The sequence below is a fragment of the Lygodium microphyllum genome, chromosome 24, assembly GCF_053477565.2.
Source record: "Lygodium microphyllum isolate KBCC chromosome 24, Lygodium_microphyllum_v1.1.10, whole genome shotgun sequence".
Classification (NCBI taxonomy): Eukaryota; Viridiplantae; Streptophyta; class Polypodiopsida; order Schizaeales; family Lygodiaceae; genus Lygodium; species Lygodium microphyllum.
Window position 1 is genome coordinate 84846512 of NC_141158.1, and position 144179 is coordinate 84990690.

The 144179-nt window shown below is 40.4% G+C and overlaps 1 protein-coding gene, 1 long non-coding RNA gene and 1 pseudogene across 4 annotated transcripts; all 3 read right to left on the reverse strand.

The window, feature by feature from the left end:
- Positions 1–43525: 43525 nt before the first annotated feature.
- LOC148015313 (Major facilitator superfamily protein) lies at positions 43526–118161 on the reverse strand. 3 transcript variants are annotated; one of them, XM_087665429.1, is made up of 10 exons: positions 117801–118161; positions 117433–117634; positions 100837–101084; positions 94361–94425; positions 94099–94261; positions 93794–93942; positions 93380–93652; positions 44975–45143; positions 44789–44881; positions 43527–43973 (listed from the first exon to the last, which is right to left on the reverse strand). In XM_087665429.1, exons 2-10 carry the CDS (start codon positions 117482–117484, stop codon positions 43665–43667), a joined length of 1521 nt encoding a protein of 506 aa, XP_087521555.1. In that variant the 5' UTR covers positions 117485–117634; positions 117801–118161; the 3' UTR covers positions 43527–43664. The 3 variants fall into 3 exon arrangements, with proteins under 3 accessions (XP_087521553.1, XP_087521555.1, XP_087521554.1); XM_087665427.1 differs by lacking the exon at positions 117801–118161 and having other exon boundaries at positions 43526–43973; positions 117433–117793; XM_087665428.1 differs by lacking the exon at positions 117801–118161 and having other exon boundaries at positions 43530–43973; positions 100837–101081; positions 117433–117791.
- LOC148015314 (uncharacterized) lies at positions 101612–102259 on the reverse strand. Its single transcript, XR_015688355.1, has 2 exons — positions 102247–102259; positions 101612–102023 (listed from the first exon to the last, which is right to left on the reverse strand). It is a non-coding gene; the product is annotated as an uncharacterized LOC148015314 (long non-coding RNA).
- Positions 118162–138537: 20376 nt separating the features above from the next.
- LOC148015315 (zinc finger A20 and AN1 domain-containing stress-associated protein 2 pseudogene) lies at positions 138538–139285 on the reverse strand (annotated as a pseudogene).
- Between the last annotated feature and the right edge of the window lie 4894 nt (positions 139286–144179).

A 144179-nucleotide genomic window follows, 5' to 3' on the forward strand; every position in this document is an offset into this window, starting at 1 on the left:
GACCGGTTTACCAAGGGGGGGTGAATAGTAAAGATCAATGGAGGAAGGTGAAGGGAAAATGTGTAATGTGAAAAGAAAAGACATGAAATGGATTTTGAGCCATCCAAAGGGTATGTGAGGCTCATAATTTCATGGCTTTGGAGACTTATGATAATTCAAACAAATGGGACCCTTCTTGGAAGCATTAGTGGAAGAAAAATCATGCACATGATTTTGTAAGATTTTTAAAAAATACTTCCACTCCAATCCAAAAATACTTTTTGACATGAAAGTTGTAATGCATGAGCTGAAGTTTTGTCTGGTATTTTTTTATATTTTTTGGAGCTACGATTCGGGAGATATGGTCAAAATGGTGGACGCCAACTTTTTCCAACTGCGGTGGAGACCACCTCCCAATTTTATACATACCCACACTTTCTTCCCCACACTTAACACTTTCATAAAACATCATTCATTAGACTCCCAACCATTTCCCCTCTCTTCTCCTCTCTCTCAAGCTAATAAACCATTAGAATTCCCCTCCTAAATCACCCTCAAATCATCTTTAATTGTAGTAGTAATATATGAATTCTCACTACTCTCTCTCCATTATTGGTAGATATGATCTTATTTTATGAAGATTCTCTATATTTTTTAGGAGAGCTCTTGGACTCAAGCTATGGGGGGGAGAATGGAGACAACTCACCTATGATGGAACTTGATTAAGCACAAAATTGGTCAACAAAACATCTAGATGGAGCTTCCACATTGGTGGAACTGCCTTAATGCAGCTTTGGTGGTGTTAATTCCTATTCTATCTTAACCTCCTCCCTAAACACCCTCAAGGCCTATATAAAGAGGCCTTCTCCTTTGTAATTTACAAGAGAGAGCCAAGAGGCCTTCTTCAGCCCTATTGAGCCTTCCCCATTCTCTCTCATGAGCTTATGTAGTTCATTCCCTTACTATAGCTTATGCATGCTCTACAGTGTAATAAGCCCATGCTATTGGTGTCCATATTGTGTATATTTCTTGAGGGTTCTCCATCTCTTGTGCCCTCTTAAGTTTTATTGATTCATCTATTTTTTGTAGTTCTCTCTCTGAATCAATTTTTTGTAGTTCTCTCTCTCTCTCTCTCTCTCTCTCTCTCTCTCTCTCTCTCTCTCTCTCTCTCTCTCTCTCTCTCTCTCTCTCTCTCTCTCTGTGTGTTTTCCTCTCTTCTCCCTCACAAGATCCTCTCCCTCTTGCATAGCATCCTAGTCCGCTCTTCCATGACTAGGTGGTGCCCTTACCTCATTCACTTTTTGGTAGAAGGGAGTTTGGCATAGTATAGATGCTGCCATACCGAATTTCCTTCATCAGCCCCCCATTCTGAGAACAAACTTTGTAAGCTAAAGAAGACATTTTATGGGCTGAAATAAGCCCCTAGAGCATGGTACTAGTGGATAGATCAATTCTTAGACTTGAATTTCAAAATATGTGGCTCAGATTCTAGGTTATATATTTATATCGATGGTGAAAAGTTTGTAGTGATCGTCATATATGTGGATGACCTTCTTATTATAGGTGATTATGATTATATGATCCATCAAACTTGAAAGGATTTGAGCTTTGAGTTTGAAATGATAGAATTGGGCTTATCGCACTATTGTTTGGGGATTGAAGTCTAGCAAGAGCCTGGAAAAATCTTAATCTCTTAGGAGATAGCTACACCTATGGAGCAAAGTTATCCATCGAGGATATATTAGTACTAGCAAACATTGGGAGGTATAGGAGCTTGGTTGGCATCCTCATCTACTTGTGTAACACTAGGCTAGATATCCATTTTGTTGTTGGTGTTTTAAGTAGTTTCTCAAACAAACCATGAGAAATTCATTGGAAAGCTAGGATGTGGATGCTCAGATACCTAACTCTTGAGTATAGTATCACATATAGTTTTGAAAGTGCTCTTGTGGGGAGTTGTGATTCAGATTGGATACGTGATAGTGATTCTTGAAAATTAGTTTCTAGATATTGTTTCTCTTTGGATTTAGGAATCTTGCCTTGGATCAGTACGAAGCAACCAACTATGGCATCGTCTTCTACCGAAAGTAGTGTACAAGGTTACTTGTTTTATTGCATGTAAAGTAGTATGGTTGAGGAGGAATACAAGATGAAGATCCAAATAGTATGTATTAAAAAAGTGATGTTTTCTCATACTAAAATCTTTAAAGCTTTGGTTGAAGGACCATTGTTATGGAGGGAAAAATCTAAAATATTTAGTGCTCGAGGATAATTATTGGAAACCAACACGGCCTTGCTGGCATATATATTACAACAAAATTGGCATTGTGGTGGTAGAATCTCTTTTCTTTGTTATGGATTCTTGGTGCAAATGGGTCAAAGATACGCTCCTTCTAGGGGCGGGCTCAACAAATGCCATATTGGAGAATTTGGGAATCTTCCAAGTTCCACTTTCAAATAAGAAGTAAAGATTTGACTAAGTGGCTAAATCTTAACCCCATATTTGAGAATGGGACTTGGGAGGATTGCTTATATAGTATTTAGGGAAAATTTCACCTTCAAGGGGATAAGATTTGGCCATGTGCCCAAATATTAATCACATTAGGAATTCCCAAACTTTATGAAATTTTCCAAATTCTTGAATATGTGGCTAATATGAGGGCTCAACAAATGGCTGGCTAGGTGAGTGGTAGAGTAGAGAACGAGGTGAAGGCCAAAGTAAGAAATCTGCAAAATATGTGGAGAGTCTAGTTTGGAGAAGCTATTGCAATAACTAGTTTATGGCATGAGCATTGAGTATTTTGTATTAACTTATTAATGGTATAGGCATCGCGTATTGAGTGCCTTTGTGTTAATAGGTAAAAAAAATTAGCTTTGTTTTGGATGGATCCTTATTAAGACATGTTGCAAGTTATCACCGGGACACATGCTATTTCTAAGGGTCCTTATTAGGATGTGTTGCAAGGTATCACCGGGACACATGCTATTGTTTTGGATGGATCCTTATTAGGACGTGTTGCAAGGTATCACCGGGACACATGTTATTTCTAAGGGTTTAACAAAAAAAAACAATGAAGGATTACAGGTTGAGCATAGTTGTGTATATTATTCAATTATTGATCGCCACCCTCCATTGATCAATTTGGGCCATTGATCATCATGGGAAATAGTGTTTGGCCCACCGCTGCCATTGAGAAAAAGAGAGGTAGAAATTAGAATCCTAAAAGGGGGTGCCCCTATAATTATGGGTCTATCATTTAAAGAGGGACCATTGAGCATATATATGTGACAATTTATAGTTTGGGGTGTGTCTTACTATCGTGTTTTCTCAACCACCTTTGTTCGTGCATGCTCTCTTATATTTGGTGCATCTGCTCTCATCTTGCTCCTACTTCAACCAAGCTCAATCATCCTTACTTCCTTGACATGATAGATCAAGGAACTAGCCCATCGAGTGATGGATGTCGACTCTTCACACAAGGTTCCATATGATAAAGTAATAGAGGTGTGGGCTACTTTCAACTTTGTGCTATTTCTAATTCTGTGAGCACCAGATATGCCTCCACAAAGTGGTGAGTCATCTTATCATTTTCTACTGGCCACAAAGCTCCCCTAGGCCTTGAATGCACATGATATAGAGGGTATTCATACATAAGGGTATTTTCTAACAAGCCTTAAATGCATAATATATAGAGGATTTAGTATTACTCGAATCCATGTGTAGTAACACCACATGGGTCACTTGGTTTTGACCCATTGGTTTTAACACCACATGGGTTGCTTTGTTTTTGACCCATTGGTTTTGACCCAAGCATGCATTGAATCTCGCATATGTCACCACAAAGCAAGGGAGGCTTCTTATTAAGCTTAAGAGCCTCCATATTTCTTGGTTTTTACCCTCATATACTCTTGAATGCAATATGGGTCACCACCAAGCAAAGGAGATCTCTTCCTAGGCTTAAGAGCTCTCACATTTCTTGGTTTTGACCCTTGTATACACTCAATGCCATATGGGTCACATGGATCATCACCAAGAAAAGGAGGCTTCTCTTTGGGCTTAATAGGTCCCACATCACTTGGTTTTGATCCCTATGTGTACTGAATGCCATATGGATCACCACCAAGTGAGGGAGGCCCCTCACTAGGGTGGCGAGCAAAGAGCATCACTTGGGGTTACCCTCATATGCACTCGAACACAATATGGATCACCACTAAGAAAATGGGGCTTCTCCCTAGGCTAAATATCTCCCACATTTCTGGATTTTAATGTTGTGCCCATTTGAACACAACATTGACTACCATCAAGCAAGAGAGGCCCTTCACTAGGACAATGGGCAAGGAGCACCGCTTGGTGTTGACTCATGTGCACTCGAATGTAGTATGGGTCACCACTAAGAAAAGAAGGCTTCTCCCTAGGCTTAAGATCTCCTATATTGCTTTGTTTTAACCCTCATATGCATTGAATGCCATATGGGTCACCATCGAGCAAGGGAGGCCCCTCATTAGGGTGGCAAGCAAAGAGTATCGCTTGGTTTTGACCCTCATGTGCACTCAAATGTAATATGGGTCACTACCAAGTGAATGAGGCTTCTCCCTAGGCTAAAGAGCTCCCACATTGCTTGATTTTTACATTATGTCCACTTGAATGCAGCTCGGGTCACCACCGAGCAAGGGAGACCCCTCACTAGGACGGTGGGAAAAGAGACTCGCTTGGTGTTGATCCTCATGTGCACTCAAATATAGTATGGGCCACCACCAAGAAAATAAGGCTTTTTCTTAGGCTTATCTTCCACAATACTTATTTTGACCGTCATGTATACTAAATACCATATGGGTCACCACCAAGTGAGAGAGGCCCCTCATTGGGGTAGCGTGTAAAGAGCATCACTTTGTGTTGACCCTCATGTGCACTCAAATATAGTATGTTTCACCACCACCAAGTAAAGAAGGCTTCTCCCTAGGCTAAAGAGCTCCCACATTGCTTGGTTTTGGCCCTCATGTGCATTGAATGCCATATAAGGTCACCATAGAGCAAGGAAGGCTTCTCTCTAGGTTTAAGGGCCTCCATATCATTGTGTTGACCCTCATGTGTACTTGAACAAAATATGAGTCACCACCAAGTGAAGGAGGCTTCTTCCTAGGCTTAAGAGTTCTCACATCACTTAGTTCTTACCCTCATGTGAACTTGAATGTAGTATGTGTCACCACCAAGCAAAAGATGCTTCTTCCTAGGCTTAAGAGCTCCCACATTACTTGGTTTTGACCCTTGTGTGCACTAAACATAGTTATGGGACACCACCAAGGGAGGGGGGCCCCCTTAGTGGGGAGATGGAAAAAGAGCATCACTTAGTGTTGACCTTCATCTGCACTTGAGTGCACTATGGTTAACCACTAAACAAGCAAATGAGACTTGTTTTAAAGTGATTTGTTTGGCTTGAAGAATCAATCATTTCATGCTTTGTGATTTTCTATTGGGCACAAGAAATAGGAAGATCAAGCTAGTGTTTGAGGATAACGTGAAGGAGAATCCAGAGGAAAAGCTATATATGTTCCTCTATCCTATTGTGGCGCTCACTCAAGTGCTCCCAAGTTGTCACACATGTTCAAGTCAGCACTTCCTATTGAGAAAGTATTGGGCTCCTTTGGGAACGTGATGGCTAAGCAATAGGAGAAATATCAAAGAACACATCGTTTATCATGATGATCATTTGTGTAGAGGAATTTTTCACTTAGAGAAATTTGCGATCAATAAAGTTGCCAAGAAAGTTAGTTAGGGTACTAGACAAGTTATCTACTAGTGCACGCAAGGGCACAAAGAGCTACCTAGTACACTCAAAGAGGTATCATCTACTGCATTCTTCCTTTGCATTCCTTCGTTACTTGCATCTCCTAGAAATTTGGAATGACTTGAAAGGGACTTCACAAGCACTACACGCCGACAAGAGGAGAGAGCCTACTATTACTAATAAAGAGGTTAGGTAGAGGAGATTATAGCCTTTGATGCACACGAGGAGAGAGTGAAAGATACTCAACAAAGGCAATGTCTCAATAGAACCCTAGTTAATGTCCCTACCAACCTGGATTATGCACTACTGCTCAATTCATATGCCAAGGGAAAACGCATGCCTGTCTTTTTCCTGCCTACATTTATGATGTCAAATGACTAGGACTATGAATTGCTAGCCAATATTATGAGTTCACTAGACATCTATGAGGATTATAGTCTCACTGCCTTAGCCCATTTTAGTGAGGCTAACTCAAGATGGGGAGTTATTGAAGTGGAGCCCAAGGCCTATGAGCAACAAAAATGGTATATTGAAGAGGAAAGACGGGAAATAATTCAAAGGCTCGTCATAGTGAACACAGGACAACATGAAATGATAGTGCCATAAGAATCTAAGGGTAGCACAATCCCTTTGTGGATGTAGTGTTTGCTTGAAAGTGATGAAAAACAATTGGTATCTAGTCTATATGCTCTTCTTTTTCTTGGTCTAGAATGGTTCCTAGATTATTTTTTAAGAATGTATATTTGCAAGCAGGTGCTAGTTGATAGCAACAACTTCCTTATGCGAGTAGGGGGCTCAAGGACATCGATTGCCAATAGTTCCAAGACAACATGCCACAAAAAATATGTGGCTTTCTCACAATACATTGGAAAATTGGATCATATAAAGGTACATACATACAAATACACTTTCAAGAAATATATAATATAGAAACATTATATATTTATCTAAATAAATAACTTTTATATTACAGATTATAATTTTTTGTAGTGAATATTCTCCGAACAATGCAAGGGCCTCCATTTTTGTGCTCAAGGTGTTGACTAGGTTTTGTGGAGGATATGTCCTTCTAGTGAATGTAGAGAATATAATTCTAGTCAAGAAGTGACATGTATTGGGTGTTTGGCATTGGATATGGATGCCAATCTTTGAAGGTCCCTTACTATTACCTATCATACTCCACTCACGCCATTGCAACAGGGGTCTAAGAACTGGGCGACTTGCATCTTAAAACAAGAATTTTTGCAGTGGATGAAGTGCATGGTTCCTATAGAGCTTGCCCCCCAAGGAGTGCTAGCTATAGAGTCACTACCTCCAATAGAGCCAGCAGCACTTATATAGCTAGCAACCTCGAGGGCGATGAGGGTGATAAGGATAAGGAAATGCCAACAAATAATATGAAATCTTCCCCTTCAAGCCCACATAATGAGGAATGAATGCCTACTTATCTACTTCTTGAGCCCCATCTTTGGCCTTGCCTCTCCCTAGAGGCCAACCATTTTTTTTTAAATCATTTGCACATGAGTTGTTGTGTGCTTCTTGTCCTTTTGTTTCAATCTTTTTAATACAAGATCAATCTCTGAGTTTTGGCACATCATTTTTGCTTCTTCCAACCTTGTTTTGTGCCAAATTAATCTATAAAACCACTAGAAAACTTCCACTATATTGTTGCCTTTTGTGCACCACCATCGTGTCTTGTATACATAAAGTATCTTGTCCTTGCTTGGTAATTATACTTCTCCATTTTGTAGGTGGAAAAAATTGACAAACTCGTGTACTTCCTTGCAAACCAAGGACTATGACTATAAATAATATGCTATGCATAAGGAAAGAGATGGAATCAGTTAAGTGCTAAGTAGTAAGTTCAAGGCCAATTGAAGGTCCATATGAAGTCTTTAAAAACTCAAGTTCTATCTACTTAATTGTGAGTTCATTCCAATCAATTATATGTGTCATTCACTTACCATCTACCTTGAATGGAGTGAGTTGAAGTCTTGGGTATCTCATTCCCAAAGAGGGTCACAACCAAGCAAAATGGGCCCCTACAACAATGAGAGGAAAGCCTCCATTTCACATGGCAGTGACCCTTTTTTATCATCTATCTTGAATTTAGTGAGTTATAGTGTTGGGCACCTGATTCCTAGGGAAGGTCACTACCACACGAAAAAAACACCTTCCTTAGAGAGGAAGAGCCCCATATTATTTAATAGTGACCCCTTTTGCAGGTGTCATTGAAGCCTCATATGTACTTTCTCTTTTTTTTGAAATTTTTTTACGAATCGAAGAAACTTTCTTACCATATAATGCGTAAAATTATTTTCTTCCTAGGCATCCTTCATGGATGTTTTTAATTTTTCAAGGACCTTCTTGAAGGATGAGAGATGTTCAATAGACCAATGTTTTTTATCACAATATAGGAGCACTATGTCCAACACCTCCCAACTTTGGCAATCTTGCTCCTTGCTCTTCCATCATAGTTTTTGAGTGCATTGTGTAGCACTTTCCGTTGGTGGCTATGATGAATGTGAGAATAAGCATTTTCGAGCTTACCATGGTAACCCAAAAACATTTTTAGCCTTAACCCCACTTATAGAGGGTTTCCTAAATAATGTTTTCATTTTTGGATCTTTGAGCATATGTCTTTATCACAACATTCACCCTATGCAAACAATTTTTGACAAGACCCTCTCTATAGACTAGATAACACTATCCCTAGCCTTTTGGGCTTGCAATTTCCATGCAAAATCAATTACTGATGCACAATTGTCTTAACTATTCCACACAAGATATGCAATGTGCACATGTGGACATTTGTTAAAGGGATATCTAGAATGGCCTGAAAGTTTGGATCTTTGGTGTGTCTATCAAGCACCTTTTTCTAACTAGTAGCAGTACACTCCTTGGCCATGGCCATGCAATAAATGCAAGGACTCTTAGCAACACTGCCTTTTGATATATTATACATGCACTTTAGTGTCTTTAAATCTGTGGCCATGTACTACTCCACTTTTTATTGTCCAAACCCTTCGATGCTTAGTTCCTCCCCTAATTCTTGTGCACTTGTTATATCATGTATAGAAGTTTTTTGAAACACCTAATTCAACACATCAAAATCTTCCATATCAACTTACAATGCTCTGAACCACCAAATGTCTTTCTCTAATTGCACATTGAAGTACATTAACTCCACCAAGCCTTCACCACAAGGGTACATGGCTGAAGAGCCCTATTCATCAAGGTGGTAGAAACTCTCACCATTTTCTTGTCCTTCACAATCTTAGTTTCATCTAACTTGATAAGAAAAATGGAAAGCCCATTTGCTTTAGCATGCTCTAGCATATAAAACCTGATTATTGTTCCTTATAACATCCTCAGCTCAAAAAATATGTTGTTACAACTATCACAGTTTAGCATTCTCTTCTTTCCATGATAGGTTTCTACGATGTGAAAGGGCTCGCCAAGGACTTCCAAGACTTGTTGGTTGATGTTGTGCCTTGTTTGTCGAATTGAAGTTGGATTTGGAAACAAAGACCCGTTGACCCTTTACGTCTTCAATATCTCTTGTTGCATAATTTTGAAGGGTTGAGTGTAGCTTTGTCTATTAATCCCACCCACCCTATATAGGGTGCTTTGGATTCTCTCTTTTTCTAGACAAGACCCTTACAAGAACTTTTCAACACACTACTCCTTGGCTTTCTTAAACCTCTTCTTGGTCAACATGCTTCTTGTAGCTTTGGGAGGAATGATATTGTTGTAGGCTTTTAATGCTTTCTTCATGCTCCTTGTTGCTTTGTTTGGATGGAGAATGACCTTGTTGGTTACAACAACAATGTCACACGTATGAGAGTGGATTCATAACACATTCACAGAATGACCACTTACCTCAGACTTGATGCTCTTGACATAGAATATAATAATACAATTAGTTTAGGGCGAGTGACCAATTGTTACCATGTTCCTATAATTCTTCTCCTGCAATCTTTGATTTTAGGCTTGAGAATCTAGATATTCTTTGAACTTCTCAGTCTCTCACACCACCTCCTGTTTCCTTTTGCTTGGCTATTCATAGCTGGGTTTCAAGCCTTCTTGTTTTTTCTTGGATCTCCTCCAATCGTGTTATCATTGTAGCTCTCTTTTGGAGTAACCACTAGTTTTGTAGCTTCAAAATGTTTGAATGTCCTACCAATATTTGTGTATAAGCTATAAGCCCTTGTTTGTGCCATCTCCAATAGACCTCAACAATGATGAACATGAGGAGAATGGAAGGGTGCTTCTCATTACAAGATCCATATGATACAACCTGCCATTAATCCATAGATTGATATTATTTCTACCCTCTAATCTCATTGCCTCCAATGCACTTGATGTGTTAACAAAAACCTGATTTCTCTTGCAAATGGATTCGTACTTATCTTCTAGATCAATATGAAGATTATATGATGTTTATAGCCAGCCATGTTTGCAATCGAGTTACAAGTGATCCATGCTCTCAATGTAGATGTGGTTTAGAGTCCCCAAAAACAAAGCTTTGAAAATGGAGAGGAAATATTTTGAGAGAGCCATCAAAGGGAAGTTTCTATGTGATGGCAAGGGATTGAAGGTGGTGGATGTGACATCTTCAAAGTTTGTCATCAGCAAATGATAGACAATGAAAGTACCAGGCGGCTGAAAGAACAGTTTGGTGTGGCACAAAACCACATGCCTTTGGTGAATTGTGTTTAGAATAAACTAATTTTTAGTTGCTTGATGATTGTGTCTTTGATGAGACTCAACCCATGCACCAACCACTATGCTATGACCCCATTGGCTAGAAAAAAAAAATTAAAGAAATGGAAGGATCAAAATATTTAAACTTAAGGACTGAAGTACCACAACCCCATATTAATGGCCGTTGCAATTGATTGTGGATGTGGCAAGGCTAGGAGAGAGTGATCAAGGTCAAGACTCAATATCTCTCTTTCTTTCTCTCTCCTCCTTGCTACTTCAATATCACCATAGCATACTCTCTCTCTCTCTCCCCATAAAAAAATTCCATGCATGGCCGATTCACTACTCTCTCTCTCTCTCTCTCTCTCTCTCTCTCTCTCTCTCTCTCTCTCTCTCTCTCTCTCTCTCTCTCTCTCTCTCTCTCTCTCTCTCTCTCTCTCTCTCTCTCTCTCTCTCTCTCTCTCTCTCTCTCTCTCTCAAAAAGAGGCTCATTGTTTAGACTTATTGCAATAGATATCTCCATAGCTCTGTGTGTGTGCGTGCGTGCATGCGTGCGTGCGTGTGTGCGTGTGTGCGTGTGTGCGTGTGTGCGTGTGTGCGTGTGTGTGCGTGTGTGTGCGTGTGTGTGTGTGTGTGTGTGTGTGTGTGTGTGTGTGTGTGTGTGTGTGTGTGTGTGTGTGTGTGTGTGTGTGTGTGTGTGTGTGTGTGTGTGTGTGTGTGTGTGTGTGTGTGTGTGTGTGTGTGTGTGTGTGTGTGTGTGTGTGTGTGTGTGTGTGTGTGTGTGTGTGTGTGTGTGTGTGTGTGTGTGTGTGTGTGAAGAATCTTGATTATGGTGCTTCTTGATGACTCTAAGCCATGGGTGTTGGTCCAAGCACTGACATGATGTTTTAAAGAGCCACATGCAAAGAAGCAGAGAAAGGGATCATGGCATTGTTGCAAGATCACCAAAAACAAATTTAGAGGAGGATATTTTCTTAGTTGTGGCACAGTGTTGGTGTAAGCAAACTCAAGGTCCCCTAGTGAGAGAGCAAAAGGATCTACTCCAGCTATTGCTGTGCAAACAGCCTCCTAGCTGGATGTGCATTCAGGGAGTATACCTCTAGCATATTTGCTTGGATAGAAATGCTTTGGTCTTTTTAGGACACTCTAAACCTCTATCATATCTAATATTTGATTTTACTTTGTAGGGATTGTACTCGTTTCTAGTTTTTCCCTTTGGTTATTTTTCACAAACTTGGAGGGATTTTTGTATCTCTTTTTATGCCTTTACACTTTAGGATTTGATGGATGTCCACCTATCCAAGGGTCTCCAACTCATCTTACAAATGGCAAAATAATATGAAACTTTTCACTAGACCAACAACCTAGAAAATTGTCAATCCACATGAAAGTGTAAAAATTTTGGGTAAATGTCTATGGATGGGCAACAAATAACAAGAAATGCTTGTCCAAAACCAAAAGAAATTTAGAGCATGTAATATCATACAACAAGAAAATAGCACATTACTTGTAATTGTATTGGATATTTCTATCATGTTATGTGCTTCGCATCATGTGGTAAAGCAATACAAACATCAATATGAGACATATATGCTTAGTGCTTGTAATTGAAATTGTGGCTTGCATCTTTTGGTTATATATTTATGTATATAATCATAATATTGTTAAAAGAGTACATTTAGGATTATTTTTTATGAATTGGCAAGGTTTAAATTTAGCATGCCACAATGGGAATGGTAAGGTCCAAAAGACAGTGTCCCATGAAAAGTAGGGCTACATATTAAATCCTAACACTGAAGAAACTTATGTAACACAAAGTTGAAATTAAAATGGCATATAAAAAATCGAAAGAATCAAAGCTCACACGAAGACATAGCTACTCACACAATTAGATCGTCAAATGTCCAGGAGATGATAGGGCTTTGAAGCTCACATGGAGACACAGCTACCCATGTGATTAGACTTTCAAATGTCCAGGTGATGATAGGGCTTTGAAGCTCACATGGAGACATGGTTACCCATGTGATTAGAATTTCGAATGTCCATGCGATGATTAGACTTCCTAGACTTCTCATGTCTATTCTTCTTGCTCAATGGTTTGTTCTTACTGATCAATGACAATTGTTGTGCCGAATCCTAGCATTTTTTATGTTAGCTAAAGGTGGAAAGCTTCATGCTTTCAGGGTTCCATTTTCCCCAATTGCTACGAGACTGCTAACACAAATGTGCACCAAGAATAAGCCCCACAACCGCTACCCCAACGTGAGAGCAGAAATCACTTTGTCTCAATAGCACAATAGGTTGGCAACAAGGATGGGGGTAAGCTGTCACATCATCGCTTACATGATCACATATAGTTAGTTATAGGATGAATTTCAGATGTCATGCAATAACTAATTAGATAGTGATGTATTGTAGGAAAAAGAACAAGGATGATTACCCAATACTCAGTAATTTTTTCTTTATAGCACATAAACTACACTAGGAGTATGGCTTGAGCCTTCAGGGGAAGGTCACTCGTCGAGACTTGATTGATGCTAATCTCCCCTATGAACAATCGCTCACAATGTTCAAGCTATAGCATTAAAAGAATGCCAACATATACTTGAACCATCTACAATCTAAATTTCTTGAGGACTATAGACTAGTCTTTCACAAGGTTTATTAGCCCCCCTCCCCCTCCCCCATGATGTGGGAAGATCATGGCAAAGTTTGCGAGGTGCTACGCATTTGAGAGGTATAGTGTTGCAAAATAATACCCTTCCACATATAGGATTGCATGGGCAAAGTTTGAAGCAACTATGCTAGACATGTGCAAAAGCAAGCTTGGAGGGATGGAAAAAAAGTTGGACAATTAGAGAACAAACGTTGTATTTAAGGGTGGCCTACATGGGTCAAATAGAAAGAATTATTGTACGTAGGGTGCAAGCAACATGTGCACTTAAGAGGATTATGTTTTCAAGTGAGGACCTTCTGAACTAGATTAGATTTTTTATTTGCAAGGCATTGCTCAGAGGGTTTTGACAAGCTGCACATAGAAGTTGAGTAGAAGACATGAGCTAAGGGCATCTCGCCAATGAAAGAAGAAGAGCTTATTGACTGTTGAGAGCTCCAATGCCATGGCTAAGAGAATTAAGGTTGACATTACCATATTTGAGCAACACCTGGAGGAGCTACACTAACAAGGTGATGCTAAAGAGTTAAATGAAGTGGAGGCCAATCTGAATATGTCAAAGTGTGTGATCCATTGACTTGGCATCATTGAGGATTCATAGATTCTTGCCCAAGAGGTGGAAGCTCAACATGTACTATTGCCTTACCTTTTTGCATCATCCTTTTCTTTTGGTAGCTATTGAACTTTCTTGGCATAATATTGTATTTATTCTGAGACCTTTTGAAAATTTTGAATCATTTTAGAATATTTCAATACTTTTGGTACATTATCGCCGAAATAGTTTTACACATTTTGAAACATTTTTGTATATTAGACTTCGTGTTGACCCTCATGTGTATTGAACATCATATTAATCACCACCAAGTGAGGGAGGCTCCCACATCACTTGGTAGTGACCCTCATGTGAACCAATCATCATATGGGTCACCAATAAGTGAGGGAGGCCCCTCACTATGGCAGAGGGCCCTCCATCACTTGGTGGTGATCTCATGTGAACTTTTTAGAGAACCCCCCCATCGCTTAGTACTTTTTTGGTATTTTTTATTTCTTTACTTTTTATTTTTGAATATGAAATATTGTTTTATACTCCCCATCGCTTATTGGAGATCCCCCATCAAAGGATCCCCACTGCTTGGTACTTTTTTTATATTTTTGCCAATGTTTGATGTTTTCTTATATTTTTGAATATCAAATATTATTTGGTATTCCACATCTCTTGTGGGGGAAAAAACCCCATCCCTTGGTGTAGGGCCTCTAATCGCTTGGTGGTGACTCTCATGTGAGCTTTTTTGGAGGGGCCCCATCAATGAAGGACCCCCCATTGCTTGGTACTTTTTGGTATTTTTGGTACTGCTTGGTCCTTTTTATTTTCAAATCCTAATATTTGGTACTTTTGCACACTTTTATTGTATACATCATAGTAGGTTTTGCACCCAATTGTTTGTGCATTTTGACACCTTTTGAAACATTTGGGTATATTTTTTGTGTAGTTTGGTACATTATGATTTACCTTTTAGTGATTTTTTATAATATTGATACTGTTTGGTATTCTTTACAGATGAAATTTTCATGCTTGTCTTGCAGATGGAATGCGACTTTCTCACGACCAAGAGTCAAGAGCCTTAGGACAATAGTGATTTTCTTAAAATGCTTATCACAATATTGGAGGAAGGAAAAAGGCTAGCATTGTTTCCCAAACTCCAAGTTGTGGATCAAGGCAACAAAATCCATGTTTTGGGGACTTGTGTTGCTTGTGCAGAGTCTTTAGACTCCCCCTATGTGGTGGGTTCTTTCATATTAGCATGCAAGTACTAGTACCATCCCCTATGTTTCACTACTACTCTCATGATAAACAACACTTGTGTGAAAGCCGGATGCAATCACCCCAGAAGTGACCAACAATTGAGCTCACAAGGGATATATTGAGGAGAGCAAGTAAACTATTTGCTTTTTTTTCATACTATTTGCCTTATTCTTCCTTTCCTTATTTGTCATGGGTCATCTTGCTAAACTTTGTAGATTGTGGAGCTAATTTGGGGTATGAAGAAAACCATGTTGTAGATAAGGACCCGAGGGATCTAATACATGACTCTAGTGATGTCAAAGAAGAGGTGTTGGGGGATCCTAAACAAAGGAATGATGGGGGTGACATGGAAATGCACATGAAAATATCTACTAGAGGAGCCCACTACAATTCTTGTCTCTAGAGATCACAAGAGAAAGCTGGAGGGAGAAGGGGAGCCCACTATAATTCCTAAAAATGAGTAGAGACAAGAACTGTAGTGGGCTCCTCTAGTAGATATTTCCATGTCAAGAAAGAGGTTTTGGGGGATCCTAAACACAGGAATGAGGAGGGTGACATGGAAATGCACATATGTAGTGAGTTGGCATGCATATGTGGTATGAGGCTTGCCCTCACACCTTATGTCACTTTGGTTTAGCTTGGTTAGTCTAATGCTATGAAATTTACATGTCAGGTAGACTATATTTGGTTAGGGAAAAATGATTTATGTTTTGTTAGGCCAAGAGTGCTAGTTTTTATGTTGTGATATCATTTATCTCATTAGACTAAGAGGGCCATGTATCTGTTTGGTGTAGGTATGTTTAATGGTTTTCTATTTTAGTGACTGCATCAAACATTTGACAAAGTGCCTGGAGGGAGCCTTTGCTATGCGTGAGCTTCTTGTGGCCATTCTAGGTGGTGGTATCATCGCCTTTCAGAGTTTTTCCCTTAAGTTGGTTTAGTGTTATATGTGTTTGTGGGGGTTATTTTTCTTTTCATTTGTGGGAGACAGGTAATCAAGGCATAAAGTCCTAAGGTTAGGTTAGGTATATTTGGGGAGGTTCGAGCAGTTATCTACCTCCTATAGCAACATTCTTAAGCAGGTACAACTATTGTAACAAGGATTTCAGCAGTAAAAAAAGGGACCAGAGCCATGGAGAAGAGATGGGCAATAGAGAGAAAGCATAATTTCCATATCTAGCTCATGGCTTTGGAACGTGGGATTGGTTGTTGCACTAGGATGCCGAGGTTCATGGTTCTTAGGATCATTATAGTTAATGCCAAGCTCCTTAGTGTACCTGTCATTTGCACCTCTATCATGACTAAAATTTAGTAAATGTTGCTAACCCTTATGGATTTCAAGGGTGTATGGAAAACTCCAATAGCTCTCCCAACACTTCTGAACATATCTCTTATAATCATCTGCATGAACCTTTCCCTCCTTCAATGACTTAGGGTTTCTCATCCTAACTTGAAACTGCAACATTTTTTCCAAGCCACTAACAAAGAGTTCACCAAACAAATCTTCTGGTATTTGACTAACGTTCCTTGGCCAAAGCTTCGGAATGTCATCAAGGCTCTTGTGTACTCTTTGATGGAGGTATATAACTCTTACCGATTTTGTATAAGCTGTTCCAAGACGTGAGTCATGGGAACCTTCTTTTCATATTCATCCAAAAATCTATCACATAATTCCTCAAATGATTTGATTAACCCTCTTGGGAGGCCTCAATACCATTTCCTGGCCTCTTCCTTTAGGGCACTCGAGAACCAAGCATCCGATGTAGATTGTCAAACCCACTTGCAAGGCAAGTTATGCCATATTCTTTCAAGTATAGCATCAGATACTTATCCACTAGCCCATAAAACACTGGGAGATCCCTATAAAGAGGAGGGCATTTAGTCCTCTTCTTTGGGATCAACACTAGGCAATCAAGATCTTCATATTCATCTTGACCTAGTTCCAGCATCTTAGGGCCCCTAATTTCTTCCGTTTCCACCTTTATTGGTGTAGGAAGATTACTTGCTCCATGGACTTCCGTTTATGCCAACTCACAGAGTGGCCTATGGAGTCCTATGACTTTTAGCATATCCTTCCAATCTTTCCTTAGAGGATCTTCCAAACCTTGCCCATTCAAAGCCCATTCCATAATGGATTTATGCAAGAGCTTTTGCCCTTCATCTAAAGGAGATATATCATAATGATTTAGAGCTTGTGGGTCGGTTCTTTTGAGCAATGGCTTTCCCTTAACAATTAAGGCTTTCAACCTCCTTGTAAGGTCTAATATTTCAGCATGGTGACCCACCACATTGGACATTTTATCCACAACTAAATTCCATTGTACGTCGGTACTCTTCCATGGCGTTACGACTTTAGCATGATTATTGGTCGATGCCATGACTGCCACGGGTTTCAAAATACTTGTTGCATATCCTCTAGGTTGATGGATGGTTGCACACAATGGTTCTTGAATAGAGACTGCACCGAGTCAACCTCGGCCCAACCTCAACCCATGCCATCATACTAAAGGATGGACGGACAACTAAGTGCTTACTATCCACACTACATAAATCATCTCTCATAGAGGATTCAATCTCTATGTAATTAATTAGGTCAATTAGGAGATTTTGAGTAGAGCAAGCCAAGTGTTCGAAACCCTGGACAAACCCCATTTTACAAATACTTTAGTGCACCCCTAATGGGCAAGGTTATAAATTTCAAGTCTCTTTTTGACCAAGGTTTGAAAACTGCCACTTATTAACAGCTCCCGGTAAATGTAGCACCTATCAATCGAGACCTAAAACGGGCCTCACACTCGCTCTAAGGCATTAGCCATGCCTCTACTACACCCCTCAAACCAACCCACACGGCCTTGCAGCCATGAGTGTCTAAGGGATATAGTCCTCTAACCTCTAATATAGAAGTTTTGCATTTGTATGATTGTAGTCCAACAATGGACATCCTTGCCCACACTCTTGAGAGGGAGTCACTAAACATATTGGTGTTATACGCCAAGTAAGTACACATAAAGGGAGCACCCCTCCAGCTCATTACCGCGGCTCCACTACAGCTCTCCTACACCTCAGGGATTGGCCCCAAGATGCATCATGAACACATAAAATACATTCAAAACTAGTTCCACTCTTTTAATTGATTGATCTAGGAGATAATAGATAGTCCTCACTGAATATCCCCCAAGGAACCGAACCTCTAACCCTACAGCTTAGGGTACCACACACTCTCAACGTAGGTCATTGCTCATACAAACAATTGTTATGAATCCACGATGATACCATATATTTTGTGCAATGCAATTGTGTATGACTACCGTGCTCCAACAAGTTTATTCATTAACAATCAACATCGCAAAAGTGCAAAAATAGTTCTTTTCATATCTTTATTCTAATCCACGATTGTTGCATTGCTTAGGGCTAGTATTGAGCATTCTCGTGCTACTAAAACCCTTTTAATTTTCCTATAACAATGTACCATATATATTTCATGCATCATAAAACACCAGAATTCAGCATACTTAAAGCACTTAACAATCCCCTTCTCCCTACCATTTAGAGCTATGCATTTGTTGGTAGGTTTAAGGCATATTTTTCATGTAATTTTCTTTCACAAAAGTAATAAGAACACACTTTAACATATAGATAGGACTAAACTGAGGCCAAACCTCATGCTTCAACTCTACCATACATTCACAAATATAAAGCTTATTTTTCTTTATTTTTCAGATACCAAAAACCTATTTTTCTTTTTTTTACTATTTATTTATAGATAGTTACTAATATTTATTGATTTATTAGTTTAGATTGATTTATGCTAATGATAATGATTTTCTTATTATATTTCAACCCATAGGAACAGCATACCCACGACAAAATCCCAAAAACGTATAATTTTCCTTAAACCACAAAGTTGTGGGTTTTGCATGTTTAGCATAAAATTCTTATATGATTGATTTTTCTTTATTATTTAACATTGCTAATAAATCATAGCGTTGGCAACTAAATACAATCATTTCCAACCAAAATTTATCGTAAAACAATGAAATCTACAACTTACTCATGAAATCACGCCTTCTTGTGACACGCATTTCGAAATTAGAGGCCAGCTAATGCTTTTCAACAGCCGACTCTAAGAATCCTTCCAACCCTGATCTATGCTTCTTTGTGCTCCCGCATCATCGCACAATCAAAATCTTTCATCTCAACAGCCCACCCCCTTTTCTCATACATAAACCCATAGAAACATACAACAAGAGGAGAGAGAAGAGATAAAAAACTAAAATTAGATTTCTTGATATAGTACATCATTTTTTGATCAATTTGTTGCAATGGATGGTGAAAAAATTCCTCATATTGTTGCCTTCTCAATTCCTCTCAACTCTACTAGCTTGAAAATGCCATTTTTAATCAATTTTTGGAGGTGCCAAAAAAAATGGCACCCCCTTCCCACATTTCATAAATCATGTCTTTTCATTCTTCCAAGCTAAACCAGGCTTTTTGAGTTTAAAACAAAAACAAACCAATTAATTATCTTGTGTTCATACTTAGCAAAAGTGGATATTTGCATTTTGGTGGGGCAAATGAGTTCGATTTTGAGGTCAGACTAGCCGGCTAGCTTCATGATGTCGAAATCTACACAGTTGGCCTTTGTCATGCGCTTTCTAGCTCCCCGATCATATAGCTACTTCATAACACCAAACCTTGTAGGGATTAAATGAGGGGTCAAACAGGTTCCGATCGACAAACCGAGACTTGTGTTGGGTTCCTAGGATTGGATTTCTTTTAGGAAAACTCTAGCTCATCAATCTGTAACCGTTTCATTTTGCATGAAAATTTGCTCTTTTACGACCTTCCAGTCTCTTTCCCGCTTCAAAATGGGCTCTAAAATCTAGCTCTCAACAATATTGTGGGTGTGATGAGACATGGTTATCTCCAGGCTTTTAAAAATATCAATGTTGATTGTAGTATCTTAGGAAATTTTATTGAAGAGGTGACCATCATGTGCATATGGCTCCAAATGGGTCACCAGCAAGCTAAGGAGGCACTTTCCAAGGGTGTTGTGGCCCATTATTGCTTGGTGGCATCATGCATATAGTGTCAATCTCTCATGGGTGACCACCAAGCGAGAGAGCACCATGCCAATAGTGGAATTGCCTCTTATCACTTGGTGGTGTCCCTCTCATGGGTAGCAAGGGTCAAAACCACATAGTGTCAAGAACTCCATATTCGGGATTTTGGGAATTTCCCATCAATATGGGAAAACCAAATCAAAATGTATTTCATGAATTTTTGGAATTTCATTAATTTGGAACTTGGTGCAATTGAACATATTACTGCTTATGGTTGTTTCCAAGAGATTGAAAAAAACTCAAAAAGGTGGTGTTAATAAACACCTTAGTTTTAATACCCTTGAAAATATTCAAGGAAAATCTTCAGTCGATGGATTCTTGTAGACTTTCTTTAGCCTTCAATACAACCTTTGGGGGAATTTTATTTTTTTTGGGAGATTTTGTACATTTCTTCATCTAAGAGAAGACAATGCTATCTATTGTTTCCCATCGTTCAGGATCTTTTTTGTTGCACATCCAATATTTATCCCAACAATTAAAATACACCTTTGCATCTATAGCATTTTGATGACTACAAAATTGTGCCCAATATTGTATACATACCTTATTGAAGTTTTTGGAATTTCTATTTGTATCGACCTCACTTTGTGCAACACTAAGCCATATTGGATATACTGGATCTGAAGGTCTAACAAGCACAAAGTCATCTTTCTTAACATCAAGCATTGGTTCAAATGCATGTTTGGGTTGTTTGCTCAGAGGACCACAATAGTGATCATTCAACTCTTCCAATCCAATGAAGTCATCTGCATTATCTACATCTATATTGCTTCAAATGCATGTTTGGGTCATTTGCTCAGAGGACCACAATAGTGATCATTCAACTCTTCCAATCCAATGAAGTCATCTGCATTATCTACATCTATATTGGTTACATCACTTTGTGTTCTTGGCCAAAAATCTATGAAAAATAAATCTTCTTGGACATTTGGAGTTTGAAGAGCGTAGATCATATGTTTCCAATAATCAATCATTGGTGTTATAAACTTTGTGAACTCTGCTTCAGGTCCTTGTACATTTGACCATCTTTCCCAATACTTCAAATAATCTTTAACTCCACTTACTACTTCTTGATTATCCTTAACGCACTCAAACATGGGCAGCAACATTGGAACACCCTTTGGAAGAGTAGGCTTTCCTACAAGGTCTCTCTTCCATAATTCAATACCACCTTCTCTTGGTAACTAGTCTGGGGACTTTGGAAGCATCTTGTATTGCATGACAGGTGTATCTCCTTGCATATAAAACCAAAATTGAAGAGGTTTTAAGTGACCAACAAGTGTATCTTTTGAATCACACAAGTATCCCTCAATTTATCCCTTAAAGTCAAGCACATGTGTCAATAAGAAAGGTGTAGGACTTGTCACCTGGCATGATTGAAAATGTTGCATAAGATGAGGAAAAGTGAAGGTCATGCTCGTCCTTAGCTTCTCTAAAAATTTGTTGAACATTGCATCGATGTCTTCATGTGTATGACCCACCATGAGAAACCCAAGCTGGATCATCTTGAATGTTCCTTGTGCAACAAGCAATGATAGATATGCAAAGAGATAGTGATTTTTGTGCCACCACACCAACATCCTCTTCTCCCAGCAATTCAATCTTAAGGAGGGGCGAGGGGAAAGGACCTGGTCTAGGAGAAATGCCCCTAGTGAGAGTTTGAGAGCAATGTCTTCCTCGGTGGAGGTTTGGGAGCAATGCCCCCAATCGAGGTTTCGGGATAGCGCCCATTGTAGGGATTTGGGGGCAAAGCTCCCAATGGGGGGTTTGAGTGGTAGGGCCCCTTGGTGGGGGTATGCGGGCCACACCCCTAGTAAGGGGTTGGGGGTAGTGTCCCTAATGGGGGTTTGGGGGCAACGCCCCTAGCGGGGGTCCAGGGGCAGTGCCCCCGGTAGGGGTTTGGGGGCAATGCCCCTAGTAAGGGGTTGGGGGTAGTGTCCCTAATGGGGGTTTGGGGGCAACGCCCCTAGCGGGGGTCTAGGGGCACTGCCCCCTTGCGGGGGTCTAGGGGCAGTGCCCCCTTGTGGGGGTCCGGGGAGCAGCACCCCCTTGTGGGGGTCTAGGGGAAACACCCCCAACGGGGGTTTGGGGGCAGCGCCCCCAGTGGGGGTTTGGGGGCAACCTCGGTAAGCGATGGTATAGCCATTACGTGATTTTTGAAAAAATTGCGACTTGAAATCTTTAATAAAATTAAAAAATAGACACAAACATAAGATCTAAATCTACTCGTATTCTGTAACAAGTTATGGTTATTCGAATAGCGTGATGCATTAAATGATCCATTTCATGAGTCGGTCTTTACAACTAATCATGACATTTTTCAAAATGAGTTTCTCTTCCCCTCCCTCTCTCTCCCACGCAACTCTCTAACTTGAGTGTTTTCTCTGTTACGTTTTTACAGTTGCAGGTTTCACATCTCTGATCCTCTGCTTTTTTATCTCTGCTCATGTCGCCCCTCTCTTACTGCAGGTGTTGCAACCCTAATCTTTGGTGGTTCTATCCCCCTCCTCTTCTTTGACTACTATCCACTGTTTCATTTTCTCAAACTGAAACAGATTGTGCAGTGCAAATTCTGGTTCGAATCAGGGTATTATGACCAAAACTAACTGCGTCTTCAAATCAGAAATCTTGCTCCAAGGCTTCAACAATTCAACAAGGCAGTGAATGATCACCAGTCCACACCGTGTGTGCTCCACTTCACGGGTCATTTTTGTTACGTTGGCACACATTACTGACCTACTAATTACAACAGGTTTTCAACTTTTCCCTACTTCATTTATGATTTTGAGTTCAACTACATTGATTACGACCATTTCAATCCATACAATTACTACAAATCACACTACTACTCTTTTGTATGATTAGTATTGAATAATATTAAGATCAAACAACAAAAGCGTTTTCTAAATAAGAATCATGTATGAAAACTAAATGCAATATGTATTTATGTAGTAATGAGATTAGGCACTCACTCTTCAGAATTCAATGTCGTCTTCTTCGTCTCAATTGCTTGATTGATCTCCTGAAGCGCTTGTCTTTTTTGTTGTCCAACCACTACCTTGCAAATGATAGCTTCACTCTATGTGAATATTGAAAATATAATTTCTTGAACTGTGGAAAATACTCTTTTTGCTGTGAATATGAAATATATGATTTGTGTAATGTTGAAAAAAGTCTCTTAGATGTGAATATGGAATAAATGGTTTGTGCAATGCTTTTATCAATGAGTGCTTTCAAAATACTAGCCTTTCTTTCTATTATGTGATGCTATATACCTTAAGATTTCGCCTCAAGGCTAAACCTAGCCTTATATTTCTTGTATCCTTCTGTAATATTAGAGTATTTTATCAAGTTCTTATACATCATATTATACTTTACTATATAGAACTTTCCACTATATTGTATTTTCATAGTAAAAGCATTACCATCAGATTTTATGGTTACACTCTTTATAATTTTGCAATAAGCATATGGCTATACAATACTTACAAATACTCAATATGATTTTGCCATAGGATGTAATTTGATCTTCTAACAACACATATCATGATCTTTCATCAATCTATAGATTAGACCATATGGTCAAAAATTTTCTTGCAATATAAGAAGTACTTTTTGTTATTTTATTCAATACAATTTGAGATTTGGCCATGAGGTCAAATCTTTTCTTATAATATAAGATGTAATTTATGTTATTTTTTCCAATATATTGTGAGATTTTCCCATGCGGCCAAATCTTCTCCTTAAGCTATCTCTTGGCCAAAATAAGGACTCTTGTAGTCTCACAATATCTTGCAACAAATCAAGCACTTTGTTCATTTTACTACAATAATGACATTTTGCCATTTGGTCAAATGCTTTCTTATATTATCAACCCTTTCTTACTTCCAAAAGGAAAGGCTAGTTTCTACTTAGAATTCCTTACTTTCTATAATTTGGCCATGTGGTCAAATCTTGTCTTGCAACAAACAAACCACTTTTTTGGAATTTGATCCTAAAAAATTAAGACTAAATCTATGGTGGGTTCAATCACACAAATTTTGGGTATGCTAGATTTGGTTGTATGGCAAAATGTTCTAAGAAAATCTTCTATATTAAGTCCAAAAAGGAACACCATGTTCTACTTGGAACTCCTTGATTACCTACTATATTTATAGGAAGTTTCGCCATGTGGTCAAAACTTGTCGTGCAACAAACAAACCACTTTGTTTCCGTAAACCATTTCTTTCATTTCAATTTTTCATAACTTCCTATCTAAATATTCATATATAAATATCATATCATTTTGCCACAAATTAGCCAGTTTTTCCATTCCACTACAAAATAAAAATTGGCCTTATGATCAAATCTTTCAATTTGTTATCAATGCTAGCATCTAAGATTCCCCCATTCTTGTTTTGTTCGGCCATATGATCAAATCTAATCTCATAAATCTTGCAAACCATGAGACCACTTTTTCATTCCACTATAAAACAATATTTGGCTATATAGTCAAATCCAATTTCACAGCATGTTGCAACAAATGAATCACTTTCTTCATATGGTTATGAAACTAGATTTGGCCATATGGTTAAAACCAGGTTATAGAAATCATCTTATCTTGTAGGTTTCACCAACAAATCAAATTTCCATCTTTCAAGTGTTTTTCACTTTATCTTATATTGATATCTATGGGATTTGCTACATAGCCATATTTGTTTATACATAAATCTCATATCACAATAAACCGCATCCTCTCTTTAACTAGCCTTTAAAAACCCTATGGTAAAAAACCATGGCAAAGTTTCTAATATTATAGATAAGTCTTATGACTAAATAGGATTTGACCACATGGCTAGAACCAATGACAATGTTTCTACAATATAGCTCCTTTCAAGGGAAACTTACATGTGCACTAATTAAAATGTTAACTTTGGGCAAAATGGAATTGTGAGATTGCTACCTAACCACATTGATATATAGGTGGATCTCATATTGGACTAAATCTCATTCTTTGATTAAATAGGATTTGACCACATGGCCAAAAATCTTAGCAAAGTTCCTAGAGTATGATCCTTGCATAGGAAACTTACATGGAGAAGAAATCCAATGTTAACTTAGGGACAAAATCATCCATGACATTTTCTACATAACCACAATGATTTTTCACTATATCTCATACCACACTCACACTCAACATTTCACTATCACTTGACCATTTGGTTAAGCCCATGGTCAAGTCTCACTATTAATAGAATTTGATCTTCTCATCGAAGTCCATGGCAAAGTTTTTAGTATATGATTCTTGCAAGAGAAACATAATTAATGCTAACTTAGGGCTAGGATAATTCATGAGATTTGATACATAAGCACACATATTTATGGTTGGATCTCATACACCACTTAATCTTAAATTTCAATATTTCATTTTATGGAAGAGTCCCTTTGGAGTACATTTGTCTTGTATTTCGTAAAATCTTGTGTTGTTGTGTTTTCAATTTTCAACTTAGAAATCTTATACATTTATTTGGGTTTTGTGAATTTTGAATATTTTTAAATCCACTTTTGTTTGACAACTTTTTCTCTTTGTAGAACTATTCAATGGCAAAGAAAGATAGCACATCCAAAAAGAAGACCCAAACCATTGATGGAGTTAGTGGTGATTTTGTGTATCCATGGTGTGTGGATGTTTATGATAGTCAAGGAAAAAGGACTGACAATGTTCTCTTATTCACTTTAAAGAGTGATACTGCATTTTTTCAACAAGATGGTGTCATAGAGAAGATAACAAATGGATGTGCTAGGAAAGACAGAATACCATGCAATCTTGTTAAGATCAAGGGGAAAAATGTAGTATACAAACTTGATCCTTTGTCATTTCACTTTGCCTGTATTAAAGAGGACAAAGAATACTCTTTGAAAACAATGGGACGGACCTTATTTGAGGAGGTAAAGGGCACAGAAGACATTATATTAGCATTCCAAGCTGTTCAAACTAGTGAGCTACTTTCCCTATCAAGAAAAGGTGATCGCCCCAACAAAAGAATGAAGCTCCAAGATAAACAAATATACTTGATATCTTCACATTCTCCTCAAGAAGAAAATAATTCATGGAATCCCACAAGGTCAAAGTCAAAATCACCTCAACAAAGTTCCTTGTCACAAGCTCTTGTTGTTAGTATGGCTGCTAACACTACTAAGAATGATCCCACTTTACCTTCCATGCTAGAACTTACACCTACAAAGCCAATAATTTCTCTTGAGGTCAAGGGAGTAGAAAGAACATTCAATTTTCCTGAAATAGTTAAGAAGCAGGGAAAGAAGGAATAATCAGGATTTCACATGTTTGAAAAATTCTTTCCATTTGGTCCAACAACACAATTTCCTATTCTCCTTGATAGGTATGAGGCACCTCCTTTGTATGCTTATAGGTCACTATGTTGGGATTATGTAGAGAAGCTAAACACATCTTTCATAAAGAATCCCATGAATCCAGCAACAACAGCATATCTTATGCCTTTTGTACAAGACAACAATGAGAAGAGACCCATGCATCGTGATGAGGTGGATGCTAATAAGTTGGACACTTATAGTTATTGGATTATATCGGGGCTTCACTCAATTCATGCAGCAAAGATATATATTCAGAGTAATAGTGCACGTTGTCTAGCAACCAAGCATTTATACAGCACAAGAAATGCTAGAATATTAGTTGATTGTCCTGCGAAAATGTGCATTGAGTTTTCACGAATGACAAATATGGAATCACATAACATTATGAAGAACGCCCCTTATGTTAAGCAACTTCAACAATTAAGAGATCAGTAACTACCATTTGGTTCTCCACCAAAACCCCAACAAGGGCTTTCTAAGACAAGCTCTCAAAGAGTTACATGGCAGGTAATCACATATAAGCTTACCTTCTCTTTTTGTGAAGATTAGTGTGATGCTCTTTCTTTTGTTATATGCTCACTATTTTGATCTTTTTTTTACAGAGATTTGTGGCATACATTGGAGAAAATTGTGCATCTAGAGATTGCCATATGATTGTTAGCTCCCAAGAAATATTTGATAGTTGGATCAAAATCATGAAGAGATACTCTAGAGGTGAACTTATATCCCAAGAGGAGAGTTCGAGAAAAAAGGGAAGGCAACCTACTCCTACTGCATTTCGTTGCCTTATGGGTTTAAAGGATGGAGGCATCCTTACACTACAAGAGGAGATCAATGAAAGTCATATCCTTTTTCTTAGAAACAAATGGGATAAGGAAGATATGATTGACATGGAAATAAGGTCTAAGCAAATCAAGCAAGATAGGGTCCTAAAGGAGGAATTAGTCACTCTTTTCAATGCTTCAGTTCCATAAAGTAGCATTGTGATGAAGACTTGGGAAGAGCTTGTTGATGTTTATGATATCAATGATGAAGTCTACACAAAGATTTTAGGCATTTGCAATGATTGGATATCAAAGAAGCTTACATGTGGAGCTGATGCAGGGTCCCTACCAAATGAAGCAAAAGATATTGTGAACTTCTTAATTGGAAAAAAGCAAAATCCTCTTCAATCCTCCACTACTTCCCCTTGGCATGCATATGTTGTCGGATGCAATCTAGAAACCTTTGATTTTATACATAATGTTTACAGAGATCCAATTACCATTGGGGTTGTTGTTCTAGATGCAGCACATGGGGTTGAGGGAATGAAATGGGACTCTATAAAGTTTGGAAAGGTTGTATCCACTATTACAAATGACATGTGAACCTAAACAATTCATATTGTTATCATTTCTTGATCGAAAGTAAATGGCAGCTTTGAAAAATGCTCTTGAAAGCATTTCTTGCAAGTATCGCATTCTAGTTGGTAGTCTTGACTTCCTACCAATGGATATAACGTTTGCTTTTGGATCTATAGATTCTTTTGTGGTTTTGACATTAGTGACCATGGAGAAAAGCTTCATCAATTTTGAGTGATATATAAACAATGTCAACAAGCCTTCCATTTTGGACTTTGAAGGCTTGGACAAGGAGTGCAATGATGAAGATCTTGAAGAAGAACAAAGGATTGCAAAGGCCGTTTTGAGAAAGAAAAAGAAAGTTATGGAAACTACAATCAAAGCATTCAATGATGCTCATGAGGTTGTATTTGATGTATATGCAAGTGGATTTGCATCTAAGGTGGCATTGGTAAATCATGTGAAGACTATTGCAGTGGTTTGCAACACTCAAGAGCAAAGAGAGGTTGAAGCACAATTGTGGAGGGTCCATGAGAGTGCCAAATAAAATTCAAACTCCCAAGAGGTTCCTCCTCTTGAAGTACCACCGGAGGGCATAGAAGAATCAAGCCAAGATGTAGCAAGTCTAATTATGAAAGAGAAATTAAAGGCTACTTCAAGTGTTTAAACTCTGTTCCTTCTCCTTTCATCAAGGAAGACACATTTATGTAGTTTTGATTTTTTTTCTTGAGAAGTTACTTCCATTAGCATTTGTAATATTTTCTTTCTTTGATGATATTAATTAAAGAAACTATGTCTTTAGTTTTTTAATTTTTTACAAAAGGTACCAAGCATATTTGGTTTAAAAAATCTATTTAAGTAAATATTTTGTCAAATTAGTATTAAAGAGCTCATTAAAATTTATCACTAGCTATGAAAAATTTACTTAAGTCTATTTTAGATCTTATTTCAATTAAACTCTTATATGTATGATCTTCTCATGTTAGTTTTGGTTAGATTTGTCCACATGGTCAAATCTCTTATCTCTTATAGCCTCTTTTACTACATCACTAGTGTATGTCTATGCATGTACCTTAGGATAAGAGAGCCAACAATATATTGTACACCCCAAAAAAGATTCATTGCACCTCCCAAAGGAGTTTTACCTCAGTAGTAAATATTGCAACAAAAATTTCTCTCCAATGTATCTTTTGAGATGTGTATATGGAATATTAAGGTAAATTCCTTGTTACAATTCGTGAGTTTAAATATCTATGGGATATAACTAGTTCAAAAGTAGAATGGTTAGTCCTTAAGAAGAAACTATAAAAACTTATCCAAATAGAGTATAACTTATCTCAATTAAATTGTCATGTGTCACTTATATGTGACATAGTTTTGGTCACATGGTCAAAAGTATCATGTTTAAATTTTCTTTTAATAATTAGGACTAATAAACACCTTCTTTGTACATGCCATTTTGAAGGCCTTTTTAGAAACTAAGTATGTCAAATATTATAATGATAATATAATTTGTGCAACTAATTACAAGAATCTATTGTTAGTATCTCAAGTATACTTATAATTAGCGATAAAAAGTATGTATGGAAAAATGACTTTATTAGAATAGATTTTACTTCAAAAAAATCATCATATATATTTTTTTGCCTCATGATATTACTCTTGGTTAGATTTGACCACATGGTCAAACGTCTCTTTTCTTAAGACATCATTTATTAAGTAGTACCTATGTATGTATTTATCAATGTGAAATTCAATTGCTTCAGTGTTCTATGCTAGTTTATAGCTCAAACATTTGGTAGAATGATGAGGAAGTAAATGAATCTAATGTGCTTCTTTTTCTTCTTTATAACTTCAACTAAGACATCTATGGTTGGATATCTAACCGATTCACCACAGTAGAGCACGATGATGTGATTGATGTCTCCTTGATAAGAAATGCAACACAATTATGTGTAATACTTGATCTCAACGGTCTTCTTTTATAACGATGCTTTGCTAAGTCTAAAAGGTTTCAAAGCTTTCAAATAAGAAAGCAATGGCTTGTTCTTCGACCCGGATGTATGGAGTTTCTTGAAGCCTTATTTGCAAGATTCCAAGTGGGAGTTTGATCAATAGCTTTAAATAAGAATGTCATGGTAGTTATTAAGTTCTTGGAGATCCATGCAAAAAGGAAGTATCCTTTCTTCATGCCAAGAACAATGTCATAGACATTGACTCAAAATCATATATAGGCCAAATAAGATGGGAGTAAAAGCAATGTTCAAGCCTTTGAAGTATGTATGGGATCAATATGAAGATGTTTGTCAGCATACCAAGACTATTCTCATAGATAACAGTCCTTACAAAGGATGTCCAAATCCTATTGAGAATTACATTTATCCAAAAGCATTTAATATTGATTGTGAAGACTCTATCTTGATCAAAGAACTTCTACCATACTTGACTCACTTAAGCAAATACCATGATGCACGTGAAGTCATCAAGTTTGATCGATATGGACAGGATCCAGTTCAATATGGACATGAATTGTATGCTCAATTCAAGGTTGTCATTGATGAATGGACTAGAGCAGAGAATGATGGTATTTCATCTTCATCATCAGCACCGCACGAGACCATGATTGATAAAGATGGTATATATGTTCAACATTCAATTACTTCTTGCTTCAAGAGACCATCTATTATACAAACATCCTCAACAAATGCCTCACTCGGTCATGCCAAATGCCTTCAAGATCTCCCATGCATACTTCTTTTGAGAGATGAAGATCTTTCCTGGCTCTTGCCAGACTTCAATCCCCAAACAATAGTGTAGCAAGCCCAAGTCTATCATTTCAAACTCAGAACTCAAAGCCTTTCGAGTTTGGTTGATCATATCTTCATAGTCACCTGTAATAAGAAGGTCGTCCACATATAGGACAATCACTACAAACTTTTTACCATCCCTGTAAACATATAAGTTAGCATCTAAGGCACATCTTTTGAAGTTTAGATTTAAAAAGAACTTATCTATCCGCTGGTACCATGCTCTGGGGGCTTGTTTCAGCCCATACATTGAACAGCTCACAATTATCCATGTTGAAGCAGACTCCTTTAGTCTCTACTTTGAAAGATATGGAAGCAATGCAACTTGCTCATGAGTTAGGATATCACAAACATTTCATAAATGGTAGTGCAACTAAACGTTTTATACAAAATCTACAAAAATTGTATTTTTCCAATATACATGATGTAACAAGAAGGCAATGACTCTATATGAACTAATTTTGACTTTCATAATAAATATATCCCTTACATTAAAGGATTTTGCATGGCTATGAAATATATGCTTGTTATAAATTTAAAGTGTTTTATGTAGTTACCTTGGTGTTTCTAAACACCACCAATATCAATGAGAGAATCTACTTGATATTTTTTATTCTTTAAATAACATTAATTAATTGTATTGAAATTTCTTGTAAAGTGGTTTAAATCCAATTTTGTACTTTATGAATGTCTACTATACAAACATACTCAACAAATGCTTCACATCGTCTATCACTTACATTGAATAACTCACAATTATCCATGTCGAAGTAAACTCCTTTAGTCTCTACTTTGAAAGATATGGAAGCAATGCAACTTGCTCATGAGTTAGGATATCACAAACATTTCATTAATGGTAGTGCAACTATCTATAAAAGTTGTATTTTCCCAATATACATGATGCAACAAGACAGTGACTCTATATGGACTAATTTTGACTTCCATAGTAAATATATCCCTTACATTAAGGGCTTTTGCATGGCTATGAAATATATGCTTGTTAAAAATTTAAAGTGTTTTATGTGGTTACCTTGGTGTTTTTAAAAGCCACCAATATCAATGAGAGAATCTACTTAATGTTTTTTATTCTTTCAATAACATTAGTTAATTGTGTTGAAATTTCTTATAAAGTGGTTTAAGTCCAATTTTGTACTTTATGTCTTAGCTAACAAATAAGTCTTAATTGATAATAAAATTTATGTCTATGTCTTTGGAAACACAAACCATTGGTCAAAGTTTAAATCTTTAGTCTTAGAAAAATCATAAACTTCTAGCTTGGTATGTAAATTTTCATTTTATTATATGAAAGTTCATTTAGCTAGTTAAAGTGTAAAGCTAGTTGATTTTGACCAAAGCCAATATCCATCTTGTCCATATATTTGTCAAGATAGATAGAAATTTTGAATAAAAGATATTTATATATCATGCATATACATACAAAAAATGTATATGGGACGAGTAATTATTTGACATACTTGTGTCTATTGGTTTAGACAAAAAAAGAACCATCACATCATAGGTTATCCAAACTTATTACTATATGGTATTAGATCAAGTTATTAAACCACACCTAGTTAGTGGTGACTCTTTTAAGGTCCTAGTTTATGAAACTTATACATGTCACTTTAAATGATGCTATATCTAAAAGAAAAAACTCGTATTATAATATCTTCAAATCCATAACATTATAAATATTGGCCATGATAGCATATTTTCATACAATGGTTAAGGCTCTTGTATTCTAAATTCTCTCTCCACTCCATCAAACCTTTGTATTCTTACATTAAACTTGGAAATTTCCTAGGTATATACTAGTTAAGCCTCCTTGATGTTTCCACCACCATACAACATCATATTTTGTTAGTATGCTAGAAAAGATAGGTGAAATCCAAATCTCGTAACAGCCACATAGCTTACATTCATCATTTAAGCTCTCAAGATGTGTGATCTCATATTTGTAACATACAAAGTGCCCTTTAAGGATAAACATAAACATAGTGCTCTCTTTCATTCACAAAAGTAAGACATTCATTCAAAGTGGGACTTGGGAAATTCCCAAAATCTCTAATATGGTGTTCAAGTGTGGTTATAATAATGTTTCATCTTGGTATTAGATAGTAGCCCTCTATTATAGAACCCAACATAACTTTGGTACTATATTCTATAATCGAATGTATATTCCAGGATCAACAAGAGTGCACAAAGAAAATAGGGAAGAATGTCTGGGGTTTAAAACAAAAGGTGATGGAAGAAGACAAAAATACCCATGTGCATTACATCAATGATAGGGTTGTTGCACTAGCTATTGTTTGCAAGCACGGGACTAGTTACAACAACTACGAAGTTGCTTCTTTCCTACCTCCAAAAATAGCTCCAAATTGCCTGGAAATTTTGCCACCACACCAGACATCTCCGGACTAGCATCTGCCTTGGCAACTCCTCTAATATCACCATGTAGGCTATCAACTACACCCTTGGTTGTCCCTATCCACACTTACTCCCTCAACAGTCTCTTCACATAGATCTTTGACCCTGCAACCTCATCCACACGCTTTCAATGACTCAAGAGCCATGTCCTCCTTGGTATATTTTTCCTTCTTGTCAACCCCCTTGCCACCTCCCTTCGACCCATCAGCAACCCCCTCCCCCCTTTTAGTATCAATAGCATCCAGATTTCCTCAACCCCAACGGCATTTGGCACTGCCTCATCAATCAAAGAGTCTTTCTCAACCCTAGTGTGCTCCACATGTGGCATGTCTTCCTCAATGTTCTTAGCTTTAGTGGTACCAACTCTCGAGTTTAGGTCTCATTTGTGGAACATCTCTCACCTTCTCCCTACTGCACAACTCCTCAAACATGGCACTAGAATGAGATTTTGCTTGCCCTGGTCCATCGTATTTCACATTATCTATAGTCTTACCATCTTTGATGACCTGACCTACATGCTCCTCATCTATGCAATAATCACAAGTAATCCCAAACTCATAAGCACACCAAATTAGCATAATAATCCACATATAAATTAACTGTGATGGATAACCATGCCAACTCACTCTTCACACTACTATAGTGCCTAGTGACCCATGCCTTTGCCACTACAAGGACATCAAGACTATGCTCTTCTTTCACAAAAAAGCTATTGCTATGTAGAACTATGCTAAAGCAAAGGGGATGGTATTGATGTGGGCACTCAAGCATGAAGCTGCCCACAACATGTGCCACTTCCAGCAACTCCCCGTACGCAGCACAAATGCCAAACACATAAATGGTATTGTCCGCACTATGTGTCCTAGGGAAGAGGGTGAACCTCTTCCTCTTATTCACATCAATGATCAACTAGTTAACAAAGTCCATGTGGACTTGCCCATCCTTACAAGAGGCCTCTAGCTTGTCATACTATGACTATCAAGTGAAAGAAATAAATAGAATTAAACGTACAAAAACAAACATCAAATGAACCAAGCAACAAGTACCAAAACTTCCAATCATAATACCATTACCAACCATTATAGCAATGATACCCAATATACCAACTGTGTCAAAGAGAACCAAATGTCTAGCAAAAGATATGAATAATAGCTACAAGCAGCACCAAATAAAGCTTTGTACCAAAAATAGCACGAGAAAGTACCAACAATAAACACCAAAGATACTAAAGAGTACAAGAAAACACTTAGTACCAAAGGAACCAAAAGGTACCAAATGCACCAAATTCAACAGCCTACTTCACGTACCATACAACTTTTACACTGAGTACAAGAACCACCAAAATATACCTAAAAGAGAAAAAGGCAGTACCAATTAGCTTTTTAGTAACGAAAACAATGAGAGACTACCTAGAATCTCCAAATGATAGTAAAAAAGACTAAGAGGAAGTACCAAAAAGCACCAATTGCACCAAAGGTTTAAATACCACCAAAAATCACCAATTGCACCAAAGATTCAAAAAGAATGTACGAAGTTCTACCAAATGCTTCGAGTACCATAGATCTTAAAATATACCAAAGAGTACAAGAACCACCAAAATATCCCAAAAAGAGCATGAGGCAATATAAATAAGCTTTGTACTAATGAGAACTACCAAAGAGAGTACCAAGAAGCATTGAATAGTATTAAAAGGGTTTCAAGAGTACCAAATGTATCCAAAACAACCAAGTGCTCCAAAAACATTAGGAGGCAATAAAGTACTAACTCCACCAAAGGTTCAAAAAACATCTTATAAACCCTACATTTTCAAGTGTACCAAACACAACCCCTAAACCTGATGCACCAAAGAGAACCAAATGTATCAAATAGAACCAGATCAACCAAATACTTTGAGAATGTACCAAGTTCTACCAAATGCTTCAAGTCACAGAGAGCTTAAAATGTGCCAAAGAGTACATGAAACACTAAAATATTCAAAAAGAGCCAAAGCATGTACCACTAAGATTTTTAGTAAGGAAAACAATCAGAGAGAGTTCCAAGGAGTACCAAATGGTACTGAAAGGGTTTCAAGAGTATCAAATGTATCCAAAACCACCAAGTGCTAGTACCATGGACAAACTAAGACAAAGTACATTCAGTATATGTGCCCAAGCTCCCCGAGCCATTTTATGTTGTCAATGCAAAGGGAGGCTTCTTTCTAGGAGGAACACTGGCCTAAAAGGCACCATTCGCCCTTCTCCATGTCTCAATCTTCTTTTCCAACCTCCCTGGCCTACTCTTGTATATCTAAATTATACTTTCCCCAAACCTGGCCCATGCTACTTTGTGGCCTGTGGGGTCTTTTCCCCCATCATGGCTCATCTGGTCTAGGAAAGGATTATGCACAGTTTCGGACATCCATTTCAGTTCGTGAAAGATTTCCTGATTTTGAGGAGTTGATTGCTCTTCTAATTTCTGAGGAGCAGAGAAATGGTGGTGCATCTTCTTCAGGAGGAACTTCAAAAGAAGTTATCTTCTACTCAAATGCTGGAAGAGGTAGAGGCAGAGGTAGAGGAGGCCGATTTGGAGGCCGTGGTAGAAATCAGAATATGCAGCAAACTCAAGAAAACCAGTCCTATGGAGGAGGACGTGGTAACTCTAGAGGCAGGGGGAGCCAAAGAGGTCGTGGTGGATGGCAAATAGGCCAAAATGCAAGCAATGTTGAATGCTACTACTATGGTAAAATGGGTCATATGGCTAAAGACTGCTATAAAAAGCAGAATGATATCATGAATGGGAAATTGCAACAAGGGAATTATGCATCTTCTAGTAGACAGGGTGATGACAGAAATGAGCATTTGTTTATGGTGCAGCACATGAACAATTCTGTGACTCTCTTTCACAGATTGTAACTGAAAAGCTTGACAAGAACAACTTCCAAGCATGGAAGTTTAGAATGACGAATTTCCTTATGGGAAAAGGATATTGGGAATTTGTTGCAGGAAATGAAGAAGAACCAGTTCTTCCTGATGTTCCCAATCAACAGCAAATGCAGGCATTCAAATCATGGCATGAGAGAGCCAGGAAAGTTATGTACTAGTTGTCTATCAGTATTTTAGACTCTATGATTGTGCATATTCAGGATGCAAGTACGCCAAAGGAGGCATGGGATACTTTGTCAAAAATGTATAGTATAAATACACAAGCCAGGAAAATGCAGCTCAAGCAAGAGTTGCATAATGTGCAAAAAGAAAGTATGAGCATCAATGACTACCACATGAAGGTGAAGAAGATTGCAGATGCACTTGCTTCCATTGGGTCGCCAGTGGAAGATGATGATTTAGTTTCTGTGACGTAGATCTTTGCACCTTTGTGGTACTTAGGTTTTTAAATTTCCCTAGTCATCATCAAATTGCTACAACACAAGTGATAAAAACATCACATGTTATGTAGAAATTGAATTGTTTAAATCTAACATCTTCACGATGGACATGGGTTTTGCACTATGTACACATATCATCCCTTGAATGTCTTTCCATACCGCACTACTTTATCGAGACCGACACATGTTGAGGTTTGCTATACATGTAAGGAGCCTAAGCCAAAACCCTTACTTAAAGTTCATAGCAATAAGTTATTATAGAATCATAAAATGAATATTTTAACAAATTATCAACCTACTATAAAATAAAGATTTCAAAAAAGAAAATTCACATCCTACCATTGCAACTGCACAACTCATTATTTCCCTCCCTTTATGCTTTGAAACTCCTACTTTCTTCACCGTATAACTTCTTTTCGTTTTCTTTTTATTCATTTTACAACACAAGTGTCCATGCTCTATGGAATAATCTAACATTAGGTGCATCGACATTTATGCAAGCAAAAGAAGTAACACTCTCTAGCATATCTTCATCGTCACTTGGTATTATGCAATCTCCAAGGTAAGAAAGTGCATATCTTGGTTTAAGGATTATCTAATAAGAAAAATTAGTGCATCTAATCATCTCTTCTAATATGACAATCATCGCAACTAGTTGATCCTTAGAAGTACTAATGTTTTTATTCTACTAGAATCTCATTGATGTAGTTATAATTCCCCCATAGTGTGATTAGGTAAAGGAATCAAGACATTGTAAATTTTGATATCGGTCACCATCACCACTCCTCATTAGTCCAAGTACTATTTTGCAATGTATTACAAGATTTTGTAAGCATGTTTTATATATGATTACATGATGGATGTAACCCAATGACCATCTTTTCAATGTACTATGATCTTCATAATGAAGTTCATTTTTACTTGGCTGATTGTTTGTTGTGTTAACAACCAAGCTTACAAGGTGTGGAATGAACCACATCCTTCCTTGGCATGGTCCAGAATGAGCTACGACTATAGTTAAGTTCTTTATGACAAATATATGCAATAGCTGTACCCTCTTATAAGAGTACCTGACTAAATGAGAGCCACAAACAAGAGACTTGTTACTCTTCTCTAATAGGAGTATATGATGAAATGAGAACCACAAATAATATGCCTATTCTCTAACATGAGTATTTGACTAAATGAGGGCCATAAAAAAGAGGCTTGGTACTCTCTAGTTATTAGTTACCCTCTATTTATTGATAAGGGATATTGCTACTACAAAGATTGATTAACCTCTTACCTTAGTGGACCAAATTTGTTACCATAAATGAGATGAATGGGATATATTAGACATGCATTAACTATTGGGCAGAGTGGCTATACTTAAATTGTATTTGCAAGTTGCCTTTCAATAGTTAGGTTTGGTTGCCATATTGATGAGGATGATGATGTTGAGTAGCTTCAATGGTAGATCCCAAGGCCCATCCTTGCCATCCATCTTTGCCCTATATATTGCACTAACCTCCAAGACCCTACACTTGCCAATCTGAGGCTCAAGGGTTATGAGTATCCTAGTAGAGGTTAAATTATATCCATGTTGGTTACATACTAAGGTTATTGGCATTCTACTTATGGTAGTTGTGCATTCCAGAATTGTGTACCTTTCCTATCACATTCCCAAGCTAAAGTTCTCATTTTTTGTTATCAATTGGGCCTTTGTCTCTACCCCAAGCAATCACTTCTATTTTCAATGGAAAATCCCAAGAGCCATCCTTGCTATCCACCTTTGCATTTGTATGTTGCATTAACCTCAAACCATGCATCTATGTCCACAGGGTTGATACCAATGGGTTTATAAGTTAAAGCACAAGACAAATTGTATCATTGATCACTAGAAACCTACACTTGTGGCAAAGGGTTGTGAAATCCATGTGCTAAATACGAGATGGCGATTGTGTGAAAAATGTTTTTTTGTATGAATATACCACATTTCCTAGGTCCTACTTTTCAAAAGTCTTAGAAAACAAATATGGTGAGATAAATGACGATTATAACTTTGGGTCTAAACAATCTCATTCTCATAACCAAATTCTCATAACCAATATAAAAGAAAGGAGATTTTAAGTCTAGGTGATCCCCAACACTTGGCCCTACTTCTCCAATGGGATGGGTTTCAAGCATCCCAAACCACTCATTGTGATTGTGAAGTTGTAAAAGTTAAGATTTTAAATAGTGAAAATATTCCATTATAAGTGTCTTATCCATTTTAGTGTTTGTAATGTTATACGAAACTCTAGTGATTTATTTCATGCATTTTTGTGACCTTTGATATCCAAGTTAGAAGACCTTTATAGTAATGGGCTTGAAATTTTTTATCATTATTCACTAAAATATATATTTGAAGACTCCATATGCCATTCCAAAATGTACAGAATCCGTGCAATGTTAATGATGGTCACCTACAAACCATCCTCAATGGTGTAAAATAGGTTCATTTAAAGAAGGTGGTTAAATTTTCTTTTGTAGAGATAGAGATTGTGTAAGTCTAGATGCTACTAATCCATCCTTTGAAGGTAGATATATGTATGAAAATAGATACCAAACTAGATATCCACCACTGAAACGAAAAGCCAGCAAGATGGTAGTGGCCTTGTACAAAACAAAGAGACACTCTATGGATATTATATGAATTATACAAGCTACATTTATCATTGCATCTAGTATAGAATACAATGCATATTCTCTCTCTTAATTTATTTACTAAATCCATAACATCTCTAATGAGAGTTTTGTCACAATGAATATGAAAAAATCCTGACTATTATATAAAAATGATTTATCAACTTACTCCTCCTATTCGATATGGATGATGACATTATGATCTCAATATATTTTTTAAAATCTTTAAATCACAAGAGAATCAAAATTTTATACAATGGTGCTTGCTATGCATCTTAATCATCACTATAGAGGATACTTCAAATGATTTTTGTGACTTCGGCATTCTTTTAATAGATATGGCAAATGTGTTTTACAATTATAATAGAGAAAAAAATCGATCTAGGAAAAGTATAGAGGTATAGTTTGCACATTGCTTGCAACTTGGCATGTTAATGAAACTTTTTGTCCAACCTCTTTACCATTGAAGCATATAGCACAAAATGGTGAGTTATTAGATGACATTTTAAGACATAGCTCACATGACATTTTTTAGTGTTTATACGCTCTGGCATATAGTATCATCATATGTAGGGGTAAAGATAAATAGGTTTAAAAATGAGATACTATATGTATCTTTCATATGAGGAAGTTATTTACCATGGTATTTACAAGAGGAGATTGATGGACTTTTGTTGGCTGAAAAAATATTTACTCATTGACATCAATGTATTTTACTACTTGATGGTTTTATGATCACTAATTGTGATAGTTCTATTTGACATCCACTGCATGAGAATGGAATACTAAAACTTTCATGTGTTGCAAAGTTGAAGAAAATTCAGAAAGTATTTTGAAAGAAATGCAATAAATCACTTTGTTTCAATATGATTGAAGATAAAGGAATTCTAATATCTAGACAAAAGAGAATACATAGAGGTTTGTCAAGCAAAGAGAAAAAATCTATTGTAAATTTTTTATCGCTGAAAGATGAATTACTTCATGAAACAATAATACATATGGAGACGTCCCAAGTATAGTTCAATGGAAGACTCAAATAACTAACTTCCTTTGTATACAATCGAGAAGAGAAGACGTTGCTTTAGTAAGGGGAGAATACTATAGACAATGCATAACAAGAAAAGATATCATAGAGGAGCTATTTCGATTTTAATACAAAAATGAGTGTGTTACAACCAAAAAGGCTTAGATTTGATTGGAATGTAATACAACCCATAAGCTCATTGTTATACAAGTTTATTGCTCTTTTTAAGCATAATAAATTACAGCTTATGAGACAAAGGATTTATCCCAATGAATGAGATTACTAGAATTAGAACAACTTAGTTGTGTACATCATTGGTTGGAGAAAGATAATATTATCATAAGAAAAAATAAAATTGGTAATAATATAGATAACAAGCTTTTCCATATCGTAGGTAGAGAAGTAAACAGAGAAATAAAAGAGTGTAGGCTTACTCGATTTAAACATGATCATATACATCCAAATATTTGAAGGATAGATGTTGAAAAAAATACAAGTAGATATTAGAACACTTATATAGGGGTACTCTCAAGCTTTGAAGACTTCTTATAAGAGGAGATGTTTATATCTATATTTGTAAAACTTTGGCCACACGTAGAAATAATCAAAAGGCAAAAGCAAAAAAGAAGGGTCCATCTATAATAAGTCAATAATCTTGCTTTTGCATTATGATTTTACAAGAACTAAACTTCATATTTAATGAAAGATTTCCTTGTATATGTAGAGAAAGTCTACTACGATACCAAACCCTCTTATGCAAGATGAAAGCTTATCATAGCAAGTAGATTTTGATTTTATTCATGAAAAAATACATTGAAGGATGATTCTATCCAAGAATATGTGAGTAATATTCTTCAATGATTATTTATATTTTATTTAATTTTAACTGATTTAATTACTATATTTTTGTTTTAAAAAAATTATATGAAGTAAATAATTCTTATGATGAACCTATTACATCCCATGAGATGGTGGAAGAAAACAACATTATTGTAATGGTTTTGTATCTTTGCATGTTAAGTTTGTAAAACATGAGCATATTATATAATGATTGATATGAAATGATGAAAACATATAAGATGAAAAAGAGACTTTGTATCAATCACAATTTGAGGATCCTTATTACAATGAGGTATATCTCTTAACCAATAATCTAGTAAATGTTTTCTTAATTTCATAGTCCTTATATTAAACATTTAAACTCGAAGATAATATTGATAATTCTTTTGTATATTGCACTTTCTTTATTATCAAAAAGTATATCATTTTTGAAGTTAGTAACGGTTCTATAAAGATTTGATATTTTTATCACTTGTATATATGAATATATACTTTACTTATATTTATTTTAAAAAAATAAGGTGACATATAAAAATCATGAGGATGATCTTAAGTTGCAAAATGAGATTACTACTGGTAGAAAAAGTAATCCTACATGTTAGGATATATTTATACATTTCAATAAGTAATTATTATTTTTTACAATACCTTGTATAATTTTTAATGTATATGTAATGGTTATGTGATATAAATTTACTCTTATTAATATTTATCAATTACGTACTATGATTAATAAAAATAGATAGTTCCTTATCATTTATGTTTGTTTGATTGATGTAGGTGAAAACCTTAGATGATCAAGATCAAGAGATCATACTTATGAAGGCTTTCAATATCCAAAATATCGATAAGACATATGCGAATGACTATGTTATAGTTCTTAGTTGAATTTTGCTATCTAGTAAATATTTTGCTATAAACATACTTAGCAAAGCATCAATTTTTACTAAATTAGATTTTACTCAACCAAATGATTATATTATTATAAGTTTTCTCATTGAAGTTTGTTACTTAGTAAATATTTTACTATAAACATAAATAGCAAAACATCTACTTCTTACTAGTTGAGACTTCTAGTAGATATGCTCTAATCTATCTAGTGGCCTTCTCTTTTGGTGATCTATAGCAATTAGTTTAGAGCTCATGTGGATCATCACGTGTGGTGCGGCTCATATGATGATGCCTCCGGAGCCGCTCGTATGCAACACTTCAGATTGTATCCTCGTATACAGCAAGTTGTTCACAGTAGCTGCTCGCATGACAGCAGCTCAGCTGATAGTGCCACTTCCCCCCTCGCTCGCACGATGGCGCTATGCCGTCGAATCGTACGATGGCGCCTGCTGGCCAACTCGTAAGACCACGTTTGCAGCAGCTCGTGTGATGATGCACGCAACAGCAAGCTCGTATAATGGCAGCCAGCCGCTCAGACGACAATCGCTCGTGTGATTACTACACTCGTACGATTGCCTCGTGAGATGACAGACGCAGCGACGTCGTGAGGTGAGTGGGGCGGTCCCATGGTGTGAGATCCGTGAGAAGAATGAGGAGGTAAGCTGATGATCACCAAGGGTCGTGTGGATTTTGACTCAGGTTCAGGTAGTCGTGCGAGAGGCCTTGGTAGGGTGGGAGCGATGATGATGCAATCAAATTGCACTCTCATACTACCATAGGATAGTATGATGGATGGTAAACTGGATAGTGAGAACCTCCTCTCTCACCTAGACTCCATTGCACTGCCTTATTCCCTTCTTGATTCTCTCACACTCCTCAAGTTCATGAACTTCCTTCAAGGAACCCATGCGTTGATGAACCTTTCAGCCCTCTTGCTCAGAAAAGATTGGTAGATTGCCTTCTTTCTTCCCCTTTACTTTTTCCCATCTTACACACACACACATAAGAATGGCAAATAGATAAGATAGAAAAATGATGCTTCCAACTTGCACACATAAGAATAAGCTTTCTATTCAATTTTTACCTTATATGCATTAGGGTTTAGTTTGGGGTTTCCCACTTAAGGTGGGTACCCTTACCCTTCTTTCCCTTAGGCTTGTGACTAGTCCTTTTTCCTTTCACATGCACTTTGGCTTTTGTGGACATGACTTACATAAAAAAGAATGCCCATAACCTTCTCGTCCATTGCAATTCTTCTAAACATAACTCCAAGTGGGTTAACAATTTACGGAGTAAACGCAACTCTCACCAAAAATATTTTTGGAACTTTAATTTGACCTTTCCAGCTTTTTGCATCCTCGTTAACTTCATTGCATCTCAAGGTTCACACACACTCTGCCTTCATGGGCTGCCCCAAGAGATGCAATGGATGCAGGTTTTGTTTCATTCAGCTGAAATAGAATTTGTATGTGTGATTTGACCTACAGACATGGCTATCTACACAATGTGTCTGTAAGGGGCCTTAGTTATAATATCTAGTGTGATGCCATTCAAAGATCTAGAAGAAAATGTTTAAGTTTCTAAGTTGAAGGCCTTTGTGAAAATATTTTCAATGAAGAAGCGCAATAAAAAATAGAGGTTTAGTGTTAAGTAAATTATTAAATTTAAAAGAGAACCTTGGAACTTTTGGAGAAAGGTTTTTAAATTTCAAAATCTAGGGCCATCTTTTATATTTTTCTAAAAAGAATCAACCAAACCAAAACAGTGAACTTCTAGCCTTTCTTTTGAGCTTACATGTTTAAAGGGGACATTAATTAAGCTACATCCTTTTATAAACAGAGACAGACGTTACTTAAACTGACATATTAACACTTCTTGAAATCTTCTTCATTGTGGCTATTTGAGTCTTCACCATGCATATCTACATTTTCTAATGGCAGAAGCCTCAAAAGTGGCAATGGAAGCAATGAAGTTGCATTACACAGTACCAGAAGTAGTGCCAAATTATTGAAATTTTGGCTAGTTACACCAAGAATCTGAGTAAGCCAAGCACCAAGAAGACCCCCACAGACACTTCCTCCATTTGAGATGGACATAAGGGTTGCAAAAAGAGTAGCCTCTACTCCAGGTGGGCATAACTTTGCCGCCAAAACCAGTACAGGCATAAAAGAGACCTGCATGGATATGTCCTCACCATCAGAAACAAGTGGTTGATGCTAAGCATAAGTAGATGAACAACTCTGATATTTGCTCTAATGCAGTCAATATCTACATTCAGCTACAATGTTGCACTATTGAATTTCACGCCCATATGTTGGATTGCTTCAAGGCATGCACACAACATGTACTTGGTACGTGTGGACATCCCACTTAATATGAAAGAATGCATTTTAGGCAAAACTTCCAGAACACTGAATTAGGCAGGAATTCCGATAAAGGAAAGTCAATATTTTATGCATTAATCTTCATCATTAATTTTTCTTCCTACAATCTCCACTAACTAAAGACCGTTTCACGATCACCTTGTGTGTTAGCAATATAACTTAGGCCTGATAAGGCAAAAGCAGGAAACATTCGAACAGCATAATAATTCTGCTTATCAGTTTCCCCATATTATATTGCACCGTAATTGTAGATCTGCAACTTCTTGGGACCCTATCGAGAGCTATTCCTTAAAAAAGTCAATCACCAAAGTGATTCAAATAGGGGTTGAGCATAGGAAGAAAGGGATCCTCACCAAAGCAGGGGTGTTAGCAACATAAAGGCAGGGAAACTGCACTGTGCAATAGAAATGAAGTGTCTTGATCAGACCTGTGATACATATGGTGCTAGAAGAATAAACAAGTTAACGGGAAGCCTGCTGTGAGAAAAGAGCTTATGCAATGTCTTAAATCGTTTTCTGCGGCTGCAGGCAAGTTCCACTTCATGTTCCTTTCACAATCAAAAGCTGAAGAGCAGTAGTATTTTACATTCAAAGTAGGTACCAAACCTGGCCAAGTACCGTTAAAATCAATGTGTCTCCTATAGCAAACCATTCATTGCTGATGCCCAACCACTGGTTGGCTCCTGTAACAAGTAGCAGCTGGCCACCATCCAAGACCAGATTCTCATTAAAACAGCACCCTGACCTCTACAATCTGAAGCAACAGTGAGTGAGAAAGCTGGAAAAAAATACCTGAGTGAGGGAGAGGCCGCAACCAAGCACAGTAGTCCATAAAAACATTTTCCTTAAGGGGACATTCTTCAAAAATCCATTATACAGTCCTACCCCCAAAAGTGATGCTATTGATGTGACAAGCCGAACCCGTCCAAGGAACTCAGGAGTAAAACCCAACTTATTTGTTCTGTACAAACAAAATAGTTGATGGGAAAAGACCATCAATGATCACAAATCAGGATTAAAATAGAATACTTCAGAAACATAGTATTTTATGACTAAAAAAAGGAGTCTACATAACATACAAAAACCTAGTCAACATCTGTACAGCCTGCGCATCAGCCCCTCTACAACCTGCATGTCAGTTCAAGCGTACATTTTGGCATCTCTGCATCTCCTCTTGGCTGAGCGACTACATTATCAGGCCATTTTTGCTGTTTTAGGCACTTTACGCAGCAATTTTCTCCTTGTTTTGGTCAGATTTTGGTGAACACTACATGTGAACTCTCATTTCCTGCAGTCTGTGCTTGTGGTTTGGCTGTGTTCCCTCTCCAAATACCTTATTTTCTCTCCCTCTCTTCTATATCCTCTACAGATGACTCCTCCGTGCACATCCACTGATGATAAGTTACATGGATCTGATTATCTTACATGGAATGCTATGATGAAGGCTTGGTTTATACATAAGCGGTTATGGTACGCAGTTTGCGGAGCCATTGAATGCCCTCAGCAACCTTCTCTAATTCTAGCTGATTTTGATGAAGACAACCATGAGGAAGCGGTGCTTACATGGGATTCGGACGATGCCCGTGCTTACTCGGCCTTGCTTCGGGTAATTTCCAAAGTCCTACCGGCGGTTACCTCCTACAAGACATCTTCCAAAGTATAGACGAAGTTGCAACTGCTCTACGCGACACCTTCCACCATGAGGGCAATTACTCTTTATGGCCAGCTCCAGCAAATTTCGTTCAAGGCTAAAGATACTATCCAATCTTTTCTACTTCGTGTGACCCAAATCCAAGACCAACTTCGGCAAATGCAATCTACCCTTCCAAAGACTCATCTTATTGGACTCGTACTCTCCAAACTCCCTCCGGTGTTTGATGGAGTGGCGAATACTTTGAGGGCATAGACATCATCAACTCGTCAGTTTTACACATATGACTTTCATATTCCTTGAGGATGAGGCATCCTTGCGGTTACAGGGGCGGCTTTCATCACGTTCTTGTGAGGTTCTTGCAACTTCATACAGGGGTAAGGAAAAGTCAAAGACCAAGTGTTACCACTGTGGGAAGAAATGTCATTTACGGAAGAACTGCAAAGAGTTAGTGGCTACCAAGAAGGAACAGGAGCAAAAGACAAAGCGGGATGCGAACTCCTCCGACGAGTCATCATCTATCTCAGATTCTGACTCAGATCCTCCAACCAATGTGAAGTCCAAGGTGCAGAAGGGATCCTCTTCTTCAAATCGTGGGAAGGACTTGGTGGTCCCTTCCTCAGCTACTTTCTAGTGGTGGTGATGAGGTCATCCCTCATGACTCTCCAGTGCCAAAGAGGGAGTGTGAGAGGGTGGTGAGATGGGGCAGCCGTGCCTCATCTATATTTCTATACAAATGCACAGGATCTAGAGAGGGACGTCCTTGACACATCCCCCGAAGTCTAGCAAGTTCAAATCCTGGAGCTAGGATTAACATCCATGTTCATGATGGGCTCATTATTTAAGAGAGAGCAAGTGGCTTTCATCTAGAGCTCACATAAGGGGACACTTTGGCAGTCTGGCCAAAGGCGGGGAATCTATGGTTACGTATGTTCCAGAGGCATTTTTGACAGGATGGTCATATATGCTACTGAGAGACATTGGGACAAACACAAGGATATGCTATGATCTTCTCTATTTTCAAGAGCTGGTACGATCGACATCAACATCAAATTCTCTTCAAGGCACCTTGGTGGTGCCTTGATCACCCACTACTTGGGTATCCATGGTTCTACTTGGTGGTTCTATGCCGTATGGTTTATGATTCATTATCATTGTACAATTGTATTGTATCAGATTACCCATGATCTGAGAGTGTTAGCAAATATGTCAGCTCATGTGTGAGTTTGTGCATGCAGAGGATGGGGACATTATTTAGGATATTTAGGCATTTTCATTTGTGTCATTTTATGGTCATATTGAGCATTTATTGCTGGCCAACCTGACATTTTATGGCATTATTCATGCCTATATATTCTAGGCTCCTCAATCAGTCAGTTCACCACCTGGAGGTCCTGTGGAGAGAGGAGCCGGTGCCAGTGCCTACAACGCTAGTGACTCATTGTTATATATGACAGTCTCGTGGCTGAAATATGGATTCCATTTCCCGAGCATACATCTGAGTTCTCATCTATATTGTGTTCTCTTTTTCTTTTCTTTTCTCTTTTGTCTTGTGTTCAACAATTTATTTCAGCACATGTTTATGCTTCCATTGTTGCACCACTTCTGACAAACCGAACTTGGAAGGGAAATAAATTGTGGTTACTTTTCAAAGAGAGGGTTCTCTTTCCCCTTTCTTGGAGCTTTTCTGCACGTTTCATGGAGTTTTCAGTCAAGATCTCCTTCTACCTCTCAAGACATGAAGTTTTCTAGCCACTTCACACTTGAATCTTCTTCCACTCTTCGTTCTCAACAAGAGGAGTACCAAATTGAACAAGAGCTACGACTGTGGACTGCAGTAAACAGACCCAAAAATTGTAGCACAATTTTCGGCTGATCTATAGCTAACCTCTCCTATTGTTGGTCACCACTCAGTTTGGGGCTTGGTTGTTGGTCTTTAGAATGCAAAAGCTTTAACAAATTGTTGACAAAGTTGGTATTCTCTTCTTCTCCCATTTCTAAGAAACTCTAGCCATGGACAGCCATGAAAGCTTTAGCTCAAGCTTCAATTTCTCATCAATTTCTTAAAGATTCTTCATCATTCCAACCTTGGGACTTATTTTAGTAAAATTGCAAGGATTGAGCAATAATGGTGAAGGATTCTTCTTCAAGAGCTTCTATGTTATATTTATAAGGTAAATTAAGGGAAACATGCACAAGGCATGACCGTCCGGGGTCTTGGGCGCCCGAACGGGGTTTAGGGGAGCCTAGCATTTAAGAGAGTCCAAGAATAGTAGGACTCACCAAGGTTTGACGGCTGGCAATCGGATCACGATGAGTCTGGCCAGCAATGAACTAGGCAAGGCTGGGAGGTGAAAGGGATCTCATGCTCATTTTTTTGTATCGGACTGCTTTCCTCTGGCCTTCATCGTCTCTTCAGAGCCGCCTGACGAGAGTCGTCTGACATTGGTATCAGAGCCGACGGGTCTCGTTTCGTTGACCCGTGAAGCTATTCGTCGAGAAGACAGTGCCGACGGGTCTCGTTCCGTTGACCCGTGAAGCTGTTCGTCTCCGGCGCCCTGGTGACACGTCATACAAGTGACGTGACGTTTATTTTCACCACGTCACTTATCATTTGGCGAAAAAAGGCTATCCTTTATATCTAACGCCGTATCCTGGATCACGTGAATTCCGTGAGACTGACGCTACTCTTTGGTCTCTCTGTGACCAGTCGACTGCGCGCTATCTTTTATTGTCTGGTATTTCTCTCGCCAGCCCCGACTGCACTTGTATAACAAGTACAAGCTGAGCAGAGAACAAGTTCAGGAAAGGTGCATTGATGGCCTGCGTGATCATTAAGAAGGGGACTAAATACTAGTCGTTTCTGCAAAGAAGCTCCATTTCCTGCGTGACCGGCTTAGTTCGGAAGATAAAGATTGTTCCTCACTTTTCGGGCTTACTAATAAATCTAGCAACAGCTGCCCTGTCATTATAACCAGGGAAGTACTTTACTTTGTATGCAAATTTCTTATCTTTGCTTTCCAATTCCAGTGTATTAATGGCAGAAAAAGGGAAAGAGAGAGTAATGGAAGGTTCTAGTTCTGGGGACCACCCTATGGTAGATCCCCATGAATCACAGATGCAAGAAGAAAAGTGGGAAGAATTTTTTGCTACATGAGAACAATTTGATGATCTTACTGCTCGTGTACAGGCTCAAGGGGTTCAAATGGAATTTTTAACTCAAACACTCACTGAAATAAAATCTCAATTAACTTTATTGTTAGAAAGAGATAAAAATAAGATAGAAACCTTGGATGTCCCATCTTCATCCAAAGATTTAGATGTGACTATGCGAGATCCTAAGGAACCCCACCACAAGTTGAGGGATAATCCAGTTCTAAAAGATATGAAACCCCCTCAGTTTCACGGGGAGGAAAAAGATAGAAATAAAGATACAATCTTTAATTTTCTCCAAAAATGGGAAGATTTACATAAACTTAAAAATACTCCACCACATCTCCAAGCATTGGAGACTAGTTTAACTTTGGGGCCCAAAGCGTATAAATGGTGGCGAACTTTAAAGGAGGCAAATAAAATACCTGAAACTTGGGCTCAATTTGAATCCGTCTTTTTAAAAGAATTCCTTCCTGAAAATGAAATGAAAAGAAATTGGGAAGATTGGGATTATGTCAGACAAAAGGGAAGACCCCTGCTCACATATCTGGAGGAATATCGTGAGATAATCCTCAAATTGGAAGGAATAGATGAATTTCAAAAGACAAGAGGATTCATTAGAAGACTAGATAAAGCCTGTAAAAAGGAAGTAAAAAGGAGTTCACCTAAGACGCTGGAAGAGGCAATTAAATTTGCATTAATCAATGAAGATAGTATGCGTCCAGGTACACTCACTAGTCTCACTGATACGGAGCCCAAGTCTAAGGAATTGGAAACCTCAAAATTTATGGGCAAATTTAAAAGGAAAATGCCATTTTTAAGGGTAAAAAACAACCTTTTGAAAAGAAACAATATGTGAGGTCAAAGTTAAGTCCTGACGACTTTGATAAGGCCACAAAAGAAAAGTTGTGTTTCAATTGCCTATCCCCTAACCATGCTACTTGGAATTGCCCTCAAAAGAAAAAGGGGGAAGACAAAGGAAAGGATAAGGACAAGGGCAAGGGAAAACAAAAAATCCATGTAGTGCAGACCTTAGAATTAAAGGGGCATGAAAGGTATAAATCTTTAGAGGTCTTGCACATGGATGTACAACACAAGTGTTGTATGTCAACTTCTATGTGGCAGCCTACCTTTGGCCCACATGATTTAGTCAGAGTGCATGGATTGATAGCTGGAAAGAGAGTTAGAGTCATGATTGATGACTCTACTATACATAATTTTATAAATTATGCACTTGTCAAAAAATTGCAACTTCCCCAACAAAAGAGTGGGCATCAATATGTTGTTCGTATGATGCAAGGTCAAGATAATAAAATATGGGATACAATGGTATCCAATTTGGAAATTGAGATTCAAGGATATAAAGATAAACTTGATTTCCAAATCATGAACATGAAAAGAGCTGATATTGCTCTAGGGAGGGAGTGGCTATGGGGATTGGAACCATCCTTAAAACGTAGTTATCATCATAATACACTGGAATTTGAAAGGGATGGTAAGACTTTTGTCATTCAAGGTGAACATGAAGTATCTGATAATCCTTTGTTGTGTTCCACTGAGGTTCAGAAACTGATAAAGAAGGAAGTTTGTGAGGTATATAAGTTATGGTCTCTTCCTGTACAAAACACTTTTACTTTCTGTAATATAAAGTAACAATTTTCTTATGTTTGTGAGTTGAATGTAAATAATGAATTAAGTAGTTTGTTAGATGAATTTAAAGATGTGTTTCCTTCTGATTTACCTAGTGGCCTTCCACCAGATAGGGGTGATATAAATCACCCAATTGACACGAATAAGGATACACACCCTATTTTTAAACCACCGTATAAGTTAAGTGAAACACAGCACCAAGAAGTTGAAAGACAAATTAAGGATTACCTTGATAAAGAGTTTATACAACCCAGTAATTCACCTTAGGCTTCACCAATTTTATTAGTAAAGAAAAAAGATGGTTCTATGCGACTTTGTGTTGACTATAGAGCACTTAATAAAATAACCGTGAAGAATAAATTTTCTATGCCCAGAATGGAAGATCTTTTTGATCAATTGCAAGGGGCAAAATTCTTCACAAAGATAGATTTAAGATCAGGCTATCACCAAGTAAGAATTAAGGCACAAGATGTTCCCAAGATAGCATTTCGTACTAGATACGGGCATTATGATTTTTTGGTGATGCCTTTTGGCCTCACTAATGCACCAGCTACCTTTATGAAGCTGATGAATAATGTTTTACGGCCCTATCTAGGACATTTTGTAGTAGTCTTCTTGGATGATATCTTGATCTTTAGTAAATCAAGAGAAGAACATTTGAAACACTTACAATTAGTATTCCAACTGTTAAGAACACATTCCCTTTATGCGAAGAAAACTAAATGTGAATTCTTTGCACAAGAGGTCAAATATTTCGGGCATATTATCTCGAAAGAGAGAATCAACATGGATCCAGAAAAAGTAAGGGCAATTATTGAATGGCCATCTCTAAGGAACCTGGAAGAGCTGCAGATCTTCCTAGGTTTATTTGGATTTTATCGTAGATTCATTCGAGATTATGCCAAAATAGCTGTTCCAATGACAGACCAACTTAAAGGGAAAGGAAAGAGCTTTAATTGGGGAACAGACCAAAATGAAAGTTTTCAAAAACTTAAGTTAGCTATTGCTACAGCTCCAGTACCATTAATTGTGGATCCCAATAAACCATTTCTGGTTGAAGCTGATACCAGTGATAAGGCAGGCGATAGGCGCGGTCTTATTACAAGAAGGTCGACCAGTTGCTTTTGAAAGCAAGAAATTAGACCGTGCAAAACAGAATTATTCTGTTTATGAGAGGGAGCTATATGCAACAGTACATGCAATGAAGAAATGGAGGCACTATTTATACGGTGCCAAACTTTTGATTTTATCGGATCATGAAAGCATTAAGTGGCTTAATGATCAACCGGATTTACATGGGCGTAAAGCCAGATGGGCCGAACTCCTCCAAGAGTTCGACTATGAGATAAGATATAGAAAAGGAAAGTATAATATAGTAGCTGATGCACTCAGCAGAATGCCCATCATTAATGAATTGAGTTTTACTCAGTTCAATTCCAACTTGCTTGAATCTTTAAAAGGGAAATACCAGGTTGATCCGGCATATTCCAACATATGGGAAGCAATAAAAAACGGGGATCCAAATGAAAGTGCTTCTACTGAGGAAGGAATATCTGAGGATGTTCAACAAGGAAATGGAGCATTAGGGGTTGCTCAAACCGGATTCAAGTGGAAGAATTTTACCATTGATAATAGTTATTTACTCTACAAGGGTAGGGTATGTGTCCCGAAAGATACAGTAATAAGGCGCCAGATACTCTTTGAGTGTCATGATACCCCTAGCGCGGGACATCCAGGAGTTAATAAGACTTATAGTCTTATTAAAAGGCAGTTCTATTGGCCTGGAATGAATAAGGACGTCCTTGACTATGTGGTCAAATGTAATAAATGCCAGGTTAATAAAGCTGAAAGATTGAAAATGGGAGGACTTCTCCATCCACTAGAGATTCCTTCGGAAAAATGAGAGAGTATCTCCATGGATTTTATTGTTGCTTTACCCAGAACACAAAGGGGGCACGACTCTGTGTGGGTGATTATGGATAGGTTAACCAAAATGGCTAGGTTCATTCCAACTTCAACTGATGTTAAAACACCAGAATTGGCTAGATTGTTCGTAGAGAACATATACCGATTGTATGGCCTTCCGGCAAATATAGTTTCTGATCGGGATAGAAAATTTGATAGTCAATTTTGGCATGCGGTATTTAGGAAGTTGGATACTAAACTTAGCATGAGTACGGCAGATCACCCGCAAACTGATGGGCAAACTGAAAGGGTTAACCAAATCCTTGAAGTTATGCTTAGGGAATATGTAAGTAAAAAGCAAACTAATTGGGAAGAGTATATACTGATAGCAGAGTTTGCATATAATAGTGCCAAGCACTCTTCCACTGGATATAGTCCATTTATGTTAATGTATGGATTTCAGCCTAGAGCTCCTTATGCAATCCTATGCAGGAAAAGGTTCAGGCAGCTAAAGACTTTTTGGAGGATATGAATAGTATGTTAAAATTTGCTCAAGAAAATATTAAAAAAGCTCAAAATCGAGCTAGAGCATATGCAGATCCTCACCGAAGAGACATCTTCTTTGAAGAAGGAGAATTGGTCTATCTTAAGGTGCCTGAACAAACTAAAACTATGAAAAAGGGACAATGTCCAAAGCTTTCACCAAGGTATTGTGGTCCTTTCATAATACTTAAAAAGGTGGGAGAATTGGCTTACAAGCTCCAACTACCTGCTGGTAGTAAAATACATCCAGTCTTTCATGTAAGTAAGCTAAGGAAGAAGCTCGGTGATTTGAATCTAATCTTAAATGATAACATTGAGGAGCTATTAAATGACCAATCTAATACACATGAACCAGAAAGAATATTAAATGTTCGTAATAGACGAACAAGGAATACTATTTATCAAGAATGTTTGGTTAAGTGGAAAGATTGTTCAGAAGAAAGCTCAACATGGGAGCGAGTAAGTACTTTAAAGAAAAGGTTTCCCAATTTACAGTTAGACCTTCCAAGTATCGTTTTCGAGGACGAAACCGATTCTTAAGGGAAAGGAAATGTTATATTTATAAGGTAAATTAAGGGAAACATGCACGAGGCATGACCGTCCGGGGTCTTGGGCGCCCGAACGGGGTTTAGGGGAGCCTAGCATTTAAGAGAGTCCAAGAATAGGACTCACCAAGGTTTGACGGCTGGCAATCGGATCACGATGAGTCTGGCCAGCAATGAACTAGGCAAGGCTGGGAGGTGAAAGGGATCTCGTGCTCATTTTTTTGTATCGGACTGCTTTCCTCTGGCCTTCATCGTCTCTTCAGAGCCGCCTGACGTATATTCGTCATATATTCATCTTCTTCAGAGCCGCCTGACAAGAGTCGTCTGACATTCTATGGAGTCAAAATTGGGGGAAACGGGCTTAATGCTTCAATCTCAAGCTTCTGAAGCTTCAAGATTGCTTCTAAGCATTAAATGCATAAGAATTGAATATTATTTCAGCAACATTGGGCGACCAAAGGCTTCACTAAGCATTTTGGGAATCATTCAAGCCTTCATCAAGCTAACAAAAGGTATTCCTCTTCAATTCTTAATCTCTCTCATTCATCCAATTGTTGAGTTTCATCTAATTGATTGAGAGATTAAAATTTTGTAAAATTTCCATCAAATTTTAGCCCATCATTGCTTAAATCAGTCCATTCATGAAATGCATTGTTTACTTGATTCAATCAGTGAATTAGAAGCTCTTGTTTGAAGTTTCAACATAACATTCAATCCAATTGATTAAAGCCCAATTGATTGATAATATTGTTTGCTCTAATCCATTGATTTGCTCATGATTGTTCATTTATGCAAAATATATCATAATCCATTGTAAAAGGGTAAGTCAACAATGAGTCACTACATGGTAAGATCCTCTTCCCATTCATTTTTCCCAATTTCAATCCTCTTGCATTTCATAAAAAGAGCTGAGTGAAAATTTCAATAATACATATCATGCTAATTGATTAGAGTAGCATGCTATTGCCATGTTGATATTCCCATCGAGGAAGAAGGTGGATGCCGGGGAGATAGTGGGACAATAGAGAGGTGACCCTCCCCCACTATTAAAGATCCCAAAGGGGTGCAACAAACTAACCCAGGGGGAACTTTGCCCACCTCCTAGTGATTCGGACCCCGTGTAGAGAGCTTGTCCTCCCGTTTTATCCCTCACACAAGTACAATGAGTGAAGAATTGAAGATTGAAGCACTCTCAGAAACTCAAGTACCTTGAAGATCAAAACAGGGTAAAACAGGGATTTTACAGGATACTACATGGTGTATACAAGTTATTACAGATACCATCTTTATCACTGAAGTACAAGTGCAAGTACTACAGGTTGCCCACATGTCCTATCTAGCTTCCCATAGGATTTGGTAGCCATTAAGTACTACCATTCTATTCTAAATCTGTTATGGCATGATCTAGCTCATCTTGAAGAGGGCATCATTGGCTCTGATTTGAATCAAAAAGTTTGGAAATTGGAGTTTCCTAGCTCAAGTTATAGCCAATTTTCTGACAGGGGATACTACAAGACTGCACTACAATGGCAGGTCGTAAGGGAAAGAGTTAGGCCCAAGATAAATATGCTCAGCAAATCAAAGATTCTATGCTGAAAAATACACCTCAAGAAAGACTTGAAGAGCTTCATATGCAAGGAGAAATTAGTACACTTAATAATACCATGTGTGAACATGAGAGTAGGCATGCTCAAAGGCATATGGAGCTATTATCTAGAGTTGAACAAATGATATTGTCTACTAACTAAATGAAGTCTTCCATTGAGAAATTGGTAGATTTCACTACCCAAACAAAGGCTTCGATTGACAAATTAGTAGAATCCAATGCTCAAACAATGGCTCAATTCTCCCAATGGATGCAAATGCAAATGGGAACCAAGGAAGCTAAGGAAAAAGCTCATTCAAACAATGAACCTTCAGTCCCACTTCAGCCACCTAACCAAAATGGTTAACATCATGGTATCATTGGACAAAGGAGCATTTCCAATAGTCAATATGAAATAGGTGAGACTTTACAAAGGCATGATGCCTATTTGGGTAGTTTAAATGGTGCTAATTCCCAAGCTTATGGGCTGAATTCCCAACCTCCTAGAGGTCCTCTACCATCAAGAAGGTTTCACACTAGTTCTCAGCCATCTATTGAAAGAGTATCATCTTATTTTGGAGGTTCATGTCTACTAACCATGAGCAATCTATTTTGGGACAGCAATCCTTTCATGAAATGGAGTTGAATGATAAGATCACTTTGGCAAAGTACAATGGGTAATCATCTTCACCATCAGATCTAGAGGAATGGATTTCAAAATTAGAATCCTATTTTGATATATTCCCTAGAACTGATGATATAATGATTCATTTTGCATCTTTGTATTTGGAAGGACTTGCGCATACTTAGTGGAGATACATCAAGAAACAGAATATACTTGTAAAGAATTGGGATACATTCAAGACACTTATGGCTGAAGCCTTTGTTTCTCCTCTTGAAAAAGAAAAATTCGCACAGAGATGGTATGGATTACAGCAAAGAGGCCTAAGTGTACGGATTTGTGTATACTTAGTGGAGATACATTAAGAAAGAGAGCATACTTATAAAGAATTAGGATGCATTCAAGACACTTATGGTTGAAGTCTTTGTTTCTCCTCTTGAAAAATAAAAATTGGCACGGATATGGTATGGATTAGAGCAAAGAGGCCTAAGTATACGAGATTATACAAACCAATTTCTCAACCTTACCATGTATGTAGAGAGCATTAGTGATGAAGCTAAACTCCATAAGTATATGTATAGTTTAGAACCTTTTTTATCAGTTGATGTTATGGCGTAAAAGCCTACCAATCTTTTCAAAGCTATTGAGCTTACGGAATATTATGGAAGAAAGTATAGAAGGGAATCTTCATTTCAGCCTAGTTATGTACAACCAAGGACTATTTTAAAACAAGGTCCAAGTTGGCAATGTTTATGGCAACAATCGTACACCAAGTGGAAGCTTAAGAGTGCCAACTTATCCATCGTTCAATGCTTCAAGACCTCAAAGCAATTTCAGGAAAGCAAACAGTCCAAGAGTGGATCTTAAACAAGGGGACATCAAGTTTAGATCTACTTCAACTAATGTGAATCCAAAGTCTATTCCTATGGATCTTTATAAAGAAAGGAAAGAAAAAGACTTATGCTTCAAATGTGGAGAAAAGTATACAATTGATCATGCAACAAAGTGTTTACACAAAAATGCAAAAGCCAAGATTCATAGTATGTTGGTCTTTGAAGATTCAAAGGATGACATTGATGAGGCCAATGCATTTGTAACTACCGCTGAAAATGAGGATGTTAAGAAGGAAGTTGGGTAAAACATTTTTATGATCCTGCCGACACTTTTCCTTTTGATCCGAGTGGTAGTATTCCTTTTGATCTGAAAGGAACTCATAATGAACCGCTTCCTACCACTAATTGTTCCATTTCCATGGATGCTTCGATAGGTTCTAAGAGCCCTAATACACTTCGTATGAAGGATAATATTCATAGGAATGATGTGTTTATCTTGATAGATAGTGGCAGTACACACAATTTTGTAAATAAGTCCATTGTGGATAAATTGAATTGTCTTCCCACTGATTTACAACAGCCCATAAGAGTTTAAATATCCAATGGTAAAGAAAAAATCAGCACTCAAATATGCCCATAGGTTTCTTTATAGCTTGCTGAAAATTATGAAGTAAAAGCAAGCCTAATTACTGTGGAAATGGAATCCATAAATGTTGTACTCGGGTGTGATTGGCTGATGACATTGGGCAAAATTACTATGGATTTCTCACAGCTGTATATGGAGTTTATCTTTAATGAACAGCTCATTCATTTACAAAGAATCTCTAGTAAATCAAATTTTTAGCTTATCACCATTCAACAACTCAAGGAGTACAAGAGACGCTCACATATTTTTGTTTTGCACCTAAATAAAGAGGTTGAAGATCGGTACAAAAATTCAGCAAATCATCCAACTTTGAAAGCTCTTCTTACAGAGTACAAGGATTTGTTTAAAGTACCTACTTCATTGCCTCCTAAGAGAGCAATAGATCACCCTATTGATTTGGAGCCCAACTCAAAGCCAATTAATAAGCCACCTTACAAATTGTCTAAGTGTGAGCGAGAAAAAGTAGCCAAGCAAATCAAGGACCTTCTTGAAATGAAATTCATGAAACCTAGTTCTTCACCTTATGCATTTCTGGTCTTGTTAGTGAAGAAGAAAGATAGATTCTTCAAGATGTGTATTAACTATAGGGATCAAAACAAGATCATAGTGAAGATCAAGTACCCAATACCCAGAATTGATAATTTGCTTGATGAGCTCAAGGGGGGTACATTTCTTTACAAAGATTGACTTAAGATCAAAGTACCATCAGATCCATATGTGAGAGGGTGATGAAATCAAGACTACCTTTAGGACTGATCGAGGGCTATACCATTTTTTAGTAATGCCATTTGGACTTACTAATGCTCCAACTACCTTTCAGAGTCTAATAAACAAGATTTTGCAATCTTTCCTCTTTCAGTTTATCTTGGTTTTCTTTGATGACATTTTGATTTATAGTAAGACTCTTCAAGACCATTTATCACATATGAGGAAGGTTTTTGATGTATTGAGACATCACAAACTCTTTGTTAAGGAGAAGAAATGCTCTTTTATACAGACTTAGGTGGAGTACTTGGGACATATTGTTAGAGAAACGGGGATCCAAGCTGACCCCAAGAAGGTGCAATGTGTTAAAGATTGACAAACACCTACTACCACTACTTCACTTCGAGGTTTCTTGGTCTATCCTCATTTTATCGCCAATTCATTAAGCATTATGTAGATGTTGTAGTTCCTTTGACTGATAGGTTGAAGAAGGAAGCTTTTTTTTGGGATGCACTTACAAATAGTAGCTTCAATAAGTTAAAGGAACTCCTTACTTCTACTCCTATTCTAGTGTGCTCGCATTTTTCAAAGGAGTTTACCATGTTGAGAAACCCTTCACCCTTCACCTGCAGTTTACGTTTTTGCATTTCTGCATTTTTCGTTTAGGGTTTGTATTTAGGGTATGCAGCCCCAAAAAGGGGCACATCCTAGACTGGTTGTGCCTATTTATAGGCCACTCTCTCATTCATTCCTCACGGCTGATTCATTCAGTCAATCACCTCTTCTCTCCAGCCTCTCCACTACCCTCATACCCCTTCAAGAGGACATTGCGGTTCGTGGTTCGTGGCTGTTATCATCATCTTCCTTGTGCTACCGCACCCTTGTTCCCTTGTATCATATTCACTCAATGATTCGGAACTTCATCATTCCATTCATCAGAGTTTCTTCTCTCTTTTCTTCTCTTCTCCATGTTTGTCGAGTTCACTTCGTGTTCCTCCCCGCCAACCCTACTGTCTCGCTGGTACGTCATCTTTTGACATGGTATCAGAGCTGGATCTACTCAAACAGTGGCAAAGATCCTCCACTCCAGTGAAGGCAAAGACCGGTGGCGGGTTCGGCATCCACTTCTCTTCTTCTTCTTCTGCATCAAAATCTCGTTTTTGCAAATTTCAGGTGTTTTCAGCTTGTTGCCCACACCCCTTTCGCGGAGAACATCGCAGTCTCAGCTGTCCCTTGCTGTTATCTACAGTCTGGAGCCTGTTTCCAGCTTTCCACCCGCATTTTGCAGCTGTTTACAGCAGAACAGCTGTTGTTGATCACTCTCCATTCAGAAAACAATCTCGTTTTTGCAGATTTCAAGTATTTCAGCTTGTTGCCCACACCCTAAACACGATGGACATCGCAGTCCAAGCTGGCCATTGCTGTCTACAACAGTCTGGTGTCCGTTTCCAACCTACCGTACACTGTTCGGAGCTGATTTCAGCATATTGATTGCTGCTGCTGTTTTTTTCTGCGTTTTTAGTCTTTCTCTCACCTACTGTCTACGTTTTTAGTCTTTCTCTCTCCTGCAAGCTGTCTTGCCTGCGTTTTTAGTCTTTCTCTCTCTTGCTACATGTGTTTTTAGTCTTTTTCTCTCCTACAGGCTATCTTGCCTGCGTTTTTTGTCTTTCTCTCTCCTCATTTGGGTTTTTCTACTGGTTGCAGTCTCTTACTGCTGATCACATCCTCCTTCCACTGGCAGCTCACTTCCACTGTCCTTCCACCCCTTGCGGCGAACATTGCGGTTCGTGCTTCACAGTGCCCTCACACCCCTTGAGGCGGACATTGTGGTTCGTGGTTCATGGTGGCTAACCTCTGCCTTCTTTAGCAAGGGACACTGGTATCCATGGCTTCAACACCGACAGATTGCCAGTCTACTAGGTGTTCCTACTGCAGCACGAACGGTCATTCCACCGAAGACTGTCAACATCGACCTTTGCTCCCCACCCCCCCCGGAGTATATGCGTCTTCCACCAGGCACTCCTTGTGCCACCTCTCCTTTCTGGGCCACAAAGATTGTTCTGCATCGGCTATCAAAGTACTATGCTCAAGGTAATAAGATGCACCCGATGGCACTAAGTCCTTTCGAGCACATGGAGGATCGATTGGCGCTACAACCTCCTGGAGATCGTCCCAATGTCAGCGGCAGTCTTCTCCCACTTATTTTCAAGTACAGTGGCTTCCACGGCCTACGGATCTGCAGTCCGCTCCATCGAGAGACAATGATTGTTTGATACCGTCTCCTCGTCAGTTTGCTCCTTCGAGAGACAGTGGCTGCTTGACTCCTTCCTCTTCTTCAGCTACCCAATCTGCTCCACTGAGAGATAGCGACAGTTGCCTACCTCTTGCTCATTCTGAGCCCCACCCTTCCCCACCCTCGACTACTCAGGTTTGAGAGGCCACCTCTGGGAGCTCTTCGGCACTCCAGATACCTTCTTTAGCACGACCAGCGGCACTTCCTTCTGTTAGCCTGCTCTTATTTAGTCTCAGTCTGTCATCTCCTGGTTGTGAGCTCCTGTCAGAGTCTGACAGGAGACAGAGGAGCTCTGTCAGTGTGTTTTTCTGCTGCCTTAGTCAGCATGCAGCCCTGGGCATTTTACAGCCCAGATCTGGGCTGTTTTTGGGGTGACTGCCCATTATTTTGGGCAGTCGGACCAGTTCTGGTCAGTCGGACCAGAACTGGCCAGTCGGACCAGATCTGGCCATAGTCGGCCAGATCTGGCCAGGTCGGCCAGTTTAGCTGGTCGGCCAGTTTTCTGGCTGGGGGCTATTTATAGCTGCCCCCCCAGTCAGTCCAGCATTCATGCTCTGCAGGTTCAGCACTACTCCCTCCGTCTCCGTCTCCGGCATTGGTGCTGCCTCTGCTTCCAGTCTGTCCTGGTTCCCTCACTGACGCTCCGGGCTGCGTGCAGGGACTGTTCTGTCCATTCCAGTGTATTCAGCATTCATCTCAGTCAGTGCAGACTTTCTTCCTTCATTCTCTGCTTCCTCTCTCCTCTCCTCTGTGTTCGTGTTCTTCTTTCGCTGCGCACTCTCACATGGTATCATCGCCTGATTGAGAGCACGGAGGACGAGAGAAATACCTTACTGCTGCTGCCCACAGTTCCACAACAGTCAGGCGATTCCATCAGGCGGCTGCCAACAGGTCCATACCAGCCAGGCGACTTCATCAGAAGGCTGTACAGCCTGCGTTTGCTGTACACAGGGGCTGCCACGTCATCCAGTGACGCAGCAACCCTGCGTTTGCTGCCAGGGCTCCTATCCTGCAGGCAACCTCTGTCTGGGCAAGTTCCCGGTGCTGGTGGTCTCGATTCTGGTGTTCTGCATCAGATCTATTTGTGTTTTGCAGATCCAGGTGATTGTAGGCACTCTCTGCCTGCATCTTGGTGGTTGGTGACCACACTGTTAGTCCTATTTCGACAGCGGCACAACTTTCTTGGTATTTTGCAGATTGGAAGATGTCTTACCAGTTTTCAGGCTTTGAAGACTCAGAGGATGAGCTTCTTTCTCATCATTCCTCTGAGCGGAGGCGGGACTATCGTGAAGTTCGACATCGGGATGACCCTCCTCGCACTCGTCCTTCTTCACTCCATGCATCTCAGAGGGTTCCATCTACTGCGAAGGTTTCTTCAGTGAAGACTGCATCAACTGTGCGGATGCCTTCCTTGATTCCCTCTATCCAGGTGCCGATTCTCCCTTCCTTTCCGAAGGAAGACAAGTTGGATGGTTCCAACTATTCCCTATGGTCATGCAAGGTGGCTTGCATTCTTGATACCTTTGATCTATGGGATCTTGTTTCTTCGCCCATCGACCGACCCCCCGTGGATTCGTCCGATGGCACCTCTATGGACCGTGCAGCCTTATGGGATAGGCTCAACTCTCGAGCCCGTTCCTTTCTCTTTATGAGTCTCCATGATTCTGTTCTTGTACATGTTCACAGGTTAAAGACCGCGGCAGAAGTATGGACAAAGCTTGCGTCTTTGTATCAGCACAAGACATTTGCCCACAAGATTTCCCTAGAGAAGAAGTTGCGGATGCTCAGTCTTGATGGTTCTTCTTCCATGAAGGAGCACATCACGAAGATGGAGGATATGCGAGGCGAGCTAGCCTCTCTTGGTCGTCTGATATCGTCTGAGGATATGGCGATGATTCTGTTGACTCAGCTGCCATCACCCCGATATGATGTCTTCTACACCAGCCTCATCACTACGAGAACTCGTGAGACTCTCCTATGGGAGGAGCTTTCCCCGCTTGTCTTGGAGCATGACGAGCGACTCAAAGAGGTGGGAGCCAGTGGCTCCACCAAGGCATTTACGGCTGCCACAGGTGGTGGCAAGAAGAAGAAACAAAAGAAGGAGAAGTCCAAGGACAAGAAGGAGGAAGATAAGAAGGATACGAAGGAGAAGAAGCCCAAGTGTCCCCATTGTGGGAAGGGCACTCATCCCGAGGAGAAGTGTTGGCAGAAGTATCCCCATTTGAAGCCTAAGGAGAAGGACTCGAAGGCGGCCCCAGCCACAACAGAATCTGCGTTTGTGCATCTCTTTGTTGAGGAAGACACTGCCCTAGCTTCTACCACTCAGGAGAAGCCTTGGCTCGTCGACAGTGGAGCATCTTCACATATGACCTTCCGTCAGGATTGGCTTCAGGATCTTCGTTCCAGAGGGGGTACAGTCACCATTGGTGACAATTCTACAGTTCCTGTTCATGGAGTGGGGACTTTACCTATGTTTTCTGACAGGCGGTCTTCCTCCGCCAAAGTTCTCTATGTGCCTGATTTGGGTTTTAACCTATTAACTGTGCATGGTCTTACTCAGTTCAGTACCCGAGTCATTTTTACTCAGGATGCAGTCACAGTGGAGGATGCTTCTACAGGTGATGCCCTTTGGACAGGTACACAGGAGGATGGGCTTTATACGCTCACAGCCTTGGCTATGAGGACTTCCCATGAGCTTGGGCTGCTCTGGCATGCTCGGTATGGTCATTTGAACCTTGATTCTCTTCGCCGGGCTTCTAGGAGGAAGATGGTGGAGGGACTTCCTGATTTCCCTCCTCTTCACACTTTGTGCCCTAGCTGCTTGAGGGGCAAGCAGCACAGGCAGCCTCATCCGCAGGTTGCTTCTAGGAGGGCTACTTCACCGCTTGAGTTGTTTCATACCGACCTTTGCGGACCTATGGGCACGGCCTCCCTTGGGAAGGCCAAGTATTTGATGCTGATTGTGGACGACTTTAGTCGTTATGTGTGGCCTTATTTCTTGGAGTACAAGAGCGAGGCGTACTCCCGTTTCTGTGAGTGGCAGGTGTTTGTGGAGACCCAAACAACTTCCAAAGTCCGTGGTGTTCGAGCTGATCACGGTGGAGAGTTCACTTCTCACCTTTTCTCTCAGTTTTGCAGGGATCATGGTATTCGGGTGGAGTATTCCCATCCGAACACACCATCAGAGAATGGTGTGGTGGAGCGTGCGAATCGGACCATGATTGAGATGGCCCGATCTATACTAGAGCATAGGAGTCTTCCTCATTTCCTTTGGGGTGAGGCGGTGGCTACAGCGGTGCATATACGCAACCGCTCTCCAACTTCGGCGTTACAGGACATGACTCCATATGAGGCTTTCTTTGGAAAGAAGCCTTCCGTGTCCCATTTTCGCATCTTTGGGTGCGATGCTTTTGTCCATGTGGACAAGAAGAAGAGGAAGACGAAGTTCGACTCTAAGTCGAGAAAGCTTATCTTCGTTGGTTATAGTACGACCACGAAGGGATATCGGCTCTACGACCCGACGACGCGGCAGGTTGAGGTGAGCAGGGATGTGATCTTTGATGAGGCTTCGGCCTCTGAGGATCCGATTGATGGTTCTATTTCCGATGTTTCTTCATCATCGACGGACCCCCCCCCCCCCCACCTTCTCTCCCTTCACTTCCTTCCAGGATCACCCTTAGCACCCCCCCTATTCCTCCTCCTCCTTCGGCTTCCCTTTCCCCTTTGGTGGATGTGCCTTCGTCTTCTACGAGCTCTTCTACCGCCACTTCGGGATCTTCACAGGATATACAGCCTTCTTCAGATGCGGAGGATTTACCTTCACTCGGTGAGGGGGAGTCCCTCTCCGATTTGGGTGCTTTACAGGTTCCGGAGACCCCCCGGTCTCCCTCACCGAAGGAGTCTCTCAGGATTCCTTTATGGTATCGCCGGCTCATGCAGGATTCAGGTGTTACTCACTTTCCTGCTTCTTCTACAGGTCCTCGTCGATCAGCCCGTTTACAGGCCCAGCGGAACAGTTCACTATGTGTGAACTATGCTCTTATGTCACAGATTCTTCAGGATTATGAGCCTTCCACTGTGGAGGAGGCTCTTGCACAGGATATTTGGAGATAGGCTATACAGGCCGAGCTCGATTCCATCGAGCGAAACCATACGTGGGAGCTTGTTCCGCGTCCCGCGAAACGGAAGGTGATTGGTGTGAAATGGGTCTTTAAGACCAAATATCTTGCAGATGGCTCCTTGGACAAGCATAAAGCTAGGCTTGTTGCCAAGGGTTTTGCCCAGCGTGCAGGGTTGGATTACTTTGAGACTTTTGCTCCTACAGCTAGGATGTCCACCATTCGAGTGCTTTTGGCTCTTGCTGCTCACCACCGTTGGCCTGTCTATCAGATGGACGTCAAGTCTGCTTTTCTGAATGGCGTTCTTGAGGAGGAGATTTATGTTTCACAGCCTCCTGGTTTTCTTGTGCAGGGGAAGGAGGATCATGTCTACCGGCTGCGGAAGGCTCTTTATGGCCTAAAGCAGGCTCCTCGTGCTTGGTACCAGCGGATTGACCGCTTCTTTGTACAGAGTGGCTTTACGCGCTCCGCTTATGATCCCAACCTCTACTTACGGGTTGTGGGTTCTCTTTCGGTGTTCCTCATCTTGTATGTGGATGATCTTATCATTACAGGGAGTGACACTCATCAGGTGGAGCATACACGATCCATTCTACAGCAGGAGTTTGACATGACGGATCTAGGGATCCTTCACTTCTTTCTAGGTCTGGAGATCTATCAGATGGCACAGGGCATTTTTATCTCGCAGCACAGGTACATCTCCGAGCTTCTTTCGGAGTTTGATATGGCTGAGTGTCGGCCTATCTCATGCCCTATGGACCCTGAGTCCAAGCTTTTGACAGCTGGAGTTCCTCTTACCGATCCCACCCGCTACAGGTGCCTTGTCGGCTCTCTTATCTGGCTACTTCACACTCGGCCGGATATCTCCTTTGTGGTGGCTTTATTGTCTTCCTTTATGCAGACTCCTACCCAGGATCACTGGCAGGCGGCCTTGCGGGTTCTTCGCTATTTGCAGGGGACTCGATCCTTTGGGATCATGTATGGAGATGGGATTACCCTTTCTGGATGGAGTGATTCTGATTGGGCAGGTGATGTGGATTCGCGACGATCCACTACAGATTATGCTTTCACCCTTGGATCTGGTGCTGTCTCTTGGAGCAGCAAGAAGCAGCCTACTGTGGCACTTTCATCTACAGAGGCTGAGTATCGGGCCCTATGTTCGACCGCTATGGAGGCAGTTTGGCTCCGTCGCTTACTCGCGGAGATTGGCTTTTCCCAAACCGGACCTACGGAGCTGCGCGTGGATAACCAGAGTGCTCTTGCTCTGGCCAAGAACCCGGTATTTCATGCTCGTACGAAGCACATTGAGGTTCAGTATCACTATGTTTGAGAGCGGATCGTGGATTCGGAGCTGGTGGTGGTCTATTGTCCTACGGCGGCCAATGCCGCTGATCTCTTTACGAAGCCTTTGCCTCAGGCTTCTTTGCTTCATCACATACGGTTCTTGGGTCTTCAGACTCTCCCAGGAGTTGAGAGGGGGTGTTAGCCTGCTCTTATTTAGTCTCAGTCTGTCATCTCCTGGTTGTGAGCTCCTGTCAGAGTCTGACAGGAGACAGAGGAGCTCTGTCAGTGTGTTTTTCTGCTGCCTTAGTCAGCATGCAGCCCTGGGCATTTTACAGCCCAGATCTGGGCTGTTTTTGGGGTGACTGCCCATTATTTTGGGCAGTCGGACCAGTTCTGGTCAGTCGGACCAGTTCTGGTCAGTCGGACCAGAACTGGCCAGTCGGACCAGATCTGGCCATAGTCGGCCAGATCTGGCCAGGTCGGCCAGTTTAGCTGGTCGGCCAGTTTTCTGGCTGGGGGCTATTTATAGCTGCCCCCCCAGTCAGTCCAGCATTCATGCTCTGCAGGTTCAGCACTGCTCCCTCCGTCTCCGTCTCCGGCATTGGTGCTGCCTCTGCTTCCAGTCTGTCCTGGTTCCCTCACTGACGCTCCGGGCTGCGTCCAGGGACTGTTCTGTCCATTCCAGTGTATTCAGCATTCATCTCAGTCAGTGCAGACTTTCTTCCTTCATTCTCTGCTTCCTCTCTCCTCTCCTCTGTGTTCGTGTTCTTCTTTCACTGCGCACTCTCACACCTTCGTCATCAGACATTTCGGAGTCCGTGATCCATGAGTTTTTGGATTCCCTATCTACTTCAGAGGGGGATTTAGAGGGGGATGTTATTTCTTTACCCTCAAAGGGGGCATCTACTTCTTCAACTTCAACGGGGACCATTCCACCTCCCACCTCAGAGGGGAAACCTACTCCACATGAAGTTCTTCACCCATCCTCTACTTTCTTGGGGTGGTTGTCTTCAACCAGTCATCTCTTCTACTAATACCCAGGATCATCAGGTACCACCTAGATCAGGACCTCAAAGGTTCAGCCGCGACTTAGTGACGAGGCCTTCGTATTCCTTCCAACATGGATGCACGGAGCTAGTGGCTTCTCTCTCGAGGTTGTGTTTCGGATTCTCCAGTTCACTCTGTCTACTAGTCTTTACTGCAGGTTCCCTTTCCGGTGGAAATCTTGGATCTTAAGGATCCTCTACATCTTCTTCCTTGTCCCTTGGTCAACATGGAGTCACCTCCTGAGATCACGTACGGGCATATCCTTATGGTTCTCGGCACCACACAAAGTCTGACATTCCTCCTATGCATTGCATGTTTTCATCATCTTTGTACTAGGGCGCTTGGGCAAGTGAACAATTTTCTCACAAGGGACACTATCCAAGTGGCACCTGCTACATGAGCATTCTTCAGCATGTAGCATTGCATCTCCACCTCACTCTTCCCTTGTTCCCCTTTTTGGGCCTGAGAAGGGGTGTTGAGAAACCCTTCACCTGCAATTTGTATTTTTTGCGTTTCTGCGTTTTACATTTAGGGTTTGCAGCCCCAAAAAGAAGCGTCATCCTAGACTGGCTATGCCTATTTATAGGCCACTCTCTCATTCATTCCTCACGGCTGATTCATTCAGTCCGTCACCTCTTCTCTCCAGTCTCTCCACTACCCTCACATCCCTTCAGGAGAACATTGCGGTTTGTGGTTCGTGGCTATCATCATCATCTTCCTTGTGCTACCACACCCTTGTTCCCTTGTATCATATTCACTCAATGATTCGGAACTTCATCATTCCATTCATCAAAGTTTCTTCTCTCTTCTCTTCTCTTCTCTTCTCCATGTTTGCCAAGTTCACTCCATGTTCCTCCCCGCCAACCCTACTGTCTCACTGGTACGTCATCTTTTGACATACCATACAGTGTGATGCCAATGGCCGAGGTATAAGGACTGTTTTGTTATAGGAGCATGGAATGATTGCCTTTGAAAGTCGCAAGCTTACAGATAAGGAAATGGCTATGAATGTCTATGACTAAGAGATGTTGGCTATCTTACATGCAATAAAGAAATTGCACCATTATTTGTATGGCAGCCGGTTTAGAGTTCAAAGTGATCACAAGGTCCTAAAGTATTTCCTCACTTAGTCCAATCTTACTCCGAAGTAGCGTAGGTGGATAGCTACACTACAAAATTATGATTTTAACATCACTCATACGAGGAGCAAAGACAATGTAGTGGCTGATTCTCTTTCTCGTATATGGGCATGTAAAGTTTCAGCTATGACTGAGCTACATAGTGACTAGATTGAAAATTTATAGAAAGCCTATTTTTGGATGAAGAGCTCAAACATGTCTTTCAAAAATTACAATAAGGTCTCATGAAGAAAAACTCACATTATCAGCTTAAAATTTGTCTAATCTGGTTAAATGACAAGATTGTTATTCCCTCTATTTTCTTTTTTTATATGAAAAATTATGGAGTTGCATTCTTTGCCTTTAGCTGGATATCTTGGAGTTTTTAAAACCTATGATAAAATCAGCAAAAGCTTTTATAAGGACTTGTGGAAATATGTTAAAGATTTTGTCATGAAGTGCATGCCTTGCTAGCAAAATAAGAACACCACCCATAAGCCAGGTGATTTGTTGCAGTCATTAAATATTACTACAAGCAAATGGATGCACATTACCATGGACTTCGTTACTAGCTTGCCTACTACCAAAAAGGGATGGAATAGTATATATGTAATGGTGGATAGGATCACCAAGGTAGCCCATTTTATTCCAACTAAGATCCAGTTTACTATTTCACAGGTGCGTAGTCAATTTATGGAGTAAATTTTTAGATTACATAGATTACCACAGGTGATTGTTCATGACAAAGATTCAAAGCTCATGAGTTACTTTTGACAGGAGGTATTCACATCCATGGGCACTAAATTGGCTTCTTCTACAACCATCATCCACAAACTGATGGACAAACAAAAAGGCTAAACAAGTGGTTAGAAACTTACCTTCGTTATTTCTATCATGATGTGCAGCATTCATGGGATTCTTGGTTGCACTTGCTGAGTCTGTCTACAATAACTCCACTCATGCTAGTATTGGAGTTTCACCCTTTGAGGCTATGTATGATTATAAGGTACCCTTACCCATAGTCATTTTCAATGAGAAAATCAATCCTCATGGGAAAGAAGAATTGGAAACAATGCAGACCCTTCTTTAGCAATGTAAGATGAATCTTAGAAAGATTCAAGATCAGATGAAGATATATGCAAGTAAGAAAAGGCAACCCTTAGAGTTCCAGGAAGAAGAATTAGTTTTGCTGATGTGCCTAAGTCTCATCACTCTACCTTGAAGGATGGATCTAGTAACAAGCTTGCTCATAGGTTTTATGGACCCTATAAGATCCTGAAGCGCATTGGAGACTTGGCATGCATATTGGAACTACCCTCTTTCACTAAGATTCATAATGTATTCTATGTTAGTCAACTCAAGCGTTTCTATGGTGCTCCTCTAGATACAGTTGATAAGCTGCCACCTATAAACGGTCTTATTCAGTAAATCCCCGAGGCTATCATAGGTTAGCATGAGAAGAAGCTTCGCTCTCACTCTATCATTGAATATTTGATTAGATGGAGAGATTTACCACCTAAAGAAGCTTATTGGAGGCCCAAATCTATATTAGATGAGTTTCCTAACCTAAGGGACGCTTCGTGGCTAAAGCATAATTATTGTGGAGCCGGTTATGGTGCAAACAAGGTCCTAACAGTAATCTGTTTTAGAACAATTTTTACTCTGCCAAATTTGTAAAATTATGCACTACATGGGTACGTCAAAGTACTCTTCAAGAGCTACGTTTTGACATGTGGCATGCTTCATTTGGACACTTCTACGAGAAGTTATGGCAGATTTGGTTCAGCAGGGTCAATTCTTACAGCAAGGTGTCTTATTCATTTTGAGTCTATTTCTTGAAGACTTTAAGGCTCCAAACTCTTTTGAAGAATTCATGATCATGTATATGACCGAGCTTTACTTTCATTTCTTCATTTCAATCCACATGTCTTCAATCTTTCATTCTTTTTTCTACTTTGTTTAGCTGAAAACAAAGTAATACTATGTTTCATCCATCCTTTCCAACTTTTGTAAGTTTGTTTTTGTGGGCAAAAACCTTTGGGACGGAATGGATTGTAAGAAGTTGGGAAAAAGAGATGTTGAGTGTAGAAACAATAATAATACCTTGTCACACTGACATAGGTATAAAAGGGAGAGAAATGTAATTTTTCACATCTTTTGGAACATTAATACATTACTCTTACCTCTTCTCCTTGTTCACAACTTCTATGGCTTCTCTTCTTTTTCTATCTTTCTCTCTCTTCTGCACACCTCTCTCTTCTGCAGTCTTCTCTCTCCTCTTTCTCTCTCTCCAGTCCTCTCCTTGACACCCCCCCAAAAAAATAGGAGGAAAAAACCCCTCAAATAAGAACCTTTTAATGGTTCAAAATGAACAAAAGCATCCAAGCTCCCCTTTAGGATAAGGGAAGAAGCTGGAGAACTTGGTGCTCCCAAGTTGGCCACTTTAATGGATGGTAATTTGGTCCTTAGTCAAATACAAAAGGAAGGGGTAATGGTCTACTTAATGCGAAGTTTGAGCCAACCATGTTTCAAAAAGGGCTGGCAAGAATGGAGTTTGGTCTCATGGCCATGCTCAGAATTAGAAAAAGATGAATATACCACAAAGGATATAGACCATCAACCTTCAAGATGTCTCCACTACTGTAGAGATTCAATATAAGATTCAGACAAATTATTTGTTGGATGTGGGAGAGACTAGAGGAGGGCTCTCAAAGGAATGCCACTTGCTCTAGGATGGGGCACCCAACATGGGAGAAGTGGACCCCCAGCATAAGAGAAGTCCAGCCGCCCTGAGAAATGGATCGCCGAGCAGCAAAAAAGAGTCAACAACCAGCAAGCAATCCTAAAAGGAGAAAGAAGGGCTGCCAGCTGAGAGGAATAATTGACCAGCAAAGGAGAAGAGCCATAAAAGGGTAAAGCTCCACAAAAAAAAAAAAAGTGCACAGCATACATGCTGGGTGGGCAGACATACAGAAGATGCTGAAGGGGCTTCCGGAGACAAACATGACAAGGATGGGCTCAAAAGGTCCTCATCCAACTCAAACTAAGGCTCACAACTAGGATATGGGCATGGGAAGCGACAGGAAATGACATGATTGCCAGCAATCTGATCATGCCGCCACATCAGCACCTCCCACTTCAGCATGCCATATCATCGTGCCAAAACATACTCATGTTTATAGTCAAATTGAGTGTCTTTAAATCCTCTTTCAACCCATGTAAGTTTTATTTGCAAATCACATCCCTATAGAAAGTTGACGACTTTGATCCATCTTGATAGTGAAACTATCATCATTTGATGGCAAGGTGGCTACTTAGGGGCATGCAGCCTTTGAGATGTGGATACAGCTTGCACTTTGGAGCTGTACTAGAGCACTACTATGGTAAAATCTTGGATGGGTGAAGGAGACGACCAAGGGTAGGAATATGATGCGTGTAGCATAGAGCATGCCACATTCATCGCAATCTAGTTCCTATGCTCTACAACTCCACTCTGAGAGGGGGAGTTGGTAGAGGTGAGCTGGCGAGAGATGCCCTCCTATAGAAACTTCGTGAACTTGTGGGGAGATAAACTCACCACCAAAATCGCTCCTCATACATCCAGTTGATGACCAATCTAATTATGTACAAGCAATAGCCATAAAAACAAGTAAGTGAATGCATCAGGTATATGCTTTAGGAAATATACCCATGTGTATCTGGAGAAGTCATCCACTATCAAAAAGAAGTACAATGCGCCATTAAGAGCGGCAGTGGGATGTCAATCCACAAAGATCGTGTTGTCTATGGAGGAAGAGGTGTGCAGTGTTACTTTCAAGCTAACAAGTTGGGCAGACATTCTTGGATAATTTAAGGCGTGGAAGATACTCAACCATCTTTCAACATGACAGCTCATAAAGTGAGTCATACCCAAGGTGTCCTAAGCAATAGTACCAAAGGCGCTCATTGATAATAGGCTCCAGTGCGGTGGCTAAAGCCTTGAAGCAATGGAGCTCTGAGTTCTCAACAGTCGGCTAGGAAAGAAACTAAGTCATCTCGGAAAGGCCACTAGGCTACACCTCACCGCAAGCAATCACTAAACCAATCTAAGAGTATGACCTGAACTCTAGTCGCTCTGAAGAAAACTGCTCACCCTAATTGGCAAAACTGTTGAATGGATAATGGACAATCAGTCTACCCCAAGCTGAGGAACATAGTATACATCATTCAGCAAAGCAAAATCTTGAACCTCGTTAAAATCAAACTTGACGCAACCTAGACCATGGATCTTAACCAAGGAGTTGTTCCCACAATAGACATTCCTGGTTGCAACTCAAGGAGAAAAATATCCTAAATGGGGATCATGTGATTAGTGACACCACTATCCATGATCCAAACGAGAGATGATGTGCTCAGTCAGATAGAGTGGGCCTCTATAGTCACCTCATCAAAAGATAACTCACAAATGTGAACTAAACTCGAAACCTCTAATGTCTCCATGAAAAGGAGGTAAGTCTCGTGTCTAGCAAACTAGTCAAACATGCCCTTTGGAGTTAAGAACCATATTAGTTATGATGGTTGACCGGTGGAACTCTGGCTGCCACTGTCCCTAATTTTGGTTGCCACCACCATACCTCCCTGACTAGGGGTTACCTAATAGAGAGGTGGGGGGTCTAAGTCTTTTGTTTGGGTTGTATGCCTCTTGCCTTTGATTGACACTCATCATCAAAATGGCCAGCCTTCTAACAATGTGGCAATACCGGTTTCTTTTTTATACATTTTGCCATCTGGGTTACAAGGATAACTAGAAGTTTCATTGGATCTCACTAGCTTGGTTTTGGTTTTGATTTTGTCTTTGGTTTTGATTTTGATTTTTCTTACCTTGTGCTTGCTGCCCCAAAACAACCAGCGTCCCCCTCTCTAGAGGAAGCACTACAAAATTGATCGAACTATCAAGCGTAGCGCAATAGCTAGCGCTCAAATTCATAGAATAGGCATGGTGGACTATGGAACACATATTGCACAAAATGGGAATATTTTCTAGACACCTTGTTTAGAAACAATGTGACCAAGTCATAAAGGGGCTTAGAAGCCCCTATAGTGGAGAATTCGGCAAGAAGTCACCGACACTCAACTAACTTGACCTTAAGATCATCTCCATCAATGATTTTGAAATTTTAGAGCTCATGGTCGAGATTTATACGAAGTCCCATCCCAAGCCCCATAGCAGTCGGTCAAGTGTTCCCGCTGCTCTGATGCTAGGTCAAAGTGCTATAACTGTGGATGGAATTCAAGTAAGAGACCTCACTTCAGCTCAACAATAGCGAAGGTATTTCTGGCCCTCCATGAATGCACAAACTCTAGGGGAATGCAGGTATGATTGGGGTTTCAACCCTTGGACAAGATTCTACAAGTTCTATGAGTCAAGAACATGCCTCGTTAGATCAACCAAGTAGTATATTTAGACCCATTAAAACAAGTCGTGTCAATAAAATCATACTTCACGGATGAGGTTAAAGAATTGTGAGGTATTTGAGTGTAACGAGGGGACAGGATGGGTAGGCAAAAAAAGTCAGAGAAGGACCCATAGGTATCTGTGGAGAAAGCACGAGGACTCTCAAACTCTATGCAACTATTGGCTGAGGCACTGTAGCATAACCAAATGGCCCACTAGGAATTGCCATGGAGACAAACTATGGTTTCAACTAGTCAACATCTAGGTAAGCAAGGATAAGGACCCTATCATGAGAACATGAAATCTAAATGCTTTGATAATGCTTTGCTTAGTGCTTGGTTAATTTAATAATCAACTTAATCCAAGAGGTGAGTTTCCTTCTACCACTGCTACATTTAGTGGCTTGTTCTTGAAATCGATAACCTGGTCAAAAGATTGTAAATTATGTAGTAGTGTGTCTATCTCTACTTCAGTATTATCTTTGTATTCTTACTCAATGTTAATGTTTATTTTTGTACATGCTAATTGTTGCACTTGTTTTTGAATGAAACACACATGTGAGGTACAAGCAAGTTATTTCACACCAACGGACCAAAGATCCCAAAATATAAGCTAGTCCCAAAGGCAAAAGTTGTAAAAATATATATTTGTTATATTCTAGGTGGTTTCTAGTGTCAAAAATTGATCTAGAATACTTTATTTAGTCATAAGTGTTCGTGGTGACACTAGAGACTTGGATCAATTAACTTATTAATGCCAATCTAAGGCTAATAAGTGCTCCAAGATACTTGGAGAAAAATTCTAGCTTACACAATTTAGTTGTTGGTTGGCTAGGCTTTTTTTTAGCATAGAAATAACTATTGCATTTATTTTCAAAATTTTGTATTCTAAAATTAATTTAATGGATTGGATGATGCTGAAAATTTAGTTTAGAAGGCTGCCACTTCGCAAAACTTGCCCATACAAGTTTGGGAAATATAAATTGGGACTAAAGGGAGAAAGAAGTCTCATTTTTTGCATTTTTAGAGCTGTTGGGAAGAGGTGTTAGACAGCTACTACCTGTTTTTGGAGCCATTTCCTAGCCATTGGAGACCATTTTGGTAAAGGCAACTACATATTCTTGACTAGAGGAAGCTAGCGATTATGGTTGATGTACTTTCTCCTAAAAATTACAACTTTTAATGCTCCCTTATTTGTCAATGAATCCATTTGAGACTAAAAAACGGGTCAATAGCTCAATTTCACCAAATTTTCCCAATAAATCTATAAATTTTCTCTCTATATAGCATTCTCTCTCTTTCTCCAACTATTTCCCAGCTTTGCTCCAAGTTTTACAACAATCTAGCCATTGGAGGTGGAGATTTTGGCGAATCTCTACTGCAAATCCTAATTTACAGTAAAATTTAGGATTTGACAACCACCTCTGGAAGCATGCCCTGATTTGAATGCTTCGGACTTGAATTTTCAAATCTAAAATCAGTGTATTTCAGAAGGATTCAAAAGGCCAACCAGCCAGCATTGAATTTGGGACTAACTTATTTCTGAAGGAGCACAAGTGAGGGCCAATCCCCTAGCAAATCAAGGGGGATATTGATTTGAAAGCTTATTGGTCATTTATGACAGCAAGAGATACTTGGATTAGTGGAGGAGGTTGAAGAATCTCAATTGTACTCATCCATTTACAATACAAATTAAAGAAATGCCGCAAGGGGTGTTGAGCTTTGGAACCAATCAAATATTGGCTATCCAAGATTAAGTGGTAAAGTATGTTTCATTTTATGTGAACTTGTTTCTTGATGTAATTAAGTGTTAATCGGGTCATTACCACCCTTTCGAAGAAGGCAGGCTAGTTTCAAGGTTCCAATGCCAAGATAACATCAAATCTTTTGAATTGGTGGACCTGAGGCACCTGATTGGAAGCCAAAAGCTTTGGCTTGGGCTTTGCCTTGAAGCTTCCTTTACCTCCCCTTCGGCCCAAGTACCGAGATTGTTCTCCACATAGCATTTACAGCAAGATGTCTTCATATAGTGAAATGAAATCAAGCAGTGATGATGCCTCTCAGTATGCACATTCACATCGGGAAGGACAAATGAAATGCCTAATCTTGGACAAGGCACATAGCATGAACAGCAAGCTGAAAATGTTGTTGAAGAGCAAGTTATAGGGTATTCAAGGCAAAAAGATCTTGATAACCAACAAGAGGAGGAGAAATTTGACGACCGGTTCAACATTCAAATGAGGACAGCAGCAAACCTCTTTGCTGAATTAGCAAAATATCCTTAGTTTGATCAATTTTTAAATGCTCCAAAGAATGACTTCAAGACACCCAAAGAAATGCCAAAGCTGTCTCAAGATGCTTCCAAAGGTACGAATGAAGAAAAGCAATTGGTGCCAATGCCATAAGAAATGCATTGCAAGGCCATTATGAAAGTGTCAATCCCATGGATTTGGGGCAGCAAGGCATGCATGCAATTATGGGGCAACCAAGGTACTTCAGTGGTGGCACTATTTTTATTGCTATAGTGGCTCAAGAACTGCAAACAAGGATGTATAGTATAAATCCTTATGGTATGCAGCAACCAATGCATGGTGCACAAGGCCCAATGTATCCAAGTATGGCTGGTAATATACATAACCCCATGTATGGCACCATTAGCATGATACCTGAGACACAAAGTGACATATATGTAATGCATCTACACCCCCTGGTGCTAATGGGGCTTAAGGAATGAGTGTTGGTCATGCAAATGCTTCATTTGGTGTTGGTCATGATGCAAATATAGCAAATACACCCTTTTTGCACTAGCTAGTATATAACAACTTAACTTCCAAAGAGGAAGCAAAAGGCAATGATGAGGGTGGAAAAGGAGTGTGAAGTTTGAGTCCTTCAATGGTGCATAAGATAGGCTGAAATCTTTGACTTTGATTTAGCAATTTGATGCAACCTATTCAAGAGGCAATGTCACCAGGTGGTGATACTTTTTGCAATTGCTTTCCTTATTTACTTATATAAATATTTTATATTTATTTTCTTTAGTTGCTTTTTATTCCTAGAGTTCTCTTGGATTAACCCGGGATCTTTGCATGGCCAAAAGAGGCAGCCATTGGTACAAATTGGACTAATGGTTTGTCTGAGCCTTGGGACCGAATTCAATGGGCACTACCAGTGGTTTGGGACTGTGTGCTTAGCCACTAGAGATGGTGCAGGACAATGAGCTTGGCCAAGACAGAAGATGCACATGTGAGAATGCCCATGGAATAAAAGTCACCGTAACTAAGCCACATTACACTTTTTGATGTGGCTGCAATGATGAAAGTTACTCAGAACAACTTGAGGAATGCAAGGGTCACCATCCCTAAAATTTAGTGAGTTACTATTTTTGGACCCCAAAATCTATTCACGTCATTATCTTCGTTTCTGCACAAGGATTAATTCTCTGGTCTGTGTCGAGGTTAAATTTTGCACCGATCATGGAGAATTTTAGACCAAAAGGTTTAAATAGGAAAATTGTTACATGTATGCCATGTGTCACAAAGGGCTAAGGGCAAATTGTTGCAAGCACATCAGCTATGTAGAGTACTTCTTTGTCTCTGACTCATGTACGGAGGTAGAGCTAGCTCCCTCTAGTCAACTCTCTCTCTATTCTCAGAGGAAATGCTCTACATGATGGGCTGATTCAATCGAATGTACACTTCTGTGTTTTCTTTGCTCTTCAGTTGAGGCAAGAGCCTCATTGTCCACGTTCAGGAGCAGTTGATTGCTTCTCCAATGCAAAAACTAAAGAAAGTGGTGACCAAGCCACACAGGATCAGGGTTTTCAGCTCTGATTTAGTGCTGTTTGTGGGACTGTTTTACTGTTAGGATGATGCCAGGGTCAAAGGGTTTGTAGTCCAACTGGTATGGAGCAGATCTGGAATGGAATAAGACTTAGAACAAGTCAAGAAACAGGTGAAAAACAATGAATACAGAGTTCTGCAGATTGCAATTCTACACTTGAATTATTGAGTTATGGTCACAAAAAGTATTTTCCTACTCAAAAAGGGATGTTGTTCTAGATATGTTGTACTGTCCTCATGCAGCTGAAATTTACTCAGAAAAGATGAAAGTCGGGGCTTTATGGGGACTTGGGTGGGGAATCCACGGGAAGGGGGCTTTATGGAAGCCCCCTTAGAAGCTTCCAAAAGAAGCTTCTTGGATGTGTGATGGCCACGTGGAAGAAGAATGAAGGCAGGAGCTGGTGCAGACTCCACGACTCCTCCTCTCGACTATTCCTTACGACTCCTCCTTCCGCAGCAGCTGGCGAACTCATGGCAGCAGCGGCGTCGACTTCCGGTGGTGGCTCAGGCTGCAGGCGGCATAGCTTTACTCCCTCCCTCATACGGCAGCATCACGACCCTTAACTCCCCTCCTTTCTGTCAGACTTCACCCTCTCTCTCGGCCAGCAGAGTGGTGCGGCTCTCGACGACGGCTTCGACCTTCTAAATCTCTCTCTTCCCAGGCCTGGCAGCGTCCCGTCCTCTCGTCCAGCCCCCTCCCTTCTCCCTGAAATAGCCATGATTTTTAAGGTAGAGGGAGAGGTACCTCCCTCCCTCCACGCGGCCTGATGCATGAGCATCAAGCCTTCCATGAGTTCTAGCACGGTGCACAGTCATCGTGCCTCCCCTCCCTCTCCTCCAGCACGACCGTCGGCTGGGGAAGGGAGGGGATAATTTTAAAAAATTTTGCTATTATCTAACTTAAGAGGAGATTCATATGCGGAAATATTACATTCTCTCCCCCTTGGAGGAATCAAGATGTCCTCATCTCGAGATAAACTGGGATATTGATGGTTGAGAGTGCTTTCATCTATCCAAGTGGCATCCTCCTCAGGATAGTCTTTCTACTGGACAAGGCATTCTCTCAAGGTTCTGGATCTTAATTGTCTCTCTCTAACATCTAAGATCCTATCCGGCCTTAGTTCAAGGACTCCTTGACTAGGCATTACAATTTGTTGGTCATCAAGTACATGATTAGGGTTGGGTACATACTTCTTCAATAGGCTGATATGGAATACATTATGAACCTTTAGGTTTTCAGGGAGTTGCAGTCTATAAGCATTAGGTCCTAGGCACTTAAGGATCTTGTATGGTCCACAATACCTTGGACTTAGCTTCTTGCAATCTCCTAAGGATAGAGAACTCTTCTTTGGGCATACGTGAATGAAGACCATGTCTTCTTCTCAAATATTCTATCTTGACACTTCAAATCCGCGTATGCCTTTTGTCTATCCTTGGCGGCTTGGATGTCCTGTCTTCTTGACTTTATTTGGTCATCCATCTCTTCCAACATCTGCCTTAAAGCGTCAACCCTCAAGGTTGGATCTGAGAAGTTTAGGGGACTTAGACAGTCATGACCATACAATGCTTGAAAAGGGGTCATCTGAATACTTTGTTGGTAAGAAGCATTGTAGGCAAATTCAACCAAAGGCAAGTATTGAATCCACCTTTTTGGCTCACGACAGCAGTATGCCCTAAGCATATCCTCGATGACTTGATTGACTCGCTCCGTTTGACCATCAGTTTGGGGATGGTAGGCTGTGCAAAAATAGAGTTGAGTCCCAATAGCTTCGAAGATAGCTCTCCAGAAGTGTGATGTGAAGAGAGAGTCACGACCACTAATGATTCTTCTGGGTAGCCCATGTAGCTTGAATATCTCCTTGATAAACAACCTTGCAATGTCTGAGGCTTTATAGTTTGTCTTTACCAGAATAAGGTATGCAACCTTAGTCAGCATGTCAACCACAACCATGATGGAGTGGTATCCTCCCTGAACTTGGGGTAGGCCAACAACAAAGTCCATACTGATGAATTTCCATTTCATTTGGGGAATGTCGAGTGGTTGCAACTTCCTTGGCATCTTGACATGTTCGATTTTAATATGTTGACAAGACAACACTCAGTGACATATTTGAAAATGCCACCTTTCAGACTCTCCCAATAGTAGCTCGTCCTAACTGCATTGAGAGTCTTGGCATAGCCAGGATGTCCTGAGAAAGGGCAATCATGAGCGTCGTACAATATCTTCTGCTTAAGTGACTGGCTTGCCGGTATACATGCTCTCATTCTATAGTAGACAAGTCCACTTATTGACAGAGAATTCATGATACTCAGCTTGTAGCTTTTATTCATGGTCCTTGATAGAGATTTCCCTTAGCATCTTTTGATAGGCTGGATCATGGCATGCTTCTTCTCTAGCTAGCTCAAGTATTGGGTTGTTTGGCATGGACACCTTTGTAGCTAGAGATCTAGCTATTGATGGATTTTGCAAGATTAGTGAATTAAGGAATGCCTTGCGACTGAGTGCATCAGCAACTACATACTTCTTTCCAGGTCGGTACTTGATCTCAAGGTCATACTCCTCCAGTACTTCAATCCACTGACATTGCCTCATGTTGAGCTTGTTCTAGGTAAAGTTCCACTTGAGACTTTTATGATCAGTCACTAGTGTAAACTTGTTACCCAGCAGGTAGTGTCTCCAAAGCTTGACAACTAAAAGTTCAAGATCATGGGTAGCATAATTCTTCTCATGGCTCTTCAGTTTCTTGAAGATTATGCTATAGGATGTATTTCCTACATGAGCATACATCCTAAGGCAAGCATGCTAGTATCAGTTACTACCTCAAACTCCTTACTGTGGTCTAGAAGTTTTAGGATCGGTGCTAATACCAAACTTTGCTTCAACCTATCAAAGCTAGTTTGTTCGGCAGTTGACCATGCAATGGACGTTTGCTTCTTCAGTAAGTCTGTCAAAGGGGCTGCAATCAAAGCATAGTTTTTTATGAAGACCCTATACCATCTTGTCAATCCAAGGAAGCTGCGTATTTCTTTGACAGTTGTTGGTATTTGGCCATCCTAGAACATTTCTGACTTAGGCCGGCTCCACTGAGATTCCTTCTGTTGATATGATGAATCCCAGATAAACAATCTGATGTTTGAGGAATGCACATTTCGTCATCTTAGCATACAGCTTGTGTGACCTCCTTGTCTCAAGGAAAATTCGAACCTGTTTGGAATAGACTAGAGTGTCATCAAAGAAGACGAGCACGAAGTTATCAAGATATGGTCTAAAAATATCCTACATTAACCTATTGAAAGTGGCAGGCGCATTTGTAAGCCCTAATGACATAACTAGAACTCAAAGTGTCCATATCTAGTGTTGAAGGTCGTCTTTGGGATATCTTCTTCCTTGATTCTTATCTGATAGTAACCAGACCTAAGATAATCTTGGAGAAGATCTTGGCACCCTGAAGACTATCAAGAAGCTCATCTATTCTAGGAATATGATATTTGTTCTTGACTGTTGATTGATTCAACCCTATGTAATCAATACATAGTCAAAGTGTTCCATCTTTCTTTTTCTGGAATAGTACTGGTGCTCCCCATGGTGAACTGCTAGGACGGATGTAGCCCTGATCTAGCAGTTGCTTGAGTTGTTCCTTCAGCTCAATTGCTTCCGGTATAGACATTCTATAGGGTCTCTTCGCAATTGGCGCAGCTCCTATTACTAGCTTGATCTCATGATCTACTTCTCTTTGAAGCGGGAGTTCTGTTAACTCTTCAGGAACTACGTCCGCGTATTCCTTTAGCCAAGTGACCAAATCACTTTACTTCTTTATCAATATTCATAGTCAAGACAATCGTTTAAAAAAAAGTTTTATTCCATTCATATCAGCATAGCCCTTTCGAGGTACAATTATTTCTTGGGGCGATGGAACAAGTTGATACATTAATTCGAGAAAAATAAGATGTTGTTGCATTCAGCTACAGGAACTGAGTAGTAGTACGGATTGGGGTCATCAATTTTCAGGAATCAATAGTTCATTGGAAGATTAGGGTATCTTTTCCTTTGATATCCATTCTTCTCATGACGTCCCAAAACCTTGATTCGGTCGGCAGGGATTCTTTGAATCACTTCCCTGTACATATACTTATTCTGGTTAACCCTTCGACCTCCGACCTGTAGGGTCGCGTTTGCGTGAGCTCAACAAAGACGAACAGCTTCACGATCTTCAAATCCTCCATCCACTTGATTCTCTTCAAGTTAATTTGAAGGTACGCAGGTCGATGGGCAGCTATGTAATAGATCCCTGAAACACCCATCCATCTCCGTTCCACGTACACAGGCGATGGATTGTAAATACGGTCTAGGATGTTCATCATCTCAACCCTTTGTCGATAATCCGTGGAATGCATCGCGGTCATAAACATGACTCGGAACACTAAGAACCTGTTCCATGCTTCATAATTCTGCAAGACAGCATTGAAAGTAAGGAAATGTTTGGGACAGTAACATTTGCTTTACTTCTTCTTATTAACATTTCTTAAGAAAGGTGTTATATCAGGATGACCACTCATCCTCTTGCAAGATAAACTTGTGCAAGAATCTGCCAATCTCATTTCGAGGAATTGGCCACTCCCTTGTGGACAACCCACAAGGTCATACAACTCTGTAATTTGTTGCACAAGTGTCGCATCTAATCTATGGGACTATTTTTCCCATCGAATGTCGTCTTCTAATCACGAAATCATGATTAATAGGAAATAGGATTAGGGTATCCTCATATCTAATCCATTTCTGATTGCCCTAGGCCAACCTTGTCGGTCCTAGGGTTCCAATTCAAACCGAGTTTCATCCTTTTAGCGAGCGACCCTTAGGATAACAAACCCTAGATCGTTCTCGCAAGTATGTCCTATCTTCGCTACATCCCGTGAATGTGGGCAGGTCTTTAGGGTATGAGAGTTTCAACTTGGCAATAAGAACAACTAGGTTACGTCCTCAACGTTCTAAATCCTAGTTGGCACTTGGGATATGTTGCTTTGATTTAACCATTTCTAAGCGTGTCCCTCGCGGTTTAGGTGTTTAGGGTAAACCAATTTACTTGTCTACTCTTGAAGATATTTACGATACCATTCTCATAATCACATGATTCATTGCCTACATATGACTAGATTTACCAACCCTAACTTTTCCGGTTAAGATCAAAGCGTAGGTCAAGTTACGGCATAATTTTTTTATTGACCCTTCTAGAACATGCATTTCATGATTTTTTTTTGCTGCTAGGCTTTTGGGGTTTATGTTAAAATGGACCATGCAGCCTTTTCCTAATTTTATTTCTGAATGAATTATTCATAGGCTAAATGAGCATTACCCAACTTTCGTAACTACTTACGTAATTGATTGAGATTTATGCCAAAAAAACTAGAGTTAACTTATTCTAGTTTACAATCCATGCCACACGCAAATTTATAGAATCATTTCTAGGCTCTTCTATTTTCTACGGGATTAATGATTTTTCCTAATGAATCATTCAATGAAGATTTGTCTAAAAATGCAACATGGGATTAATCTTTCCATGCCTAATCAAAGGTGCACTTTAATAATTTTTGACCTTATAAGGATAGGCAATAGGTGTTCTAGGCCGTCACTTTGACATGCACGCAAGGGAAACTACTAATAAGTTCGTGAGATGCATAGATAATTTACGTTATTTTGTTCATCATGTTGGAAATACCAACGACCACTTCATGTCATGAGCTAATTATTCAAATAGTCAATCTATTTCCAATTGCATTTAACTAGGCTGGGTGAATTTGACATGCGTGGGTGCTTCCTAGTCCATGAATTTATCGTGCATAATGCCTTACTTTTGCGACGAATCAAAAATAGTAAAAACCTGGACTTGTGAACTCAGGGAGATATCCACGTGAATGTTAGGAGAGGAACCTCCCGCGGTTGCACCTTGTGGCTTTTTAGGGGCCATCGCGAATTCGACCTTCTTGCCTTGGCCGCAGACTTATGATCTTGGCCCGTCTCCCTCGCACGCGCAATTCCTTTTTAGATTCGGCTTCCTTGACCGATGCCTCGTCTTGTGGAATTGGCTTTGGAAGACCTTATAGGCTTCCTTCTTGAAGCTTATGAGGGAAAGAACTTTGGGATTCCTTCTTGAAGCTTATGAGGGGAAAGAACTTTGGGCTTCCTTCTTGAAGCTTATGAGGGGAAAGAACTTTGGGCTTTCGGAGGGTTCAAAAAGGGAAGGGCCTTTAAAATCTTGGGTTATAACAGACTTTATAGGGTCTCCACGAGTAGGGCCTTTAAAAGAAAACCGAGGGTAAAAAGGCTTGTGGGAGTTGCAATGGAAAAGAGGGTTTAAAAGGAACCCGTGGGGGGTAATATGGACTTGTGTGGGGAATCCACGAGAAGGGGGGGACTTTATGGGGACTTGGGTGGGGAATCCACGGGAAGAGGGCTTTATGGGGACTTGGGTGGGGAATCCACGGGAAGGGGGCTTTATGGGGACTTGGGTGGGGAATCCACGGGAAGGGGGCTAGAAGCTTCCAAAAGAAGCTTCTTGGATGTGTGATGGCCACGTGGAAGAAGAATGAAGGCAGGAGCTGGTGCAGACTCCACGACTCCTCCTCTCGACTATTCCTTACGATTCCTCCTTCCGCAGCAGCTGGCGAACTCATGGCAGCAGCGGCGTCGACTTCCGGTGGTGGCTCAGGCTGCAGGCGGCATAGCTTTACTCCCTCCCTCATACGGCAGCATCACGACCCTTAACTTCCCTCCTTTCTGTCAGACTTCACCCTCTCTCTCAGCCAGCAGAGTGGCGCAGCTCTCGACGACAGCTTCGACCTTCTAAATCTCTCTCTTCCCAGGCCTGGCAGCGTCCCGTCCTCTCGTCCAGCCCCCTCCCTTCTCCCTGAAATAGCCATGATTTTTATAGGTAGAGGGAGAGGTACCTCCCTCCCTCCACGCAGCCTGATGCATGAGCATCAAGCCTTCCATGAGTTCCAGCACGGTGCACGGTCATCGTGCCTCCCCTCCCTCTCCTCCAGCACGACCGTCGGCTAGGGAAGGGAGGGGATAATTTTAAAAAAAATTGCTATTATCTAACTTAAGAGGAGATTCATATGTGGGAATATTACAGAGACAATGAACAAAGTGAAAGATAATAAATGCATACTGAATAAAATACAATGCTCAATACAGCAGAAGAATCCTGACCTCCAAACTTCTGTGTTTGAAAGACCAAGGTAGAGAGTATGTCGTACTCTAACGGATCCCAAAACGCAACAAGGCAGCCTCTAGATGTATCTGGTAGCAGCAAACGCAGTAGTAGGATGTTGGATCAATGATAAACAAGCATTAAACTGGCAAAAAACTGCAAACGCAGCAAAGGATGATGATGTGGTGAAGAAGGTCCCAATCAGCAAAATGCAGCATAGGAGTATGAAACAAGGCTGAGCAACAACAAGGAGATGAAAATGCAAGCTATTGGGTGGTTGGCAACTATAGGTGACCACTGGTATGGGCAAACACAAGGTTTTGGGCAACATGCAGCAGTAAATGAAAACTCCAGGGTGTAGACAGCAGCCCCCTTGATAATCAAAAGTGTGGAGATGGCTGGAAATGATCCAAATCTGCGATGGATAGCTGAGAAGCAAGTGCCTGATAGTAGAAGACAACAGTGAACAGATTCGGCTAAGATATCCTCTGTGTGTATGAGGTGTAGACAACAAAGCTCTAGCACTTACAAGCTGCACAAACAAGATTGTGGCTGCATGGAGGGCAGCATGCCTATTTATAGAAAGTTTGGATCCTTCCATCAGGGTTTGTGCTTACGAGACACACACTCTGTGTGTGTTTGTGTGTGTGTGTGTGTATCATCAAAGTAGATTCTCGTACTATTGGCAATCTGGAGGCATTGCCCCATCCGACGCATCCTAGAGTCTTACAACATCGTGCTCAAGGGTGTGGGATATTATTGGGAGCCTCACAAGGTGGCACATCTAGAAGACACATTGTCAGCTGATTTTTGGCAACAAGTATCTCTCCATATATGCCATAGTACCTCGAAACGGCATTTTTGGAGCCCCGAAACAAAAGGGCCATTTTGGACCGAAACGGAAATGCAAAAACGCCGTTTCGTCACCTTGCGGCGGACAAGCAGACCGGTTTTCAATTTTACCCCTATCTTCTACGCAACCGTCTCTTCCTCTTTACTCAAGCACATTACCTTTTGCAACTTTCAACTTCTCCTCCTCCTCCATTCCTTCTTTTCTTCTTCTTCGTCTTTCCTCCTCCTTCTAGGTTCTTCTCCTTCCTTCTTTTTTTCTAAGTTCTTCTTCTTCTTCTTCCACCCTCCTCCTCTATTTTTTTCCCTCCTCCTTTTTCTTCAATCTTCTTTTATTTCTTAACTTCTTTGCAAATTCCTATTTGGCATTAGCTTCTCATGGCGATAGATCTGTTTTGGAGGCACGTCAATCCAATTAACGGATACAAGGGTCCTCAGAGTCATATGAGGAGATAGTACATGGGTCCTTAGAATTCGAACAATTCATGACTCTTGGACTCTAGAGACTAGACTCGTGATACCTCAAGAGTCAGGAGTCAGGAGTCAGGAGTCAATTTAGCTTTGCAGTTGCTAGTTACCAATCACCAGTGATATTACACATATCGCATGCACATGATGATATCATGATTGTTCATTGATGTTGATAGTTATTACTCAGTAGTTACTTGTACTCAATGCCGACCCAACTATGAGCAGATTATTCACATCACACAGTTACATGTGTCTTGATTTTACTTATTATGCATCTTGGTTCCTCTGTTCTTGATATCAGTCTTTAGATTATTTATGAGTCATAAATTATAATTTATTTTATTGTTTAAAGTTTTGAAAACTATGTCTTAATTGTGTTAAGCTATCTTAATCATTGAGTCTTCGCTCGTGACACATGTAATGAATCATGATTTCAATCATATGACATGAAGACTCAAAAGTTTAGTGTAAAATTTGGATTGTAAGATTGATATATTTACATATCCATGTAATTATATATTTATTTAAGTGTACAATCTGAGATGCCGTTTTTCCATTTCCAAAATTTGCCCGAAACTCCAAAACTCTAGTTCTTTCTGTTTCCGTTTCTCCCATTTCCGAAACTTCCTTGTACTATGATACACACGACCTTGATAGAGCTCTAGACATGAATCATCCATTCACTATATAGCCGTTGGATCCAAGTGGAAAGTGGCTCCTAAGCCTTTCAAGAGCTCTGACATCATTTTTCGCTCACCTAGGGTGGCCATGACCTATTTTTCACAATACATGCCTCTAGCCCTAGGTGGTGGTATACTCTTCCATGGCTTATTTCCCTGATATCCCTTGGACCACCTTGAGAGGCTTGTATATATGATCGGTTAAGGTTTTGAGACTTCAAGTCAACTCCAACTAGATTGTTGAGCATATGTACTTTGTTATAAAATTCTTTCAAGTAATATGATTAGTCACATTTTTAACCACAAAAATAACATTGCATAATTTACTACCGTAATACATATTTTTTGAGTTCTTTCAGCAATATCCTAAATTATCCTTTTTATTTAATTATTTATTCATTCATTCATGTAATTTTATACGCATTTTTATACATATAAATTTGAGACACATCAAGCTGCTGAAGTTAATCCCTGGTCACAATCCTAGAATATGCAACAATACTGTCAAGCGGAAACAGTTTACGTAATGTCCACAGCTCAAAAGCAATGCACACAAATAAATGTTGAACACTCATACATAAATGCATTAAGTGTATGCAAAAGTTGAGAACTCTTCCATACAACTTCTATTGACTGAAACTTGAGTTTTGAGCTTCTGATTCAACTAAACTTCGGAGTTGCCATGACGTCACACTTCCATCTCTAAACTTGCTACAAGAATCTGTCTATCAAAACATGATTAGAATGGATTAATAAGTTATTCAGAGGCTCAAGGACAAGAGTCATCATGACCCTTTCAAGATCCAAAATGGGTTATATATCACATACTTGCAAGCTCAATACCATTTATGAAGTCTCATTCACCGTAACCTGCACCAACACTCTCATGTAAGGACCATGGAGAAACATTGAGAAAACTAAGTTAATATTTCATTGATCTTTCTCATGGGAGGTGCAAGATTGATTTGGCATCTGGATCATATACAGTGTGAGAGATGAGAGGATGCATAGAGATCGAAGCTCAGCTGAGAGTATAGTTGACAGTGAAAAGAGTGTGTAAGAGTGAAGACAAAACTCCCAAAACAATAATCAAAGAGTGTAAGATGCAAGTACAAAGTACAACCCTTAAACCTTAGGGTTGCTAATGTGTGTTCACATCCAAAAGGTGTAAGTAAAACATGATAAGTGCCTAAACTCTGTAACATAGACACATAAAATAAAAGAATAAATTTGGAGGAAAAAACCTATCGTAAAGAGAGTAAAAAGTGCCCCAGTGTCCTACTGAGGATCACCGATACTCCTTTGTGAGCGTAGGCATGAGTCAAACCCAACAAACCCCCCCCCCCCCCCCCACAAAGTGAAGAGTGATCAATATACAAGGATCATCCAACAAAGGAGATAAAACTTAAAGCATTGCGGAATGCTTCAAATTTATTCCAAAAAAGGGCTTTGGTGAAGATGTTTGCCACATTACTAGTGGTAGGACAATAGACAAGGCTGATATCTCCTGCATGTAGCCTCTCTCTAACAAAGTAATAGTGGATCTCTGTGTGTTTCGTGCGTGCATAAAACACTAGGTTCCGTGCCACTGCAATGGCACTCTAACTGTCAGTAAACAAAGAAGTAGGCTCCGTGACAAATACATCTAAATCAGCCAACAAACGTCTTAGCCATATACATTCAACTGTGGTAGTGAAAGCTGCCTTGTATTTAGCTTCACATGACGATGTGGCAATAGTGGATTGTTTCTTGCTAAGCTAAGAGATATAAGATGAGCTAAGAAAGAAACAATTACCACTAGTAGAGTGACGTGAATCAAAATCACCAGCCCAATTTGAATCACTGTAAGCATATAGTTGCAGTGGTCCCTCCTTGTTGGCATAAAGCAATCCAAGAGTCCTAGTACCTTGCAAGTAACAAAAAACGCCTTCACAACTTGCCAATGTGACATGCGTGGGCGGTGCATATATCTTCTCAGGACTGAAACTACAAACTGGTTATTTGGCCTTGTGTTGCATAAGTAAATGAGACATCCAATTGCTAGAGCATACATATGGATATCAAACAAATCGTTGTCTCATCATGTAAGAATAGCTTGAGTCCAATCTCCATTGGTGTGCAAGGTGGCTTGCAATCCTGTAAGCCAAACCTCTCAAGAAGTCTACCAATGTATCTAGACTCTGACAATCCAATGCCTCTAGCATCATGAATGAACCAAATGCCCAAATAATAGTGTAAAGGCCCTAAATCTGACATCTCAAAATTTTGCTACAAACTTTATTTGAATATTGAAATCTAATCAGCATGCGTCCCTATAAGCAGAAGATCACCAACATAAAGACATATGACTAGCAAGAATCCCCCCTCTTTACATACGTAAAGTGCAAACTCTGATGAGTTATTAATGAATCCTTACTCTGATGAGTTATTAATGAATCCTTGGCTAAGTAAAAAGGCATCAATTTTTGCATACCAAGCTTGGGGACCTTGCTTCAAACCATACAAAGCCTTTTTCAGCTTGCATACCAAGTGTTCAAATCCCACAACTACAAAACCAATGGGCTGCTATATATACACTTCTTCTTGAAGTTTCCCATTTAAAAATACAGTCTTAATATCAAGCTAGTGCACAATCCTACCATGATGGGCAGCCAAAGCAACCAACCATAGACTGAATGATAGTTATGCGGGATGTAGGAGCAAATGTCTCCTCATACTCAATGTCTTTCTCTTGCGTGTATCCTTTGGCCACAAGCCTGGCCTTATATTTCTCAATCTGCATTCCTTTTCAGCTTATAGACCCATTTTGTTCCAATGGCTTTCTTCCCAATAAGCAAAGACACTAAATCCCATGTTAGATTCTTTATGATGGAATCAAACTCAGCTTGCATTGCTGCCATCCAATGCACACTATGTTGTGCATCCTCAAAACATTCAAGCTCCTCATCATCAAGTGTATGTGCTGCCATAACAAACTCCATTGTATTTGCACCATCATGCAAACGAGCTTGTCTTCTAGTACGACCAGCAATAGGACATCCAAATGACTATCTTTCATAGTCTACAAGTACCATCTAGGCATCTGCCTAGCTTCCTGATTGTGTACAAGCTCCTGCTGAACCTCAAATTCAGCATCTAGCTGAATATTCAGATCAGCCATAGACTGATTTTCTGCATTACTCAATGGAGCAGCTGGCTGAACATTGCGTTCACTTGTTGAAGCTCCAGCTATATCACCAAAAGAAATGGGCAGCAACCCTTCAAATACATCATTGGCAACCTGATATGTATCAAAACCAGCAAGGGATAATTCTGATTTTTCACCGAAAACCACATCCCTACTGACAAATACTTTCTTAAAGACACAATCATACTATCTATATCCTTTGCTCTCACTATTGTACCCTACGAAAATGCATTTAATAGCCTTGTTGCCCAACTTCTTGCTTAGTACCTTGGGAATGTGAGTATAAGCAAAACACCCAAAAGTACGAAAATGTCCAATAGAAGTTTTTGGTTGTTCCAAACCTCAAAAGGCGTGACACTCTTTAATGCCTTGGTAGGACACCTATTCAAAACATGGCAAGCACACACAACTGCTTCCATCCAAAAACTATATGGCAAACTCTTTGCTTTTAGCATACATCTAGCTAATCTCCATGAGTGACCGATTCTTCCTCTCTGCAACCCCATTTTGCTCTGGAGTGTAAGCAGTATTGTACTGATGGACAATGCCTTTCTCCTTCAAAAATTTATTAGCATGGAAGACATGTATTCCCCTCCTCGGTCCAAACAAAGAGTCTTAATCCTACAGCCAGATGGATTTTCAGCAACAAGTGCTACAAAGTCAAAAATGCATCATACACCTCTGACTTTTTCACCAAAGAGTAGACCCAACAAAAATGAGTAAAGTCATCAATGAAAGTGATAAAATAATTACAGCCACCCAATGACTTTTTCTACATAGAGCCACATACATCGGAATGCATAATCAGTAATCTAGCAATTGCTTTAAAAGCAACATCACGAAGAAAGGAAAAACGATGTATTTTTTCCAAAATGCATCCCTTACATATATGCTCAGGAGGTCTCTCCAAGAGACGTAGGCCACCGCATCGGTGTACACTACATAAGCATTAAGTTGCCATAGTTAACATGCCACATGTGAGCATGCCACAACCCTACTTATGACATAGCAAGAGTAAGAGTAGATGCTAGATAGACCAACTGACCAACTGAATAAGCATCTAACTCATAGAGTCCATGACATAAAATGCCAATCAAAACCAAAGTCGTGAGTTCTTTAGCTCTGACCATACATTTGTCAACATCAATTATGACTTGCAGACTACACTTTGCCAAAGAAGAAATAGACAACAAATTCTTCTCTATGCATGGCACAAATAATATATCCTGCAAACGAAAATTAGAACCATCAATGGTTGTCAACACAATCTCCCCAACACCTCTAACAGGGTATGATGCATTGTTGGCACACTACACAAACTTGCCAATAAGAGCTGCAATAATGGAGGAAAACAAATCCCTACGCAATGTAATATGCCTAGAAGCACCACTGTCAAAGAACCAAGTGCTTGCATCCTTAGTAGAGCTAAACCCCAAGAAGATTCATAACTACAAGTGTAGAAACAAAAGTCGTGGTCTGCAACAAAAGACACGAACTCGATAGCAGTAGAGCATGTGTCAAAAACAGACATCCCTTACTCCTTCTCCTTGGCTATGCACTTCCTACATTCTGTAATGTAGTGACCTAGCTTTTTGCAATAGTAGCACTTGCCCTTCTTGGCTTGCGTGCCCCCCTGTTTCTTACTGCTCTATGAAGTTCCTGAAGTCCTAGAGCTCTACGTAGCATTTTTAGCTTGGCTGCCCTTGCCCTTCTACCTTTCCATAAAAGCCTCCTTAGAGGCTATAACATCCACCCCACTGTTCTTTCTTGTTTGCTCTTCCTCTAAGAGCAAACTAACCAACTGAAGGAAACTAAGGGGCTGCGGAAAAATTCTTATGGTGAGATTCAAGGCCGTATGAAAGACCAAATAAGAGAGCAGCAATGAATTCAAAGTAGTAGAGATCAATTGTGCATCCGAATAATACTCATCTACATTCATAAGCTACTCATACAAGTCCTTAATTTTGTTGAGATAATCTTGCATAGAATCACCTTCATCCATCTTCACATTCTTAAGCTCTTTCTTCAAGAAAAAGATGTATGTCTCATTTTTCCAGCAAACATTTGCTCAAGTGTCAACTATGCTTCTCGTGAAGAAGTTGTAGACCATATGTGTGGAATGATAGACCACTAAACTACCAATGCAATCAACAACAATGCTTGAGCATCCCGTGCGTCCCAAGCCTTTTGTGCTGCTGATCTCTAGGAAAGTGGCTGAGTTGGAGCAGGCTGAGCAAGCTAAGTGGGCCTTTGTCCATGTCCTCCTAGAGGAGATATAATAGGAGCCACAACTCCAAGCCGAACTTCTTCACCACTGACATAATCCCAAAGATTCTTTGCAATCAGCACATTTTTCATCATAAAAGACCATAGAGAATAGTTGTGGCCATTCATCCTATCCTCCTTGGACACATATCACCTTGTCCCTGATTGGCCATGGTAAATGTCACTAATCAAAGAGCACAAGAGCAATACTTCAAGCTGGACCTAGAAATCTGAGAATTTTCAGAAATTACAGCAAACACCTTGCTGTAATTAGCAAATCTAATCACACTCTGTCAAAACTGTCCAACGTGCACGTTGTCCAATGCACAAGTAATACTCAGCAGCACAAAAAATGCAAAAACCCCAAAATTTGTCATCCCAAAATGCACAAATTCAATCTATTACAGACTGACACTAATGCACATTTGTTGATGTCTGAGCTGACTTCAAAAGCCCCGAATTTTTGGCCCAAAATTCACAAAATCTCTACAATAAATGTGTCCCCAACACTTGCACAAACAAAGATATGCTGCCCAAGCAAAAGCCCCTTCCAATAGATCAAATCTAGATTTAAAAATTGATAATTTTTTTCTTTTACCTCCTTTATGGGTTGTCACAGCTGACAAGCTACGAGCTTGCAGACGAACCAGGGCACTGGTGGCAGTGGAGGCAAGTGGCGCAGCTACAGAACTAGGCAGAGTTGGCGAATTGCAGGTCACACTTGGCTAGTGGCTAACAGGACTGCAAGTGGCATCTGGCAATCGAGCTGGAGGCGGAGCGGCAGGGACCAAGTCGATGAGGGCTGGGGCAACAACTGAGCTAGAGGCAGCGGTGCACAAGACTTTTGGAGGCGCAAGGAAGGAACGCAGGGAGCTGGAGGCTGGCAGCGCCTGGGCAGCAGCGTTGGTTAGGTCCACTTGGTGGTGGCACGGCAGGCAGAGGCACTGCGCCTAGGACCTAGTGCTACTGGTGGCGGACCTGGCGCAACTGATGGGACTAAAGCTGCTATCACTGCGGGTGCCAACTCAGCTCGCGGTGGCCACAAGCTTAGCTGAGCTGAGGGTCAGCTTTGATACCAAATGTGAGAGGTGAGAGGATACACAAAGATTGAAGCTCAACTGAGAGTACAGTTGACAGTGAAGAGAGTGTAAGAGTGAAGACACGACTCCCAATGCAATAATCAAAGAGTGTAAGACACAAGTACAAAGTACAACCCTTAAACCTTAGGGTTGCTAATGTGTGTTCACACCCGAAAGGTGTAAAACACAATAAGTGCCCAAACTTTGTAACATAGGCACATAAAATAAAAGAGAAAAAAGCTGGGGGAAAAAAACCACTCGTAAGGAGAGTAAAAAGTGCCCCAATGTCCTACTGAGGATCATCAACACTCCTCCGTGAGCATAGGCATGAGTCAAACCCAACATACAGTCCCACAAATGTTGGACCATATCTTGTCTCAAAGTAAATTGCTTTTTTGTGTAATAATGTTGTCTCAAAATAATATACCTAGAAAATTGAGAAACTCTTGTTGGCAGACACAAAGACAAATTTAAGGCAAAAAACTTACGAAAAAAAGAACATCGCTGTATCAGATGTTGGAGTTGCTTGCCACAGAAAAATGAATAATGTTGGGAGGAATATCGCAGGCTCTCTGATAGTTTTCCATAGGTAAAATAATTGTGCTTTGGCATACTCTAGCGCAGTAGGCTCAGTTGTAGAGAGAGAATCATCATGTTTTGAGTTATTAGGTAGCAGGGAATGAGTATTTGACTCCTCACTGACAAATACTGCAACTGCAGAAGTCAGAAGTGGAAGAAGAGCAGTCACAGAAAATACAAATCTGATACCAATCAAAAAAAAAAAGGTCAGTAGAAAATGGTGTATATATACTGTTTCCTAAATGTTCAATATCTTAAAAGTACTAGACCCTGTGACATTTAATGCATTATGAAGCTTTTTGGTAAGGACTCATATAACTCACCTTACACCATATGTTTCAATTAACGAACCGCTGAAATAGGCACTCACAATGCCTCCAATTGCTGAAGAGCCCCAGCAAAGGGACTGTATAGACCCAGACGTCCCTTGAGGTTCTCCACGAGCTCTTTCCACTGCCATGGAATCAACAACCTGCCACAAAATATCTAGAAAGGATGAAAGTACCCTCTGTATGTCTTTCAAGAATATTCCCTTATGGACAGCCTATTCCATGAGAGCACATTTATTTGTACCATGGCTCCTTTGACAAACACTATAAATATGCAAATCTATCCTTTTCAAACTTACCACATCAGAAAAAGCAACAGAAAGAGAACTCAAAAGAATAGCTAATGCAGCTCCATATTTGTTGTCTACAAACATGGCCATTGCAGCCCATGCAAAAGCTCCAAGGAGTCCACATAGTACTAGATAAGATCGCCTTCGATAACCAAAAAGTGGAACCCCATCACTGTCAACATGTGAAGTAGCTCATAATTATGGCCTCAATCTAACTTCAAGAACTCCCATTACTAATTAAGAAACCCTTCAGAACTTTGAGATTTCATACCTTATGAATCCATATAAGGGCTTGATCAGCCATGGAACAGCAGAGATGCCAGTTATAATAGCAGTCTGCATCAAACAGTACATGTGATATTCATCATAATACTACTCACTTCATATGACAACTCAATTACAGCACATAGAAGAAATATGAAGCAGCCTAATCTGTGTGAGGAATGAAATTTATGCTTGTCTAAGAGGAGCTCTCCCAAGTTCACAATAAGCTATTTTAACTATTGAGTGTAGAAATGTATGGTCACTGAACTGCAGAAGCACAGACACTTGATTGCTTTGCTACAGCTTCAGATATGTAATTGATGAGCCATGCAGAAAGAAGTCATTAATCAAGTCGAGTAAGGTTAAAGTACAAGAAGGACAAAGAGTTTAACCAGGGCCACAAGAGATACCAAATGCACTAGTGTTCTGCATTCAATAGCACCAAGGATGTTATGGTGTGACTGCTCATTACAGCACTAGTGCCACAGATGTGATTCTATTAGGAAGTGTTGAAACTTTTATTGGCAAACACCCTTTCTGAAAGGTACGCCATTGTAAGACATGCAAAAACAAGATACCAATCATAGGAAATTGAGGAAGCACTTCTTGAGCCACAAAATGAACAAGAATTTGACAAGACAAACCCAGGTCTTTGTAACCCTATGAAATTAAAAATGCTCACCAATATGCGACTAAGTGTAACTACGCATGGTTGGGCTTAGAAGTAGGATGCGACAAGTAAAAACACAATTTAACTCAGAAGCAAGTCATATTGGAAGTCATGGATACAAAGGAATCTCAAGCTTGGCATCTGCAAACTTTTCTATCCATAATGTACGAAGCAAAGGCATCAGTGTATGAGATCCTAAAAACTACAACATGGCATCCACATACTTTTCTGCACTACGACGTACCATTTGCATACTTTTCTGTAACCCATTCTCTGATAATAAACAAGCAAAGCATCAATGTATGAGAACTGTACTACAATTTAGAACAGAAGAAAGCAGGCACAGAAATTCTATCATCTCTGATCCAGCTGAAACCATAAGAAAGGGACTGTTCTATACGTTCATGCTTAGAACATGAAAAATCCTTCTACATGAAATACACAAGATTATGGCTTAAAGGTGCCGTAAGCAATGCAGGGAACAAAGTCATGGTCTGTTGGACAGAAAGAGAGCAGGTCTGAGGAACCCTGGTCCCCAACCCTGAACTCCACCTCATAAGACTATGATGAAGGGGCTATTATCACATGAGAAAGACTAATGGACAGGGTGTTTATCAGAACTCCAAATGTGCTCTATTGTTGAGGTGAGATGAACAAAGAAGAAGACAAATAAAAATATATATGCTAACAACCCAACTCAGATCTTGGGTGTGACTGAAGGAAAAAGAAAAAATAAAGATGGAGTACCAAAGGGGAGCAGCTCATAGAAGAGAGAACCCAAAAGCTGCAAACAACCTCCGAAGAAACATTCAAGAGTTTGTAATGAATCCCAAGGTAGCAAAGATTTTATCCAATTGAAAATTGGAACAATGTCAATATCAATGTAGTTTGTTAAAGATGATGTTGGGTATGGAGTTCACGTGTGTGACCACCACACTATGGCGGATGGAACTCAATGGAGTTTTTTTTTTTTTTTTTAAGGGAGAGAGAGAGAGAGAGAGAGAGAGAGAGAGAGAAAACTCTTGCACGTATACAAACTTAAAGAAATAGACTGATAATGATAGGCAAGATACAAGTGCAAGTGATAGGGCTTGAATATATAGGCTAAGCTGTGTAGCTAAGCCTTTGACCTTTATTTAATGCTAAGTGGTGTAAAAAGGTGTTCACATCTAAACATAGCTAAGTTGTGTAGCTAACCCTTTGACCCTTATGTAATGCTAAGTGGTGTAAAAAGGTGCATACACCTAAACATCATACTTGTAAGGTACGAAAGGTACGATACGGTATAATACAGTACTAAATGGTACCTTATGATTTTATAAGATACGGTACGATATTAGTACGAAAAAAAGTTAAGATTATTTTTTTAATAACAAAAACCATAAATCATTAAATGATAGAACATAGAATACATATTTAAAGTGGAAATAGCCATTTCATTACAAAATAAGATGAATACATGAGGGTGACCATCGCGGTCGCTGGGCTGCGCAAAACATGCGATACAACTACAGTCTAGTATATGTGATACAAAAAAAAGAGAGACCTATGAATCTATGATGAGGCATCACTATCATTATCATTAGAACCATCTGAGTGCTCATCGAGAGAGTCTAAAGATGACTCCTCAGCATCCAATGATGAGACAAACTCATCCTCATCCTCACTGATGAGGTTACCATCATCATTAAATGATGGCTCCCTAGGTGGCAACTATGTAGGCAAGGAGGGAATGTCATCATGAGGCACAGGATGTGAGCTACTAGAGCCCCACCTTACATGTATCTGCAAGCCACTTGAACCAACCCTCCTCAATGATGTAGGGTGTCGAATGACCATGCCCCTACTACCACCTACTCGAACTCCTCGCCCACGAGCATGCTAACTGCGAGTGTCACGAGTATCTGCTGCTATAAGCTCTTTATAGAGCTCTGCCAAAATCATCTCCTCCTCCTCGTCCACCTCCTTATGTATACTCGAAAGAGTGTCGTCCATCAACTTCAATGTATCACGTTCACCTACATAATGCAGTGATGCACGTAAGATTGATCATTGTAAATGCTAAAGTCTAAATTGTAAAGTATAAACTTAAAAGTTCAAAGTTTAAAAGTTAAAACAACAAATTTTAAATGTTATGATTAAGTGTTTAAACTTTACCTGCTTCGGACTACCCATGCTCATCATAGCCCTCATCATGCGTAAGTTAGTGCGGCAATAGACTAGCCGCTCTAACTGTCGTGTGCTAAGCCAATTGTGAATCTTTGTGTGAATGAGAGATTAGGCACTCCAATTTCTCTCACATGCACCCGAAGAGCAATCCTGGGCAAGGACCCTCATGGCTAAGGGCTGAAGGGTCTCTAGTGCGTATCCAAAGTTTTGCCACCAAAATAAAGGCTTCACAAGTGACTCTCTCCTCCAGTAAGTGGGAGATGCAAAAGCCACATGCCCTCTCTAATCTACATAGCATCCTAGCACCTCGAGCACTGCATTGTGGTTATCCACAGGGACCACATGAGTCAAATAAGCAAGCTGGTCCGAACGGAACTCTCTATCATCCATGACCGACAGTGGCTTGTAGGCCGGATGTACCAATGCGGCAAAACCATGGATGGGCTTATGCATCCACGCCCATCTCCTCTCTGCTATCTCTAAAACATGTGCACACTGTAAAGAAATTAGAAAGAAATACAATTCATTTTGGATTAAAAACAAGGCAGAGAAGCCCACACAATTATTTAAGAAGTGATGGAAGGGTCTTAGCGCATGCACGTACATGGCCAGTGTCTGATTCCGATCACCTAATTTTTAATATTTTTTAGAATTTTTTAGCTTTTATTTTTTAATATATTTTTAAAACCTTTTTTTAACATTTTTGTTGGGATAAAAACCCCCCCTCAATGTTGATCTCAAGGATGATGCAGTCGATATTGACTGCTTGCGACGGCGTCGCCAAGCACTAGACACTTGGCGGGCCATTTTTTGGCTAATGTCAAAGGTGAGTGCTTGGGCGGTCTTCAACGTGTCATCAAAGACCCCAATTTGAAGTAGATAAGCACCAATGTGAGAAGCGCCCAAGTTTAGCAAGAAAATTTTGAGAAATTACGATTGGAATCGAAATCCCCAAATTGCATGCTACTACCTCTTACAGCTAAGGCTTAAATTCAGAAGTTCTAAACCTTAATTAGTTTAAGGCTTAATTTTTGTTTAAAAACTATCTTTGTGAATGTTGGTGATCGAGGTGAAAGATGCATGTGTGGATGTGATGCAGCATGTTGAAGGTAAAACGATGAAGAGCAGATTGACATGGCGGTTGGATCTAGCATCCGGAGATGGAACATCAAGTTATGTCGGGCTGACAAGTAACAAAAGTTGGGTTGCAACGTGGCTGAGATGGGCAAGGCAGCCTTGGCAACTTTCTTGAGGACTGGCAATCTGCACGTCTGCTGACCTATGGGGTTAAACTGGCAGCGAACAAGTCTTCACATCAACGCTTTGATATTAAAGACTGTTAGGTGTACTCCAAATAGGGTGCTGCTGCTTCTACTTCTCCTTCTTCTTGTGGCACAGGCAGCCATGCACAAGGATAGGCAGTGCGCAGCTATAGACTGATGGGCAGGGTGGTGAGGCTAGAGCTGTGACAGGCTAAAGATAGTGGAATAGAGATGGGCAGACAACAGCGCTCAAGACTACTACTCTTTCTTACAGACCTGCATTTTGGGCTGCAGCATGATCATGGTTGCTATAGGAGTGACCTAGCAGCAACAGGCATTGCTGAAGGCTGGAGCAATCATATCGCAGCAGTGGCAGTGAGTAGCAAGGATATGGGTGCACAGGCTGGATATTGATGGAGAAGATGTGGCTCTGAAAATCAATGATTAAGGGATAATATCTGCATGCAATAATGGGGATCGGTATAAAGAACGGCTCCTCTTGGCTACCGCTGTACTATATAGAGTTGGGCAGACTTATAACCAGGTGCATGACTGGCCAACGAGAACTTTTCGAGGTAACTAAATTGGCCTTTTTGGGGCTGTTCTAGAGCTGGATAAATTTGGCCATTGGTTAGCATTTGTTTTAGCCCTGATTTAGCCTTGCTTAACACCTCCCCTCATGCCCAATAAGAGAGCCTAAAAGATGATGACAGCAAAGCTTTGTTTTAAGTAGAGGAAAGCCAAGGAGTAAGACCGCCCTCAAGGGTGCCAGTGATAAGCTAATGCTGCAAGAAGTGAGTTAGTTGCTGAGAACAACAGTAGAAAATATAGCAATGAAGCCCATAAATACCGCGTATATTACAGGAAGTCAAGAGAGCATGCTGACACATACGCAAGGGTTTTCACCTGGAAAGCCACCCAATTGGATTTTCGACCAGCCAAGTGCCCAAACCACAAAACACAATGCAATACAATGAGATATCGACTCAGCCATACTATGCAGCAGGTTTTCAAAAGGGTAGCACCCTCTAGGGTTTTTCACTTACTCAAAGTGCCCTTCTACAAAATGCATGGGTAATAATATGAGTACAAAAGTAAACGTGTCAATGACACAAACACAACACCCAAAGCCCCATCTCACCATCAAGTCAATCCTCTCATGGAGTCACTCAAAAGTGTGGAACAATGAAGATCACTCTGGTCACAAGAGTGAAGAGACTTGACAGCTTTACTGACAAGGGTTATATTTATCTGATGAAAAGGCAGTGCATCTCAGCTTGCAATCAGACAGTAGCATCATAAGAGTTCCCAAAACTCGGTCATAGATGAGCATCAACAGTATAATGGACCAAGAAAACAGTGCTGACCAAGAGAGAGCATGGAGCCACTATGGTTGCATCAAGATCCAGGCTCTATCACATTTAGAATCATTAGATCTGTATAATGTTTGCTCATGTCTAAGGTAGAAGCCTAGCATAAATTATACTTGATGGCATACCAGAGCTGCCACAAGATGCATGGGATGCTTTCAAGGATATGTCATATCAGGTTGGTTGTTGGTAAGCCAACAGTATGCAGCTTGAATAGAAGATGTCTCTTTCAAAAAAGTGTGTTGAATCGAAAGGAGCTCGAGCAACAAAAGACGAAACTCAATTAAACTCAACACCCCTGAAATGAGATAAGGGCATTTATTTGTGCTTCACCTGTAGCTATGCTTGACCCAACTGGCAAAGCTTTCAGATACGGATCTAGGTCAATATCGACAACAATCAAACCATCAGATATTGGTAATATACCAGCTTCAGTGGCTATCTGTATGAACTCCTCCAAGAGGGCTTTGAAAACCTTTCTTGAAATGAAAGAAATATTTGTGACCAGCCATGATGTCAAACATGTTAAATTGACAAATTCACATGCTATTATGCCACTTCCTTTCCTGAAATTGGTGGATGTCCTATCCAGTATCATACAATGCCACAATTGAACAAAGTTCACTGCTGCTATAACCTTTGCAAACAGTACCCTAAACTTGTGTGATGTGCTGCTTAGCCCTAGACATCTATTTGGTCCTTTACCATCCTCTATCATTCCTGCAAAAGCATAAGACAAATGTTAAAGCCTCCCAAGGTATAAGAGATAGGAACTAAACAGGTGTAGTGCAGCTGGTAAGATCAAAAATGTTGACCTGAAGCCTTGAATTCTGTGTGGTTATCTAGAATCTAAAGCATGGGGCTGAAAAGGAAAGTTCCAACCAGGTTTGCAAGTAGAAGGCCCAGTGGCCTAAGCAGTAAGATAGCATTACAATTAAGGGAGGAAAAGAAATTTATTAGTGACTTGAAATCATTGGTCCGTAGCACCAATATGAAATATATGTTAATCTACCTCTGCAGGATCAAGATGAAGGTCGTCCTTCAGAAAGAAGCTGACAGCCAACCGAGAAAGCCCAAGTACACCTTGCACAAAGTACACCGATGTGATAGCTATAAGATCAGGAGTCAGCTTCACTCCCAGAGACAGCTTTCCTCTTTCAGTCAACTTCTTCTCTCTTGAACCAATTCCAGAGTATCCACTTTCAAGCTCATCACCTTGCCTCTCATCAGTTGGCAGTCCTTGAGATGTTTGCAAAGCTGCTGTCCCAGATGAAAACACATTCACACCAATTAAAAGCCCCACTATGAAAAAGTATGAAGCCAAAACATAACTGTACAAATGAAATGACTTGTCCTCGTTCATTGCTAGCAATTCAGAAGATTTAATGTGTCAAAGCTAACAGTATTGTAACAACAAAAAGCAGACATAGGAAATTGAAAGCTGAATAAGCATGATGCTAAAAAGCAGACATGAAGCAATACAGCCATTTTGTGATGTCATTCATCTACGCAAGATACATACGCTTAGTTGAAACCAATAAATTGTCTTTTTTTCTTTTTTGCAACATACTAAGCTAGTGTAAGAGAGCATACTCATCAACGAAGAAGCAAAAGAGCATAAGAGCTTACAACATCAATATAATCCGAAAAAACAAGACATTTGCAGGAGAATAAAGAAACACTTTCTCTATGTCTATTGGGACCCACACAACAACACATAATGTCTTTTCAAGACAAAAGTCAACGATCTGTAACAAGGTGGATAACAGACTAACACTAACCTCACAAGTACATAATGAGATCATCATTTTGGGAAAAGAAATCTAAATCCCTCCATTGGCAGATTCCTCAATTCATTGTGCTGTCCCAATTGTTTAGCAGTCTACCAGCTAGGTGAACTGATCTGAAGTGCTTCGCATGTATCTTCATCGCCGAATGGTGAAAACGCCTTGCCCAGCTGCCCCATATCTTTTGCCAACCAGACCTGTTCCGGAGCAGTTTACAGTTGCATTTTCAGCATTTTTCATTGCTGCCAGCTGCCTAGAGTCTCTTAGCTGCTGCATGACATCGGCTTTCTTGCATTTTACTGTTGATCCAGGCTGCCCACCAGCTGGTGACCATCTTACAGCCGTCGCCATCAGTTTCCAGCTTATGTTTTGCTTCCAACTCATCTCCGATGCTGCTGCACACTGCGTTTTGCTGCCAGGCAGGCAAAGTCATTTTGCAATAATTTGTTTTTGGGGCTTGCTTAAAGAGACTTAATTATTGGTTAATGGAAATCTGAAATTTAGGGGCTCAATATTAACTTCAATTTTATTTGACAAGCATCTAGGAAGGGTATTGAGTGAGGGCTTACCAAACTTCCCTTCCAAAATTCCCTCTTTATGCCCTAGGTATTTGAGAAGCAAACAGAATCACGCACCTTTTCCTAAGGCAGCTTCTAGGAGGACATCTAATCCCTTGAAGTTGGTTCCTGCTGAATTGTGCAGTCCAATGCGTATAGCAGTGCAACGGAAGAAGGAACAAGAACATAGAGAGAGAGATAGAGAGAGAGAATCTACAAGAAAAGAAGAAAAGAAATCTGCACTGAACAAGGAACAAATGCTGAATAAAAAAGGGCAACTGATCAGTCCCTACACGCAGCCCACAGCATCAGTGAGGGCACCAAATCAGGCTGATGATGATGGCAGCACTGGAGACAAAGGAAGATGACGGAGTTTGAGTGTGCAGCTGCCAAGGAAGAAGGAAGATGACCAGCCAAGTGAGTGGGGAAGGCTATAAATAGCCATATAACCCCAAAACTGGCCAACCAGCAATCTAGGCCAAAAAAGTGTCCAACCAGCATTTAATGCTGGTAAAAATGCCAAATGGGCACAGAAAAATCCTGGAAAAGGTGGACAATGTCTGGCAAGTGAGGCAAACTGATGTATGTAGAAATTGCCCGGGAAATGCACACAAAATCCCAACTGGAGGAGAAAATGCACTAATAGGCAATAAACTGACTACTCTAGAATGAGCTACCTCCTCCGTCAAAACAAGTGACAGAAACGTCAAAGCTCCTAAAGTCCTTGTCTGACTCAAACTAAGACTCATGAACAGAAGATGACAAGGCATGACAATCATGACTGCTAACAACAACTTCCTTCGGGAAAGCAAGGTACATCATGCTATTGGTCGATGACTTCTTCAAATATGTATGATCTTATTTTCTAAAGCTAAAATTGGAGGCTTATTTCCAATTTTGAGAGTGAAAGGTGTTTGTGGAAAAGCAATTTGCTTTCAGAAATTCGAGGAGTTTAGCCAACCTTGGAATAGAGTTCTCCTCTATGAGTTTGACAAGTTTTGTAGGCACCATGGGATAAAGATGGGAGTCTAAGCAGCATATCCATGTTGACAAGAAATGAGGGGAAAACTTTGATGCAAAGTCCAAGCAGCATGCATTTGTTGGTTGTAATCACATAAACAAAGCATATAGGCTCTATGATCCTAATTCCAACGAAGTGCTGGTGGGCCATGATGTTGTCTTTGACAGGGTCCTTACAACTACAAACACTCTCCCCACTAGTGCTATACCAAGTGGATTCTCAGCAATTCCCCTCCCTCCCCCACCGCCAACATTGCCCCTTTCTTTCAGGTTACCTCTTAGCACCACTTCCTCTTCTTTAGCACCCCCACCTCCCCGTCTGTTGCTTCCCCCTTCTTTTACATCTTCTAGTAATCCTCAAGTCTTCTTGAAGAGTCACTCAACCACCAAGGGGGAGCCTGCTTTCCATGATTAGTAGTGTTGGAAATAAAGAGCCACTATGCCTTTTATACAGGCTTGGGTGTGAATGCACCCTTAGCACTTGTACTTTACATATATCTATGACAAAAACCTAAAAGAGGTACAACTCATTGTACCCACACATCCTCTCTCTCTCTCTCTCTCTCTCTCTCTCTCTCTCTCTCTCTCTCTCGTTAAGATAATTGAATTAAGTAGTAAATATTTACATCAGACCATCAGGTCAGCATAGAAAATATAGACATAAATGTACCAAGACTCTAACACGGAAATGTCACACAAAAAGAACAGCTGGTGTGGAGCAAACAATTTCCACCCAAGGAGCAACAATGTCAAGAAGAACTAGATCAGCTAACACCATAGAGGAGATCTACCACAACACTAAACCACGAACAAAGGCCACATGACCATGGATGCCCGATATACTGAATCAAAAATAAAGGCATTCCGAGTATGCCAAATATGCCACAAGGCTGTCCATCTAAGGAAATGAAAAAGACAAGAATAATCTGAACGTAAAGAGGTCATAGAGGTCATCTTTCCCATAATCCACGAACAAGCTAATATTCCGTGTTGAGTCGCCAAGGACCACACACGGGAAACAAAACTCCAAATTTGTCTGGCAACAGGACAGGAGACAAAGAGATGAAGCATTGTCTCATCACATGTAGTGCACACATCGATCAACAGAGATCTTGCGAGCACGCAGCACATCCCCAATAGGAAGAGCCCCAATAAGTAGCCTCCACAACACTTTACCCTGATGCGTAACCTTAGATTTCCGAAGCCGGATGAATCTTTCTTGCCACTTCTTTTTGCTATACCGAATATGCCATGTTTTATTAGCCTTACCTGTGACCCATCTCTTGGCCTCCACCATCTAATGATATATCTCGTTAGCTGACCTTTTCTCGAAATCATCTTGAATCACAAACATTCAATCATGCCAAGGAGACAATGATTGTAACGCAAGCAAAGGAGAGAACCTCAAAAGTTTGTCTTGTATGGACGACCAAATATCAGGATATCCTCTAGGCACCCGAAAATGCTGATGAATACACCGAAAATAATAAAGACGGGCCTGCCCAAGAATGACCCCATCAAGGACCGTCTACAACCCCAAACGAGTCATCCAATTGAACTTGTCTCTTTGCAGATCTTTAACAAGCCAATCCAACAACCTGGAGATAGCCAATACTTCACCTTGCAACGAATCCTCCTCCTTACGAAAATAGAGAGGACACCAAACTGCAAAACGTAACATCGCCTACTACCAAGATGCATCAAATGAGAAAGAAGAACAGATTGGGAGACCTTAATAGATCTCATGGAGTTCAGCACATGCCACCAAGAAGCCTGAAAAACCGTGCTACTATCATGATGACATGTATTTTTGAAACTTTACTTAACGTGTGGATTAATTTTTAATCACATGGTTAAGTAAATGTTATACATGTGATGTATAACTAGGGTTAGAGTAAATTTACGAGCTCGGGACCCGAGAAAATCACAAGATGTCAAAGGCAAAAGTTGCTAGAAGTTATGCCGCACAGGTTCTTGGTGGTATCTGGTGCCAGTTGTTGGCCTAGGTCATTCATTTGACCATAAGTGTCAGTTGGTGACACTAGCAGTGGCGTTCAATGGTACTTAACGCCAATCTGATGGTCAAAGATGGCGCAGAGAGGTTGCCTAGCCAATTTAATTATTGTCCAATCAAATTATTTTTTAGGGTACCGAAATAATTATTAGATTAATTTTTAGTATTTAAAGATTGAAAATTAATATTTAATTATGGATAATGCTAGAAAAACCATTTGGGAAGGCTGTTACTTGTCAAAAATGCCCATGCAAGATTAAAAAACGTCTTTAGAGGCTGGGGAGAGGCATTTTTAGTGTATTCAGCCTGCAAGAGAGAGAGAGGAGATGCTATTGGTCTGATTTGGAGCCATTGGAGGACCTTCTAAGGCAGCCAGGGGCAGAAGAAGACCAATCAACAGCAAGTAACAACATCTACATGCTGTTGAGACAGGGCAGCAGCAGTAAATGACTGATTTTCTTCAGTTCTTTGCATCTACAAGCTGTTGAGACAGAGCGACAGCAATAAATGACAATTTTTCTTCAATACTTCGCAAAGAAAGTTTGAATTTTCTCTCTCCTCAGCAAGATCTCTCATCTCCTAACCTTTCTACAGCCTTGCTCCAAAGATTGTAGCATTGAGATCACCAGAGGCTGAGAAATTTCATATTTCTCTACTATAAATCCTAATCTGCAACAAGCAGAAATTGGGATCTAGCAGTAGCCTCAGGAAGCATGCAAAAAATTGGAAGCTCCAAGACTTAGATTCAACAAGGCTGAATCTATTTTTAGCCTATTCAAGTGGAAGGACTAGCAAATCATTAAATTTGGGGGGCGTGGCACAGGGCAGGAAGCTACAAGGCTGACGATGGCGAGTTGGAGGGCAGCAGAGTCCAGACAGGAGGGTGCAGTCTAGCGGCGGTTCCAAGCGGGCAAGTGGGAGTTTGGGCATTGGCATAGGGCGGCATCCCCAGGCAAATTGGCGGGCAACGTGGGCTTGGTGGTGCAGGTGGCGGACCTACTGGGCCGTGGTGGTTGCTGCAGGAGACACGCACTACTGGCGGTCTTCATCAAACAAAGCTGGACTGAGCAGGAACTTCCGGAGGCTGAGCAGAGCTAAACCTTGCTCTGATACCAAATGTGAGAGGGTAAGAGGATGGGGTATCATCTTCTCTCGGTGCACAAGATTTGTGCTCTTGATCTCTTGGTCAAATTTGATATGGATTCTTTTCAAATTCTTGATCAAGAATCGAGACAAGTTCTTTTTTCACGTTATGAGAAAAATGGAGTCTACAAGTTATGGTTTTCTTCTGCCTGTTGGGAATAAAGGCCTCGTGCCTTTAAATGTGCTCGGGTGTGAATACATCTTAGCACTTGTACTTACACATATATATCTATCTAAAAACCTAAAGGTACACTCTCGTCCATTGTACCTAAAAACGTACACACTCTCTACTCTGCTCTCTCTAACTCTCTCTGTCTCTCCGCGCGCAACGAACACCTACTGTCTCGATCTTCATGCCTCCCGTCACTACAAATTGGTATCAGAGATAGCTAGAGACAACTGCAAACATCGTGGGTAGTCGCAGATAGTGAGGACAGTCGACAACTGCATGCATTGTGAACAAGCGCCACATGAGACTCCAGTGAGGAGACAGGCCACGACAGGCAGTGGACAGCACGTGCAGCAGTTAACGGGGCAGTAGTCGACGCGTGACGGTCCAGAGTGTGACCATCGGGCAGCAGTCGCACAACAGGTTCATGACCGGTAGGCGAAGGCGACGTCCAATCGGCGACCTGCACGGGGTCAACAGACCCCGTCACACCTTTTTTTTCAAAATCATTTTTTTAAGAAAAAAAATTCAACTTCCACACCCCTTTCTTGACACGATTTCACACGCCATGCACAAAGGGCCATATTTGTGTAACTATGGTCCAGAAAATTTGGGGCTTTTCCCAGATTTGGGAATGTGATACAGGACAAACAAATTTGTGTCAGAAATTGCAGGAATTTGTGACATTTTGTCCCCGACATTTGGGGCTTTTCATGTACATGCACAAATTGGGCTGAAATTTACCCAATTTTTCAACATTGATGCACATTGGACCCCGTGAAATTTGGGGCTTTTGCAGTTTGGGCAAAATCTGTGCAACATTTGGTCATTTTATGTACATGCAAGTTGAATTCCACGCAATTTGGACATCAACACTTGGTAAAATTTGGGGGTTTTACTGAAATTGCTCTATTTGGCAAAATTGACATGTTCTATGCATGACAGAGAAAATGCAGATGTGTGGTTGGTGCTTTGAGCACAAAAATTTTGGGGCTTTTGACCGTGTGTGTCAAATTTTATGCCCGTGGGTACATGTACAACAGAAATTGCAGCTAAAATTTAGGATTTCTCATGTAATGTGATGCATATGCCCTTGGAACAATTGTAATCAGTTGGATAATGCTGTAGCACATTGTTTGGTGCTTCTGAAAATTTAATTACAGATCTGAAATCTGTGCTTCTACATGGTTATTTATTGCTGGTTGGTACTTGTTTGTACCTTGGTCACTTGGGTAACAGTTTTGGCCTGCATTTGCTGTTTTTTGGTCACATTTGGACTGAAAATCATGGCTGGCAGCAATGACAGCAGTAATCTGATGCACATAAAGAAGCTTGAAGGAGCACATAACTTTGCAGTTTGGCAAAAACAATGCTACAATATCCTGTTGCAAAAGAAGCAGGCAAAGCTGATTAAAACCAAAGGGGCAAAGCCCGCGGATATTGAACAGGAAGATTGGGATAAATTAAATGAGCTTGCACGCTCAACCATCGAGCTATCGATTTCTAATGCCTTGTTGTTTAACATTGAAGGTTTGGATTCTGCATTTGCTATATGGACTCGACTAGAAGAACTGTATGCACAGAAGAGTGCTGCAAGCAAAGTGTATTGGCTGAAAAAGCTTATGGAATTGTGTATGAAAGAGGGTACAGCAATGTCTACTCACTTGAGTGAGTTTAACTCCATTTTTAGCCAGCTGGTTGCCTTGAAGTCATGATTGATGAGGAATTTAAGGCTACTTTCTTGCTTTGCACTCTACCAGAGAGTTGGGATACATTCAAGACTACTATGAGCAATTCTAATGTGATCCTTTTGTATGCTGATATAGAGAGTGCTCTACTTATGGAAGAAATGAATCGGCAGAACAATGCATCCAGTAAGTCTTCCAGTGCTTTGCATACTAGGGGCAGATCACACAGCAGAAAGGTAAATATGATAACGAGGGACGCAGTAAATCACGTGGCAAAGATGTTGAATGCCATCATTGTGGCAAGAAGGGTCACTTTAAACGTGACTGTTACAAATGAAAGAAAGAGAAAGAAAAGGGCAATAAGACAGATGATAGCAAGGAAGAGAAGAAAGACAATCAGCCTAAGAAGAGCAGTGTCAAAATTGAAGAGGTGAATGTAGTCACTTATGACAGTGATAGTGGGAGTGACATACTCTTTGTCTCTTCACACTTTGGTGCACATGCTTTACTTGCAAATACAGATGATGGCATGCATACTTGGATTCTTGATTGAGTTGCTTCCTTTCATGTCACCCCTCATCGTGAGTGGTTCTCTGACTATACAGGGGGTCGACATGGTGTTGTCCATCTTAGGGACAACTATGCATGTCACATTGCAGGTATTGGCAATGTGCAGTTGCAGTTTCAACATGGCTCTATCTTCACACTTCAGCATATACGGCATATACCTCAGCTCAAGAAGAGCTTGATTAGCACAAGGCAGCTGGATGGTGATGGTTTTCATACCACCTTTGGTGATGGAAAATGGAAGATCTGTAAGGGATCTAGGGTTATTACCAGAGGTTGCAAGAGTGATACTTTGTATCCATTTCATGTATCTAATGTGCGTAACCATGTTGCCGTGACCGAGCAGCCAAGTGTTTCTTTGTAGCAGGCCGGTTGGGACACATGAGTCAAACTGGAATGAAAGTGCTTTTTAGTTTGGGTTACTTGCCTTGTCTTCGTTATGCTGATTTTGAGCATTGTGATCATTGCATTTATGGCAAACATGCACAAACGTCTCATAAAAAGTCTCTTTCGCTAAAATCTTCTCCTCTAGAATTAGTGCATTCAGATGTATGTCAGATGTCATGATTATCTTTAGGGGGAAAGAAATATTTTGTCACCTTTGTTGATGACACTACACGAAATGTATGGGTTTATCCTATTCGTGGCAAGGATAAAGTGCTTGACAAGTTCAAAAATTTCTTGGCATTGGTTGAAAATTAGATTGATAAACACTTAAGTGTCTTCGCTCTAACAATGGTGGGGAATATGTATCCAAGGCCGTTCAGGCATTTTGTGACAGCAAAGGGATAAAGACGGGAGCTCGCTGCCCCTCATAGTCCACTCCAAAATGGAGTTGCACAGTGTATGAATCAGACCATACAGGATAAGGTCCGTACGATGCTGTCTCGTGCTGCATTACCCCGTGGTTTTTGGGCAGAGGCTGTTATGACAGTCGTACACTTAATTAATCGGTCACCAAACAGGCCTTTGGAGGGGGGAGTTCCCCAAGAAGCGTGGTCGGGCAAGCCACCTTCATATGCTCATCTAAAAGTGTTTGGTTGCGAGGCTTTCATGCACATTCGTAAAGAAAAACGCAGCAAACTTGAGCCAAAGTCTGACAAGGGTGAAATGAGATATAGATTGTGGGATCCCGAGAAAAGGAAAGTAGTACGCAACAATGATGTTATCTTCCGGGAAGATCACATGCATAAACAGCCCGAAAAGACTGCGAAGGTCTGTAGGGTTGTATTCCGGAAAGAAATATCTTTTGGACAGCAAAATGTGCTCATTGTACAATGGCAAATACCTGTTGTAAATGAGCTTGTAAATGCAGAAAATGATGCTGGAAATGATCAGCCAGCTATTGCCCATGATAATGAGCCACTACATGTGCAAGAACAACCACAACAACAAGCTGTTAATGCTGATTTGCAGGCTGAAATGCCAGGACAGCATGCTGAAAATGAAGATTTGCAGGATCAGCCAGCAAACAATGACCATTGGGTTAGGAGATCGTCTAGGGCTACTAGACAACCTAACAGATTTGTTCCTGGTGCAAACAATGTGGCTGATTATGTCATGTTGACCGACTGTGGTGAACCATCTTGCTTCAAGGAAGCAATAGACAGACAAGACAGCAAGAAATTGTATAAAGCCATGTTGTCAGGGATGGAATCTCTTGAGAAAAATGACACTTGGGACTTGGTGCAGTTGCCTTAAGGCCAGAAAATACTTCCATGCAAATGGGTTTACAAGATGAAGGTCACTTTTGGTTCCTCACCAAAGTAGAAGCAATATCGGTTGCAAAGGGGTACAAGCAAGAGCAAGGAATTGACTTTGATGAGATTTTCTCTCCTGTAGTCAAGATGACTACATTGAGAACCATTTTGGGCTTAGTTACAGTTGAGGATATGGAACTCATACAAATGGATATAAAAACTGTATTTTAACATGGTGATCTGCATGAAGACATATATATGCAGCAGCCTGAAGGGTTTGTTGAAAAAAGGAAAGAAAAGATGGTATGTAAACTCAAAAGGAGTTTGTATGGGCTAAAACAAGCACCAAGAGAATCATAAGTTTGATACATTCATGCAATCTCAAGGCTTTCATAGAAGTCAAGTGGATCACTGCATATACACCAAGAAGGCATCTAAACGCCCCAAACAACGTAGTATACTTAACAATTATGATATTCGCTTGTTTTCGAGATTTAATATAAAAGAGAATGAACACTTAAAGCTGAAAATGAAAATTACTCACAAAATTACAGCCATGAAAATGTAAAAGTAATGAAGACCAGATTGAGGGTTGAAGATGGGCAACCCCTCCTCCCCCCCCCCCCCGAAAATGTATTTCTGCTCAACCCAAGTCCCTTAGGGAAGAGCTCAGTTACAATCAACCTGAGAGTGAGGAGAAGTAATTCTCACTCTCACAAGATCATGCAAAGATGTACAAACACACATGCATTATCTATTATGCAATGATAAGAACTGATTTCTTTACAGTATGAGAGAAGAAAGAGGGGAAATCAGCATTTCTCCATCGTTGATCAGCAGTACATGGATAGGGCTTGCTTATTGTTGCTAAAATGGAAGAAAGAGCTCGAGAAGGAGGTGTTGTAATGAATTTACAGGCTTGCTGTCCTGTAAAACAGCAGTGATAGAAGAGGAAATATGGAGGAATTTGATAATGGAGAAGTGGGGGATAATGATGGGGATGGATGGGGCCAGTTTCTGGCTATCTGTGGGTGCTGTACATGAGTTACAGCAAAGAAAAATGATGCTGAATGAAGAAAAACGAGCTCTTATTTATAGGAGAGGGAAGAGCTAGTACAAAAGGGGAAAGTGGAGTAGCACAAGACAAGTGTCCAGCCACATGTCATGAGATGTGACAAGTGGTGGGACACTTGGAAACTTGTGTGACAAGTGTCTTGACACTTGTCTCTTCTCTATGGCCTTTTTGGGCTGAATACTGTTAAGAATAGAAACAATCAAATTTAGTAAGCACAGTCAGAGTATAGAATTTACTATTTTTAGAATGACATCCCTATTTTTTAGGACTAGCATTTTTAGGCTAATTCGAGGCTCCTAAAATTTAGGGACCCCCCAATATGGGTGTCATATGAAAGCTTTTTCCATGTACATCGCAAAAACGGTATCAGAATCTTCATGTGACTTTCCTATGCAAAGAAATGTGCATTTCAAGCTTCCAGCCCACACATGCACATTGTACAAGCATTTCATGATCATGCCATCTTGTTGATTGTAACTGTCTGTTCTGGCGGATCTAGCCCACACTTCAAGGCGTCAATCCTTTCTATGTGCGAGTCTAACCCTGATATGCGTGAGTTCTAGTCACAGGCGCCCAATCAGGCCATATAGGTGGAAGTGTGAACTATCTTTTCTCTAACCCACCACATGGGTCCACCATAACCTGTGACCACTCATCAGTGGCCAGCTCCAATGCACTTTTCTTTATATCTAATTAGTGCAAAGGAAACAAATTTAATAAATCATTATATAGACAAATTAATGAAAAAGGATACAAATTCTGTTTCTATAGAGTTGTGACAAGGCAGCAGATGGCAACCTAATTATCTTGGTTTTGTATGTTGATGACATGGTGATTGCTGGCAAGGATACTCATGCATTGGACTCACTGAAGCAAAGTCTTCATGGCAGCTTTAACATGAAGGATCTTGGTGATGGAAAGCACATTCTCGGCATGCGAATACTCAGAGATAGGTCGACAAGCTTACTCTCTCTATCTCAACAAGAGTATATCTCCAAGGTTTTGCAACGTTTCAATATGGAGGGGGGGAAACAATTGGGGTTCCATTGCCTCCATATGTGAAACTTAGTGCAGAGAACAGCCATACATCTAATGATAAGAAGGCTGAAATGGCCAAGATACCATATGCTTCAGTTGTTGGCAATTTGATGTATGCTATGGTTGCTACATGCCCTGACATTGCCTTTGCAGTGGGAGTGGTTAGCAGATACATGGCAAACCCTGGTAAAAAGCATTGGGAAGTAGTGAAAGGTATTATGAGATACCTCAAAGGCACAAAGAATTTGTGCATCTGCTTTGGAAAGCAAAAGGTATCTGTCGTTGACCTTACGGATGCATACTATACTGGTCATGCAGATTGCAGAAAGTCCACTTCTGGATATGTGTTTATCTTCATAGGAGGAGCAGTGTCTTGGATCTCCAGACTACAAAAGTGTGTTGCATTGTCTACTACAGAGGCAGAGTATGTGGCTACCACAATATACTTGACAGCAAGAGCATTGAGCTTGTCAAAGTGCATACAGATGATAATCCTACAGACCTTCTCACGAAGGGTCTTCCAACAAAGCAGTTTGCTCATTGCTGACAGATGATGGGAGTTGGATAGATATATGCATTTCAGCTTTGTACATACTAGACTTAGCTGATTCTTTTCTCCTCTTAAAGAACATTGCCTTTAGGTGGGAGGTTGTTGGGAATAAAGACCTCATCCCCTTAAATGTGCTCGGGTGTGAACATACCCCTAGGACTTGTACTTACACATATATATCTATCTAAAAACCTAAAGATACTCTCGTCATTGTACCTAAAAACGTCCGCGCGCTCTACTCTGCTCTCTCTAACTCTCTCTGTCTCTCCGCGCGCAATGAACACCTGCTATCTCAATCTTTGTGCCTCTCCCGTCACTACACTGCCTTGGCTTCTCTTCTTCTTATCTCTCAAACTCAGTCCGAGCTTTGGCATGTTCAGTGGGCAACCTCAAGTATGATTACCTTTGGAAGGTGTCTAAGGACCAATTTGTTCAAGGTTTGCCGGATATTGTGGTGAGTCAGCAAGCTTATGTATCCTGCATCCGTGGGAAGCAGACTCATGATGTTGTTCCTAGCAAGGCTTCGAGGCGAGGTCTTTAACACCCTTGAAACTTGTTTCTACCAATCTTTATGGACCGATATAGACAGAATCCCTTCGAGGGAGCTTGTATTTCACGCTCATTGTAGATGATTACAGCAAGATGACATGGGCCTATTTCTTGAAGTTGAAGTCAGAGGCTTTCTCCCACTTCAAGGATTGGTTGCTCTTTGAGGAGAACCGATTGGAGCAAAAGCTAAAGAAATTACGATCGAATAAGGGCGGAGAATTTGTTTCTAATGTGTTTGCTCAGTTTTGTGCAGATCGTAGTATTCACCAGGAGTTTGCCAATACAAACACCCCTCAGGAGAATGGCATCTTGGAGCAGAAGAATCGCAATGTGATCGAGATGGCCCATACCAAGATGGAGCATCGTCAAACATCTCAGTGTCTATGGGCTGAGGCTATGGCTACTGCAATTCACGTCCTTGATAGTTCCCCTACTTCTATTGTTGTTGGTATGACTCCTTATGAGGCATACTTTGGATTAAAGCCTAATGTTTCTTATTTCAAGGTTTTTGGGTGTAATGCTTATGTTTACATCCTGAAGACACAGCGTGACAAATTTGAAGCGGCTTCCAAAAGACAAGTATTTGTGGGCTATAGCTCACAATCTCAAGGCTACTGATTGTATGATCCTATTAAGCGGGATGCCTACACAAGCCGTGACGTTCGGTTCGTGGAGATTCCAGCCCTAGAGAGGGGTGAGGCTCACCCTGTACTTGGAGATCCCCATGATAGCTGGGCCCCAGCAACCGTTCCTCTCAAGCCTATGTCCCTTGAGGACTCTTCTTTGGATGAGGAGCCTACTTCCCAACCACCGAATTCACCGATTGGTTCTCCGTTGACGGTGGACCTTCTAGATGTGAGAGTGCGCTGCGGAAGAGGGAATACGAACACGGAGGAAGAGAGAGAGAGAAAGCAGAAAATAAGGAAGAGAAATCTGCACTGACTGAAATGAATGCTGAATACACTGAAATGGACTGATCAGTCCCTGCACGCAGCCCACAGCGTCAGTGAGGGCACCAGATCAGGCTGATGATGATGGCAGCACCACCACGGGGGAGAAGGAGTGTCGGAATCTGCAAGAAGACAAGTGATCAAGTGGGGAGGGGGGCTGCCAATAAATAGGCAAAAGGGCAAACCCTAACCCTAACCCTAAAATGGGCGCAAACCCTAAAAATGCCCTAAAATGGGCGCCCCACAACAGTGACCAAAAAGTGGCCGGGCAGCCAGTTGGCTGCCCACTAAAAGAGGCCAAAAAGAAATACACAACCTAAGACAGCCAGTCGAGAGTGACTAGCCTCCCCCATCATAACACATGACAGACATGTCAGGGCTCCTAATGTCCTCGTCTAACTCAGACTGAGGCTCACAGGCAGGAGATGACAAGGCATGACAAACATGACTGCTAACACTAGAAACTTCAACAGATGGAGAGCACCGAGGCAAGATCGGCCTCCTCATTGGGCACATGACACGCTCTGAGATTCAGGGATCGGAGGGGTGCCTGAGGAGTGGCAATCGCAAGATGTATTGGGTGGTCACGGAGGCACCAAGCACATACTATGGAGCTTGTTTGCTCTAACTATTATTTCATGTCCCGTGTTATACAAGATAGAGAGCCTACATCAATAAAGGAGGCTTTATAGTCCGATCATTGGCGAAAAGCGATGGAAGCCGAGTTGGAGGCTATTGAGCGGAATGGCACTTGGTCCCTTGTGCCTCGTCCCTCTCATAAGAAGGTGATTGGTGTCAAATGGGTCTTCAAGACCAAGTACCATTGTAATGGCTCTTTGGACAAGCACAAGGCTTGCCTTGTTGCTAAAGGTTTTGCTCAACCCCCAAGTGTTGATTTCGATAATACTTTTGCTCCTACGACTCATGTGGTGACTATCTGTGTTGTTCTTGCCTTGGTTAGTCATAGGAGATGGCCCGTCTTTCAATTGGATGTGAAATCGACCTTCTTGAACGGTGATTTGAAGGAGGAGATCTATGTAGAGCAACCTTATGGATTTAATTCCTCGGATGGGAAGGTTTAGAGGTTGAAGAAGGCCTTATATGGCCTGAAGCAAGCTCCACGTGTTTGGAACGAGAAGATTGATTCATTTCTCCAGGCCAAGTTGGGATATCGACGCTCTAGGGCCAATCCACAGCTTTATGTACACGCTTCCAAGGGTGATCATGTGTTGTTTGTTTTGTATGTTGATGACTTGATTGTTACAGGTGATCGTGCCTAGAAGGTCGAAGAGACGAAGGCAGCCCTATATCAGAAGTTCGAGATGACTGATTTAGGACTTCTCCATTTCTTTTTGGGCCATGAGATTTATCAAACTCAAAGGGGGATTTTCATCTCTCAACAGAGATATGTACAGGAGCTCTTGGTGACTTTTGAGATGGGGGATTGTTGGTCCATTTCTACTCCTATGGATCTGAACTAGAAGGCCACTTCACACGCAGATTCTCCTTTGGCGGATGCCACCCGCTACTATCAGCTGATTGGCTCATTGATTTGGCTTCTCAACACACGGGTTAATCTATGTTTTGTTGTAGATCTCTTGGCTGGGTTCATGAGTGCACCTCAACAGGTGCATTGTCCATTTCAATTCAAGCTTGATCAATTAGTTCCTAGCTGTGTTAACACTATCCCCCATGGGGTGCCTTTCGTTTTTTGCCACATGGCAAGCTGGCAGCTGGTTTTATGCAGGTTGGCTATGCATTAATGGCATCAACTGCAGGTCAGATGTGCTCAGCTAAAAATAGCTGTGCAGTCCACAGCTTGCCCTCTCATTCAGTTGCAGTTGCCTCAACTCTCCACTTTCAGCATGTTGTTCCAGCATCTTTCTGCCCATTCCGGTGCCCTCACCAAAACATACCAGCAGTGTGCAAGAGCAGATCAGCGCAGCCTTGTGTTTAGCTTGTTTCTCAAATCAATGTAGTTCCATTCCTCATTTTCTGTGTTCATCTTGTCTTTTTTTTTCTGTGTTCATCTTGTCTCTCTCTTCCCTTCTCTCTCCATGTTCATGATTCGCTTTCATTGCGCACTCTCATCCACTTTGGCTGCACACTTTGTTTAGTTGGACGAGGATGGAGGTCATGCTACTACCATCAATAAGCTAAGTGGGAGAGGGTATCGCATCCACCCATTGGCACGTGGGCCACATGGACATGTTTGGACATGTAAAAAGTGCCAAGTCTAAGTAAATTAACATAATGAAGGCATGATTGTGGTTGCGGTGTGCTTGGCCTAGGTAAATGTTGTCTTAAGCCACCAAAAAACCTTTAATTAGCCCCTTATATTCCACTTTGATGCAAATGGGCTTGGCTAGATGTTGCCTTGAGCCACCAAATACACTCTCACTTGAGTGGGGGACTAAAAGTAAGTCATTTAGAACCTTAGTTCAAAGAGCACTTTAATATGCTATATTAGACACCCAAAAAGTATATTGGAGATACTCAATTGATCAAGGAGGCTTGCTTTTAAGTCCTGTCTCCTTAATCTTCAGGGAGTGGTATGGCCTTTCCAATATAGAAACAGACAAATGAAGTGTCCAAAAGCTCTAGCGCATGTAGTTTTCAACACAAATTCAGCTAAGAACGACCTACAGAGACATGCGACACTGCGCCCCCCTCCCCCCAATTTTTTATACGAAAAACTTTTCCTGGCAATGACAGTACCGAAACAGTGTAATTTTGATACCATTGAAAAATGACACACACAGCTTGATTGCGTCTCGTGGTTTACATCCGATTCGGGTTACCTGGCGGCAGTGGCTTCGCTATGCCAGGGTGCGACTTGGACTTCGACGCCATGCGGCAGGCAATTACACGATGCTTAGACGGAAGAGGCTTAATCAATATAAATGATGGTGATGATGCTGTCGTTGATACTGCCGATGCTATTTCCTCCGATGGGAAGAACTGCGCCTTCTTCCGATGTCGGCCACATCCGATCAGGACCGACTGCACGGAACATGCCATTCAGCAGCGAATGCAAAGACAGGTTAGTAGAAAACGATGACGCTGAGCTATGGATTCTTCTTCGCCTTCTTTCTTCTTCTTCTTCTTCTTCCGAGCAAAATTATCAGAAAATAGTGAAGATCTATAGCTATGGCTACAAAAGATTGACCTGATCGAGTGTGCCAGATGGCAGAAAGTGTGGCTTCTGATCACACAATTCATACAGCGCATCATCGTCCTCCTCGCACAATCACGCACTTAAGCCGAAAGTGCAGCATTAATGTGATAGTAATTCATTCACTAAAACTTGGTAAGGCCTCCATTTTATCACTGTAAACAATGAGGGTGAAGGTGCCTCCATTAATGTGATAGTAATTCAACCACTAAAACTCGTAAGACCTCCATTTTATCATTATAAGGGTAAAGGATCCATTAGAATTCCATTTAAGAGTTTCCTACTCTCTCATGGAAGCAAGCTACTACTCTTGTGTGAAGGAGGTTTGGGAATTCCAAGACTAAAGCAAAAAACACATGCATTGTTGTTCAAAATATTTAAAAGAATGGCGATCCCTCAGCCTTGGTCCCTTTCGCTCAAACAATGGTTAGTGAAATTTAGGGGAGAACTTTTACCATCCTTGAAAAGTTTTAGCTCTACAAATAAGATTTTTTAAGACCTTCTATAAAGGGCTAAGTCAAGCCTACTTTAGAAGCCCTTGGCATAGCCTCCCTAAAGGCTTTGTAAATATCTTTTTCATTCTTTCATAATATAGAACCACATTATTTTTATTTAAAAGAGTTTCCTATTCTAACTTTTTAATTCAAGTCAGTTGCATGATAAAAGTTAAGACTTTATATATCATAGTGCACTCAAATAGAAAAAATTTAAGGCATTTTAAAAATATTATCAAGCAAAGTTAGTTGTAAAATAAGGGGTTTACAAAAGAGTGACATTGAGGGGTTGATAAAGTGACACTCATGGATGCATTGTTTTGATGTTTACAATGAAGGGCATTTTAAAAACTCTATTAAGTGGACTTAGTTGTAAATGGGGTCTGCAAAAGGGTGACAATGAGGGGGCAATATAGTGACACTCAAGGATGCACTTGTTTTGAAGTATACAAAATATAATGTACAAAACTTTACATGGAAGGGGTCAATAAAGTGGCACTCAAGGATGCATCAATTTAAAGTTTGCAATATCTAAAATGGGCATTTCAAAACTTTCTATCAAGTAGAGTTATAGTAAATAAGGGATTTACAAAAGGACGATAGCGAGGGGTCAATACAATAGCACTCAAGGATGCATTGTTTCAAAGTTTACAAAATCTAGAATATATAAAATTTTACATGGCTTACTTATTTGCCTCATATTTAACTTGTGTTTAAGGTATACGAAATCTTCCATAGCTTCAAATGGCTAGAAATGATACATCTTGTGCGTAAAAGTGCCATTAAATTGGGACGGATTTTGTTTTGCTTTTGGGGAGGTGTCACAATGCTCAAGGGGTTCATCCCTACCACAAATGCACTTCCCATTTATGATTTCTCTCTTCCTAAGTTTGTCACTTGACACCAAGACCCCCATAAGAACCTTTTATAAGAATGTTATGTCTTTGAGAGGCAACATGAGGGACCAATTCCTATCAAGCCATTCCCTCAACTTGTCTTTGAAAATGCTTGATTCTCAAAATCTATGCCTTCTCTACTTCCAAATCTTATGTGAAAGGGATGCAGGAGACGCGGGAGAGAAGAGCACACACAATGTAGGTGTTGACAACAATGTTGTGACAGCCTTATTGCACTTTCATATATATATGAATAAAGAATATGGGTGGTCACTGTACACGAGCAGGCCCAAGGGCCTTTTACCCCAACAACATATGGGCGGTCACTGTACAAGGGCAGGTCCAAGGGCCTTTTACCCCAACAACCTCCCACTAAAAGGCCAATGGGCCAGGGAGTGAAAAAAAAACAAAAGAAAAGAGATAGGGTGAGGAATCATGACATCTCACCCAATGCCCAATCGGAAAGCAAGCTGTGTAATAAGTGGTGGGAACCTCCTCACAAGAAGAGTCAAGCATCCCTGAGTCCATGACATCCAGGAGATAAGCGATCCCATAGCTCTAGACAATAGAGCAATCCATGATTGCTTCCCATGAAGCAAGCAACACAACTCATAAGTTCACGGCTATAAAGCATCGAAGTGGCTCATAGCATCAGCGCAACGTATAAAAGGCAGCGGAGAGCATACAGACTCTCCAAGGTCAATCATCGAAAGAGGGCCAACATCCCGGACACAAGTCAAATGGGGTCTCAAGACAATATGCGGCCTCAAAAAAGCAAAAGACTGACATATGGCTGTAGAATCGGCCATAAAGCGCATTGAACATGTATCAAGAGGCCTAAGAAGTGTCTGCGTCTCATGAAAGACAGCATGACGGTTGCGTAGAACCTGCTGGGCATCTAAATCCCAAAACTTGTAAGCCGTAAAGTCACCATCTCCATAACCAAGGAGTATGCATTTGTGTGACATAGGCTCATGTGGCATACTAATAGTGGTCTGGCAGCCAAATATCCTCAAGTGATCATAGGAGGGTCTCATACCACTCCATGCCTCATGTGGTGTAATACCGTACAAAGTCAAGCACGGCGTCCTATTAACCAAGTAGACTATCGTCATAAGGGCCTCAACCCAAAAGCCATAAGACAACCTAGCTATGGTAAGCATAGAAGCAACCTTTGCCTGTAAAGTCAGGCACATGCCATGAGCAATCCCATAATACCGTGGGCATAAAAAATCAATGCCATATTGCTAACAAGAGATCCATAAGTTGGGAGAGATAGCATGACTCTCATAATCCATCTGCAAGCATCTAGGCATGCTACTAGCAAAATCCATAAACATGTCAAGCATAGTAACAACATCCTCAATCCGTACCAAAGGGTAAGCCCAAACACGGTGGGTAGCATGATCCATGAAGGTCACAAAATACAACACTCCACCAAGTGACTGGGAAGGCATAGGTCCATATATTGCAACATGGACTAGATCTAGAGGAGCATGCGTCACACGATCGCCATAAGCCAAAGAGGCTCTGCATGGACCATGAGTACAATGAGGGCAAGTAGCATGGGGAAGAGTAGGCAATAAGCCCATATCACATAAAGCATCCATCTCAATTTGTCGTACATGGCCTAGGCGACAATGCCATAACAATGCATGTGGTATTTGCATAACTGCAACCATAGAATCTCCCACATGAGAGACATGCACTACATAATCACTACCATATCTAGCACCTTTGGCCAATACCAAGCAACCACGATGGATTTTCCATGAAGTATCCCCAAGAGAGACATAATATCTTGCACTAGGCAACTGACTAACAGAGATCAGGCTCTTACTGAGTGTAGGTATATGCAAGACATCATGGAGCATAAGAGAAGACCCATTTGGCAAAGCCAAGTGTATATCCCCTGTACCAATAACATGACAATCCTGCTCAAGGCCCAAAGAAATACATCCATCAACCTCCCTGTAAGAAGAGAACCAAGCTCTATGCGAAGTAACATGACAAGATGCCCTATTTTCTAAAAGCCAATCAAAGGTATAGGCTGTATCACTGAGTAAGTAATCTATAGGGTAACACGATGCCAGGAGTCTAGGCTCATCTGTATCATCATGGGTAACTACATGCACCATACCACTATCAACAGTGGTCTCACCTACTGTATCACTGACTTTGCTCTCATGTCTAGTGCGGCGCAATCTTTTCTGTTCTCTAATCCACTTGAAGCATTTACGCTTCACATGCCCTGTCTTTCCACAAATGAAAGCAAATTGAACTTGTAAAACCTGTAGAAGAGGACAATTGCTCTGTAAGAGCATGAGTAGGGTTGTCCAATACATCCAAGGAGCTCAAAGAATCAAGGGAACTCTCATAAGAGAGAACAGGCTCATCAAGAGGGCTATCTGCATGACTAGAAGAGCTGGAAGTCGTCATAGCATACTGCAAAGGGGACTCATCCAAACCAAAAGTGGAGAACACAAAGGCATCAACCACGGATGCAAAAGCTCCCACACGGACAAGCCTAGCAGACAAAAGCATGACATATCCAACCACTGTAGCTCGCAATCATAAAAGCATAAGCATGCCTCGGAGCCATAAATGTATAAGCATCCCCGAAACATAGGAGTATACATAACTTTGCAGTGTCTCATACCATGTACTGACATACATGTCCAGTCAAGAACAACAGGTGGCAAATAAACTTGCAAGAATGAAGCTCCAATAAAAGCCCAAATATCTGTGTAAAAGCATCCAGGTAAGAGGCTCTGTAAAATACATAGCAGCAGACCATGTGCATACACGGGTGGCCATAAAGATCAACTGCCCCCTGACATACACGGGCAATAGTAACCCAAATAGCATAGATGTCATACAACAGAGAAGCAGGATGGCCGTAACTGTAAATTCCAAGCACTATCCAAGTCGATTGATCAGTAAGTATCCCGCATATCAAATGCAAAGGAGCAAACATAGCTCAATAGGCAATTGCCAAAACAAGGAAGCAGTTCACTACTCAAAACTTGTAAGTGCATCCAAGTAATAGCCAAGATCCATAATCAGAGCATCAAATCCCATATAGTATCCAAGGTCGTAATAAAAAAAGCCGAGTCAATGTCCAACTGCTCAAGGGAATACTCAAATGAATGTCGAGATGAGCTCAAACAACTGCCATCCACAGCCAAAGCATAAAGCATTCACCAAGACATCATAACCCGTATTGGGTAGCCTAGACATAAACCATGTCATAGATGAAGTGCCAGCTGCAAAGAAGTGACAGTCAAATCCAAATCGAGCTCTAATCTCAGCTCAAAAGCATTCTGGAGCATAAACAAGGCATGTGGCATAGTCCAAATGCATCATGACATCATACCGACAAGCCAGGAGCACCCCATGACCAATAGGCATAACCTGGCAAATCATTAAATAGCTTCAGCCTTGAAGTTTCCAACAGCATATAACCTTTTTAAAGTGAGCAAATCAGTGCTCAATCCAATCTCAAATCCATAGGCAAACCATAGGTATACATTCCCGTATGTATAGTCACCAACCGGGCATAATCAAGCATCAAATGCTAAGACCTGTAAGCATAAAATTGAAGTAACAGGTGGCTGCCATGTTTTGGACAAATCTGGGACTATTCAAAACAGTCAATGGCTAAGCTAAATCAGCTCCAAATGTGTCTCACATAAGAGGCATAACATCCACAAGTGATCCGGTATCAATAGACATTAGTAGAAGCATCACATAAACCACAGGCATACAAATACATGCTATCTCAGACTTGAAATCTATTGCAAAATATTCTTTCATTAGAATTTGAAAATCCGACATCACCATCGTGTCTGGAGCATGCCAAAATCCTAACTTAGACTCTTACCTTGCCTGAATCGGGTTCTGAATGCATGAGATATGACAAAAACAGTGATTTTTGAGCCATTTTTGCAAATAGGTGCAAAAAAAAAAGAGAATGCTGCTGTACTTGAGGGGCCAAATCAAGGTGGGTAGGGGATAAGCAAGAGCCCAATGAAGGCCTACACAAGCCTAGGACAAGTCTAAGCAAGAGGTGAAGAGAACAAGCTTCAATGATGGAAGCTATGGCTGCCTCTTCATGAAACCCTGTTGTTCACGTCAAAGAATGGCTGAGAACTGAGTGAGAAGCAAGCTCTCATACCTCATGTAGATGCCCGGAAGAGCTTGCGAAGGAGTGGCTCTAATACTAGTTGAAAGAGATGCAGGAGACGCGGGAGACAAGAGTACACACAATGTAGGTGATGTCAACAATGTTATGACAATCTTATTGCACTTTCATATATATATATATATGAATAAAGAATATGGGTAGTCACTGTACACGGGCAGGCCCAAGGGCCTTTTACCCCAACAACATATGGGCGGTCACTGTTCACGGGTAGGCCCAAGGGCCTTTTACCCCAACATTATGCCTATAATTACCTATAAAAATTTATTTCATGTCAATCTTAGTGGCGCAACATTATAGAGTTTCCTTGCACATTCCCCATGGCTCAAAGGGCTCCACAATTATTGGTGACTACTTCCAAAAGTAACATGCAACTATTAAGTAGTCCCCGATTGATGATCTAATGCTTTCGTTATGCTTTATCCATTGATGTGCGTTGTGTGTCCTTGGCTAGCCAAAAACATCCCTCTTCCATCCCCTACTTTAGCAATATGCGGGTCAAATACCCACACTCAAAATAAAGTTCTCGTCACCCTTAATTTCTTAACCTTATTGTTCCACTCAGCATTACCTAATATGCTCCTCTGTTAAGCCTTTTCCTCCAAGTGGGCTACAAGAGTAGAAAGTGAAAAAAGCAATGGGTGAAAAAACAAGTTAAAAAGCAAGGTGTGCACAAAGATTAAGAAAATTGGCAAAAATAAAAAAATGATCTACTTGAAGGTACATTAACTACATCAAAATGGTGAAAATCAAAGCCGAGAGTAAAAGTGCTGCTCAAGATGGAAAAAGACAACAATAGCATGGAACTATTAGGTACCCTATGACAAATCGAGGAATTAAATTCAATACTAAGAAGCACGGGTATTTATTGTAAATCATTCTTGAGCACCATGCTCATTCCTGTGCAAATTGCAAATTTAAAATTGTGCAAGCACACGTGCTATGCATGTGTAAACCAGTGAAAGAGATGCACCAATGGTCAAAATTTCAAGGTTGCAAGTGATGGAGTGATCATGAAATGTGTTAAAAGCAAGAATCTGCCCAAATGTAAAATAGCCCAACCATATTTAAGGTAGAAAGAAACCTTAATGATACATTTCTGTGGTTGCAAAATCACTAGCTTATCCTCTTTATCTTGTATTCTTTGCCAACTCTATCCTATGAGCTTCTCTATTGTATGTAGGTTTGAAGGAGTGAAACAGTGTGTGGCGTGATTGAGCTTGCCTTGTATTGTCTTTCTATAATTAGTTGCAAGATTCTCTATCTCATCTCCTCATCTACTTGAGCCTAGCTCAAGTTTGAGAAGAAGAGAGATAGTGATTTGTATACGAGAGGAGGGCTACACAGAGAGAGAGAGAGAGAGAGAGAGAGAGAGAGAGAGAGAGAGAGAGAGAGAGAGAGAGAGAGAGAGAGAGAGAGAGAGAGAGAGAGAGAGAGAGAGAGAGAGAGAGAGAGAGAGAGAGAGAGAGGTCCACTCAACTTGGAGAAGCGGGCAAGGCATCACCATCTTTCATGGCTTGTGGGTTCAAGATTTGCGGGGCTTAGAGATTGCACAACTGAAGGGATCATCAAAACTTGGGGGCTCTTCAACTCTTCCTAAACTACAATAGTCGTCGATAAGTCTTTACCTTGTTTTGACTATCAATTTCAATCACTCTACATTGATTGGTAGAGTTATAGATTTTTGTCTTTAATAATCCAAGTCGGTAGAAATACATGGTAGGAGATCTTATGAGATGAGAGGCTACGAGCGATCAGTCTTAGATAGAAAAACCATGATCCAATATGCATCTTTCCATCTAAATCCTAAAGGTAGTTGATATTGTGCTACAATTTGGGAACCGTTGCCAAGACCTAAATGAATCTCATTTGGTCAATCTTTCGACCATAGACCGTAAGAGGAATATGTTGGGCTTGATGAGATGGATTTTCTCATAGGGATGAGCATGATATAGAAACCTTGTGTGTCATAGGATAGGATAGTGGATTGGAAGGAATCAATCCAAGGATTGTTAAATTGTTCTTCAATAGATTAAGATGGTTGATGTGATTTCTTAGACTAGAATTTCTCTTTTCAATCTCTAAAAATTTTGAAAATTTTAAAAAATGGCTTTCATTACTTGTCAAGTAATCATTGATACATGCATTGTAGTGAACTGACAAGTGCTTAGAATTCTTACATGCTTCAAAGAAGAGGAAACTTAGAAAGCAAGTTTTTTGCTATTTTCAAACTAATTTTTATCATTTTTATCATGGGAAACTCAAAGCATATAATGGGTTAAAGAGTGGGTTGCAAACTAGCTAGATGCAGTCTACTATAGAGAGCTTGAAATGGTAGTGTGTGTATGCATCAACAAGAGCAAATTGTTAAGCGAAGAATCATTGAAAAGTTGGTAAAAAATCATTATTTAATTGTTGATTGTGTTTACAAAACTCCCAATAATGTCTTGAAGCAAGCTGCTCATTGTTAAAATGTATGGTGTAAAGGCATTGCTACAAGCACATTTAAGGTATTGTATCCCATAAGCAAAGAGGGAAGAGTGTGTCCTAGTTGCAAATGGTATAAAGGATGTACTTGTCACAACTATCAATCAAGCAAGTCTCTTTTATGGTAGCATGCTTCTATGCTTGTTCTTCTTCTTTTCCCCATAGTTCATTCTCATTCTCTTCTTCAAACCATCTTTTGTAACATGGTAAAGAGGCATACAAGGCTGCACAAGGTTGAAGGAATGCAAGACAAGGAAGGAGGTTCTATTGAAGAGGTTTAAGGTTTGGGTTTGAATATTTGCAAGATTGTCAAGTTTACTGGAGGTGGAGTCTATTTGAGTTCTTGAGATTGTTGGTTAAGAAGGTGCTAAGGTATATTCCTTTCATTCCTCATTATCATTTTGAGGGCTGTTATTGTGAAAGAAGAAGAAGGGTTGCAACCATTATTTCAAGGTTCAAATCAATTGGTATTGTTGCCTTGCTTTGCCAAGAAGCAAATGGCCTGCTTAAGCAAGGGCCCAACTCAAGCTCAAGGGTTGCTTAACACACGATTTTCTTTCAAACACAAGCTAGGAGACTGCTTACAACAAATTGGGGGTCTACTTTCTCTATCAGAAACAAAGGGAAGAAAGATCGACTTATGGTGCTCAAGAGGGAGCTCAAAGCTCCACCAAGTTGGTCATTTGTTGTTTAAGGATGCACTTAGTAGAATTGACCACAATAAATATGTCCTCATGATCTAGCACAAATTTCATGGACAACAAAAATGTTGCTTGCCCAAAATGATATGCATTCTTTAAAAAGTTTAAAGCTTTATTCCTTATAATATTTTCCTAAGGTCAATTATCCCTTCAAATAACCCCTTCAAACCTTCTTGCTTAAAACCAGTTTGCTTGAGCCCCTATTTATCCTTGTTACTGTCCCAATGAACTATATATTTTGTAGATTGCATTCATACTACAAATGTACTAAATTAGTTTATGTATTAAAGGCTTATTCACACAATCTATGTTAAACTGGTTATCTTTAAAGGGTTGTTCACACTCTTTTAAAGCCAAATCCAAGTATTGTATCAAAGCATAAAAGACTATTTCATGTGGGATTTCTAAAATTGACCAAACCCTTTTTATTTTAAAAAAAATTGCATCCCTTTTGTATGAAGGTAGACATTGTCATATAGTAAAATCCTTCCAATCCCAAATTTTTTGAAATTGATGCAGTTAAAAATTTAATGGTGATTGTTTCATACTTGGAAAATGAAAACCATGTATCATTTGATGAGGAAGGATCTTTGGGAAATTTTTAAGAAACTAAGACTCCTAAATGATCCAACATAGAAAGGAAAAAATAATAAAGCACTTGGGATAATATTATGGGGCTTGTCAGACAATGTTCTTATCCACATTTTAGGGATTACAAAAGAAAAAGACACTTGGGATAAACTAGGTAAAACCTTCGACTCCTGGATAAATTAATTTTTTGCTTGACAGTACGACTAGCTTCTATTAACAAAAACATTGAAGAAGAAGAAGCAATTGTTGTGCTACTAAAAATAGTGTGGACAAACCTAACAAAGGATATGAGCAGGTGTGCAACCTTGAGAAATATGCCAAATAGGAAACTCAACTCAATGAAAGTTGCTCTTTATGAGGAAGAAAGAAAACTCAAAAAGAAGACTCAAGAAACTTCATCAAACCCCATTGAAAGGTAGAGCCCAAGTAAAAGCATACAAGTGGAAGTAAGAGCAAAGCAAAACCTATGGTGGATGGAGAGAGAGAGAGAGAGAGAGAGAGAGAGAGAGAGAGAGAGAGAGAGAGAGAGAGAGAGAGAGAGAGAGAGAGAGAGAGAGAGAGAGAGAGAGAAGAGTATGTGGGAACTCCAACTCCAATAGTCACAATGCGTGACAGGCCTTCCCTTATTCAAATATCACTAAACAAATAAAGAATGAAGTGATAATGATGGGCACCCACCACCTACAATGTACATGTGTATAGGTATTGTTAGTATAATGAAAACGCAAGCAGTTAGGTAGAGGTGCCTTTACCCCCAACAACCTTCCCCTTAAAGGTGAATGTGCCCCTAGTAAGGAGAGAACAAGAAAAAAGTGACAAAGTATAAATGTACATGAAGTAGAACAAAATGAGGAATAGACGTCATATCATCCTACACCCATTACCTTCCGAAGGATGACAAAATGTTCAGTTGAGATACTTTGGTGAGTAGATCTGCAAGATTTTCATTAATTGAGATCTTAACAAGCTTCTTAGTTTAAGCCTATTGGCTATCCTTTATCTTCTTAGTATCGCTAATCTTTTCCAACACTTGGAAGGGCCCATAGTATCTCATAGTCAACTTTGGATACAATCTTTCTCTTCATTTTATCTTTTTCAACCTTGCCTTTACAAAATGGAGTAATACATAATCACCCTCTGCAAACTGCAAAGCACGTCTATGGTGATCAACTGCCCTCTTTTGCTTTTCTTGTGATCTCTGAAGTGCATATTTTATCTTTGCATAGGATACATCCAAGTTTTTCCACATAACTATCAGCCTCAAAGATCTTATCCTTATTTTGCAAAATAGGTGGTACCTTCTTGCCACCCTCAACCACCTCAAATGGAGGTTTACCTGTAGAACTATGCACTGAGTTGTTGTAAGCAAACTCAACCAAGGGCAAATATTGCTCCCACTGTGTCATGTGGTTTGAAACATAGCACCTCAAAAGATCTAACACTGTGGAATTTACTTTCTCAGACTGACCATCTATTTGTGGATGGAAGGATGATGAGAATTTCAATGTGGTACCCATATTCTCAAACAATCCCTTCCAAAATAAACTAGTCATCCAAATGGTCTCAATCATTAATGATCAACTCTGGCATACCATGATACTTGAAGATATGCTACAAAAATAAGTATGCAATATGATCAACCTTTATTTCCTTCCTCACTAGAATAAAATGGGCTTGTTTGCTAAACTTGCAAATGATAGTCCATATCCCATCATTCCCTAGAGGTGTCTTAGGAAGCTAAAAAATAAAGTCAATTGCAATGCTCTACCAAGGCCTATTTGGAATAGACAAGGGCTGTAACAAACCCGACATCCTTTGCCTATCATGCTTAACCTTTTGGCATACAATGCATGTCTTAACAACTAATCACTTGCTAATTTGAGAACTGATCACAAACTATTGCAAATGTGACCCCAAAGTGATCACAAGCTAATTGCAAAAACTGATGCAAAACTCATCCCAAAAGTGACCATAAACGGTTCTCAAGCTGATCAAACATTGAGCTGAAACTGATCAGAATTTTTGTTTCAAAATTGAGGCAAAAATCGTGCCGAATTGATCGTAAGTTGATGCAAAAGTATAGTTTCAGTGCCCAAGTGAAACTCATACTCATCTGCATACATCTCCTAGTGACTAGTACACTAAGTAGTGACCTCATGTCAAACATACTATCAGCACAGTCCCTTAGATGCATGCTAAATACATCCGAGATCCACTATATATGAGAGCTATCCATAGGTGGAGAAGTGGAAGTGCTACCTCCCCCTTGAGCATTAGGCGATACTTCAGACCCTTGCTCTATTGAACCTGACGGAGCCCGATGGTCTGCCAAGTCATCCTCTTCCATCCATTTGGCATCCATTGGCGAATAATCATGAAATTTCACCAAGTATCTCTTGGAAACTTTACCTTTGACCTTTCTTTCCTTATGTGCCAAAATCTACTCAGGTACTAAAATCTCATCCAACTCCTCAACCTCAAGCTGAATTTCAGCAGACATATCCTTTGGCACATCACCATGAAAATGCCTCAACAAACTAATACGATAGGCATTGTGTATCCACCAATGTGGAGGTAATTTCAATTGATATGCTACATCTCTAATCTTCTCCAACACCTGAAGGGCCCATAGTATCTCATACTCAACTTTGATACAATTTTTCTCTTCCTTTCATCTTTTCCAGTCTTGCCTTTTCAAAACATAGCAATACATAATCACCCTTTGAAAACTGCAAGCCACGCCTGTGTGGCAATCAACTGCCCTCTTTTGCTTTTCTTGCAATCTTTGAACTGCATATTTTATCTTTGCATAGGATACATCCAAGTTTTCCACATAACGATCAACCTCAAAGATCTTATTCTTAGTTTGCAGAATAGGTGGTACCTTCTTGCCACCCTCAACCACCTCAAATGGAGCTTTGCCCGTAGAACTATGCACTATGTTGTTATAAGCAAACTCAACCAAGGGCAAATACTACTCCCATTGTGTCTTCTGGTCTGAAACATAGCACCTCAAAGTATCTAACATTGTGGAATTTACTTCCTCACACTGACCATCTATCTGCAAATGAAAGGATGATGAGAATTTCAGCGTGGTATCCATATTTTCAGACAACCCCTTCCAAAATAAATTGGTTATCCAGGGATCTTGATCACTAATGATTGACTTTGGCATACCATGATGCTTAAAGCTGTGCTGCAAAAATAATCGTGCCATATGATAAGCCTTTATTTTCTTCCTCACCAAAATGAAATGGACTTGTTTGCTAAATGTACAAATGATATAAGGAATGATAGGTTAAGATGGAACCAACTTGGAACTCAACCTCGGGCCAAAAGACAAGCTTTTCCAACTCCCCCAAATGTGCAAGGAGCCTTTTTGAAGGTAACACGAAGATTTTTGGTGCTCACGCAAGGTCCAAGGGAGGAAACCCCGACCCTTTCCTATAACCCCCTCACCACTCAACCCGAAAAGAAAACTATCCCCCCCCCCCCCCCCCCCCCCACTTTTTCACTCAAGTCACTCACCTTCCCCACTCTATTTTTTGATGGGAGGCCCCGAGCCACTTAACCATGCCCAAGCATGACGCACAACAGCCCCGCGCCATGTCGCCACCAGGGAGAGCCAAGCCTCAAGTAGGGTACCTCCTGTCCTATCATTCCCTATATCATTTGTACGTTTAGCAAACAAGCCCATTTCATTTTGGTGAGGAAGAAAATCAAGGCTTATCATATTGCACGTTATTTTTGTAGCACAGCTTTAAGCATCATGGTATGCCAAAGTCGATCATTAGTGATCAAGATCCATGGATAACCAATTTATTTTGGAAGGGGTTGTCTGAAAATATGGATACCACGCTGAAATTCTCATCATTCTTTCATTTGCAGATAGATGGTCAGTGTGAGGAAGTAAATTCCACAATGTTAGATCTTTTGAGGTGCTATGTTTCAGACCAGAAGACACAATGGGAGTAGTATTTGCCCTTGGTTGAGTTTGCTTATAATAACATAGTGCATAGTTCTACGGGCAAAGCTCCATTTGAGGTGGTTGAGGGTGGCAAGAAGGTACCACCTATTCTGCAAACTAAGAATAAGATCTTTGAGGTTGATCGCTATGTGGAAAACTTGGATGTATCCTATGCAAATATAAAATATGTAGTTCAAAGATCGCAAGAAAAGCAAAAGAGGGCAGTTGATTGCCACAAAGGCATGGTTTGCAGTTTGCAGAGGGTGATTATGTATTGCTACGTTTTGAAAAGGCAAGGCTGGAAAAGATGAAAGGAAGAGAAAGATTGTATCAAAGTTGAGTATGAGATACTATGGGCCCTTCAAGTGTTGGAGAAGATTAGAGATGTAGCATATCAGTTGAAATTACCTCCACATTGGTGGATACACAATGTCTATCATGTTAGTTTGTTGAGGCATTTTCATGGTGATGTTCCAAAGGATATGTCTGCTGAAATTCAGCTTGAGTTGAGGTTGAGGAGTTGGATGAGATTTTAGTACTTGAGTAGATTTTGGCACATAAGGAAAGAAAGGTCAAAGGTAAAGTTTCCAAGAGATACTTAGTGAAATTTGAGGATTATTCACCAATGGATACCAAATGGATGGAAGAGGATGACTTGGCAGACCATCGGGCTCTGTCAGGTTCAATAGAGCAAGGGTCTAGAGTATCGCCTAATGCTCAAGGGGAAGGTAGCACTTCCACTTCTCCACCTATGGATAGGTCTCATATGTAGTGGATCTTGGATGTATTTAGCATGCATCCAAGGTACTGTGTTGATAATATGTTTGACATGAGGTCACTACTTAGTTTACTAGTCACTGGGAGATGTATGCAGATGAGTATGAGTTTCACTTGGGCACTGAAACTATACTTTTGCATCAACTTACGATCAATTTGGCATGAATTTTGCCTCAATATTGAAATAAAAATTCTAATAAGTTTCAGCTCAATATTTGGTCAGCTTGAGAACCGTTTATGGTCACTTTTGGGATGAGTTTTGCATCATTTTTTTCATTGATTGTTGGTTTGTTTTTGCAATGAGTTTGTGATCAGTTTGGGGTCACATTTGTAGCAGTTTGTGATCAGTTCTTAGATCAGCAAAGTGATCAGTTTATGATCAGTTTATGCTCAGTTTTCAATGGTTTACATATGGTTCCATGGACAACAGCATATGTTATGTTGCCATTGATGTTTCAGCCATGGTTTATGTTTGGTTATGCTATGGTATGGTTTGGTTTTGCCAGATGAGTTGAGCTCATGAGAAATAGACATGTCACATGATAATCTGGTATTTTTTTTAAAGATTCTTTGTGAGTCTTATGTTACATTATGATTGGTTGGTAATTTTCAACATGTGTTGGGCATATGGAATGGTTGAGCAATAGTGTGCAATGTTGTGTTAACTATGATGCCTTGTGGAAATTCTAGTCCACTATTATGCTTTTGATGTATCTCGCAGTGCAATCGAGGATGATTGCAAGGATTTTAAAAGGGAGGGTTGTAATGAGGATATTTTGAAACCTCACTTAACATGTGGATTAATTTTTAATCACATGGTTAAGTGCACATGTGAGGTGTAACTGGGATTAGAGTAAATTTATGAGCCTAAGACCCAAGGAAATCACGGGATGTCAAAGGAAAAAGTTGCTATAAGTTATGCTGCATAATATTTGGTGGTATTTGGTGCCAGTTGTTGGCCTAGGCCATTCATTCGGTCATAAGTGTTAGCTGGACACTAGAAAAGTGACATTTAATGGTACGTAATACCAATCTGATGGTCAAAGATAGTGTAGAGACACTCAAGAATGGGAGTTTCCTAGCTAATTTAATTATTAGCATGTCATATTATTTTTTAGGACATCAAGATAATTATTAGATTAATTTTTAGCATTTAAAGATTAAAAATTAATATGTAATTATGAATAATGCTAGAAAAACCATTTGGAAAGGCAACCACTTGTCAAAAATACCCATACAAGACTGAAAAACATCTTTAGAGGTTGGAGAGATGTATTTTAGTGTATTTGGCTAGAAGAGAGGGGGAGGAGATGCTAGTGGTTTGATTTGCAACCATTGGAGGATATTCTGAGGTAGCTAGAGGAAGGTGAAGACCAATCAATAGCAAGTGACAACATCCACAGGCTATTGAGACAAGGTAACGTCATTAAATGGCTGATTTTCCTTAGTTCTTTACATCTACAAGCTATTGAGACATGACAACAATAATAAATGATAGATTTTCTTTAGTTCTTCATGAAGAAAGCGTGAATTTTCTCTCTCCTCATCATTCTCTCTCATCTCCCAGCCTTTCTATAGCCTTGCTTCGAAGATTACAACGTTGAGATTACTAGAGGCTGAGAAATTTCAAATTTCCATGCTATAAACCCTAATCTACAGGTAAAAATTAGGGTTTAGTAACAACCTCAAGAAGGTGCTAGAAATTGGAAGCTCCAAGACTTGGATTCAATAGGGCTGAATCACTTTTCAGTCAAATTTTGGTGGAGGGACCAACAAATCAATGAATTTGGGACATTTTCCATCTCCATCAAAGCAGATGAAGGCCAATTGACTGCCCGAATCAAGGGGCAAATCATATTTGAATACTTGCTGGTCATTTTGGATAGCAAGGGGAGTTGGAATACCGAAAGGGTTTGGGAGAATCCCATTGTATATCAAATTCTTCTTTAATTAAGTGAAATAAATATTGAAAGGGGCACCAATTTTGGGTCCAACAAGATGTCGAATGTCCAAGGTTATATGGTAAAGTGTGCATTTCAGTTTTGTGAATTTATTAGTTGCTATAAATAATGCTTAATTAGGTTATTTGCCATCCTATCCTAGGAGAAAGATTAGTATAATAAGATCTAGCTTATTGTGCTTTTCCTTAGGAATATGGTAGAAAGCCTCACAACCAAAGACACGCAAATGAGCATGTAATGGAGGTTTTTTAGACCATACCTCTTCTACAACCTAATAATTAAGAGCAGTGCATGGGGGTTGGTTAATTAAATTTATGGTAGTAGTTACTGCCTCAATCCCAAAAGTTTTGAGATAAGCTTGATTGGCTAAGTATACTACAAACTTGTTAGAATATCAAGCTCATATTATTCTCTTGTTAGTATGTATGACTGACATTAGCCTTGTCCAGCTGTATCAGCAAGTGTGGGACATTAAATAAGTCGGTGGTCTTAGACCCAGTGTGAATGGTCCTATGGACCTTAGTACTATTGTATACACTTATGCTATGTGTGTGGTTATGAGATAATGAATGGAAGAAGAAGAGAGCATGCTTGCCCTTCACCCTGTCTCTGCCTCTCTCAATCTCTACATGGTATCAGAGCCATGCTAGGCGGGCTCTCTAGAGCAGGAGGAAGTCAAGAAGACTTGTAGGAGTTGAAGATCAGGATTTCTCAAAGACCAAACAGGTTGCCATTGTTTCTCCAAGGTATGCATTTGTTCATGTGAGATTCTATGCTTCATGGCAGTGGTGAAGACTTGTCTGGGACTCTTTGGGAGCATCCTTGAGCACATTTGAGTGCTCATCATCATCATTATCATCAACATTAGCTGCTGCTCCAAGATCTAAAAATAGTGTGACTGCGCCTGTTTGTGTTGATACCTTCATGGTCTGCAAATCATCATCTCCATCATCCATAGACTGACACACAGCTTGTCTATGCTCCTTGGAAGGTCATTGAAGTTCAAGATATGTTAGTACTTGATCATGGACTCATTAATGAGCTGTGAGAGTTGACTACAGATCTGAAATCTGTCCCAAACTGCTATAGACAGAGAGTATTCAGCAGGTACGTGACTTTCGAAAGAGCCTTGAACTCATAGACATGCCCAAAAAGGGTCTACTGAAGTACATACATGCTAATGCAGACATATGTCTCATGTACCATCTATGTTGAGCTAAAAAAGGAGCTGTTGTTTACTGTCATTTTTAGCCTACAGACTGCTTGTTTGTACATGAATAGGTTGCTCAAATACATGCTGGTTTTGCATTGAATGCAGTATGTATATGCAAGCTGCAATACCTAACTGATTGCCAATTGTCAGGAGGTGATTGTACTGCTGTTTTCAAGCTAAAGAACTGACTGTCTGAGCACAAAGAGTGCTGGAAACTATCATAAAAAGTTGCAGGCTGAAATTGAACTGTTTGGAAGACTTTGGCTTACAGGTAGTCAGGTAGAGTCTAGAACATGGCAAATGTAGAAAGGACAGACAACGTAACCCAGATAGTGGGGGAAAAGCTTGACAGTAACAATTATGCCATATGGAAGTGTCGCATGGAGAAATTCTTAATAGGGAAAGGCTATTGGGAGTTGGTGACTGGAGCGAAAGCTGAACCTGAGCTCCCAGATCGACCTACGACCGATCAGAGACGATTACACCGAGCTTGGACAGAAAGAGCTCGTAGAGTCTTGCACTGGCTCTCTTTATGTATCTTAGATGCCATGGTAATGCAGATAATGAACTGCAGCTCTCCTAAGAATGCATGGGACATTTTGGTCAAGTATTATGGCACAACCCACAAGTGCCAGGAAGATACAGTTGAAGCAGAAGTTCAACAACATGGAGAGGAGGAGCAGGTCTATACAGGATTATGTCACGGAGGTTAAGACCATTGCGGATCAGTTGGCATCTGTTGGTTCACAGGTTGAAGATGAAGACATGGTTGCTGTGACTTTGAATGACTTGGGGCCTGAGTATAAGTATTTTGACACTTTTGTGTTTGTGTGGGCTGAAATGCTTGATTTCAATGAGCTGGTTGCATTGCTTATTCATGAAGAGGTTAAGCTTGGCTTGGCTACAGGATCTAGCAATTCTAAAAACAAGGATGCAGTTTTCTATTCCAATCAATGCAGCCCTGGAAACCGTGGTAGAGGCTATGGATCTGGCAGAGGAGGCCAACAAAATGCACCCTATGGCAATAACAACCAGCAGGTATCGAATGCAAGAGGTGGTGGAAACTTTAGAGGCAAGGGGAGATCTAGCCCTAGAGGTAGAGGCTCTTGGCAATAGCAGCGTCCATCTAACAATCCGAACAAGGATAAGGATTGTCATTACTGCAGGAAGTATGGGCATATTGCCAAGGACTGCTGGAAGAAGCAGGGCAATTAGAAAGGCAAACAACATAGACATTTTGCTACATCTAGTCAGGCAGATGATACTTCAGGAGATAGATTGTTTGCCATGCAGTATGTAAAAGATAGAGTTGCTGAAAAATGCACTGATGATGCAGTTTGGTACATTGATTCAGGGGCATCGAACCACATGACTCCTCACGGTGATTGGTTCACTGATATGGTGGCTGAAAAACATGGCTATGTCTGTACAAGTGATGACACGTAGCATAGCATTGAGCATAAAGGCAAAGTGCCTCTTGTGGTTTATGATGGCAGAAAGAAAAAATTTGCATGATGTATTGCATGTTCCTTCGATTACGAAGAACTTACTGTCTATTGGTCAGATGATGGGAGCAGAACTTGCAGGTTAGATTCAACAAGCATAGTTGCTTTATTAAAGAGTTTGGCAATGGATGCAAGTTGATAGCTCATGGCCACAGGAATGGCAAAATGTTTACTCTTGATGCTACCTTGCCAGAGCTGAATTCAGCTATGTTTGCCCATGGTTGTGGCATTATCAGAGATTTGGAAATTTGGCACAAGAGAGTGGGGCATGTGAATTTGCAAAGGTTGCAAATTATGCAGAAAAAACAACTTGTTACAGATTTACCCAAGTTTCAATATTCAGATATTTGTCATTATGCGATGCTTGCCAGTTTGGTAAATAGTCAAGGTTGCCATTTATCAGGCATGTAAGGTAGAGTACACGTCCATTGCAGTTAGTGCACTCTGATGTTTGGGGGCCAGCCCATAATGCATCCATGGGAGGCTTGAAGTATTATGTGACATTCATTGATGATTACAATCGCTATACTTGGGTTTACATTCTGAAGACAAAGGATGAGGTGGTTGCTGTTTTCCAGCAGTTTAAAAAGCAGGTTGAAGAGGAATTTGACTGCTATATCTCTTGCTTGAGATCAGATAGCAGTGGGGAGTATGTGTCAAATGAGTTTGACAACTTTCTTGGCTGAAAATGGCATACGTAGGCAGCTTACCTGCAGCTACATTTCTCAGCAGAATGGGATAGCTGAAAGAAATAACAGGGTCTTGATGGAAGCTGCTCGTGCCATGATGAATGAGAAGAAGATGTCTCTCTATTATTGGGCTGAGGCTATTATGACAACCATGTATATCTTGAATCGGACTCCCACTGTAGGTATTCATGAGATGACACCGTTTGAGAAGCTGTATGGCTATAAGCTGGATGTAAGTCACATAAAAGTCTTTGGCTGTCTTGCTTATGTGCATATTCTAGATGAAAAAAGGAAGAAGCTGGATCCAAAAGCGCATAAGTGTGTTTTCATTGGATATTTGCAGAAGAAGAAGGCATACAACTGCTATGATCCCTCTACTAGGGAGACCTTGGTGAGCAGGGATGTTATTTTTGATGAGATGGGTTCTTGGTATGTATCACCGGCTACAGTGCCATCAAATATGCCTTCTACTCATGTATCTACAGTTGATATGCAGCAAAGCACTTGTAATGGGGGGAAATAGGAAAATACTTAGGTCAAGTTGACCTAAGTATAAAAGGGGTAAGGGACACTACATGGGCACCATTTTGATGAATACACATTTGTCATTTCACCTTCTTCCCTGTCCTTCCATGGCTGCCAGCCATTTCTCTCTCCTCTTCTTACCTTTCTCTCTCTACTTCTAGTCTTTCTCTCTCCTCGTCACCCTATTTCTCTCTCTTCTTCTTACCTTTCTCTCTCCTCTCCCTCTTCTTCTGCAGCCCTTCTCTCTCTCTTTCCTCTTAGTTAGGACAGTTAGGTCTCCTTCATTACAGTTGGTATCAGAGCCTAGTTTTTAGGTCCTTCCTTTCTCTCATTTCTTTAGATTTAGTTGCTTTTTCAGTCTCAAAAAAACCCTACCATGCACAGGTACAACATTGAAGAACCCCAACACTCAAGAAGTACTATAGAGATGGTAGCTTTCTTAGGAGTTTACACAACTATGACAGGAAGCTTGACCGAATTTGGAGGCCAAAAGACAAAAATGGCAGCTCGTTTTTCAACATTGAGGTAAAAATTCTAGGGTTTTAGTGGAGAAGGACACTACAGCACTTACAGCAGATCTAACTCTGGTTACTTTTCCAAAAGAGAATTCTTCTTCGTTTTGAGACCTTCATGAGAGCTCCCATGGAGTGCTAGCGAAGATCTCTCCTCCCCTCCTGGATCTCAGTCTCCCACCAAGTTTAATATGTGGCATGGCCCTCTATGCATCGCATGCTTGAAGGCAAGCACCGTTTTGGGGAGTTTTTGAGCCAGGTGGACTATCATACATTCTAGGACAGCTCTCTTCATGACAAGAATGCCTCAATGTCAGTCACGCAGGTTGTACCTAGAAATCAGGGGCTGTTATAGCACCCACATTTGCATTTGAATCCTATCAATCCAATACGCTTATTGCAAGTAAAGCATCGATTTGGTGGTTGGTGCGAAGGTTCTTGTGGTAGTATTGGTGTAGATGAGACAGATCCATCATCAGAAGGCTGCAGGCTACGAGAATCCTCACTGCTTGCATGATTGATCTCTTCGCCTTTCTTTAGCTTTGCTTCCTTTAGTAATGACCCAGCTACATCCTTCATCTGCACATAGGCCGCGATCTTTGATGCCCTTGTCTACTTCAAGACAAGCTCTCTATAGCACTTGGAGCACAGATTCATGGTGGTAGCACTGCCGAAGAAGCCACATTTGTTTGCACAAAACACAAGACCTTCAGGCGACTGGCAACTAGTCTCATCCTTGTCCATCTTCCAGCTTTCCTGAGCCGTGGAAGCTCACTCCAGAAGAGCAGTGAGGGTAACGAGAAGGTGCAGGACTTGCTACTACTGGATGTCACGCCTCTGTCTCTTGGTCTGGAGACCAAGGTGAATTAGTATCCCCTTAACCTTGCATTGTTAGCAACAGCAAGAGACAATTTGTACTTGCATTTGACGTCTCACCACGTGCCTCAATCCCCAATAGCGTGAACTGGAATGGGCGCACACATTCACCAGAAAATGATGAGCTTGAGTCGAGTGATGACACAGATCAGCACCGTTTGCAAGAATTAGAGCATAATGGAATTATCATGTCAGTAGGGGCAGCTATGGCTAATGCTAGACTCCACAATATCCCCAACCTGGTAAGGCACATGGGTCCAATCTCTGGTCAAAGAAGAATGGATAGCAAAGGTGTTTGATGTCAAGCTTAGAAGTGTTTGATGTCTGGCTTATGAAGTATTAGAATATCGAAGAGGAGATGCTCGGAACTATTGGTGCACAACAAAAAGAAAATCCCTGCCACAAGCTCCTATTCTTTCTGTGCTCCACTATCCAGCACTTCAGCTAAGGTGCCTATGCTTCCTTCAGCCTCTGCAATGGCAACCCTTCCGTCATCTATGGAGGGCAAGTTATAAAGACAGCAATAATAATCAGTTGAGATGAATCTCTAGATCTTGATCTGCACCCTTTTTTCTCTGAGTAGCCCATCTTTGTCCTACTTCTGCCAGACTTGGGAGTCTCATAAGGATTTGCAGTGTGTACTGTGGTAGGATTTACAGTGTGCAGTGTACTGTAGGGTGGTAAGGGATCTCTTTACCAAGCAGTGTTACACCAGCTTTGAAGATATGCAACAAGTAAAGCAGTGCTAAAGATCTTGCTCATTGTCCAAAAAGCACCATTTGACAAGGTTTCATGCCATGATAATTGCTTTGAGGGCAGTGGATCAGTGCTGGTTACATAAGTTTTGATGATATGCAAAAAGGGAAGCAGTGTTACATCAGTTTTGAAGATATGCAACAAGTGAAGCAATACAGGTTCATTAGAGTAATGAACACAGTAAAAGAGAACTTGCAAAGATGTATCAGTGGAAAATATAGTAGCCACAGTGGATGCCCAGTGATTTGCTACTATGGACAAGGTTTTCATCATTCTAAAACTATCCTAGTGGCTTGGTGATTTAAAAAAAAAAATTCAGATTTGTACTCATTCAAGCTGTCAATCATTATTGCCTTCCTTGTTATGACCATCCCAGTGTCCTATTGAATCTTTGTGGAGCCACTCATCCTATGATTCAGTAATGTTAGAACCTACTTATTTGGTTGGACTTGTGTGGAAGCTTTAGCAAAAGGGTGCTCGACCTTCATGGTGCAAGAATAATTAAGCACAGGCCTAACAGTAAGGCATTTCCATGGCAGGGTGTGTGAAGACCCTTTCATGACAATTGGTGGTGTTGGGCATGTTGGTCAGAGATGCAATGCAGCTACTTGCTCACCATCAAGTTTTGAGATCAGTAGGTCACTGAAATAATTCTGGGCATAATTCTCACCATTGTCTCAGCAGGTGCTCTCGTAATAGGAAGAGCAAGCTTGGGGTCCTTGAGACATCCTATTATGCTTATTGGATTTTATATGGGGTGCTTTGCAATGCTTGAGAGTTATATGGTCAGAGGTGTATAAAAGTGTGCTGGGTTATTTTCTACCAATGCATAAATAACTTCAGTTGAACCACTATTTGAGACTTTTGGTGTGTTGAATTGTGCAAGTTTTGTAACGAACAAAAATACTGATACACATTCAGTTCTCTTCTAAGTAGACAACAAAGAGATTCCCAAAGCTCTGCTCAAGAACCTTACATGTAGGTACTGCTGACTAGAAGATTGCACCAAATTGTACATTTTGGTAGTACAGAGGAGAGTGTTTGTCATAGAGGCACGGAATGGATTGAACGACTTGTCTCATGCCCCTTGTAAACAAGTTTGTACAGCCAAAGCTAAGCATGAAGTTGTCCCTAATTTAAGCCGAGCTCCTTTAATTCTGTACACTGTATTCTATGGAATGTGCTTAATACATTTTGAAGATGTTTTGCAAAGTCATGTAAGTCTAGAGAATGTTTGAAACTAGATGCCTTGTAACAGCTTGGTTGATTTATGCCTGACGCAAAGCCTCTGAGCCAAATACGAGGGTCCTGACTTCAACTGTAAGGCAGTGAATGAGATCACTACAACTTAGCTTCAAGGCTTCAACCTGTTTTGTAGCCCTGGTAGACAACAGTGAGCAACATTAGTAGGCAGCATGTATGCATATACTCAATCACATTGTCCCTATGGACAACAACATAGTTCCTATCAACAACATGCATATGGAGATTCCTATGCCACACAACCATATGGGCAGCTGCCTCACGGAGACCCCGATGCAATGCAGGAGTGGCAAGCAAGTGATTATGACCGACATCATGCCGATACCTATGCTCATGGACTTGCCAATCATCATACTTATGGTCAGCCTAGGATGCAAGGACACCATTGTAGTCATGTTGGACAGTCATCATGCAATCTTGCGCAGCATGTTTATGGGCAACAATATGACCAAAGTTTTGGTAGTAGGCAACATCAAATAGATGTATTTGGGCAGCAGCATGAACATTCTTGTGACATGCATTCTCATAGAGATTATGGATAGCATGACCAATGCTATGGGATCAATGATCAAAGGCAGCATGCTTATGACGGTTATGCGTGTGATGTGCAGTAGGGCTATTATCACCACATGCAGTATGGACAGCACGAGTATCATTATGAGCAGCAGCCACATTGCTACGACCATCCATATGGACAGCATGAGCATTATGGTCATGAGCATGGACATCCATCTGTTGTATATGAGCAATATGCTTATGTACGTGAGCAGCAAACATCAGTGGAAGCAAATGCATATGCTCAACCAAATTGTCCCTCTGATGCACAGCAGGACTATTATCACCATATGCAGTATGGATAGCATGAATACTATTATGAGCAGCAGCCACATTGGTATGACCATCCATATGGATAGCATGAGCATTATGGTCATGAGCATGGACAGCCATCTATTGTACATGAGTAGCAAGATGACTATGAGCAGCATGTCAGAACTATTACTGAGCTGACCAATGGTGATGAGCAGGTGTGTAAATTGCTATCTAAGGCTAAATGCATTAGACATCTTACTAGTGATACGATACGGGAATTGCATGCTGCGGGCTTATGCTATCGATGTGCTAAGCCAATATCTTGTAATCATCAAGCCACATGCAAGGCAAAGACTGCCAAAATACTCTTGGTATTAGATTATTATGATGCAAAGGATGGAGAAGATCTTGTTGAAGACCATTTTGGTATGGGTCCACAACAAGAACCTCAGTTTAAGAAAGAAGACCATGGGCAGCATGTGGATTTGGATGATCATGACCCCATGCGGGAGCCCCTTCAATCCACAGACTTGGAGTTTAAATGCTTGGACATCACTAAGAATGCAGGGTCCATGAATATGCAGCACTTAGGGGTTGATGCAGTCCATGCAATGGTGACTTCAGCTTCATATGCTTCAGTCATACAGAGCATGGTGATGCCTGAGAGGCTTATGGAAGAGCTAGCAAATACTACCATGCTGATCATGCTTCCAGCTGTACTTGACTTTGACCTCATGGAAGCTGATACAATGCATGGCAGTGATACCACTTTCCCTTTTGATCCGGGTGGCTATAGGCTGACCTTGATCCTCTGCATAGACTAGTACTACTCTTGAATATTAGGCAATCTTTTACTGGGTCTATGCCAAGAACCCCCCCACTATCTTTTGCCACTTGTAATGCTGTACAGTGTAGTACTCTGCAGCCCACTACTTGGCTATACCAATAAGTCTGATCTTTGTTTTTGAGGACAAAAACTTCATTTTGAGTGGGGATGGATTGTAATGGGGGGAAATAGGAAAATACTTAGGTCAAGTTGACCTAAGTATAAAAGGGGTAAGGGACACTGCATGGGCACCATTTTGATGAATATACATTTGTCCTTTCACCTTCTTCACCTTCTTCCCTGTCCTTCCATGGCTGCCAGCCATTTCTCTCTCCTCTTCTTGCCTTTGTCTCTCTACTTCTAGTCTTTCTCTCTCCTCGTCACCCTCTTTCTCTCTCTTCTTTTTACCTTTCTCTCTCCTCTCCCTCTTCTTTTGCAGCCCTTCTCTCTCTCTTTCCTTTTAGTTAGGACAGTTAGGTCTCCTTCATTACAGCACTGCTATGGACAGGACCTAGTAGTCAGACAGTATCCCCATGGACAGGAAGATTGAGGAGCTCACCGTCCACTAACACCAGTATGTCAGTGCGGGGAGATATGATGTCGTGGACAGCAAAGGAAAAGAGAAAGTTTTTGAGGATGTATCTGGGATGATGACACCTGGTAGAATGACTTCTGGATATGAGTCTACTGACACTTTAAATAGTGAACTTGGTATTCCGACTGTCTACACGCTTGGTGCAAGGTAGCTGGTGCAAGGCAGAGCAGGTACATTCCGCCTCATGAGAGAGGGGAATCGAGCAGTGTATCACAGCCTAGACGCTCAGAGAGGGTTAGATACCCTGTTGACAGGTTGACATATAGTGGCTACACTGCAAAGCATTATGCTTTCATGACAAAAGTGATGGAGATCAAAGAACCAGGTACATATGTTGAAGTAGTGGAAGATGAGAACTGGTGTGCAGCCATGGATGAAGAAATGAAAGCCTTGGCTGAAAATAAGACATGGGATCTTGTGCCACTGCCTGAAGGAAAAAAGACCATTGGCTGCAAATGGGTCTACAAAATCAAATGCAAGTCGGATGGCAGTGTGGAAAGGTACAAAGCTAGGCTAGTTGCTAAGGGGTATGCCCAATAGTATGGACTTGATTATGAGGAAACATTTAGCCTTGTTGCCAAGATGGCAACCATACACACTGTGATTGCTTTGGCTACTGATAGAGGCTGGAAATTACAGCAGATGGATGTGAAGAATGCCTTTCTTAATGGTGACTTAGCAGAGGATGTCTATATGGTTCAGCTAGAAGGGTATGTTCACCCTGA

Bases quoted from the DNA above. Each gene is read 5' to 3' on its own strand.
- LOC148015313 (XM_087665427.1), bottom strand. From the start codon at position 117,652: ATGGCATGTTCCGTGCAGTCGGTCCTGATCGGATGTGGCCGACATCGG. The intron at 101,085-117,432 runs GTAACCCGAATC...CATCTGGGACAG, and splicing joins AGCGAAGCCACTGCCGCCAG to CAGCTTTGCAAACATCTCAA. The intron at 94,426-100,836 runs GTAGATTAACAT...TGTTTGATGCAG, and splicing joins TTCATCTTGATCCTGCAGAG to ACTGCTATTATAACTGGCAT.